Raw genomic sequence first — 144,179 nt, forward strand, 5'->3', positions numbered from 1 at the left:
CGGTATGTTTTGTTTTTCTTTTCTTTTTTTTTTTCTGAGAGAGCTAATTTTGTCAGCCTTTTTTTTTTCATGAGGCAGTCCCTTGTCTCCAGTTTTTACGTTTCTTAGAGGCAACATCTAACTTGCCTCTAATATGCCTCTACTATGTTGGAGTATCTGAGTGGCACTAGTTTTTAAGAATTTTATTCAGAAGAAGACCCACAGAAAACCAGAGAATTCTCTTTCACAGTTATTTTAGAGAATTTGCTGTACTGTTTAAGTTGCACTGCTTTCTATGATAACATTATCTGTTAAGCTGAGCTACCGGTACCATCATCAACCCAACTCCTGAAATGAGTCAGCTAACTTTATTTTTAACTGCTTTTTAATTGCCTGCTGAGACTTTCGAACTTTTTAAAAGATTTTTTAAAAGAGGATTTTTAAAGCTTATATAAAAAGCAAGGTTCTGGTATATCAAACTATATGAAAAGGTGGATCAAAGATTCAGAATTTTCAACTTATATCCATGTAGTTTTTCTTTTATAACTCAGAGCTGTAGGACATGGATGGGAGGTAAAAATCCCTGAGACAAGATACCTTCCTGAGGTTAGAGACCGTCCTAAACTATTGCTATGATGTTCCATGGAAATTATACATATTAGCCCTGAACTCACAAGGGACTGGTTGGATTTTGGCAACCAATGTATATAACACATGAATGTGAAGGAGCTGTAGTACAATTCAGAACAAATAGCAGTAATTTAGAAATCATGTATTTACCTAAGTTAAAGTAATTTGTACAGTAACAAAAACCTACCCACAAGGTTGTACCAATGTGAAAGAACAAACATTTCACCACCACTATTTCACAGCACTTCAAGACATTATTTTAATCCTTATAATACCTCTGAGATGTATGTAGGTGGCAAGTCATACCAAGATAAAAATGGTTGATCACGCTTTGTTGATTTTTTTTGCTTTTCTTGGAAGATCCATTTGTGATCCTGCTTTATCCTATTTTATGTATAGGACCAGCATCCTGGCATACTTGGTAAAGGGCTATCATGATCTGTAAAGAGCCACTGTGTTCCCACAGCTTTCTACTCAACAGGGTGCACTGTCACATCCAGCAGCCAACAGGTAGGTGCAGGTATTCCTGTCCTTCTCCACACTGCTTCCCCAGGCCCTTGTTAGGCTTCTAATATGGCTGTGTATATGGCGAAAAGTGAAAAATCAAGGATCAAGTGTATAGGTATTCAAGAAGAGAGATAACAGATCTGGATGATTAGCTGATCTTGTTTCACTTGGTTATACAAAAGCTGGCTTTAATCTTCAACATCTGCTGATATCTAGTATCAGCTGATGCACTGGCCGATGTTCAGTGGATCATTAAAACTAGAAATGCTCCTTGAGATGGGAAAACAGTGAGGAGTGGTTTTCCTTTTGTGATTCATTGGCAATTTAAATTGTTCCCAGCTGAAAAAAAGTAGCCACAGATAAGCTCTTCTGACTAATACAGGCCGGTAGTCTGTGGTTAGCAGAGGCTGCCTAGGCTTCTCTGTGATGTGAGGCTGAAGAAAAGAGAACACACATGAACTCTTAGAAGGATGTTTTATTCATGCATTTTATGAAAACTGAGGACACTGACACCTGATTACATCCCATTCCCGAAGTTTTTCTAAAGGTGCTTTAAAAGTATTTCTGATACTTTATGCTCACTTGGCTGTATAAGGGGACAACTCTCCAAATTACTTTGAGGCCAACTTCAAAATAGAAAGGAATACAAGGGGTTTTTTTTGTTTTACTTTTTATTTTGTTTATTGCCTCATGAAAGTAAATGTTATGGCTGTGAGCAATCCCCCAGTAGGTCCAGCAATTAAATATTATTGGAATAAGAATCATCATTTGAACTGTCAATTACATGTTCATTTGTTCTAATATAATTCCAACCTTCTGAAACTCAGCTGAGAAAGGCTTTTAGATCAAACCCCAAAGCTAAGCTAATCACTTTCTCTGGTGGGGATAGAGCTCAATATGGCTGTTGAGCTTGGTTTGATGTGCTATTATTCAAGATAAAGAGAGTTTTGGAAGGAGTTCCAGACAAGCCAACCATTCCGGAAGGAAGGGCTGGATGCTCTTATTGCATATGGTCTGAAGCTGTCTGTTTAAATAAGCAAGTGCTAATGGCTTGAAATCCCCTACAATGTTTGCGTTATACAAATGCAAACATCAGCATTATTATTGTTATTTATGTTCTGTCTCTAGGCTTCTCTCATTAACATAAGCTGAATTGGTTTCAGGCAGAGCTTATTGCTGACAATGATCCAAAAAAAAAAAAAAAAGTCCAAATGTCAGTTTTGATTAAAAAAAAAAATTGAATCATTAAATTAAACCTCTGGTTAATTTCTAGACCTCTACAAGAATCCCAACATTTTATGGAGGTAAAAAGTGCAGTGTTAAATAGGAGATGAACTCTAGATTTGGATAATGATAGCTTCAAGTCTGATTATAATTAAATAAACTTCTAAGATAAGGCTTTAGGTAGTTTCTTAGCTCTTTGTACCTCAGTTTCAATTTCTGTAAAATGTGACTCATAATAACTATTACATTATTGGGTGGTTTGGAGAGTGCTTGAAAAAGTTATTGTGAAAAAAATAACAGTTTTTATTAACACTGGAGCATAAAAATATAACTTTTATATGTATATTCTGATTCTGGGTAAGAAACGATTTATGGTTTAGAACTGAAAACATTTTGGGCCGGCCCGTGGCTCACTTGGGAGAGTGTGGTGCTGATAACACCAGGGCCACGGGTTTGGGTCCTATATAGGGATGGCCGGTGCGCCCACTGGCTGAGCGTGGTGCTGACAGCACCAAGCCAAGGGTTGAGATCCCCTTACCGGTCGCCTTTATAAAAAAAAAAACAAAAAACTGAAAACATTTTGAAATAAAAAATATATATACTTATATATTTTTATCGATGTATATATCATCTTGTTTCAGATGATATGTAAATCTGAGAAACAGGAGGAAAATATCTAAGAGAGCCTAGTCTTGAATTGTGGAAAGAGTTTTTCCAGGTTGGAATCTTCTAGAACTCAGTCATACAACATAGCTGTCAAATGTTCTGTTTTCAGTTTGTTATTGAAACACAAAATTATTTAAAGTACACATAGCATCATAAGAGACAAATCATTTTTTTTCTCCAGCACTATATCAGTGATCAGCTAATTAGAAATTCCATTTTTAAATGTTAGACCTTAGAATATAGAATATTTCAGCATGTTTTAAAGGCTGTATTTACCACAAAATAGAAACCTGATATCCTGGAGAAGTACTCACGATTTATTCATCTCTGTTTACTCTATGGCAAAGTAGACTTTGCAAATGGGTGGGCCCTGTGAGTCAGCCAAATCTGAAATTCGATAAACTCTTACCTTCTGCTTTTACACCCTAACTGACACAGTCAGAGACTATACATATCACATTAAAAACACATGAAACTCTTAACTACACAGTCATTACCTCTTGTTAGTGATTTTTATCCAAAAATGACAAGCACCATGGTTAGTTACGCTAAAATGCTAACAGTTTCTTCTTCCTTCATTCTTTTATTACTGTCCTGGACTCTCTTAGTAGTTTGTTTACAGTAACATGTGACTCCCTTCCCCTGCATGGAAATAGGGTGATTAGATTTGAAAAAACTGACCACTGTAAAACAGCAATTAATTTCTTACTGCTTAACTTGAACATTCATGCATATTAGTTCTCTGACTAAATAAGTAAAACGCCCTGTTAAACTTCCTTTCTGCCAAAATTGTACTACCATCTGTGCTCTACATGGCGGCATTTTCTTATTTAATGCATATGTCCCCCCCTTTTTGGAAGCATGTTAAGAGGTTTAATATGACAAGAAACAGAAATAAAATAGTGAAAACACACTGTGTTTCAGACGTGAATGCAAGATTCAGATGTGTGACATTCAGAAAATTTGGAATTTCATATGCCATCATTAATTTTATTCTATGCGTCAATATTAGAAACAATTTTAATTCTAATGTGTATACAGTTCAGGGCTTAGGAGAGTTATTTTTATTGTCTCAAAGATAGTTAAGAACGTAGTGTTTAAAAAAGATTGAATTCCATCAAACAGTCTGGAAACCTCCAGTTAGAAAAGGTAATGTCACTCACAGCAATGCAATACAATGCAGAGAGTTTGGCCTGAACTCTAGGAGATATGAGTCCTGGTCCTGCCACTTCACTAACTGTTCAGCCTTGGGCAAATCACTTAAATTCTCAGTGTCTCTGCTTTCTTACCTGTGAAATGAGGGGTTTGTGTTAGATCAATAACAATCACCTATAAATCCATCACCCAGATACAACCACTGCTAACATTTTTGGCTGGCAATAATAACTTCCAACCTTTTAAACATTGTATCACCCACATTGTGGGAAACTCATTGCAAATACTTTGTCAACAATTTTCTGTTAAGTGGCTGCATAAGACTCTACCTTACAGATGCATGCCATGATTTATTTAACCATTCTCTATTGTTGGTCATTTAGATTATCTACGAATATGTGTTAGCATTCTTGCACAGACCCACAAGAAGTCTCTCACTAACACTTAAAATAAAGGAACAGAGTTTATGAGGGAAACTGACAAACATTGGCTCTTCACACAGAACTGAAAATGAACCTGTGGCTCATGACCTGCTTTTCTTCTGTTACAGGTTGGTGGGCATTGTTTTAGATGGAGCCTCTGCCTTTTTTCCATTTGGAGTAAGATCATCCCACCTCTGCAGCCCTGTGGCTGCAGCTCATACTCTCAGCGCCTGTGGATTGTGCATTTATTTAGCTTTTCTACCTCATCTCATTATTTTCCTCCTAAATGGTAACTATGATAATATTTCAGTTTTTTCCTGCCTTATCATTCCTTTTATCTATCAAATACTTTTTTTGTGTAATTCCTCCAAATAAATATTGTCAATAGGCATTGCTGATTACAAAAGAGTGAAATTCTTAACTCTGATATCAAATATCATATCAAGGAAAATAAACCATTTTGACCTCAAGGTATTGACCATCAAAACAGACTCTAAGATCCACGGCACCTGGCATGTATGCAGTAGCTGCTCTATAAATATCTGTGGAATGAGTGACAAAATCCAAAGGGAATCATCCCTTAAGAAAAATGATTACTTCTGATATTACTACAGCTACCAGTTAATATGCCAGCTTTCAGGACATTGATCTAAAGATCAGAGGCTGTGCTTTTTCAGATCACTACTTTCTATGGGCAAACTGAAGAAAGGCTGTTTTAGGTTGATATCGATAACTCAGACAAAATATTGGAAATGGACAGTCGTGGAGGAAAGGGAACGTGAAGTATGAAGCAAAGCACCATGATCCCCCCCCCAAAAAAAGCATCCAAGCTTTACACCTACTCATTAAATTGGACTTAAATTACCTATTTTGACAAGTAAGAATTTAGATCAGAGATCCGTGTTATCAGGTGAGGGATAAATGCAGAAGTTTCTGCCACAGAATTGATTGGAAAGAACCATCCCTCAGTCTTCCTGTTAAGGATGACACAATAATTACCCTAAAAACCAGAGTAACATTGGTTTGTGAGATGGGCTTTGTCAGGATAAATTTTCTTTTTCATTTTAATTGTCCTTACCTGACATGAAATATTTTTCTTTCGTATTTTCTTCCCTGTTTGGCCACATGCTGCAACTAATAAGTGATAATCATTAGAAAAAGGCTTGAAAGCAAACAGCAAAACACAAAAAACACTGAAAGAGAAAAGAACTTTTCCCTCTTAAGCAGAACCAGTGCCGACTTAAAAACTCTGGCAGCCTCAAGAGAGAGAAAACGTTCACATTTTTTACTGAAAAAACAAACAAAAAACCCCTCAAAACCCCCAAAACAAAAAACCACTCTTTTGTAATCATTTTTCCTTCGTTATCTATCACTATGATTTTTGTGTCTGCTTTTTTAATCTTTTAAGTCAAATCTTTATTCAGTTCAGTGAAGTTCATCTAACTAAAATTATGAAGATCTGTTAACTGAAGGAAATACACCATAAAATTACAGTGTTATTGTTATATTAGGGTTACAGGATATTTATAATTTTCCATCTGTGTATCAAGGAGGTTATTGATGGGAAAGTGAGAAAATTGGAGCTCTGTTCCTGGCGCCACTCCTCCTCTCTCTCTCTCTTTTTTTTTTTTGGTGGCTGGTGGGTACAGGGATCAAACCCTGGGAGCTGGTTTTATCAGCACTATGCTCTAACCAATCAAGTAACTGGCCAGCCCTCTACCAGTACTCTTATTGTGGGACCGTGGGCAAATCAATTAGAAAAATGGAGGCACAGAGAGGCTATCTATAAGTTACAGGAGATCACCAAAGTCTCCAAATTTACTGTCAACTTTAATATTTTATGGGTCTACCTGAAAAGAAAGTTTAGCTTGATACAACCCTTATAGAGGGCAATTTGATGTGTCTTTCAAAATTGCAAATGCATATACCTGCTGACCCAGTGACTCCCATTTCTGGAAATTCCTCCTATAGATATAAATAACCTGTGATAAAGACTGAAAATAAGCCAAACATTCACCAACACCCTATGATCAGTTAATTGATCTTTAGGTACAAAGTATGGTAGACAGCTATAAAAACCTCTTGATGGGCCGGCCCGTGGCTCACTCGGTAGAGTGCGGTGCTGATAGCGCCAAGGCCCCGGGTTCGGATCCCATATACGGATGGCCGGTTCGCTCACTGGCTGAGCGTGGTGCTGACAACACCAAGTCAAGGGTTAAGATCCCCTTACCGGTCATCTTTAAAAAAAAAAAAAATAAAAATAAAAAATAAAAACCTCTTGATACATTAATTTTTTGGACCTATGTGTCAGGGACATTGGAGTTATAGGTTCTCTGTGCCTCCTTCATGTCAATTTTTTGTTTCTGAAGACCAAACACAGGCAAATTACAACATTTAAAGAAACACTTGGGCTGGATAGCCTCGAAGATTTCAAGGATTTGTGGGAAAACTCAGTTACCCAAATACTCTCCTTTGATTGAGGCCCTGAAAAACTGGAATGGAAATGAAGGCAAGGCCAAATTTGCAGCTGGCTTCCTTTGCCAAGAATGATCCACCACCTATTTTGCAGGGTGTGGCTGTCTTAATTCCGGGGGCTGCTTCCACAGTGTGTAATTGAAAAGGTTGGGGGTAGTAACGGTTGTACGTTGGGGCCTTTCTTTCAGCTCATCGTCTGGGTTACTGAGGTCCCCTAGCTGCTGGCAGAGGAGGCCCGAACTGTCCAAATTTGATAGTAGACGTTAAGAGACCACCAGAGGAGGAGGGTGGGAACCGGCTTCCATCCCCAATCCCTCTGGCTCATGACCCCACACTGCCCACTCCCATTATCAGTAGGAAGCTGTCGTGATAAATAGATTACACAGAAATAGGGGCCTGGAGTAGGGAGATGATAGTGAAAATTAAAGGTAGAAATAAATCTCTCTTCCTAAATCTTTTTCACTGTTGTAAAACAGGTCTAGTTTTCTATACAGGCCACGTTTTCAATTAAAGAATTACTTGTAAGAAAGAAAAGGATTTTAAAAGAATTGGGAGCTATACTTTTGGACAAGATAGTTAAAATCCTACTGTCCCTCTTTTATCCTAAGTGATCCCATCCCTCTAAAAGGAAATGCCTTCCATATTATTCCTCCAAAAACAACACAAAACTTGAAAACTGTTTCTTCTGCTCTTTGAGACACAAGGGCCACTGTCTTCCTACCTTTGGCCTCACTAATTCTCGACAGGACGTCCCGGACCTGGAGCCTAGATGGGGAAAGGTGGGGTGGGGTGGGGAGGTTGACTGTCGCAGGCAGCAAGTAGCCTACATGAACCTGGGGGTGGGGACAGGGCTGCGGCCCAAGGCATGGGCCCTAACCCCTTCTTGCGTTTTTACTCAACACCTCATTACTTCCATTCCAAATAAAAAATAACAAGCAATTAGGCTTAATTAGTGGTAAGTATAAAGCGACAAGATTCTCTCTGAAAGCTCTCCTCGGACCCCTTCGCTGCGGCCCATGCACTTGCCGGGCAGAGTGTGAGGTTCCCGGCCAGGGGAAGAGGTCCCCACGGAGGGAATGAGGTCTAGGGTGCGTGTGTGAAACAGGATCTGCTCCCCGAGAGCCCCTTTCCCTCATTTCTAGCGTTTTAGGTCAAGAATGGAATGAATCTGCCTGGTGGCTGCCGGGCTGGGCGGCCGGCCCGGCTAGACTGAATGACAGGCTCAGCTGGGGGGTGCGGACAGGTGGGTTCCGCGCGCGGGGCGGCGGGGAGGCTCCCTGGCGGGGACCTGACAGAGCAGCGACAGAAGACATGCAACAAAAACAACCCCCGACTTCCCCACGTTGCTCTGCGGAGACACCGTGGGTGGAGCCGAGAGGGGGAGACAGAGTCGAACTCCGCGAGCCCAGCTCCGCCCGCCCACCCCGCGCGTCTGGAGAGCGGAGCAGCCCGGCCTCCCGGTGTGGGCTGCGAGCGGGGTCGGGCGCAGCGGGCGGCTGGTTCCACTCTCGGTAGTAAACAAAGTGTGGCCGCCCTCCACGCTGGTTTGCCTCCTGGCAATCAAAACACTGAGAGGGGAGAGACTCACAGAAGCGCTCAGAATTACCAGAAAGTAAAAAGGAGACCCCAAAAATAAAAGTGTGAAAGAGAAAAACACTCCACTACCCCCACCACCCACTGCCGCCTCCCGTGGAAAGCCGCCCCCGCCCAGGCCGGTGCCCACTGGCGGTCCGGGTGGCAGTGCCGCGCGCCCATTGGCCGCACGGGCTGTCAGTCAGGGGCGGGCCGGCGCGCGCGCCGCCGCGGGCGGGGGGAGGCGGCAGATCCCGTAAGTCGGGAGGACGCGTAGTCGCTGTAGACGCCGCCGCCGCCGCCACATTCAACAGGCAGCAGCGCCGCGGTCGCGCCGCCTGGGAGAACGAGCGGCCCGCGGCGTCCTTCCGTCGTTCCTTCCGTCCGCGGCCCTGTCAGCAGGAGCGCAGCGGGCGCTGCCCGGCCCGCCGTCCAGTCGGTGCAGCGGACCCGGAGGAGCCTGGATGTTGACGGACTCGCGAAGTTAAGTTCTGGGCTCGCGCTGCCACTCCGCCGCGCCTTCCTCCGGGTTTCCGTCCGCTCGCGGCACTGCCCTCGCCCCCGCCAGTCTCGAACCCGCTCTGCGCACCCCCTCCCCTCGAACCCCCGTGCGGCGCGCTCCCCCTTCTTGGCTCTCCAGCGGCTGGGGGAGGGGCGGGGGTCACCATGGCCGAAGCGCCCCAGGTGGTGGAGATCGACCCGGACTTCGAGCCGCTGCCCCGGCCGCGCTCGTGCACCTGGCCGCTGCCCAGGCCGGAGTTTAGCCAGTCCAACTCGGCCACCTCCAGCCCGGCGCCGTCGGGCGGCGCAGCCGCGAACCCCGACGCCGCGGCGGGCCTGCCCTCAGCCTCGGCGGCCGCTGTCAGCACCGACTTCATGAGCAACCTGAGCCTGCTGGAGGAGACCGAGGACTTCCCGCAGGCGCCCGGCTCCGTGGCGGCGGCGGTGGCGGCGGCCGCCGCTGCCGCCAGCGGGGGGCTGTGCGGGGACTTCCAGGGCCCGGAGGCGGGCTGCCTGCACCCGGCGCCGCCGCAGCCCCCGCCGCCCGGGCCGCTGCCGCAGCACCCACCCGTGCCCCCTGCCGCCGCGGGGCAGCTCGCGGGGCAACCGCGCAAGAGCAGCTCGTCCCGTCGCAACGCATGGGGCAACCTGTCCTACGCCGACCTCATCACTAAGGCCATCGAGAGCTCGGCTGAGAAGCGGCTCACGCTGTCGCAGATCTACGAGTGGATGGTCAAGAGCGTGCCCTACTTCAAGGATAAGGGCGACAGCAACAGCTCGGCGGGCTGGAAGGTGAGGGCCCTGGGGCGCGCGGCCGGACCTTGAGGGCGCGGTGGGGCAGGTGAGGGCGGCTCTGCAGGTTTGCCCGCCCGAAAGTGCAGCGCACGAGGGAGCGCGTGAGGGGAAGAGCGCGCCAGAAGTGGCCCGTGTGGCGGGGGGTTGCCTGGCACCTGTGGGGGCCGGAGTAGGTGTGCGCGCCCGCATAAGTGAGTGTCCGAGTGGGACTGGGAAAGGGGCTTGTTTGGGAACTAAGTGAAGAAAGTACAGCAAGAAGTGGACGTCAGAGCGGCCGGAAAAGTTCGCCAGTGAGAGGAGAAAGGGGTTCTCTCGGAGAGACTTCCCCGGTCCGCGCCGAATCTTGTGGCTGCCGCTTTCCCTCCTGGGTCTCCGGGGGAGGGCGGCTCCTCTCCGCCCCGGCGCGGATCCTCTCAGCCTTGGGCCGCGCCGCGGGGCCGTTTCCGCTGCGCCAGGTGGGGGATGGCGCGGCGAGGGGCGCCAGAGCCCCGCAGCCAGGGCTGCAGGTGGAGGGGACAGGCAGGGCGCGACCCGCCGGGGACGGTGTGGGGCCGGCCGCGCAGTTTCTGGAGGCCGGTGCGCATTTTGCTTTGTTTTGGTTTTATCCAGAGCGGCTTCGAGTGCAGGGGGCCGAGCGCGCGGAACCCGAGGTAGCGCCTCCGACACGTGCGAAGGGGTGGCCGCTGCGGAGCGCCGGCGCCCTGCTGAGCAGGGCAAGCTAAAGTTCAAGTGTGACCCTGGGCGAGGGCGGGTGCTGGTGGCGGCGAGGGAGGGGCCGCGGGCGCAGGAAGCCAGCGCCTTTAAAGGGCCAGCGCGTCCGGGCCGCGCGGCGGGGCCAGGTTTTTTCCACGTAGAGAAGCTCCCCGAACTTAGTCTTGTCCATGGTACGAGGCTTCTAAATATGAAGCGCGAAGGCTGATCTGGGTGACCAGGGGCGGGGGATGTGTGTCCTTTCTTTTGCCTTGCCACCTCAGTGTTAAGGAGCACGGAGGTACAGTACAAATGAGGGGCAAGCCTAGGGGCTTCGTGGTACTGTTTTGGGGGAGTCAGAGTGGAGGTGCACTGCAAGGGAACGGGAAGGGACCTCCTGCCTCAAGGGAGGATTGCAGGTGAGGCGCCTGGGACCCTTTTTTGCCTTTCAGAGTGAGGTAGGGAGAGACTGGGTGGGGGAGGCACATCCCGACCCCGAGGTAGAAAAGACCCTGAGGTGGAGAAAGCCCCGGGGCCCTCTGGAGGGAGGCTTACGCGTCTGAGTGGGGGGGGCGGGGGGGGCAGGTGTCCACTCGCCATTCAGCCTCTCCAAATTGACAGTTTCTCGCTGTCACAGGTGAAGGGATTGTTGTACAGGCTCTTTAGTTGAACCAAACACCTATATCACCTCTCTTCCCTCCTCATTTTGACTGTGCAGCCTAATAAAGATTGGTCTTTGCCGCGCAGTTATTACTCGGAATTGTTTCACTTACGCTGTCATCCGTGTGGTTAATGTGTGTCAAAAAGGTCAGGTTACCCACATCGTGTTGAAGTTCCTGGAGAAGGAGCCAGGATTTATTTTAATTTTTATAAAGCGGGTTCTAGAGTAAAAGTATCATTTGTAACCTCATTACTGGGCGTGCGTTACATGCAGTTTTTCCAAGTGTTTCAAAAAGGTAAAGTGCCTCACTTTCTTAAGCTCCGCGTAAGTCACAAAGTCGGATTGTCTGCCACATCCCATTTTACTTAACATTTGAATTTAAGTACTTGACTTTTGCGCATCCATCAATCCTACTTCAGCTGTTATGAAGCATTTGCCATTAAAAAAGAAAATCTTTTTCTTTTGGCTTTCAAAGTACGGTGTGTACTTATACCGTTCTTATGCATCCTTGGAAATGGGTACAACCTACTTCAATTTGCTGGAGTGCCTTTAAACATGGAGAAAGGTAATGATTGGGGATATTTTTAGTTTTGTCTCTCAAATGGCACTGTCAGAGTTTTCTTAAAAAGTGTAGGTTATGTTTCTAGTTTAAGATTTAGGTATTGTTTTTTTTTAATAGATTCTAATGTCAAATCAGTCCCCTCCCCCAACCATTTTGTCAGGTTCTTGTTCTAAATTTTTTCAAATGCAAATATAGTTTAATTTTCTTTTTTAAATTTTCATACCGGATCTAGGAGACTTATTAAGTATTAAGTAAGGTCTGTCTGGAATTGGAGGCCCATTGGCAGCTCCCAGTGGGAATCTAGTGGGGCTTTGGGAGGGAGCAGGCTGCCTTTTCTCAAATGAGTAAATGCAGTCAGTTGGTGCAAGTCAGATTACAACAAGTGCATTTGCAGTTTGAGTAAAAGGGTATTTTAAGAAGGAAAGACACAGCCTGAAGTGTTCTCACTCATAAACTAGTCTTCTGGTTAGAGTTTTCATAAAAATGAGTTACTTGTTAAAACCAAGTTTCAGTCTCATATCTGAAAGACTCTCCTATTCTAAAGATTTCTAAAAGGGAGAAATTTTACTATGACTTTTAATTTAAGATCCAGTGCTAAAATGCAAATCAGCCAAAACTTAACAGTTTTAGGACTGAGAGGCTGCTTTGGAACAAAATATTTCCTGTGATTTACTACTGGGAATTGGACTGAATCTTTAATTAAATGTAGCCTCTTGTGCTGTACTTCCCGGGGCCTGCCAGAGATTTTGAAAGTCATTTGCATAGGACAAACTAGTTGAAAAGTTGTTAAAGAGTTCAAAAACATCTCTTTTAATGTTGTTCCTTATAAGCACAGGTTCTATTTGAGGGATATGCATTTCATGTTTGTGGGGATGATGTGTTAAATCTTTCTTACGCTTGTTTTAATATTGGCTAGAACTATCATAAGATCACACACAAAGTGGAACCTAGGACTTTTGGAAAACCCGGGATCTTTTAAACCTAATACGGTATTTGTAAATAGTGAAACTTCATTTCCGTGACCTGTTTTCTCACACAGAAAGCTTTCTAAAGCTTGGGAAGTATTGTGAGCTCTGATATTTTCTTTTTTTTTTTAAATGGCAGTTTTGAGTTGACTCTTTTTTTTTTTTTTTTTGGTATTATTCGGGATACTTAATTTAGGTTAAAAGGATTACTTTGTAACACTTGTTACAGAAAATTTTAGATTGTTTTATTATGACCTAGATCAGATATTCTTTAATTTGGAATGAAGTTTCTTTAATTTGGTCTGTGAACTGACAATGGATTTTTTTATATTTTAAAATTCATATCTGCTCTGTAATTTGGACTTTTAATCTGTGAGTAATTTCAGTAGCCACAGAGGTCCCATTACGAATATGGCTGCTTTCTTGCTGCATAGTCACATTTGACTTAATCCAGGTGGGAGTGATTTAGAGGACCTGAGACGTCATTCCTACTTCTTGTTTGTCACTGAATGACCTTAAAAAAAACCATTTTTGTAGTTGGGCAATAACTTTAATATTGGATACATATTTGGGGAAAGGAGAATGAGGAAAGATTAAAAATGAGTAAGGGGATATGTAGTGAAATGTGATATCTTACTAAAGGCTGAAAGTTAATGTGAGACTGCTATGAACACATCTTACTGCTGAAACATTTTGTTCAGAAATTCCAAAGTAGATGCCAGATTTGAATACTTCGAGACTCATTAGAACTTTATTTTTTCTTTTTACTTATGGTTTTGTGTCAAATTCTTGGGTGGTGGGAAGGGTGGCTTCTGTTTTTGAATGATACTCAGCTTTTTTTTAAAGTGGCAAACATTTGACTCCTGAAAAGAAGGCATTTTAATTCTCACGTAAACGTAAAAAAGGTAAAGGTCTTTCTGACCCCAGAATTGCCAAAATGATAGATACCATGTTGGCAGTAGACACCAGCATAGGTAAAGTTCTTTCTGACCCCAGAATTGCCAAAAGGATAGATACCATGTTGGCAGTAGACACTAGTATCACTGGATTTCATGCCCTGCTCAGGGGATCTTCTCAGTGGCCATGTGAAATGGGAATGATGGCAAAAGGTATTCATTGTGAAGGTAGAATCCCTGCTAGACTGGAAATGTTTGCTTGGCCTTGTGCTCCTAACCTCTTCATCCTAGCTCCTAAAATGCAATTTTGTATTAGACTTTCTAAGAGTAGTTGTCTGAATTTGCCTGGAATTTCTTCTGGGGGGCCTGAACTATTTGCATTTTCTGGAATCTGCCCTTGGAAACTACCCAACATCTTGGTATCATGGGAATTTACGCAGTCTTTTTTTTTTTTTGGTCTCTGTGTTCTGTAGCTTTGGGGCTTCCTGGGATCCTCTTGGAAAGGTAATATAAACCTCATAGTGATTAGATAGAGCAGTTTTCAGTTGTCTGGAAGACAGTGAGTTTGTCCCTGCTAGGCTGCAGTTCAAGATTTTCTTTGGCCCTCATAGCAACAACTTGCAGAGACTTGCTCAAACACCCAGGACTTCCCTTGGTCAGATAACCATCTCTTTTTGATGCATACAATGTCCTGAAGTTGGTGGTGGTGTTCCTCGGTTGTGCAATAGGACCAGATGAGCTTGAAAAAATGTTTATTTTGGGTGTGAAGTCTTATATTCCAATGGATGTGTTCTATACAAATACACTTAAATGTGGAAGAATTCTCTCTCTTTGCTAATTGGTGATAAGGACTAACGAAAAGCAAGTCAGTGGCACAGACATTCTTTGTAGAGAATTGCTACTTGTTATTTGTGGTCTTCTAAGGAACATAAGAAACATGAAAATACATTTTTGTACCTCGGTGATTTCATATGGTTCAACTTAAAAAAAAAACTTCTCCCAGAGGAATCCCAGTTTACTCCATTTCATCTGCCTATGGTCTGTCAACTTGTGGGTTAAGCACTACAGATACTGAGTCTTGGGTTGACTTCTTTCCACTTAGAAGAAATTTGGGCCACTTTCCTTTTTTTCCTTCATCCTAGTACAGCTTCGATAAAAACTAAAAAAGAAAAAAACAAATAAAGAAAAAAGAAAAAGAGAAAAACAAACTAGTTTTGTTATTAAGCCCAATGTAATTGGAAAGGTAAACCTTCAGCCCCTTTTCAGCACATCATTTAGTGAATTTTTACCTTAACACATTACTTAAATGAGGGCATAAATTCAACGTGTCCTTTATTTCAGGCCATATTCATTACAGAAAAAAAAAAAAAAAAAATCAAGTGAGGGATGTTGAGTGTGATTAGCCTCTGTAGCCCCTGATTCTGGTTTTTGTTCTAATGATTACTGAAGCTGCGCTCTTTATGGTCAGAAATCACTAAGGCTGGGGTGGAGTAGGGGGTGATGTGTCTAAGTGTTCCCTTTTCTCAACTTTGCTTTGAGAAATCTTTTCTTATCTTGGACTCTGTTATGTTGTGCTGTCCTGGTCCTCATTCTGGCTTCTCCTCCAGTAGGTTCAGTCATCATTTCTTTTTCTCCTGTCCTCAGTCATGTGTATACCTCAGGACTAGTTGTGGACTTTCTCTTTGGTCTTCCTAGATAACTTACTCCTCTATTGCCCTGTGTCTCCAGTTACCTAAAAGCCATAAATGTCCCACTTTTACCTTGTGTCTAAAACCAGACATACTGTATTTCTCCTGACCCTCTTACTATTTCAGGCCTAGACCATCCTGTCCCCAGAACTTGGGTCATCTTGTGCCCCTACTGGAAATTCTGCAAATCTTGCTTAGTCTGCAGGGCTCAAGTCAGTTCACCAACTTCCAATCTTGGCTGCTGCCCAGAGGAATTTTGCCTTCTCTGAGTGAATGCTTGGTAATCTCTCAGTTCATGCTGTTGTGTATTATAATTTAACTTTAATGTCTGCATTTTTTGGCTCTCAGTTATATTGTAAATATACGGTTAGGAAAAAAAAGTTCCTTCTTAAACATAGATCTTTTATATTTCAGCTTCCTGTGTGTTCAAGATTATCATAGTCTGTATCACGTGAGAATAAATAGTATAACTAACGAACAGTGATTATTATCAATAAATGGTGAAAGTATTTTTGTTTTCCCCATTTATTTGTTTAATGATTACTGTGTATGAGATGTTGTGCTAGGTGCTCTTGGATGATCGGAATGACACAAACGTAGATCCAGTAGGGAGACTAGATGTGACATGGAAATAACTGTGACACATGGTAGGAATGGTTGAGTGCCTTAGAGAAAGATGAAGTTCTTTATTGGCCATTGAGCTGGGCCTTGAAAATGGGAAGTTATTCCCTTAAGATTTCACTAGGAAACTTTTCAAACATTCAGCAAATTTAAGAGAATTCCGTGTTGAACCCGTATACTTATCACCTAGTTTCTACTACTACCATTTCATTATACCTTTAACTATATCTATCTAAATGCACATCCATCTTCCTATCAATCCATCTAATTTTTTATTTTTGGGATGATGGACTGGCATTCATACAGGCATGAAAATAGGGAAGTGTCAGTTTCTCTGAAAAGTATGGGGAGGAGGGTCTCTATTGTCAGATTAAATTTAGACCTGTGTTATGAAAATTGTGTTATAGACCAAATGTGCTATCAAACTGTACTGTAGTTTTTGTGGTATAGGAAATTATGAAAATAGGATTACATTTTAAGTTTTTTAAGTGCGACTTCTTAGGAACACACTCATCTAAGTATACAGACTCATGGAATGCAATTTGAAGCCAGTGTACTGCATTTGAATTTTGTTTTGTTTTTTGTTGTTGTTTTGGTGGCTGGCTGGTATGGGAATCTGAACCTTGACCTTGCTGTTACCAATGTGTTTGATTTTAAAACTGACATACAGAATTTGGTAATACATGGGACAGATTACACAATTGATTTAATGTGAATATTTGGCATTTACAAAATATTTAGCTTTTTGCTTTGTCTGTTCTTTAAAATTAACTTACATGTCTGGTGTCCTAGTAGCAGAGCAATTCAAACAAAGACTACTATTAAACATAATTCTTGGGTTTTTTTGAAAAGTGAAAAATTCTGAATTGAAGTTAGCAACCTCAAAATTGTATACTTAAGGCAATTGTGAGGGAAAATTATGTTGGCTTAAAAAGATGCTTCAAAATTAGAATTAAACAGTTCTAATATTGCATATATAGCTTTTTCATTGTGATGTATTCACTAACCAAAGTACAAGAACGAAGATTATAATGAGATGTTTCAGTGGATTCAGAGGAGGTTAAATTTGGGTAGGCCAAACCTGAAATTGATGCCAAGCAGACAGACAGAACTGAATATATTCAGGATACTTGGAGTGAGTCTGACTGGCCCATTATGAACTAAAAGTTTTATGCAATAAAAAGCTGTATTGTGGCACAACAAAAGGCACAAGTACGAATTTATTAAAACTTAGCCATTTTAGAAATCACAAGTATTGGCATGGCCAGTTAGCTCAGTTGGTTAGAGTGTGGTATTGATAACACCAAGGTCTGGGGTTTGATCCCTGTTACTGGCCAGCTGCCAAAAAAAAAAAAAAAAAAAAAAAAAGAATCACAAGTGTTGAAGAAATGTAGAAAACTATTTTGCTAGTATGTATATTTATATCTATAGTTGCAGACATTATCTTATTTTAAAGATATCCTGCTCTGGGTTTTGGGGGGCAGTTAAACAAAAATACAGTGAAAAGCTCACTGTTGTGAGGTTTTATTAAATGTGTAAAGTTGCCTTCCACATGGAGAAAATAGTTTTCAGAGCACACCAGGATATCACACTTGCGTGGCTGTTAAAGATGCCAGGCCAACCTAGTCAAAATCAACTAGGAGAGAATATGGAATTGGCCATTCTAATTGTTTACAACTATTAATGTCTGCAAATTCAGTGAAGTTCAAAATTACAGCTCATCTTTGTTCTTCTCATTCTGTAAGTAAAGAAATATTACGTGAAACATCTTCATCCTTCAACTTTTGTCTCATCTAAGTTTTGATTTTGAAGGGAGGAAGCATAGGGTCTTACCTCCCTCAGGGCGGAGTAGTGGAAGTCAATTTGTAGATCTGTGGGGAGACAGATAATTTCTTCCAAGGTGGCCTGTCCCTGCTGACCTGAAGTCAGGTGAGTTCTTTAATTCTTTGGGACTCCTGCCTTCTCAGAGGAGAGAGCCACCTCTGAAGTGGTGTGGCTCATTGGTCTACACTGCAGCACCCTTGATCTGGGAAGGGCTGCCACCTCCTACTCCTTGTTAGTCTTACTTCTCTTACACACCTAGCCAGCCACACACAGCTACTACCTTCTTCAGTGTTACTTGGTTCCAGCGTCTCTGTACAGATCTTTGAGACCTAAAAAGTAAATCTTTTTCTGCCTTGATTTACTCCCCCTCCTGCTGCTGCCATGATATTTATCTTAATTACAGCGTCGTTCTTTGTGTGACTTAAGTTGCAGAGCTGGTCGTAAGGCTATATGCCCTGTGATCTAAACAAGTATGGCGCTGCTCCCCAACTCATCTGATTAAAGCAAAGACAATGAGAAAGAGGGTGGGAGAACCTATTTCGTTTGTTCTCTTGTTTGAAGATATTTCTTGGATAAACATTTTTTTCTCGCTTGTTATTCCTCACAAATCTGGTAAGTGGGTCGTGGTTCTGTGAATCTCTGCTCTTATTATATTAGAGATTCGATAAGCATCAGAGTTGAGAAAAAAATGTTTTTCTGTTTACAACCCTGGTTCCCCCATCTTGAAGTTGTTACAGTACTGCCTTGCCCTGCTGGTGAGGAGCCTCTGTTACTGGTTTGTTGAGTTAAAAATGTGAAAGTAGCTAAATGAATCTAGCATCAGGAAAGGGAAGGGGACCTCAATGGGTGTATTTTGTTACTGCAGTAAAAAAGCCAAAGCGTGATTAACGCTTGCAGTCTTATTTAGGTCCTAGGCTGGAGAGAAGCCAAGTGAAGGAAAGAGGAAGAGGGAAGCCGTTTGGATTATGTGGGAATATCTCTTCGGTGGCTTGGTATCCTGAGGGGTTAGCTGAGGCCTGGAGGCACTGAGCTTTGCTTCCTCGATGTTTCCCCCTTCTCCTATCATACCAGTTTTCCTTTGTTAATCTAGAAAATTAGTAGTACCATGCCCCAGGAGCCTTCTGTGTAGTGGCTGAGGGAAGACCCATCTTACTGTCTGAGCAAGAAGTCTGCATGCGTGGAATGAGAGAGTCTTCGTCTTTGCAGGGGTGGCAAGAGTTAGAGTGAAAAGGCACTCTACATTCTGTATCTGAGGAGAAATGCACTTAGAATTTAGACTTCAATTTGAAGAAAGAAATTATAATTGAATCACCTAATTCCCAGGCTTGTGAATATTGTGTCCTTCAAGTCTTAGAAACACAATAACCACATAGATATTTGGGAATGGTTTATACAAGTCATTGTCAAATTGTGAGACAGATTGGTTGCTTGGAGGCAAGGTCAAAGGAAATAGTTTTCATATGGTTTAGCTAAAGGCTCTTATTTTGGCAAATTCTTGAAGCAGTGACAGTCAAAAGCTGGATTTTATTATATTTGACACCAGTAAATATTTCTCCTAGGACTTTTTAAGTGTAGGATTGCATAAGTAAAATCAAGACAGGTGCTTTCAGTCATCATAAATTTGTATCAGAGATGATGTAGCTTCATGACTCCCTGCGAGGCCTAATTTGCAGAATCATCAATTTGTCACACCAGTGAGGGTTCAGTGTCAGGTTTCAGCAGGCCAGACTGTGACGTGAATACAGGAGAATCCAGGCCACCTGAAGGCAGGCGTTAGTTACTTCATCCACCTGCTTCAGTGGAGCTCTCTCTCTGCAGAGGTAGCTCCGTGGGGGGTGGTGGGAGGGGGGGAACTTGCAGAACTTGTAAATATCAGCTAAGGTTGTTTTTGTAGTGACCCAAGCTGGTTGCTTTGAATGGAATGGTCTTATCTCTGGATGGGTAGGTATGCAGGCCATCATGAAAATTACATGCAATGGAAAAGATTCCTGTGGATTATACTGCTAGAGAGTTCTGTAATCTGTGACTGAATTGGTCTCTCTTCTTTAACCTTTACAATTTAATTTTCTCTTTTCGGCCCATTATGATGTGTATACATAGAATGTGAAAGATTCCTATACTTCTCTGCTCTTCAGTTACCTGTGTGCCTGGAGCAGTTTCTTGAATTTGTGAAATAAAATGATGTAGGACCTAGATTTATATTTGTTAACATGCATTTGTATTAACTTGAAGACTTTATGATTATGATATAACCCTAAATCTTATTTTATTTATTTATTTTTTGGTGGCTGGCCAGTACGGGGATCCAAACCCTTTTGACCTTGGTGTTATCATCAGTATAACACTAATTTAAAACACCTTTGCTGGCTTTACATTTTAGAGGAGGTCATCAAAATGGTTTCTGTTGCTTTTTTTGTTCTTTCCAGAAGTATTTGGTATAACTAATAAAAACTTAATGCAAGGAAATTTATCAGGGTTAGAAATTCCTATAATTGGGTGTGTTTTTACGTGATTTACATCCGCTTTTTTGGTTCTGTAATTGACTTCCCCAGCTGTGACCACACTGCTCTGTAGTTGTGTTGTAGGGTTACAGTCCGAAAATCCTGGGATGTTTCTTTAAGGTGCTTTATTTCTTGAAATGCCATTTTGACAACTTTAATGATCTGAGTTACACTGAGAATATACTGAAATAATAAAAAGAAAGCATAATCCAGATTATTTAAATAAAAATTTAAAAGCATGATTGTCACAAGCTTCAAGGATTACCCTGCCTGCTCTTGAGTGTATAGGTTGGTGCCCTGGAATTGATCCTGTAACTTCCCTATCAGAGACTGCCCTGTTCATGATCTTTTTAGCCTGAAATTCTCCCTGTGGTGCCTACCTTGGAAGTAAATATTCTTAAAGTGATCTGTTCAGTTTAGTTGAGTTTCAAACCATTTAATGAATAGTTTGAAAATTAAAGTTTGTACCATCACATTCCTTAGTGTGACTGTTTTATTTTGACCTAAAAGTGGAGGGTGTGGGAGATGTAGAATAAAATCCAGAGAATATTATATTCATACAGATGTAGCCCATGTTCATGCTGAATGTTTTCCCCCCACAAACTATTGGAAGGTGTGTGTTTGAAGTCAGTTTGTGAATTCACTACCATTTGTGATTGCATGCCTTAGAAGCAGAACTTGTAAGAAAAAGTTTAAAAATGATTATTGTACTGTGTGATCCCATTGAACAGTGTAAATGATCTTGGGTTATATCGGATGCTGAACATATTCATAGAAGGACCCTATTTAATTTCCTTTGTGATGAAAGTATGGAGACATTTTAATCAAGCTGTTGATGGTTATGGTTCTTAGACTAACCATGACTTCTGCCTGTGTTTATATAGAGGCAGGAAGAGAGAAAGGAAAACACTTTTAACCACAGAAGTCATCTATTTGATCATGATTGACAACTTGGAGACCTCCGATTAAGCCTCATTTACACTCCCCACCCCTATTTGTGTTTCAAATAACTTATTTTAAAGAGTACTGAGTAGAAGTAGTAATGGCAACAAATTCAAGGGATAAAATGAAAAAATGTTTCAGATTCTAAGGTAATGAATGCATCAGAGGGATTCTCTTCACTGTGAAATTCTTTGTGATCCATAACTGTGTGAGTACAGCCCTGGGATTTGACATGGAAACACCCCCAATCCCCCTTAGTCACGTGCCCCGCTAAGCTCATTTCCGTGTGGCTTGCTGAGACTATTTCAGGGACTCACTTAAAAAAAAAAATGACATTGACTTTTATTATACTTTTAAGTCTTTGACAAGCATTTTGTGTAAAAGCTCACCTCTCCAGGGGAGGCATCCCTGCTTCCGTAGGTTGCTGTCTTGTTAACTCTGGCCTGAAACAAGTTAGTAGCCACCTTCCCACAGACCTGTGCAGGGTGCTTCACATCATGGACCCAATCAGAGCACGATGACTTGTTAGACTGCATTTATTGTTCAAATGGACTTGTATGTTACTAGGACAGCATATCTGTGTAGGCCTACAAAACTTAATTTAATGTCCCTTCCATTTTTCATCAGGTTAAAGGTTTTGGATTTATAGTTACTCATTCTGGCTATAAATATATTAATGGTATTTTGGTTTGGCCAAATATGGGGCATGACCTTTGACATCCTGCTGGCTATGCCTGGGAATTTGACATCCTTCAATTTAGATGGAATTCCCTTGTTTTGTTTCCTGTGATAGTGTGGGGAAATACACATGCTGGCTCTTTCAACAGAGGAAGACAGGAAAAAAGTAAAATTGGAACACACAAAGAGGGTATTAATGATTTCTGCTGGGTGTGGTTGAGTGGACGTGCTTTTTATAGAAGTCTGAACCTATGAAAGTAGTTAGTGCAGAATACTAAGAACATGCTATAATCATATTTATTTTTTTAAATCTGGATTTATTTTTTGACTAGGTCGACATTTTAGGATTTTTGAGCTGTTCTGCATCTAAGAACACATGGTACTAAAAAAAAAACCCAAAAAAACCCAACCTGGAAATATGTATGATTAATTATGCTTCAATTAAAAAAAAGGACACATGGTATAAAGAACTTTTTGTGATGCCTTTACCAGTATTACAGGTGGTAAGTATCAACAACCTAGAAGAGCTGTCAAACTAAGAGGGAACTTGTTTTACCCTTTTGTATTTCCCCCTGAGGAGGGGAGTGGTTTGCTTCTACAAACTAAAAGTTTACATCTGTTATTTTGTTTCCTGAATGTAATCAGAACCACTATCAATAATTATCCTTGTAGGAAAGCAAAAAAAAATGGCTTTCCTCTACACTTCTATAGGTTCTTCGGCTGGGTTACAAATTAAGTTGACATAAGGCTGATTAAGAGTAGAAAAAAACCATTTTAATTATGTACACACGAGAGTCCCACAAAATACAACATTCAAAGAAGGGTCAAATGATTGAAGCTTATATAACATCGTGAGCTGCAAGTTATGGGATTATGCAGATAAAGGGGAAAAAAGAGAAAGAGACCCTTAACAGTCTTGCTTTGACCAGCCTCTGCAGGACAGACCTGGGAGCCTGATGTGGTAAGAAATGTTACCTGCACCAGTGCTTTGTCAGGGTCCCAGGATCCTGCAGCTGCAGCAGTCTCAGAGTGAGCAGTGTCCCAGCCAGTGACGGATGCCCCACGTCAGGCAACAGAAACTATAGGGGAGCGAAAAATGGCTTCCCCCCACCCTTCTAGGTTCTTTGGATGAGCTAGGAATTAAATTGACATAAGGCAGCTTAACAGGAGAAGAAAAAACATTTTAATTACACATACGCATGGAGTCCTGCAAAATATGAGATGGGTCAGATGACTGAAGTATATGTAGTCCTGAGCTACAGAAACAAAATGGGGCTTGGGGCTTCTGGGGGTGGTGGCAACGAAGTTATGGGAGGGTTTAGGAATTGTACAGTGAATAAAAGTTGTCTTGTTATGCAGATAAAGTTTCTCAGATTATAAAAGTTTTGTGGAGCAGACTTCTTCCTGATATAGATACGTTACTAATGTAGATTTCCTTTATAGATGTAAATTTACTTTACAAAAGGTCAACTTTTCTGGGCTACTCCTAGTCTGCAGTTTCTCAGAATAACCAGATCAAAATATGGGGAGGCATTCTGGTCTCCGAAAGCCACATTTTGGGATGGTGTGTCCTGAGCCCTATCGCACCCTTTGGATTGTCGTGCAATTCAAATATCCAAAATTTGATGAAGTGGGGCCGGCCCATGGCTCACTTGGGAGAGTGTGGTGCTGATAACACCAGGGCCACAGGTTTGGATCCCTATATAGGGATGGCCGGTTAACTCACTTGGGAGAGCGTGGTGCTGACAACACCAAGTCAAGGGTTAGGATCCCCTTACTGGTCATCTTTTTAAAAAAAAAAAAAACAAAAAACAAAATTTGATGAAGTGGAGAGAAATTGTTGAAGCCAGAATTTTACAGTATTTCCCTTTTAAAAGTCATAAAAGTCAGCTTTTGCTTTAAGCATTTTAAGCAGAAAACCATGGTTCCCCTACACCCCCAAATAACCCATTGATAAGCTTGCTTTTTGTTCATTAATTTTTTCATTTCCCATCTGAGGTTGATATTCAGGGTAGACTAGTTGAAAATGTAGGTTGTAGAAAGTCTGTCTTTTCTGTCCTCAGTTACCCACTAGATGAAGAATGCCAATTGTAGCCTTCTGGGCTTTCGAAGGTACGAATCTAAATGGCTGATATTTAATGTGTACTTGTTTCTGGTCACCTCCTACTCCACCTCCCAACTTTTTCATTTCCCCTTTGTTGCCTTCTCATTTTAGGCTCCTTTGTTTAAAATGTGTGATTTGAAGAAGTTTTCTTAACCTATTAATGTAAATTAAGTGAAAAGCTTTTTTACAGGTGTTTGCTGGTTGTTGGTGTGAGTTTTATATTCGGTACAGTACAGCAGCCCTTTTGTATTTGGAAACTCACTAAACTATTAGTAGAACTGACTCCTTTCAGAAGTATTTGCAAGTAGAAGATTTAATGTTTAACAGGTTGTCCATGTAGGAGTTCTCTTAAAGTGTTGGTATTCCGATTTATTTCTTAATTCTTGGGTTTTGGCTCAAGGGCTTTCACATTTACTGAACTGTGTAATAGAAGGTATGAAGAATCTTAGAATCTTAGTTTGAAGAGATTTTAGAACTATCGCCTGATGCAGGAGTCCTTGCTTGGCCATTTGGAGATTTTGAGAATCCACTACATTCTGTGTTGCTAAAAAGTTTTGTATATTGAGCCTTTGATTTCTCCTAAAATTCCCCCTATCCCCACCCCTGTCTCCCTTCTGGTTCTGAAATTGGGAGCTACGTTGGATTAGCTTAATTTTTTTACCCTTCAAATACATGAAACCAATCCTCCTCAGTCTTCTTTTTCTAGCGAACTAGCCCTAACTCTTTAATAAGCTTTTCAGAGAACAATAATATTTAAGTATCATTGTCAAAATGCAGGACCCCAAACTGAGTCTTCTGTTTTGGATGGGGAATGACCAAAGAAGTAGACAGCAGTGCCCTTGTGCCGTAGTAGGGTGGCTTGAGAAAGCCCGTACTTGCTTTTGGATGCTGTGTCACACATGGACATAGAAGAGAAGTATAAGGACACAGGCCTTGAGAAGACCGTTGTTTACTCTCACCAATGTTTGGAGGATGATGGTAATGCTTTCTGTGCATGAACGAGCTGCAAACCACATTAAACATGGCCCATAAAGAGGAAATCCATGGAGAATAACTTAGGGGAGTGAGCCAAATGGAAGTTCTCTGTGCATTTTAGCTTTTTAAGCTAAAAATCTATGAGTATGTTTGTCTGTCCTACTATATATTTTTACTAACTACTTTTTGGCATCTGATAGTCCACATGTATGGATGTAAATTTCCACCGAATCTGCATCTATCTGATCCATCCCATTATGTGTTATCCCATATTTGACTTCTGGGAGGAGCAAACCACAAAGTCCTGCAGAAATACTAAGGTGCACGATAAGTAATCATAGCTGTTTCAGTATTATTCTAGGAGTGCATTGTCATCAGCTGTCTTCATTGTGCTAAAAGTGTCTGTGCTTTTCGGTGAGGAATCCTGAACTCTGTCTCTAGCCAGAGACTGATTTAGCAAATTCTGCAATCTTTCTGTTTCATCTGTGTTGAATGCTAAAATGATTAACTTTGAGATGGGTAGTGTTGACTGCCTTCACATTCTGAAGTTCTTAATTTTAATTTCTGGCCTAGAGAATATGAGACCATAGACTGGAGAAGTCTTTTAGTTAGTAAAAGGAGTTAAAATTCTCAGGGTCTTTTGGTTTTTGTGCTTGAATGAGGATGAGAGAATGCTGCCCCTGTGGTTTGGGTCTGACGTTTTATATGTTGAGACTGCAGAGGTTTGACCCAGTCAAACCAGGCTTTGTGTATTGGGATCTCCAATACCAAGGGCTCTAAAATCCTATAAACTACTTTTTTTTTTTTTTGACCGGTAAGGGAATCGCAACCCTTGGCACAGTGTGGTCCGCACCATGCTCAGCCAGTGAGCGCACCCGCCATCCCTATATAGGATCCTAACCTGTGGCCTCGGCGCTACCAGCGTCGCACTCTCCCGAGTGAGCCACGGAGCCGGCCCCCTATAAACTACTTTGGAAGCACCCGAGCCATTACTCTATGTGTGACCTGGTATATCCCATGGGACTCAGTTGCATGTCATCATGGGTTTTCTCCAGCTCCAGGTGGATTTGGCTTCCATCCTATCTCTGGTTTCTAATTGGTCCTCCTTTCATTCCCCCACCCCATTTTCCCCTTCCAATAACTTTTCCCTTTCTGTTTGAGGCAACAAAGTCCCCACTTAGTCCACATGGAAGTTTTGCCTACTTGTCTCTTTGGAGTGGGGTGAAGTGGGAAAGGAAGTGTTTAGTCCTGTCTTAATCACGGATTGTTGGGCATGTGTGTTTCAGTTTCCTTAGTCTCAATTTCCCCACCGGTAATTTTGGACAATGATAAGTGGTCAGCAAGTACCAGTGTCTACAAAACATGCTTGGAGATCTTTGGACAAAAGGTGCTGGTTAAAAATGTTTTCTAACATGCCCTGGGAGGATGTCCTTAGATTACCAGGGTTGGGGTCACTTCAGAACTAATCAGAATTCTGTCTGGAATTTGCTTTTTATAATGTCCTCAGCCTAACAACCCAGGTCTGTAATTTTGCTGTAAATATTAGGAATCTTTGATTCTGTCTCTAGATTGGCAATCTGATCATTCATATTTAGACAGGTGTGTCACTGCTGCACTAGCTTCTTCATCTGTGAAATGGGGTTAATGATACTTCTGGGAAGTACTTGTAGGACGAGTTGGGGTGCTCAGAGCTATGTAATTATGGCATATTATATATTTTAGCATTAGCCCAAACACTTCAACTTAAAATTCAGAGGACCTTAGAGTCTGGGGCTTTCATTTTTTACTTATGGGCTTCATGATTATATGGAACATTTTTAGATAACAAAGTTCGTAATCAAAGAAAGCACCAAAACACTCAACTAGACCTATATTACCTAACTTTCCTGGTAATTCTGTAGCAGGTTTGATAAGGGTACTCTGCGAGACTTGTATTGTTTTTGTGTTTTGGAAGAACTTCTGATGGGATGGAGAAATACCTGGCAGCACAAAGAACAGAACATAATGAGAATCAGTTTTTATATGATTTTGTGTGAAGTATCTTTGGTTTTGTATCGCTATACCTGGGAGGAAATATACCCAGGTGTTACTGGTGGGTTGTATTTGGATTGTATGTAGTATGGGTAAGTTATTTTTTCTTTATATTTTTCCTCATTTTTCACATTTTAAGCAACACACACTTTTAATAGAAGCATTAAGGTTTTTGAAATGAAGATGCAGTTTATGGTTTTCAGGTTCTCCTCCTTGAGAGAATATTGGATTCAAGAAGTGTTGAACTTGGGGATCAGTTATACTGTTAAAGAGAGGGGAAGAGGGTGGAATTAGGTTTGAGGCCCTTTTATGTGCCAGGCAGCGAGACAGGGCTGAGCTGATCATGTTAGGATTCCAAATGGATAAGTTTGCCAAGTTTGTGGTCACAGGCATGAGAGATGCCTTTGACGAGAACAGCTGCTAGTGCAAAGGTGAAGATGACAGACTATGGTTGTACTTACTACATATCCCAGCAATTCTTAGGAATGTGCAAAAAGAGAAATCTATAGAATTTTACCTATTTTTCAGAGCAGTGAAATTATAGTAGCTGTAAAAAGTAGCTGATATTTATTGTGTACTTAACTTGCCAGGCTCTGCTGTAAGTGCTTTTTATGTGTTAGTTAATCTCATAAATGTGTACAGTATATAGTACTATCCCTACTTTGTAGATGGGGAAACTGAGACAGAAACCTAAGTAACTTGTCCAGTGTCCCACAATAAGTGATGGAACCAAGATGTCAGTGGTTTTTAGTCTTGATCTTTGACTCTTAACCACCTTGCTACACCAAAGAGGATGATTATCTTTGGAATCTTAGAGAAAAAACTAGGACTTCACTTTAAAATTGGAAATAACTAAGGTCAAATAAAATTAACAAATAATGAGTTAATTAGCAATCTAAACAGTGCACATACTGACAGTCCAAAGATAGTCTGACTGGTTCATCCAGCTAGTTAACTAGACCCTTAAAGATGAAAAAGTATTTTGATACAGTGAGCTTTTGGGTTAATGAATTTTCATGTCCTCCGAGGATAAAAATTTGGTGCATTTGTGGTGAAGATTAATGAATGTTTGGGAGGAGATGATCACGTGACCCAGTCATGGCTTACTGTGTGGCAAAGCAGTGTCATTCCATGGTTTCCTCGCCAGATGAATGGGTGGACTCATTGGCTGTACTATTGGTTCTGTCACCCTCTGCTTACTGCTTAGAAGATGGAGGAAAAGTACTTCCTTTTACTGGGGGATGGACGTGTTTGTGTTGACACTGTAGGGTTGACAGATAGAAATAACAAACACCTATTTGGACAGAAAAGACTGTTCTTGCAGTGAGCTTAAGCTTCAGGAAGGCTACTGAGCCCTCACCTAAGGGACAGGGACAAAATGAAATTCTCAAGCTGTCATCTACATTTTACTAAGTGTTGGTCAGTCCTTACCATTCAATACTATCTTCATTGCATGGACAGGAAACTGAGGCCAAGAGGGGCTAAGTGACCTGCTCTGACCACCCTCCTAGAGTTGCTGGGCCTGAGAATCAGGGTGTGGGATGCCAAAGCTGCCCCTTTTACTTGACCGTCAGCCTGTGTAACTCCCAGGAGTCCCCTCAATGGTAAAGTCTTAGTTTTGCTTTGGAAGGTGCGTGGAGAGAGACAATGTGGTTCAGAGGCAATGGCACGTGTTTCAGACTCAGATATTGCTTGGCTTATGACCTGCTTCCAAATAATCTTCATCTTCCCTCTCTTTCCCATATATCCTTTTAAAAAATCGTGTTAGGCTGTGAGTGTCTCTTGAGTGGTACGCCGGGAAGTGGGGGTAGTCCAGGGCCATCCACAGCCCGGTGCCATTGGCGCCCTGTTTCTGTGTTCCTGGTAGCCATGCCTTGGAAAATTGAGGAAATCAAGGACTCTCTGCCCATGGCCAGGCAAAAGGATGCCAAATCTGTCAAGATCAAGAAAAGTAAGGATAAAGTGAAGTTTAAAGTTCGATGCAGCAGATACCTTTTACCTTGGTCATAACAGACAAAGAGAAGGCAGAGAAATTGAAGCAGTCCCGGACCCCAGGTTTGGCAGTGAAGGAGCTGAAATGAATCTGACACACTGATTTGAACTGTATTAAAATTTTAAAAATTCAAAAAAATATCATGTTAGCCTATAGCAATTCTTTGTTTTAACTCCCTTTACATATGTTGCTTGTATGAAGTGGTGGCACATTAGCCTTTTTTTGAGTAAATGATTCTTAATAGATGGACAGCACTTGTGTTATTTTAGCATAGGATTACCTACAGGGTTATTATTATTTGTTTTAAAATAGTGGAATTTCTGTTTACTTAAGTAAAAGAGCTCCTTGGGGCGGAAGTCCTGTAGTGTTTAGAGCCTTTAGTATTTTTACCAAAACCATTCAAGCTTGCTGAACTTAAGTTGGACTAGTTCACTTCTAAGTATAGATTTCCTCTTATGTAAAATGAGAAAAGTACTTCGTGGGATTGTTGTGAGGGTCAAAAGATAGGGGTTGCCACATAAGACAAAGGTTGCTGTCTTACCTGTCCTTAATTTGTAGAGACTTTTCAGATAGAAGGGAGAAAGGAAAAAATTCCAAGTATTTCTACATTCTTCCTCTATACAAGACTGGGGCAGTGGTCCTAACTGGGTTTTTTTGCCCCCCACCCTGGGACTTTGGCAATTCAGGAAACATTTTTAGTTGTTATAACATGAGGTTGGGAGGTGGGGAGGGGTGGTGGTTTGCTACTGACATCTAGTGATTAGAGACCAGAGATGCTGCTAAACATCGTATAGTGCACAGGACCCACTTCTCACAATAAAGAATTATCTGGCCCCAAATGTCAATGTTGGGAGGTTGAGAAACCCTGCATTAGGCAGAATTACTCTACTTTTTTTGTCCGCTAAAATTCCTTTATTTCATGTTTACTGAGTGACTTTAAACATTTGAAACATACAAGTGAGAGAATTCCTAACTTAGTTACTACTATCTCTATTTACTGCACCTGAAATTAGAGGAGTGGTGTAGGGCTCTGGGCTGCTGGCAGATCACTCTCTCTTTGGGAGAGCCATGCAGGGCTTAGACTGTCAGAGGGTCAGACCTCCTGTATTCCATCAGCCCAGATGCTTGTGACGTCTGCGAAGAGATGATATAGTTGCTCCCCTGGCTTTCTTGAACCTTCTACATATCCCTCGCTTCCCTTTTTATGGTCCCAGCTGTTGTTTTGCAGTTACTGAGGTGGTGAGCTGCCCCTTCCCTCCTTACTTCCATCTCAAAATTTCTTATGCTCCCTGTGCCCTCAGCCTGGCGTGAATATAGAGTTTGCATCCCTCCTCCATCACTGTCACAAGAGGGCATGTGTTTTCTTAGGACCCTTGCTGCCTTCTGAAATCCTAGGTCCCTGGGGTGTATGTTGGCCAAGTGCTTTGCCCGGTGTCTCCCAGACCTGTTTGTTCATGCCTTTATGCAGGGAGCTCCTCCCCCCTCCTCCTCCCTCTTCCCCCCCCCTCCTCCTCCTCCCTGATTGCTTCTTCCTCCTTCACAAAGCTTGTCTTGATTTCCTCCCCAGTTGAATGGGGTCTCTTTCTTTGACTCCCCATAACAGGTATGATTTCTCAGGGAACTTCTCATGTGTTAGTTTCTTACCCCCATATCTCATCAGATTGCAAGCTCTTTAGGGCAGATTTCTATTTGCTTCTAATTGGTCCCTGGAAACACCTGAGTATAGTTCCTCACCCATGATGGGCATGAAACAGTTAAAAGGTAACAAATTACGGTTTTTTGAGGGGAAGTAAAAATAATTTATTTTTCATATTATGTTTTCATACATCCTTTTACTTTAATGTTCCTATATGTTATCTTGTTATGATGATGGTGATGATGGTGATGCCAGAGGTTTTCAAGTGTTTTTTTTAATTCACACTTTTAAATTACCAGGTTCTTAAATTAAATGATCTGGTTCACTGCTGTCATTATGTTAAACTAATTGTAAACCAATCCTTCCCTTCCCCCAGCTTTCTATAATCCTTTATTTTTTTATTTTAACATTTACTTGTACATATTTGTCGGGTACACAGTACATATGCTATACAGTGATTCACTTATGGTAGATAGCATGGTTTTGTACCTGTTAATTCACCTCTTCTCCTCCCCCATCAGCCTCTGGTAACCATTATTCTACTCTCTACTTCTATGAGACCCACTTTATTTTATTTTTTTGGATTCCCCATATGAGTAAGATTATGCAGTATTTATCTTTTTTTTTTTTTTTTGTCAGCTGGCCGATACAGGGAACAGAACTCTTGACCTTGGTGTTATAACACCATGCTCTAACCAACTGAGCTAACCAGCTAACTCAGGTATTTGTCTTTCTGTGCCTGACTTAGTTCACTTAAACATGAAGGGCTAAACCAGTTCTTGCCGTTTCTAAATTCAGAAAGGGAAAGAACCCTTCACAATATTCCAGTCTTCTCTGGCACTGAACTCTGCTGGCAGAAAACCAGATTTCAAGAATTTTTTAAAATACAAAAAGTTTAAAGTTGGCAATATATCATTTTTAACTAAATAGTGAACTGTTGGTGGTTAGATGTGTATTGCAACTTGGAAATGACCCTAAGTGTGGTGCTTCCAAAATTTTAGTCTTATTTGTAATTAATCTGCCATTTACAGATAAACACAAACAAATATATGGTATTGGTTAACTAAATAACCAGTTATTCCCCGTAAAGTTAGTAGTCTGAGGTAGTCAGTGTACTAGAGTAATTAAGAGCTTGGGTTTTGCCAGTTACATTGCTGGAGTGCTTTCAGTACTTAGCAACTTTGTCATTAGGGCAGTTGAACTCACTGTGCTGCACTTTTCTCATCTGAAAAACGTAAATAGTAACTCTTATTGGTTGTGAGAATTAAAAAATTATGAAATGTGTTCTAGAGCAGTGCTTGGTGTGTAGGAAGTGTTTTATAAATGGTAGCTATTATTATTTTTGCATAGAACAAAATATACAGAGAGCAGAAAATAGGAGGCTGATGTTTTTTGAATTGGTTAAAATTTGATAGATAGGAAGACTAAGGTCAAGGGTGAAATCCCAGCAGAGACCTGTTGTAAGCTTTTACACTAGGATCAATAGCCACTGCTTACTGCCACCTGTGTTGAGCTAGGGATGTTTCTGTCTGATTTTGAATCCAGACTTCCTCTCTTGTGAGTGAAGTCCTTAATCTTTATGCCTCAGTTTCCTCACTTATAAATTGGGGTAATAATGATGGAGTGTTGTTGTGGGAACTACATGAGTTAATATGTATAAGGTGCTTTAAATGCCTGGCACAGAGTAGAGTCAGTGTTGAAGAAATGCCATTGTTCATAATTATTATCATTTATTCAGCTTGTACTCGGGGCCAGGTACTGTGCTAGGCAAGTTGTAGACATTATTTCATTCTCACAGCAACCTTTCAAGGTAGATATTACCATCACCATTTTACAGGCAAGGAAATGGAGACCCAGAGATGTAGAGGAACTTGCTCAAAGTTGTATAGCTTGTTGTGGCAGAGGTTTAACTGACCCCACTCTTTTTCTACAGATATGTACTGCTGTGGGTCTGTGATGTGCATGTATTGGGTCCCCAGGGAGGGGGCAGTGGTTCAAGTATAGCTCATCGTGATGGCTGGGACCACTGTCAGGCCCCTGAGAGAGCAGGGTAGGCCCTCAGTGGAGGGTGTGCCTGACTTCCGGAGGCCCTTCCTGCAGGAGGGACCAGCCCTGCCCAGTTGTAGAGAGCAGTGATTAGAGGTGAGAAATTTAGTTTAAGGGATTGCCCAGACATGACATCTTCTAAATTTTCATCTGTAAAAATACTCTGCCAGAGTCATGGTGAAAAAATTTTCATTGTAGTCTTAGCAGGGTATTCATTCCAATAGTGTTTGACAAGCAGATTATGAAGCTAAGTAAAAACAAAACTGACCAGGATGATGATTTTTTTTTTGAACAGCCTTAGCAGTGTAAATAATGCCTGCTTCTCTTCCCCATGGATTGCAGTATTAAACCGTGAAGTAGATCTTTAAAAGTTGTCTTTCTGTGTTAAAGGGCTCTTTGTTAGAAACAGTTAATTGAATTTTTCCCTAAATAAAAAGAAGGTTGTGATGTAATTGTTCTTCTTAGTTGCCTACAGAAAAATTTTATCATGCTAAGTTCACATTGTATTAGTCTGTTTTGTGTTGCTGTAGCAGAAATACCTGAGACTGGGTAATTTATAAAGAACAGAGGTTTATTTGGCTTGCTGTTCTGGGACAGCTGCTTCTGGTGGGCCTGAGGCTGCTTTTACTCATGGGGGAAAGTGGCCGGCAGGTACAAGCAGATCACATGGCCAGGGGGGGAGGGGAGGGGGGAAGGGGGAGGGGGGAGGGAGCTAATAGAGCAAGAACTCACTCATTAATCCCCCCACCTAGGGAGAGCATTAATCCATTCATGAGAGATCTGCCCCCATGACTCAAACAGCTTCCAGTGGCTGCTGTCACATTGGGGGATAAGATTTCCGCATGAGTTTGGGGGGGACAACACATCCAAACTCTCTCACACTTCTTATCTTCTTTCTTCCTAGGAGTAACAATGAATGGGGACCAGTATTTTTCCTAAACTTTTTTTGGATTAGTTAATGTGGAATTAGGCCTTATGGTTTCTTTATTGAAAGGTTCTTTTGATGCATTTCTGACATCTGATACTTAATTTCAGGCAGATAAAACAATGTCAGATGCCTGACAAGAAGGTAGATGTTTTATGTATTTAATTGTTATGAATTGTAAATGATATGAATTTAGGCATAGAGTCTTAGATTTTAGTGAATGATGCGAAATTGACGTTGAATTTGTAGAGGTTTTTTTTTTTCTTTTTAATTTTTTTTGAGAAATTGGACCAAAGCCACTTTTTAAAATCATACACTTAGAGTTACTTACAAATTGTGTGTATTCTCCTATTGCTTCTTAGGTTTGTGTTCACTTTATTGAACATGGGACTGTTCATTTGTGAGTATAAAAGTGAGATTTGTTATCTTTGCAGCAAGGCAATTATATGTGCTTATACGTAGTTGTGTAGATATGAACCAGTTAAATTGCTGAGTCCTCTGTTACAGATTACCCCAACACAAAGCAAAGCTTTGTGGTGTTATTGGGAAAACTCTAAAGGAACTTTGTCATGAACAATTTTATTCGAAAAGTGAAACTTCTTTAAATTTCACTGTAAAATCACACAGCTATAGAATATCAAATCTTGGTATCCTGTCACACACCTATCATGTGGGCTCACAGCTTGATGTTCAAGAACTGTTGTCAAGTATTAGATTGTAAAATAGTTCATTAAGAGAGTAGGTGTAAAACTTTTCATAATTATAGTAGTGAGTGCTTTGTTTGGTCCAGTGCTTTGTAACTTTACTTTTATGACCCTGGGTGTTTGGCAAAATATGTATAGCATGCTTTTCCACTGATATGTGCCTGTCATGAGGGGAAGAATTCCTATCATTTATTTTAAGACTTGTGAATTCTTTCCTTTGTCATTCAGAAAGTTACTGTTACTAGGTATTTTTTAGGTATGGAATGGATAAAGACATCCACAGTCATATTTTTTCATAACAACTTTATTGGGATATAATTCACATACCATACAACTCACCCACTTAAAGAGGACAATTCAGTGGTTTTAATGTATTCACAGAGTTGTACGGCTATCAGTCACCACGATCAATTTTTGAACATTTTCATCATCTGCAAAGAAATGCATACCCATTATCAATCATTCCCTGTTCCCTCCCACCCTTCAGACCTAGGCAACTACTTATCAACTTTCTGTGTTTATGGATTTGCCTCTTCTGGACATATCACATAAATAGCATCATACAGTATGTGATCTTTTCTGAGTGGCTTCTTTCACTTAGCATAACATTTTCAAGATTCATCCATGTTGTATCAGTACTTCATTATTTTTTCTTACCAAATAATATTCCATTATATGGAAATACTACATTTTATTTATCCATTTGAGTTGATGGAGATTTGAGTTGTCCCCCTTTTTGGAATTATTGCCATTATGAATAATGTTGTTGTGATCATTCATGTATAGTTTTTTTGTGTGCACATGTTTTCATTTCTCTTGGTTTGGGTGTATTCCTAGATGTGAAATTGCTGAGTCGTATGGTAATATATGTTTAACCTTTTAAGGAACTGTTTTCCAAAGTGATTGTACCATTTTATGTTCCTACCATGCAGAGTATGAGTATTCTAATTTCTCCACATCCTCGATAACACTTGTGATTATCTGTCTTGTTGGTGTGAAGTGATATCTCATTGTGGATTTGTTTTCCAATTTTTCTGATTGCTAATGTTGTTGAACATCTTTTCATGTGCTTATTGGCTGTTTGTATATCTTTAGAGAAATATACAGATTCTTTGCCCATTTTTAAACTGTTATTTGTCCTTTTATTACTGAGTTTTAAGAGTTTTTTTATATATTCTAAGTACAAGTCTTTTATCATATGTATGATTTGCAAATAATTTCTCTCATTCTGTGGGTTATCTTTTCACTTTTTTGGTGGTGATGTCCTTTTTTCCTTTTCTTTTTTAAAATTGTAGTTACACATAACAAAATATACTGTGTTAACCACTTTTAAATGTAGTGTTCAGTGGCATTAAGTGCTTTCACATTGTTGTGCAACCCATCACCAACATCCATCTCCAGAATTCTTTTCATCTGGCAAAACTGAAACTCTGTACCCGTTACACAATAACTCCGCATTCCCTCCTCCCCCTATCCCCTGACTGCCACCATTCTGCTTTCTGTCCCTTTGAATTTGACCACTCTAGGTAATTGGTATGTGTGGAATCATACAGTATTTGTGCTTTTGTGACTGCTTGAGGACTTAGTACAAAGTCCTGAAGGTTTACCCATGTTGCAGCACGTGCCATATTCCATTGTGTGTGTGTATGTATGTGTATGTGTATGTAAATGTGTGTGTGTGTATATATCTATCTATCACGTCTTGTTTATTGGACACTTGGGTTGCTTCTACTCCTTGGCTATTGTGAATCATGCTGCTGTGAACAAGGGTGTACAAATGATGGTAGTGTCCTTTGAAGCACAACAGTTTTTAAATTTGGTGAAGTATGGTTTATATTTTTTTCTTTTGTTGCTCGTGCTTTTGGTATCATATCTAAGAAACCATTTACCTAATCTGGGATCACAAAGATTTATGCCTATCTTCTAAAAGTTTAATAGTATTAATTAAACTTTATCTTTTTTTCTAAGAGTTTAATAGTATTAATTCTTACACTTAAATCTTTGGTCCATTGAGTTAACTTTGGTATATGCTGTGAGGGTCTCATTCATATTTATGGAATGGTGGCTCTAAACTTAGGCTCCACTTGGTAGGTCTGTTTTGGTTATGCTGAAAAGTTGGGGCATAAAAACTTTTAGTAGGGATTTATTGTCTTCTATAAAGCTGCTACTCTGCCATCTCGCAGGACCCCAAGTCCGGCCTCTCTTGTCCCTGCGTGACTGAGAACACAGGAAGAAAGACTTTGGCAATGATGATTTTATGTCCATTTCACTTTCCTTTATTCGCCATGGTGGCTTCATTTTTTTCTCACTTATCCACTCCCACCACATAACTTATGTTAGGCAGAAAATTCCCCTGCAGCTCAGTAAACCTCTTTGGGATGTGGAAGTCATCCTACCTGCGTGAAGACATTGTCCCTTCCCTTCTTGTTCTGAACCACATACCAGGCACAGTGTTGCCCCAAGGAAGTCTTGGTGTTGTACCTCAAGGCAATGTACCTCCCATTTAAGAAATTGAAAAGATATGAACAAAGAAAATGACAGTGGTATTAGCAAAGCATGTAGGCTTTGCAACACTTCAAGGGAAAAATAGTTTTAGGCTCTTTCCTCATTTGCTGGACCAATCACTAAACAGCAAGCCTTTCCTGGTTTTTCCAGTGTTGACAAATAAGTTTTGCTCTTCAGTACGATCAAAAAGAACAACCTCACACCATTTTGAAGGATTCCCCTGGCTTGCATGTGTGTAGAGTACACCCAGATACTCTGTGTAATCAGAGATTCTCAGGGTTTCAGTTCCCCTTGCTGTTTAATTAGCAGTACTTGAATTCCTAGAATAAAATGTTTAGCATTATGGAAGGATTGGTGTTCCTGGTTTAGCTACTTACATTTTTTTTTTTTTTGTCTTTTTGTGACCGGTAAGGGGATCACAACCCTTGGCATGGTGTCGCCCACACCGCGCTCAGCCAGTGAGCGCACCGGCCATTTCTATATAGGATCCGAACCCGCAGTGGGAGTGCCACTGCGCTCCCAAGCGCTGCACTCCCCCGAGTGCACCACGGGGCCGGCCCAAGCTACTTACATTTTAAACCTCCTCTTACTTTCTGGAGGAACAAAGGTGGAAGATGTTATCAATTTTTAAAAAAGTGGTGGACATTATTTTGTAAGTTAAAAATTCTGAATGTGATGTAATTAAAGCTTCTTATCAACCATCTGTTCATGGGCTTGAGCGCTGAGCACAAGAAAAGCATAAACTTGACTACTTGTTCTTTCCAGAGCCTTCCTGACTGCCAGTTTCCACCTTCATTCTAGGTCCTCTGGTTTCAGAATGATTGATGCTTACTCCACTAGCACACATTTACTAACCCTGAAGCTTCTCGTCTGTAGCTTCCTCTTACATAACCCAGTGCCCCATGGGGAAACTTTGGATCTGTGGTCTCTTCCCAAGTTTTAGCCAAGGCCCACAACCAGGTCTGAGAAGGCAGGGCCACTGTGGGTTGGCCCAACGTCCATATACTTCATATAGCTCTACAGGTTGTGAAGACTTAAGCAGTTTTAGAACTCATTGTTTTAGCTACTCATTGCCATTTGTTGGCCGTGCCTCTTTACCATTATGGACTAATCATTGTAGTTCACTACATTATTGGATTCAAATATTGAGCTTCTACGATGAGCAAGGCTTTGGGCTGGCACATGAAGATGAGGCATACAGAGGACTTGCCCTTGGAGAGTTTGCATGAATGTATCTTAGTAACAAGATACATTTATGAGTAATTGTGGTAGATCCACAAAGCATCTATACTAGTATTGTGTGAATCCAAGGACAACTTTGGGAAGAAGGCTGAGCGTGCAGGGCTTTAGATGAGTGGAGGTAATGGCACTCAACAGTATTTTGTATTATTTCAGTTTACAAGATACTTCTATATGTCCCACTTCTGTTAACTTCATCTTCACAACCACCTACCCTGCCAGTTCCCATTTGTACCTGTCAGTAGGTGGCTGTGTCCCCATTTCGCAGATGAGGAAACTGGGCTTCTCTTTGAACATGTGATTTGTCACAACTGAGATTTGACTCTAGATGGTGTGAATCCAAATTCCACTGTCCCTTTTCCAGGAAGTAGTAGTAGCATGAACAAAAAAACCCCCAGAGGATAAGCTCAGAAAGTATAGTGAGCTCTTCGGGATTGTGGGAGGATGGGGGAAGAGTGCAGAAAGTGGATGAGAGGGCCCTGTGGTGACAAAGTTTGTTGAGATACAAGTTGTGAGAGCACCCAGGAAGACTGAAGGTGTGTGTGTGTAAACAGTACAATTTGATTAAGTCTTGACATGTATACATTTGTAAAGTGTCACAACAGTCAAGAGAATGAACATATCCATCACACTGAAAAGTTTCCTTGTGTCCTGTCAAAGGGCTTTTTAAAAAAAGAACTTTTTATTTTGAAATCTTTTCAAAAGATAAACTTAAAGAATACTTAAAAATAACTTCCTTATACCCTTTACCCAGATTCACCAATTTTTAACATTTTACCACATTTGCTTGCATTGTGTGTGTGTATATATATTTATAGATACATATATTTACACACACACTTTTCTCCCCAGCCTGTTCAAAGTAGCTTATAGAAGTGGTGCTTCTGAATTCCTTAATGGTTCAATGTATATTTCTAAAAAACAAGAGAAATCTCTTATGAATTTATAGCACAGCTATTACATTCAGGAAATTATCGTTAATACAGTATTTCTTATTCCATGCTCTGATTTTGTCAGCTTCCCAATAATGTCCTTCATAGCAACTTTCTTTTTTTCCTGGTACAGAATCCAATCCAGGGTAACACAGTGCTATCTTTCTTTAGTTGCCTTTGATTTGAACAGTTCCTCAGCCTTTCTTCATCCTTCAAGCCATTAACAACTGGGAAGAGTCCAGACCAGCTATTTTAAAGAGTGTCCAAGGTAGGCTGGCTGGTTAGCTCACTTGAGAGAGCATGGTGCTGGTAACACCAAGGTCAGGGATTTGTATCCCTGTACTGGCCAGCCACAAAAAAAAAAAAAGTGTCCAAGGGTGTCTGGGCTTGGGGAGATGAAGATATGAGTGAGGTGGATGCAAATGGTGGTGGGGAGAGTTGGGGGTGGTGGCCTCGTATTCTGAATCTGAGAGGCCTAGGTAAAAAAAAAATTTTTTTTACCAATATTTTTTCTCCTCTGGAAGTCACAGGGGAGGAAAAATATTGGTAAAATTGCATGGGTGTGGATGGAACTAGAGAAGAAAGAGGGGTGATTGCAGTGTTAATTACACTGAAGATCTGGAAAATTAAATAAAGAGGAGGGAGGTAGAAAGAAAAAACTGGGAAAGGGCTGTGTCATGTCCTGGAGTCATATGTATACATTTTTTCTTACTGGACACTATGATACCCCTGGGGGTAATAACTCTATTTAGAAAAGAGGATGTGAAATTTTAGGAGTTTTAGACCCTGTAGCCAGATTGCAGTCCTTTACTGTCAGAAATGCCCTCACCTGTCCAGTGCCAAAGAATGGACACAGAGACACGAGGTATGGTGAAGAGAGGCTTTAATGGCAACCTTGCAAATTCAGATATCTGTTGGGCAGGCACACACAGGGCGGTTACGGGAAGCAATTTATTCTCTTATGCACAAATCCCTCCCCCAGTTCCTCCTTGGCTGAGTACTATGGGATATATAATCTTCCTGGACGTCGCCTATGTTTTACTACCTCCTTATAAGGCATTTATTGTCCCCTTCCCTGTGGCGGAAGGGGGTGGGCTCAGGACAAGCCCGCCAAAAAGGCCGGCCAGAAGTCCTGAGGAGGAAGAAGAACCAGGAAGTAAAAAGAACAAGGGGACCAGCCACCATCTTGAGAAGTTACCCTCAGGAAAGTGTACTTTCAGGGGTTATCACACCACAAGTTAGTCAAGCAACTCTTGTTAGGCTGTTCCTGAAACTGAATCATTTAGGCTATTTTCCCACAATTGCATGTAGAGCAGTTGCCAGTGAAGTCACCCTTGGCATGTTGATAGCTCTAGATGGAGGAAAGTTTGTTTTCCAGCTTTAAGGAATAGAGGCTGATATTATCTGGGACAGATTCTGGTGGACCTAGTTTAGGGAAGTTCATGGGCTGGTGTCTGTACAAGTGAAACAAAGTATCTTTTCCTACCTGAAAGAGCATGCGGACATTCCTTGAGAGGACAGCTTTTGGAAGAGAGGGATAGATGGAGTTATCAACTTTATTATGTAGTCTAGTTTTCATTCTGTGGGTATTTGAGAGTTCACCAAGTGCAAGGAGTTACATCTGGATCTTCTACATAGTAGAGTCAAGAAAACTTAGGCATCTTTGGTGACATGGATTCTGTTTATAACCCCTGTGATACAAAAATGAATTTAGACTTTCTTTTACTAAATATGTGCTCTGATAGCAGAGAACATTGCAGGGTGTTGGACAGGAGCTCTCTCACTGGTATGACGGCTTTAGAAGGTATTAGATTTTCATTCTTGTAAACTGTATATCACTTATATTAACCATCATAACTGCCTGAGACCAGTGCTCTTACTTACTTCCTTTGTTAGGAGACTTGTGAATATCACATCTTTTAAAGTTTTTGCAATGTTTTGAGGAGTGGGATTAGTTAAAAATACATCGTATTACCTGAATTTCTGTTGGCTAGGATTTGGTTTTTTTGGTTATCCTTCCTCAATAGAATATGTCATATAGCAGGGATCTTCTAAAATAGTTTTAGGTTTTAAAATAGAAAGTAGTAAAGATGAAAAAGACTTTCTGCCCTGGTCCATGTTCGAGTACATCATTTAAACTCTCTTGTCTCACTTCCAGTATCTATAAAATAGAGTTGATAATCTGTATTGTCCTGGATTCCTTTTGACAATGTATATGTGAAGGCATGTCTTCAAATGGTAATAGGAAGGTTGGTACTTATATAATGTATCTGTCACAAGCCACATTTTCCTTTAATTTAAACCTAAAATATTTTAAAGTGACAGTTGCCTTATGTAAAATCACCACAAGATCATATAACCACTTTCCCCTTTGACAAAAATTAGACTGTCTTTTTAATTTAATCTAAGCTAATGGAGATTTGGGTATTATAAAAAGCTCTTGTTTTACATCAGAATTTTCTACTAGGCCACATACAGATTTTCTGCTCTAACTGTCCTAAGTGTTAATGGTGGGAAATTGTGGACACTTAGAATTTGCTGGAATTGCTGGAAAAGTAATCCATTAGCATTGGGAACTGCAAGCAATGTAAATTGTTCATATCATATTTATTTTATTTTCATTAGGTGGAGAAAGAAAGATCCCTTGAGTTAGAGTTTTTGGATGTCACCTTTAGTACTTAATCATTGGTACATTTGTGCATGTCAAATTAGTTCTAGGCCGGGGCCGAGCCCGTGGCGCACTCGGGAGAGTGTGGCGCTGGGAGCGCAGGGATGCTCCTGCTGCGGGTTCGGATCCTATATAGGACTGGCCGGTGCACTCACTGGCTGAGTGCTGGTCACAAAAAAGACAAAAAAAAAAAATTAGTTCTAGGCCGTAATAAATAATTTATCAATATACCACATTCATGGTAGTCATGATAATGCTTTTATCTCTTTTTTCCCCATTTTGTATCCAGATTAACGTGATATATTATTTGTGATTCTTTCAATTCATTGTGGTAATTCCATTACATTAGATCTCTAATCAGTATTGTCTTTACTAAAAATCTACTTGATCTGTCACAGCAAAAAGTATTTGTACTTTCATGATTTTTACTGACTTAAATTTTCCAATCAAAACTTTATATATTACTAGACATTTTGTTACTTTCAAATAGCATTTGAAACCATGTTTTATAATTTATTGGCAGAGATCTTTAGAACACAAATCTTAATACTGAAATTGATATTGTTAAATTTTCTCCCTAATGGATTACCAGAAACATTCGTTATATATGTAAAAAACTATGTGCATAACTCTCAGACGGTATTTCTGTTACTGAAACACTCTCACTGAATGTTGTGATCTCATTTTCTGAGTGGGTAAGTCCATATACTTTCAAAATTTCCAAGTAATTTCGGTGGAGTTGATAAACTTTACAAAGTATTAAAGTCCTGTGCAGTGTTCCCCCTGCCAAGTTGCCTGGTTAGCCACCATTTTATTTGTGATGAGATGGTTACTCTGGCCCTGGGATTCAGAATTGTCCCTCCCCTATATCAGAATGCCATTCTCATAATATATGAATCAGAACTAAAATGTTGTATAAGTCATAAGGTAGGGTTGGCAATATCTGGTAAGTGATATTTGAATATTGTTCTTCTTTGGCACAGTTTTTGGATTATAAAGCAAAGCATTACTGCAGATTCTGGTAATTTTTCATGAAGTTCCTGTAGTGTACAGTATCTCTTTATGCTCTTAGGAACTTCTTGAGTGATATATTTTTGTAGCAATATTAGTTGCTAACAGCTTTGATCATGCTCCTAGCCTGTTTTTTGTTGATGGTACTATCAGGCTGTGATATGGTAACAGTGCCACACTGAAATCTTGGAGCTGAGACTAGGCTACACATCCCCTTATAGCTTCTCCTGCAGAGGATCACCTAGGCCTTGTTTATCTCCAGAGACAGGGAACTTCTTTGACCAGGGTTCCCAAAATATTCTCTTTATGGGATGCACTCTCATTTATCAGTGTCCTTCTTAAAGTGTGCTAGTAAAGAGCTCACCTAGTCCTCTAAATCTGGTGTGGTCAGTTTTGAGTGCAGTGGGACTTTTTTTTTTTGGTGTCTGGCCAGTATGGAGGTCCGAACCTATGACCTTGGTGTTATTAGGCTGTGCTCTAACCAGACAGCTTGCAGCAGAACTTAATGTCTTGTGATCTGGAAATTGTACTGTAGTTAATGTAGCCTAAGACTGCACCTTTTTTTTTTTTTTTTTTTTTTTTAAGTATTTCTGTCACTCTGGTGGTTCATATGAAGCTTGCAGTCAGCAAACATTTCTCTGCTTCCAAACACATTTCCCTCAGTTTCCCACATTTTTTAAAAACTCTTTCGAACTTCCAATTTTATGTTGCTTTTTAAACCCAGCATTCTGACTTGTCAACGTAATTTAATTCTGCTGTTCATTTTATTGCTCATCTCATTTTATTTCTTGTTATTGGCAAGTTTGCTGGTCTATCTTCTAGGTTATGTGATACTTAACAGACATGCAGAGGGGGAAAAGGTTTATTTTCATAACAGTCAGCAACAGTAATAACTAATGCCCCACATGGTCTCCAGTGTCACTTTTATTTATTTATTTTTTGGCTTCTGGCTGGCATAGGGATCTGAACCCTTGACCTTGGTTTTTACCAGTACCATGCTCTTAACCAAGTGAGCTAACAGGCCAGTGTGGGCCCCACTTCCCCCAAACAAAGCCTTTTGTTCATCGAGTGACCTTATCAGTGGATAAATATTTTATTGTCACATTTTTGATAGTTGGAGAAATTCATCTCAGTATAATGGTTATGTTATTTTTCTGAAGCCAGTTTTCTGTTTCCATTGTTCCTCTTCCCCTTTTAACTGTATTTCATTGTTTTTTAACTTTCCCATTGGAGTACTTAGATGAAAGGTGAATAAATGCAAATTAGGTGGCTTCGTTTTTATTTAGTAGTACATTTGATAAAAGAGATTCTATCAGCTGAGAATTTGGCTGTATAAACGTGTTACGGTAGCAGACTTAAAGTCATAAAATGATTGGCATGGGCTTAAACATTTGAATCCCCCCCTCAAAGCAGATAGTCCCTTGGGAATCTGTCTGGAGAAGTTGCTTCTTGCTTAGTGAGCAGAGCATCCCCTTCCTCCTCCATCCTTACTAATAGCTCTATTAATTCTTGGGGAGTGGGCAAAGTGGGACTAAAGTAGAAAATAATTTTTAAAGTATTGGAATCTCTCAGTAGTAAAAATAAAAAATAGCTTAACTTTCAAAAATCATGTTATGCCAGGCATAGAGGTATACATTTTACATGTACTTTCTCTCCTTTAGTCATCACAACAATTCTGAAGCAATGGCCTGTTATTAACCGCATTTAATAGTTGAGGCAACGGACCCGGGCAATAGTGGAATTGTATGGAGTTGAAAGACGATTTGGCAATTTTTGTTTGGATATCTTTGACGTGGGAAAGACAGATCTGCCTTTTGCCAGAAAAGAAAGTCCTTGAGTGGGCTGGCACCTTCCAGAATTGATGTCTCAGCATGTCATATTGAGACCCAGCCAGTTCACTTGAAGGTGGTGGTAGTGGTGGTGAAGTAAATAACCCTTCTGTAAGTGTAGCTCTTTCCAATGTTGTGAAATTTGAGAATTTTATTTTAGGATGAAAGATAAATCTTTAATGGAATATATAGGCTTATATTATTACATAAAAGAAAATGCCAAGCTTATTAATTAGGAGAAATTACACCGATCTTATGTAACACTATATAAAATGTTATGTAATGCTGAAGAATTACATTAATCCATAAAATATCTTTAGAATAGCTCCAAACATACAGACAACAACCACTCTCACAAAGTGCTTTAGGGTTTTAAGGAGTGGGAAGAACCCAAGGTTTTATTGCTTTCTGCTGCTGGAATACCATGGAAATAAAAATTGAGCTTAAGTTGTAGACAGGCTAATAAGACAGCCACCGTTTATTGAGTACTTATTTTGTGCCTTATGGTAAGAGCATATCATTTTTAATTCTTAGTCCATTCATATAAAGAGGATAATGCTGTTATTCCTTTCCTTCAAAGAAGAAATCAAAGCTTAGATATTTTAGGTAGATCATATAAGTTAATAAAAGATACAACCTGGAATCAAATCCAGGTCTCTCTCTCTCCAAGTCTCTTAGTTTCTAACTATTGCAGTATTCTTGGTTTCCTAACTTTGCTGTTCAGTAAAATGAGTTATTGTCCTCTTTACCATTATTGCTCAGCCAAGTCACCTACTAAAACACAATCCTGTAACATGGATCACAATGCTTGGAAGCTTGGAAGAAGGAAGAGTGGGTACTGAAGTATGAATTGGTATATCCTCCATGTACATTTCAAGTTCTTAAGTCTTGGAAAGAATATCTAGAACAGCAGAGATGTTATTTTGGCAAGCATGTCACATGTGGATTTCTATTTTGCCAGTGAAAGAATAAGGCTTACTTTGTATGTGAGATCTCAACTTCTCTTGTTCCTGATTAGTCTGAGGCTTACACTCCAAAGCTTTTCCTTCTCTACAGAGAATTTTACATGTAATACATCTGATTTGTTGTGCCCACCATGTATGGTATAGAATACCCATGCTTTAATTGCACAGGAAACTCTGAAATTAACAATGAAATACCATGTTTGTTTTTGCTTTCTTCTTAGTTATTATTCAATATTGTTACTTAAATCTTTTTTCTATTTTTAGGTGATAATTCCCCCCCCCCCCAACTCACTTTATATTCTTTCTGTCCTCTTACTCCTTCACCCAAATATATGTTAGAAGAGAAGGTGTGCTGGCCTGTTGAGGCTTTTGGGTACTGTGGCTCTGTGTCTTGTTGGGTGGGACTGACTTCTCTTTCTGGTCCTTGAATGCTAGGGACATGTTACATGTCTTTTTTTTTATCACAAAAATATGAGCTCTTTTTAGTGGTAAACATTCTTAGTAATCTTTCACCTTATTCATCAGGGATAGATTGTATCCTAAACTGCAGTTTCTCTATCATCCTATTTGAAATACATGCAGGAATTAATGCTTTCCTATATATTTTTAAAAGTCTGCTCAGTTATTTATATTTAAAGTAACTTGGATTCAGTGGAGCTGGTGTGGGAAGTTATGTATGTGTTTGCATGTTGGGGTATGGATTCTAGAGCAGAGGGGATTTCCGTTGAAGAAATAACACCTGAGAAGCTCGGGATACTGTCTAGTGTTTCCTGTGAGAACTGACTACTACTGATTGCAGTTGGCGCTGAAGGTTAGTTGTAGTCTGGCCTAGTTACCTGGTTTCTCTCTCCCTTTCCCATCTGTCCCTTCCCTCTGGCTTCTGATCTAGACTGCCATGTAGTGCCAGTTCATTCTTTGCATTGCGTGGGTCTACTTCAGGTTCTTCATTTTATTGTGCTGCCTTCCCTCCACACCCCCTTGCACCCAGTCTCACCCATCATCTCTGTCCTAAGTGCAGAAACACAGCTTCATCTCCCTCCTGCATTTCAGTCTTATTCTGCCCCTGTGGTAGCTTCTGAGGGCTTACCTCCACTAATAAATAAATTTGCTTATCATGGCCTTTTCATGCCATCCATTCTGTTACTCCTGCCTGTAGTTTACTGACAGACTTCTCATCCTTCCTCACATGCATTTTTGCCCTCTGCTGTGCCTCTTCATCTGAAATCCCTTTTCTATCCTCTTTATTAGACCTGCATCGTCTCATTTTTAATAATCATTTACTCCACAAAACTTTTTAGAAGTATTTATTACTGTCTTTTTATTAATTTTCCATCTCTCTCCTTGCTACTTCAAACATTAGCTCCTCTGCAGAGCTCTCTGACTTTATTTTTTGTTGTGCACTAAGGTGTAGGGTATTCTTGTCTCAGCTAAAGGTACTTGTTTTCCATTTGAGTGAATATTCCAAATAACTAAAGCATTTTCCTATTCAGGAAGAAGATGTTTTTCCTTTGCCTCCCTGCCCCACATCCAATTTATCAGCAAACTGTCATCTTTACCTTCAGGATGTATACGGATCCCTTCGCTTCCCACCTCCTCCACTGCTGTCCCCCGGTCTGGCCACTGTGATCTCTCATCTGGTTGTTGCCCTGTCTCCTAACTGGGTTTCCTGCCTCTGCCCTTGCTTCCTGTTAGCCTGTTCTCAGCAGGGCCTGGGTGATGCTCTGCTCCAGACCTTCCCCTGGCTCACGCAGCCTAAAAGCTGAGGGTCCCTCCAGTGGCCCTTGTTACTTCTCTGACCTCACTTCTCCCTCCTTCCCTTCATGTCTCTCTGGTCACACTGGCCTCCTATCAGGCCAGGCATCCTCCTGCCTGAGGGCATTGGCACCATCCTTGCCTCGGTTTAGAACACTCCTCCCCAGGTATCTGCATGCTTCTTTCTTCTCACCTGCCTCACTCAGATGCCACCTTTTCAGTGTGGTCTTCCCTGACCACTCTGTTGACAATTATAGCTTCCCTTCATCCCCAGTATGTGCCACGCCCCTTGTGTCTGCTTTCTTTTTCATGGCACTTATTGCCCTCTCCCTCCCGTGTGTGTTCTGCTTGTCCATCTCCCCTGCTACAGAGTGTAGGAACCGCAAGGACGAACATCTCCTGTTCCATTTATTCCTTTGAACCGAGGATGGAGGAGGTGCTCAGCAACTATTTGTTACACGAATGCACTTCTAATCTACCTCCTCGTTCACTGTGTACATTTCTACCTTACTGGGGTGATAGGGGGTGGCTGTTGTGAACATCAGCATTTTTACTTACCACTTGCACCACAGTGTCTCTGGAGCTTTGGAAACACCACCTCTTATTATGCATTGACTGACCTCTTAGCTACTTAAATGTGATTTTCCAGCTACGGGATGAGCTTCTCAGAAGAAGTTGTATAATGAAGTGTGTTAAATAACTGGCCTTATTTTATACAGTTTAAATCCAGCAGGCCCTGGATGAGGGTCTGAGAGGGTCTCAGGCTCTATAGTTCTGTGGATTAGCACTCTGCTTTCATCGTTCTCTTTTAGCCCTGACTTTTTTTGGCTCATGTTTGTTCAGATAGTCTAAACGTTTTCTGAATGGCTGAGGTGGTTGGAAGACTTGCCACCAGATAAGAGCAGCATTACTATACTTAAGCTCTTTTCTCTGCTGAGCGTGCAGCACCAAAAGGCTTCTAGCATCATTCTTAGTAAAAAAAAAAAAACAAAACCTCCTATGTGATTTGTCCCCACTGTTCCTCAGTTTTCCTATTTACAAAATGAGATGGGCGCTGACTATATTTTGGGGTCTTTTTAAGTCCAGTGACCTTGAGTCATGCAGGCTACTCTCTCTGGGTAGCACTTTGAGATATATCAAATACGGTGCTGTTGTGTTGCAGGATCATGCTTTCAAGTGAAGGGTCCTATTCCCTGCTGTGCTCTTGCCTTTTTAAAGTGGTCTGGGCTCACAGTCAGCACATATCCTGGCAGTTAAATGTATGTATCATTAAACTTTCCAGCCACTGGAGGAGATAGGGACAGTGGGGATCAAGCATGCAGCAAACAGTTTGGCTTTTAGAAGCATCCTGGAATGGCTGGGTGGACCTGCACAGAACCACTGGTGCCAAGTTAGTTCCCTGGGACTTTTCCAACATTCGTCTCTGTATTGAATTTTGTTCTTATTCCTAAAACAGAGTGGCCACTGAAATCAGGAACTATAACTGCTGGAAAATACCTTTGGAAATCACTATGTTGTGTGGTACAGAAACGGTAACTGCCGGTAGTTTACATGCTGGGTTGGATGCTGGGTTTTTTTTTTCTATTTTATCTCTTTAAAGAGGGGCCTGACTTTCTTTCATCTGTTACAGCTCTTCACAGGCTCTTAGAAAACTGAACCATTTAATGGTACTGGCCATGAGGGCCCAACTTTAAATCCTATGAAAACTGTCCCAGCAGTCCTGGTCACTGGGTCCTAATGGACGACTGTAGAACTGCAGAGGTAGAGCTGCCAGGCAGTCGATGGCTGTGGGATGGCCCATGCTCATGTTTTCAAGTGACCTGAATGTGCTTCCTCTTTGGGGACCTGTTTTAAGTGCACATGTAAAGCCCTACAGTCATCCACTAAACCTAACCAAGTGAGAGTCAGTAAATTCAAATTCATAGTGCCTGTTCCTTGGCCACACTGCCCACACACATATCAAGGTCTTAAATCAGAGGGACTACCAAATGCAGTAACATTCAAATTGCAGATGGGAGCTGTGTTGCTGTTGCTGTGGGAACTGCAACTTTGAAGTTCCAGACTTTCATGTGATTAAAGTCTCAAGATTTAAAGTTCTCTCTGTGTGGTAACTTTTTTTTTTTTTTAAACACCAGACTGAAAATAAAAATTGATTTAAGTTGGGGATGGGTTGGAGAAGCAGATGATAAAGGGAGGAGGCCTCTTGCAAACCACATGTAACTGTGTCACATTCTTATGTGCCAAAGGAAGAAAGAGTGACAGACCAGTGACCTTTTCACTATATCTCTTCATACTTCTAGCTGTTCCTCATGAAGGCCTTGCCCTCAAACACACAACTCCACCCAAAAAAAGAACACTTTTGACTTTGCTCTGTTTTATTGATCCTAGCAATAATTCTGATGGAGAAACAGAGTTTTCATGCATTAGGTCCCAAGGTTCAGATACTTGAGATCATCTAGTAGTATTCTTAAAATTGTGGCTGATAAAAGTTTAGTTTTTTGCCTCTTGATGAAAGGAATATGGGGACAGGGAAAGCGGAGTTTGTGGGCTATTTCCTGTTTAAAAAGTTGCCAGTAATGTTCCAGATCAGTTGATATGTCAGTAATGGAATCGACTTCAAACAAGCAAACAAACAATTGTGTCTGGGATGTTAAAATTTCTTGGCCACAGAAATTGTAGGGCCAGCTTTGTTTTTGAAAAAAAAAATCCCCTTAGGCAGGTGTGTGTGTGTACACGTACATATGTATAACACACACACGAAGAATCTAATCTCTTCTGTTTTCTTCCTTAAGGTTGAAAACCTAAGATGTCATCCTTATAATTTCTTGGAGGTGCTGTACTATGACAGTTTTTACCTTCACAGTGGTACATTCTCTTAATAATCGAGTGTTTGTGATGTGCTGTGTGCCTGCTGTGTTGTATCCCTTTTGAGCTTTCTAGAGCCTGTGGTGGAGGTGGGGAAGCCCAGATCTTGTCAGGGAGATTCAAAGGTCTTCATAGTGTGACATCTAATAAATGAGAGATGGGTAACTGCAGCCTCTAAGTTGGTGCCTTCTCAGGCCTCTGCGAGCCTACTGACCCTGCCCTTGGGAAGTCCTTAAATAAGGCAGGGTAAAACCGAGCCTTCTAGTTCTTAGGGTTTTTATTTTTTTTTTACTGTTGATAATGCTATAGCTGTGATAGGAGGAGGGAGAAAACATGAGCCCTGTTAAAATTCTACATCAATTGATAATAATGAGATTAGTACCTTTTTTTTTCTCTCCCAGTTTCTTTTGCTTGATGAAAAATACCTGGGTAGACATTTTCACAAATTTTTTATTTATGTCATCCAATTTTAACTGTGGATGTTTTCATCCAATATGATGGGTCAGTATTATAATTGCTCTTCTCTTTATGTGTTCGGTTCATGAGGTTTATTTTTTTTATTGGTTATGAATATTCATGGGTACAAAGCTGACCATCACTACTTGTGCCTAAGATATGGCCAGACCAACACTAGCAGCATGTCTGTCACCACAAATTGTGATGATTCCCCATGTCTCCTACCCAGTTACTCCCCGATCTTCTTCCTCCCCACTCCTGCCCCAGCAACCCTAGGTATGCTCTCTCCCTCTGCAAGTCCAATATGCCACTGTGGTCTTTCTTTCCTTCCTTCCCTCTCTCTTAACTCCCACTTATGAGGACATGCAGTATTTTTCTCTCTGTGGTTGGATTATTTCACTTAACATAAGTTTCTCCATGCTCATCCATGTTGTTGCGAATAGTCTGCCTTTTAAAACTCATTCATACTTGCAAACAACACCCCTCCCCCCTGTGCAAGTACAACTTCTGCTGTTTCTGTTTATATGTATTCTTTCCCTGTTATGCCATTCATGTTTAGAGGCACGTGAAGATACAGGTGAGGAGGGAATTGGGAGGTAAGTCCGTGGAAACTCCTCTAGCAGGGTTTTCTCCCTCTCAGCACTGTTTCAAGGAGATGGGATGGAATCATACTCTTTCAATGTAATACATCAGAAGCTATGAATTCTTTTGTAATGTATTACACACTGAGAATGTTCTATTTAATTCTACACTGATTGACCATACCCTGAAAACTACACTGTTTGCACCTAATATTGGCTACAGTGAGGATGTCTTGTTAAGTCTTTTTTGTTTGTTTTAAAAATAATGTACTGAAGCCACTCTAGCGCAGTTTGGGGTAACAAATAAGATTGTGTTCTGAAGCGTGAGTCAAATGATCACTAGAACCCATGAGGTCACATAGAAAGTGTTTAAATAACTGGACAGAACAAAACTCATTATTCCAGGAATATATTGCTCACTCATTTTAGTTATTTTACGCCAGACATGATGAGTTTTGCAGTCTATACGCAGTAAAGATGTCACTGAATAAACGTTTATGTAATTTTTTCTCTAACCTGTGGTTGAGATTGTAGCAACAAAGACTTTGGGTTCTAGAATTTATGTATGTCTTCATGTATAATACTGGTAGTTTTATAAATTCTGGCAACCTTAATGAATGGTGGTAAAAGAATTTTTCTGTCTTTTAACAGCATTGCTATGTGGTTGACCATTTAAATATGCACCCCTTTATCTTGATGAAGTGAATGCATTTGATTGGTTGTCTTGGCAAACCAGGATATTTGTTGGTCACAAACTTAATTTTCTTAGTGTTTATACTATTTTTCCTCCTAGATATTTGTGAGGTATTGTTTTTATAGCCTATATTGAAAACATGCTTTTTCTTTTTAAAATGGACTATAGTATAGAGCTTTGTTAATAAAAATATTAAAAATGCTAAGGCGGAATGACTTAGTTATTTTTATATTTTCCTGTAAAAACAGCCTCAGTTAAGTGAGCCACAATGAGCCATGATGTATTTCCTCCATCAGGATGGAAAATAAGCCATTTATTATTTCAGGTCTGACTCACAGTGAACCTGCTGACACTGGGATGTTTTAAAATCATAATCATAAGGAACAGGTTGGGGCAGAAACTTGGATGCTGGGCCTAGGGATTACCTGCTTATTAGAATGTTTTACAACTTGGATACTTTAGGTGTTCTGGCACAATGTCCTAAATCTCTCACACTAAATACCCCCTTGTTGTACAATTACTGCCTGCCGGTTTTAGATGGTGTCAAATAGACAGATGCCTCATCATTATTACCATTTTTTAATTTCACTGTTATAGACATATATATATATACGTATATATGTTATTTCCTCTCCTTTCCCCGACTATGCTAATCTTCTTCCACACAGAACAAACTCTAGCTGTCCTTAGTTAATAAAGCCAGGGCAGCTGAAGAATGAGGAATGTGGTAGGTGGATGTAGCATGTTCTCAGTATTGTAAAATATATGGCATAAAATACATGTGATTGCAAAGAAACCCAGTTATATCAAATACAGTTATCAGAATTGTTATATGGTAACAGAAGTGCTTTATCAGTGCATTATATAATAAGGTTTAGTGGTGGGTGACAGTAATTTTGAGTTGGTGATGAGTAAACAGTATTTTGAATTTTGAATGTGAGGATTTTAGATTTCTGTTGGTGTCAAAGTCACAGGTACTATCAATACTTACTATGATGTGTTGCCTACATTCGTAATTGAGAGAAATGCTAACATTCAGTGAGTGGTTCTTAAAAACAATTTTTTATTTTCCTATCCAATATCACTAATCCCCTGAGTTTTATCCATGAGCTCCAGGTTAAAAACCCTTGGCCTTGAGGGAATTTTTTTTTTTCCCTGAAGAATTTCTTTAGACATCAATTTGAGTATACACAGATCCAGTCTTCCTTGAAGACAGTGCCATTCTACTGGTCTTGGTTCAAAAACAGGGAGGAATGTTTGACTTTGTTTTCCTGGTCAAGTTCTAGTTATCTATAGTCCAAAATGGAAACATTAGCTCTCATTTTCCTAAGACAAACCACCAACTCCTTTGACATCAAAAGACAGATGCCCTCAAACCTGTATTTTCTAAGGTGTGGTGTAAATGCACTTAAATTTTCAAGTACCCAAGAATAATTCTCCACACTTCAGGGAAATAATACTGTGTATATTGAAGTATATATGTAACATGTGTAACATGGAAATTACATCCTTTCCAAAGAAAGTATTCCTTCTTATTTTATAAGACAGAAGAAGAATGAAAAAGGAAAGAAATTAGCCTTGTCATGGCAAGCAGAAGGAGAACTAAGTAGTAGATTCCAAGTTTGGCATTCTACCCTCCAGATGACTTTATTGCATAATGTGTTTTGTCATCCATACATAATTGTATTTCAAGTCTACTGAACTTCAAAAATTATACATGATAATGATAATTAATTAAATTTGTGTAGTTTTAACAACATTGAGCTGTGTACTGGGATAAGAAAATGGCAAAACTGAAGGACATTTACGTTGGGTGTCATTATTTATTGTTACCCTGATTTGGAGGCCCTTTAAAAGTATCAAAGGTCAGTGTATTTTAACACTTATTCCAGCTGAGGGTTTCAAAGCAGCCTTTTAAAAATCTTAGTACCTGCAATGAAAGATACATGTACTCCCTTCCCACCTATCTGTAGGATCCATCATCTGAGCTGAAAATTATCTGTAATAAATTAACTGTGATCGTGACAAATCTTACTGCTTTGAAGGGAGAAGGAGGCATTTTGTGAGTTGGTAGTGAAAGGATAACTTTTTCTCCCACCCTCTTACATAATACTACCTTAAGAATCAGTAAAATACTTGGAGATGACGCTTTAATTTGGAGACATATTCTTTTCTGAAGAAAATTGGAATAAAAGATGGCCTAGAAAAATTAGTAAAATGGGAATAAAAAAGAATAAAGTGATTACTGCTTTGACAGTGAGCTGATATTCTGAGAGGATACAGCAATGACAGATAACCAGAAGCATGCATCTTGATTTGCAGGATAAGACATTGTATCAGTCAGCTTTTGCTGCGTAACAACCAACCATAGAATCTCAATGGCATGCAACTATATGCATCTATTTCTTGCTTCCATGTATGCGGTGCCTGGGGCAGCCCACTCTGATTGTCTCACTTTGAGGCCCTGGCTGGAAGGTGAGTGACTGTCTGGGGTAAGTTCCTATGGTGGTGTCAGGTGTGCAAGAGGGGAAGCTTTACTACACAAGGATGTTTCAGGCTTCTGCCAGCATCAGATTCACTAGCATCCCATTGGCCAAAGTAACCCTGAAATCAAGAAGTAGGGAAGTACACGTCATAAAACTACCAGAGAGTGAAGGATTGGGACCAATAATTCTATCCTATCACAGATGCTAAACATATTAGCAGCTGGGGAGCATTTGGCTATGAGATTACATGGTACTACTATACTGCCTTTGGCTTTTTTTGTCCCAAGAAGTATCCTTTCAATTTTTCATATGGATGTGGGCTGAATTTAACACACCACAGGAGATATGTTACTGTAGATCTGGTAAGGTGCAGGAGAGAAGGAAAGAGAATTGGGCTGAGACTTAAGAGACCTTGGTTCTAAATCTGGTTCAGTGGCACACCTGTTGGGGGATTCTAGAAATTCATGGAAACTGTCTCTGCCTTGGGCCTCTTGTTCTGTAAAATGAAGATGTTGGGCTAGTCCATTGCCTTAGTTTCTTCTGCCACCGGAATTGAGATTTGATTCCCTTTGTGTAAATGCAGGTTTCATTTATTGGCATATCTAGTCCCACCTTTATGTTGCCATGTGTTGGAAGGGTGTAAAACTTGGTTAAGACCTAAAGGCAACAGAAATGACTGTCATAGCCAAATAGAGTTAAATAGTGGACAAGAATGAAAATATTGAGTGTATAGAGACCTATTATCTATGTGTACCATACTAAATAGTGTGGAATAATGACTACTGAATGCTGTGTTTGGGGTTATAGAGCCCCTCATGAGGCTCTAAGCTCCCTGAGAGCCTTAACTTATTATTCATTCATTCATTCATTGGGCCTTGTGCAGTGCCTGACTTGTAATAGAGCACGCTTGGAACAGATGAGTGAGGAAGCCCCAAATGAGAAATTAGTGAGGGAATGATTCCCTAGTCTGAAAATGTCTCCAAGAATGCTGGTTTTCTGGTGCTCATATTTAGTGACTAGGATGGATAGCTCTCTGCTTCTAAGGATTCAGAATATTACAGTAGTCCAGGGATTGAAGCACTGATGTAGGCATTTGACCCCTTGCCGTATCTCCAGCATGTTGCTAGGCTCTCAGGGTATACTACCAGGAAACATGGTTGCCGCCCTCCGGTTTTGGTCTGGAAAGACAGATTTATAAACAGAGTAGCAGCACTATGTGCCTCCTGTACCGGAGGCTGAACAAGGCTTAAGGGAGCCAAGTGGGAGGGATGGGGAAACCTTGCTTGGAAGAAACTTGGGTGTGGTCTCTATTGAGGAGTGGGGAGAAGGTGGCCAGATCTAGGGCTTTATGGAGAGCCTCTGGGAAGTGTGAAAAGGCACGGTATATTTTGGGGGCCCTGGGGGCCCAAGTACAAAGTCTGAAGTGGGAGAAGCAGGATGAGACAAGGCTGCAGAAGCAGGCAGGGTTAGATCAAGAGCTTTGAATGAACTTGATCTGTACCTGATGGAAAAAGGAAGTCACTGAGGGTTTTTAAGCAGGATCAGGGATGTGACCAGATGTGCTTGTTTAGAATGCGAAGAATAGGAGAGGCAGTGCTGCAGTTGGATGGGTGCAGACCCTCAGGCTGCAGCATGACTTGGGGAAGATGGAGGGACAGGGCAAGGTGAGTCGGCTGACACCTGGTGAGGTGTGTCTTGTGTGAAGTCCACTGCACAACCGTCCTTAGTCCCTTGTGGCACTCTGCCTCTCCCTCTGCCCCTCCATAAGAGAACATGATATGCCTTCACTTAAAACCCCCTTTCATAAACTGACAGAAGCTGGTGTACTACTCCTGAAATGTTGTTAGTCCCTGAAACAGTCTGTTTAGGCTAGATAGCTCCAGGTGACGGGATAGGTGTGGTACAGTCTCAGTGTTGAAGAATGGCACAACCTCAGTTTGGAAAATTGTAAACTTGGTATGTTTGAAACCACCTTGGTCACTAGAGGGATGGATGTTGTTTTGATCTTCAGTTTTTACACTTATTTTATCTTGCTAGATAACATCTAGAAAAATTTTTACCGTATTTTGATTAAGTAGAACATGGCTTTCAGTAAATACCACTGCATTATTGTGTCAGAATATCTTTTCTTATTGTCCAAGATTAGTTGATGTTTTTAACTATTGCTTGGACCATGTATGTCTTCCAGATTATTACATTCATGCTTACTAGCTTTAAACACTTTTCAGCTGATACTGAGGCATTTCTTAGTGGTTAGTGTTGGCAGCATTATTGGTATAATTTGTGGCATTCTTCCACACACTAGTTGGTTGTTTTTGCCAACCCTGCATATCCATTGATCACCAGTGATATTGTTCTTTCTCTATGTGCAGTTGATGATGACACAGCCCCTGCCTTAAGGGGCTAATTGGTCAGGACGCGTATAGCTACTTATGTATAAGTATTGCCGGCAAGTGACTAGAGAGGTGTAAAGGGGAGTACCTTGGGGATTAGGGGCTAGAAAGATCACATTGGGTTGGAAGCACCTGGAAAAATGTAGCCCATGCTTAAGATGAGCACTAAAGTATAGGTAGAATTTCAACAGACTGAGGCTGTATTTGGGCCAGACTGAGAGGAGATTCAGGGTGGTAGGAGCAGCCTGAACAAAGGGCGGGAATTGAGAAGTACAGTGTGGGTGGAGTTGGGTTATTGGAGATATGCCTGGAAAAGTTGGGGCCATGTCCCCATCATTTGTATTTGAGAGTAGGGAGCTATTGAGCAGGGAGTTTGCATGTGTGTATTGCTGACAGCAATACTGTTAAAGGTTTTAAGCACCAACTAGGAAGCACTGGACCTCTTAGAATTTTAATAGAACATCTTCAAACAGACTGGAATTATCCTCAAAATATCCTGGAAACATCTACTTATTCCTTGATTAGGAAATATGATATGGTCAAGCAGTGACTTTAAAGAGTTTTATTTTTCCATTTAGTTATTTATTCCTGTAAACATTTACTAGTAACTGTTTTAGTATTAATGATTTTCTACAAAGTGTGGTTTTGCTGACTAAAAATGAGGACTGGATGATAGTTGATTAAAAATATGTATAATATCTATATAAATAATCATTTTAAAATATTTGAGTTACCAATTTTGTCTGCCTAAAAGGACTTTAACGTGACTGTGTACTTTTCCTGAGAATGTCTATTCCTTTACTATTACAAACTTAGTGTAAATTTCATATTTTTTAAAAGTTAAATGAAGTTTTTTTTCAAGTAAATGATGTAGTTTTATTTGATTTCTGGTAAATCAAGAAACATGTACCAGTTTTTAAATTCTGCCAACAAAGACTTCAGTTTTCTAAGGCATTTTTCACAAATGTGATTTTTCATAGCAAAATCTACATGCCTGAGGCAGTTTAAGATCCAGAGGAAAGGGTTTGTGGCAAATAGGAACCAATTGGATTTTAGAAAGAGGAAGTTAACATATAGCTGTTTTGCTCTCTATAATGTTAAGTAAATACACTTCTGGTTTCTGTTTAGAAAAAAATAACATCTTAACCTAGCGGTGTGTGGTTTGTTTTTTATACATAAAACTGTTTTTAGGGATGATAGTGATAGTTACAAATATGTGAGCAAATATAGAGCTGGGTCTGATTTAGAATCATGTTGCTTGCTAAAGACATTTTCAAAGAAAGCTTCCAGCAGAGAAAGGCTTAAGGTGATTAAGTAGCATCACCTTGCAGTTATCTGCAGTGTGGATTTTGTGTGTCTGCCATTTCATTGATGTTGGTGGCTTGGTGTTGTCGCCTGATACCACTATGACTCTGGGCTGGAAGGCATCTGAATCAATTCTGATATGAGTGTAAACACCACAGGGGAGGATAAACATGCTAAGAGAAACACAGACTATGCCATGTTTTCCAAAGAAAGGCAAGAAGAATTTTAAAAAGTTATCTGGCATCAAGCTAATTATGAGATAATTGAGAGTTACATGGTCACATGTGCACGTTAACTAACATGTACGTACATGCACATACATATACAATATCACTATTCAGATTTCCCAAAAGACGGACTTGTAGGAACAAGTAACATTCAACTCTTCTGCATTTAAAGTATTAAAACCATGCTTCTGGGTGGCAGGTTTTATTACTATTACTATTATTATTATTATTATTTATTTTTAGTGGAAGTCACTAAATTCCGGCTAATCCTATCATATTCAACATAAATCACACATTAAAAAAACATCCTTTAGTCTTCCCTATCTTTGCTCCTATTTGGCACATAAGTGCCATGTTTCTGTTGTGACTCCATCATCTACTATAGTAGCTCTCTCACCTGACCACGTTAACCTTGTTCTCAATTTTCTTGATAAAACACTCTTCCTGGTTGAATGTGGCACTCTGCTTAACATACCTCTTAGGACAGAAGTTGATTTCTGTTTTTCTTGGAACTTAGTTGTGGTTTTTCAGATGTGTTTGTACAGTGGTACTTGTTTTCCTAATTAATAAAAATTAATTAAATATTAAAATATGTGAAAATATCATCTTTAGGAAAACTAAGTTGAACTCTTTGAAAGACTTAAATTGCTGAAAAATTAGGTGTGGTAAAAGATTAGGGGGAAACCATCAAGAATGAAAAATACCATAGTTGAATTACTATGCAAGAGTTCCTCCTTCCCCTATAAGAAACCAAAATTGTAAATATTTGGTGATAATAAATTGTGGATTTGTAAAAAAGGCTGGAAGGCCCAGCCAGGGGACCTGATTCGAAGGTTTTGTCTTATCTGAAGCATGTTTACTTGTATATTTTTAAGGCAAATGTTTAGGTGTATATAAATATTTAAAATTCTATACTTGAACTCATCTTTTTTTTTGATTCATCAACCAACTAGAGTCTCGACCTGGTTTGAGTTGGATTGGGATTGGACAACAAACACCTTCCCATCTAATGGTCAGTGGCATTAACAGCACTGACTGCCACAAGCCATATCTAACCTACTTTATTTGGGATACATCTTGTTTTTCCTTGTTACCTTATAATGAAATAATAGGTTTATCTTAAGCATGTGCTGAGAGAAGACCAAAATGCAAATAAAAGGCACAGGCATAGTAAGAAGTTAGAGGAGACCTTTAAAGACTGTTGCTAGCATCCTAAATGAAAACTGAGGAAATAACCCTACCAGGTTATCTTAAAGTGGCCTAGCTGTGGAGTAGCTGGGGCAGTGAGTGGGAGAGTTGAGTGTGTGGGGGATTTGTGGTATTTGCGGTGTTCAAATCCATCTCTCACTCCACCTACACAAAGTTGCCTCGAGATTGGGAGCTTAAAGTCCACCAGTTTTATGGTAGTATAACTTGCAGAAGACTTTGCTTATCAGGTAGATGAGCTTGGTAATATGGATTTTTTGTTTTGTTTTACATTTGGGGCCATCTTTATATGTGTCAACTAAGAAAGATATGCTGCTCACCTATACCCAAATCTCTGGCACAAAACTTGGAAAAGCCTTAGATGATTGGCAGTTAGTGGTGAAAGGTAGTGTGTTAGGGGCTTTGTGAATCATGCCTGCTAGATGGAATGCCTTGTGTTGGAGTGAAATTAAAACAAGTTTCTTTAAATGTAGGTGATCTTGTGTAGAAAAACCAAGAGATAAAGCTGTATTAGCTATTGAAGATAAATCTCTCCCCATTCATGTTTGAAATAATTTTTTATTTATGTGAATTTCGTTTTCTTTTACATTGACCGAAGTACATTGATCATGCATCTCCCCCACCCTTCACGTTAAATTCCTCAGGGATCTGTATTAAATGAGTTTCTATGCTTTGAACTCGAAGTTTTTCTTGTTGTCAGAAGTGAGACTGGGAAGAAAGAGAAAAGGAAGGCTTTTAAAATTTCCTTTGAAAGCTTTTATTTATCTCATATATCTATTCCTTCTGAAAATTTGTCTGTGTATGGCAGGTTTAGTTTTTTGCAGATGACTAATTTGAATGACAGGGAATATGTTCAGATTCACTGTCCTTTGGTCATGTCCCAGTCCCATCGCTCAGATTCACCCTCAGAAAGTGAGGGGAGGAGAAGCTAAATCTACTTAAAATTAAGGCGTAGATTGTTTAATTTGCAGTTAGTTAAAAAAATTTTTTTAAAAAAATTTTATTTATTTTTTCTACCATGCTGGAACTGAAAATAAATTTAAAAAACAAAAAACAAAAAACATTTTGCTTGTCTTTTTCCTTTAGTGATGGGACTAAGGTTTACGTGAATTTTTCTGTGTGACTTCAACCAGTGCCTCTTGGCTCTGAAAGCTTCTCGCTCTCTTTCTCTCTCTCTCTCTCTCTCTATATATATATATATCTAATTTCATTATTAACAATAATAGTTACTCTCTAGACTGTTCTGATTACCTTAATTTTTGATGTCTAATATTTGAAAACATAGTACAATTTATTTTGTTTTTTGATTACTGTATAGGTCTGAACTGAGGATATATATTATCTTCAGTGATATTTCCATTTCAAAGTGTTTATCAAATGAAGATGTTGATGATAAAACTGCTCATGCACAGATGCTATATTTTCAAAAGAATAGCAAACCAAGAAGAGCATCTTTTGCAAATATGTACCCAGAAAAATGCCAATCTGACAGCCATTTTAACTACTGAGAATTTTAATAGGAATTTAAAAAATTTATTTTATTGACGTTTTAATGTTTTATTATATGTGGGCAGTTCAAAAGATTGATTTGCTCAGGTTTGCTTGGGGACTTGAGAACAAATTTGGCTTGAAATTTGTATAATTTAAAAAATATTAAGGAAAATTTCAAAAATAGGGAAAGAACATATTTTTTTAATTAAACAAATCTACTGTCAGTATTTTAGAAATGCTTCCATTTTCTTTTCTGTGCATTATCTTTTAAAAATGACTAGTTAATGCTGTGTTTGGAACTTGGAGCTTGCTTTTGGTTAACAGTAAAGTTGAATCAGTGAATAATGTAAAATATTATTGGCAGAACAACTGGTCGTGACTAGAGCAGTAAAAATGCCCCTTGAGTCAAAAGCTAAATATTCCCCCTTTTATATTATTTATTGTCATCATTCAGAGAAAAGAAATATGCCTCATCTTAGGAATTCTCATTTAATATCCTCCAAAGACTGGGCTTTAATGGACAGATTTATTATTTGTCATCTGGTGGATGTTACTGTAGTCTAGTGAAGGGGCAGATGAAGGGAAAGCAGAAGGTTATTGAGTTATATAATCTGTGGCTGTGGTATAATTTTATACACACACTGACACACCACACAGTCTTATGTTTCCAAACACCGTTCCGGTGTAAACCTTGACCTCAGGCTTTCTGTTTTTCTGTCTCTCTTCAGGTTCTATTTGTAGCGGGTTTCTTGAGGAAGGACCACTACTGGTTGGTTGTTAATCATCTAAGATTTAGGAGGTCTAAATAAAAGTCTCTAAGATCCAATTTGGACAGAAGCTTAAATGCCCAATTTAGTGGATTGTCTTTAAATCCTTATTGGCGATATGCAAATTGAGTTAGAGTCTTGAGTATCAAAAGCACCTTAGGAGTAAATTAGACAGTTTGGAAGCTCAATTAACTTTTTCAGAATACTAGGCTATTATTATTTAGTCTACCCAAACAGTAATTTACTAAGTTTAGCCTACCCAGACAATAATTTGCAAAGTAATACCTTGAAGATGCTGGAAAGAGTTAATGAAGCTTCTGACATACCTTGTGTTTTCTGAGAGAATCTGACTCAGCATTTGCAGTGGTTGGACTCGAGAAAAAGCATCTTTAAAGTGAATGCCTTTAGATGGGAGTTGTAACTAAATTTATGCTGCGATCTTTTTTTGTTTTTTATCCTGCTCCTTTGCTCTTCCTATCATGTTGCATTGTCCTTTTTCTTATTTCATGTGAGTCTTCCCCAAGGCTCAGTCCTCTGGGTAGTTTCTTGGTGGTGCCCTCTGTTCTCACTGTCTTCAGCCTGTCACCTTGACACACGCAGATGGTTGGTTTCTGGAGGCCCATTTTCGTTCTAGTTGCTTGTTCTTCACCTCTCATATCCACATCTCCACATATTTTCTCCTGAGCTTTGGTCTAATTTGTCAACTCAGTGGGGACGAGATGGCCAGCTTACTGTTCTTGCCTTAAACTTGTCCTCTGTGAAACTGGTTTCCCCTCCTGAGCTCCTCAGGTTTGGAATAGCACTTACCACCACTCTTTCTGTGAGAATGGCTCTCAGTGCCATTCAACTCTTCCGTCTCTGCAGTGGAGCATCAGGCGGAGGCTGCTTGGAGGTTAGCCTCTTGCCTTCCCCGTGTTGGTTCTCTGCATTCGTCGCTTTGTACCTGGACCTTGCTCTGGGTTTTCCATAGGCTTGCTGCCTCCCATTTCCTTCTTTATTCTGCTCTGAGCAAGCTGCTACGCCAAATTCTCTGACATATCACTTTAATTCTATTATTCATCTCCTCAAACATCTTTAGATGTTCTCTACTACCTTGAAGATAAAAATCTAAATCCCTTTGCCTGGCATTCAAGGCCTCTCACCATCTGAAGGGCCCATCTTTCCAGCTTCCTTTCCTACAAACTCCTCTGTGGGCTCCATGCCCCAGGGTTCTCTCTTCCCTCCTAGTTATTTTTTTCATTCTGTTCTGCCAGCAGGGCATTCCCTTTTCCCTGCCACTCTGACCCCCTAAAACTTCCCAGTGAAAGAAGCCAGAGTCAAAAAGGTACATTCTGCACAATTCCATTTGTAGGAATTTCAGTCCAAGGAATACTATGTGTTAGAAGTCAGAATAGTGGTAGTTACCTGTGCTGCTGACTGTGGGGGAGGCATGAGAGCTTCCTGCTGGGGTGCTTGGAATGAGCTGGGTGGTGGTTAGGGACCTACAAATGTAAAAATTCATCCAGCTGTACACAGCACATTTTAGCACTTGGCTACGTATTAAGTTAAACCTCAATCAAACCACTAAAGTAGTGCCCACCTCATAAGGCTTTAATGATATATATGTAAAATGCTGAGCACAGTGACTGGCACGTGGGGAGAAAGTCCCATCTCTTTTAGATAAACAGAAGTAGTCTTTCTCACCCTGAATTATATAGCCAGTATATTCCCCGACAAGGCTAACTTTGCAAACAAGTTGGCCTGGGAGACGTGCATGCTGTGTTCTTCACTTGGCTTTTATTGCCATGTTTATTTTCTAAAGTTGGTATCCTTGATTTAATGTGGATACCTGCTTTTATTTGTGTTTGTTTATAGTGTAAATTTTTGATCATCAGTAGAAATAGTGGAAGTGTGGTATGTTGTGAAAAGCTTGTAATGAATTAAACAAATTTTCCCCTAAAACATTGCATGCATCAACAAAAGAACTTTGAGTTTATTTTAAAAGTATTTTATGTGACAAGTTTAAGACTATTTTCCCAAGTCTTCTAGTCACCAGGGAAACATCTAAAAATGGGACTTATAGGAGGACATAATACAACTCAGTGTAAGGAAGACTTTCTTAGCAGTGCTGTTAAAATGGGTTGAAATTATTTTTAAGTAATAAAATATCTCAGGAACCGAGGCCTGAGGTTCTGCATTTGTAACCAGCTGCTGGGTGATGCTGATGCTGCTGGTCCCAGAACCACTATTGGAGTAGCACTGAGTTAGGGGTACACTCAAGTTTAGAGATGTGACATTATGAAGGGCAAAACAAGGCCTTAGTTCATAAAAACCACTCTACAAGTTTGGATGAGTAGCAACTGTGCAGACTACATGTGTGTAAATATTCCTGAAAGAATCCATTCAAGAACTCTTTAAGTTTTGGTGTCAGGTGATTTTTTTTTCATGCTAGTGGACAAGACTGGTTGATTTCAGTGGTTTGTTTTTGTTCCCTCTTGCAAATAATGCATCGGTAGAAAGTCATGAATTCAATCAGAATTTTTAGAGAAAGATAACTAAGAACCATTTGTATAAATGCCCCTCCTTAAAAATAGATTACAAAAACACACACAAAAGTAATCTAAAAAATACCACCAGTGAGACTCAGTCCTTGCCCATTTGTTACTGTGCTTCCTGCACAATACTTGACAAAATTGCCACCACTGTGCCTTATACCATTTGAAGAGCCAATTTCAGGATCGCATGTCCTTCCCACTCACAGCAGTAGATTTCCACTCCTCTTCTGAACTGGGGCCTCTTTTATTCCCTTGTTCCCCTTTGCCTGTCATAGTCTTGACTTGGTAGAGGATGGTTTTATACCCTGTCAGTCTTTAGCCTTTGTCAGCCTATGATTTGAAACAGAAAATCCAAGTTACAAATCAAAAACGAGATGCTGACCCTGTGAAATTGGAGAAAGAGGGCACTCAGGGGACTGGCTCCCGAGCACCCACCGCCTGCCCACCTGCTACTGGAACAGATTAACAGGAAGAATGTGGCTCTGCCTGCTGGCTCTTGGGCACATTCTGTTTGGGGACTGAAGTACTAGACACACATGTTATTAAATTACTTAATGAAGATTTTGTAGCACACCTCTAATCCTTAGAAAAGGCCCTTTCAGCTGCAGAAGAATGTGTGGGCAGGGAGAGAGAGGAGCTTTAATACTGGTGAACAGGGCCCCTCCTCAGATAATCCCCAAGATGCAAGTCAGTGCTCCAAGGCTGGTTGAATCTTTCTGCCCTGGATTGGCAGAGGAGACTTATGTGGGCTCAAGGGAAGGTACTTTATAGGAAGGACCCTCCACCAAGGGAAAATGTAACATTTAGCTTCAGCCTTGATTTGGCATTACCATTTACATTCTGATGCAGGAGACCTTGTTTGAGCTGTGATCAAGGGCCTCCAGAAGGTGGGCTGTCATTTACGGGTCCTGATCACTTACAGGGGTGCAGCTCAGACTGATGAAAATGGGCCCCAAGGGTGTCTCTACCAGAAATGTGTGTGTAATTGAATTACCTAGATGGTTCTGATAACAAAGATGCTTTCATGTCCCCACCACACTCTTATTGGGGAGATCTTTGCCTTAGAGGAAGAGAGAACAGGCTCCAAGACTGCGTCACCAGGGACTCATCTCTTGTATAAACCTGTGAGCCTTTGTCTTTACCTGTGGTGATGTTAGTAATAGCAGTCCTGAAGACATCACAGGGTTATTGTGGGGATTGATTGAGATAATATATAAAGACTGCAGATACTAAAACATTAGTCACATGCAGCTGTTTGTAAACAATGATCTTGCAAGATTTTGCTTTCAGTAAATAGCCTTCCCCATGTGATCAATACCAAACTGGCAGCAAAAGGGCAGTCCGTTCCTTTTTACACCTAGCTTGGGGATATGAGTTGCCACTGGCTCAAGAAGTACACATTCCTGATGTGGAGAGATGGCATGAGGGGTGGGCTCTCTCTTCCTCCTCTTTGGGGTACTGTGCTGTCTTTTGACAGGATGAGGATAGAGGTGCTGGGAAGGCAGGGAGGATTGATGATGACGTGGCATTGGGGACAGAGGAGAGAATGGTTGTGCATATGATTTACAGTCTTTCTTTTCTGAATACCACAGTGCTTAGGTGAGTATATAGAAATCAAGAATTATCAGTGATGTATTTAAAAAGTAGGTGTGACTTTTATGTCTTTCTGGCTTGGAATGTAAGCTTGTTGAGAACAGAGCCTACAGAGAGACATGTATATTTAGTATAGTGCGAATTGGGATTGGTTGGCTTAGTTGGAGAAGGGTGGCCCTGATGGTAACAGTGATCATCCTACTGTCGAACACTCACTGGGCCATGCACTGAGCTGCTGGGCACTCCAAGTACTTGATCTCATTGGAACCTCACTAGGTGGCTCATTTTGTAGTTGAGGAAACAGACTAAGAAAACTTAAGTAATTTGTGCAAGTTCATGTTGTAACTTGTAACTGGCAGGGATTTGAGTTAAGATCTCAGACTCCAAAGACATACCTCTTCCTAAAGGTAGTTTTAAAAATTTTGTTCCTCACATGTGGAATTGCTCACAAAGACAGAAAGCTTACATTTTCACTAAGGCACATGAGACTGCAGAAACAGTGTTACAGATAATAATTACATGCCTGGATGAGAGCAGTCTTGCTCCATGGTCCTGGACCCTGGATTTCCTGTGGGCTGTGAGGACTCCTGAAAAACAATACAGTCCATCAGAGAGCGAGTGGGCTTTAATTTCCTTCTCATGTAAGGAAAGATTAGCTTTCATGCAAATGAATGCTTGATCCCTTGGGCCACTCAGTAAGACTTAAATTGTGTCCCATAACCCTTAATCAGTCTTTACTGTCCTTTTTTTGTATGACACTTAGGCTGAATAACCCCTCTCCCCCCCAGATCCTTACCCTGCACCAAGCAAATTTTGTTAATAATAACCATGATACCATGTACTGAGTGCTTTCATATATATTTATTGCATTGGACCCCCCCCCCAATTATGTTGACGTTTCTATAGGGCCTGCCACTAACCAGAAAGAAAAAGACTCACAGTGTTTGTAGCCAGCGACCCAAGTTGTGAAATAAACATACCTTGAAAATATGGCTTTTATACCTCCTGTATTTTGTGGCCTTGTTACTTAAAGTGTAGCAGGGACTATTGGCATCAGCATCACCAGGAAGCTTGTTAGAATCTCAGGCCTGACCCCAGACATACTGAATCAGAGTCTCCATTTTGATAAGATCCCTGGTGATTCCTGTGCATGTTCAGGTATGAGAAGCTGGTTTTTATGGTACTCAATGCCCCTCCAAGTTACTGGTTAAGCTTATTGAATGGAGGCTTTTTTCTTATTTACAAAGCCTGTTTCAAGGGCAAAATGTTATATTTTTGGAGCTAGGCCCTAGAGAACAGAGTACTGGTGAGCATCAAGGAGTATTTTGCCATTTCTAGCAAAGTCTGACTTATTTATTAAACCTTCTAATCATTTCATCTGATTTTCTCTGTTTATATTGCATTTGTACTCCGTCCTTTTTAGGGGGGTGCAGGGGGGTTTATCTTAGTCTTATAAAAGTATAAAAATCAAAACCAAACATTTATCTCCAACAGATACCATTGAAGATAGAAGCCCATTAACCAATTTGTATTATGTAGACCACCCCTGCTCCTCCTGCTCTCACGGATCCCTTGGACCCCCGTAAACTCCAAAAGATCATAGAAGTGATGTTTTTGTTCATTGCCCACTAACTGTTCAAGGAGGGAAATTCTGTGTTCAAGAAATCAGAGATTATGAATTTAATTGAATTTATATTACTGTTCACTTGATAATTATACAGTTGTCTTGGAGGTCCTTCAAACAGAAGATACCCCTTTATGAGATATTTCCTCTTTACTCCCATTTTTAGGGGATGGGGTTCACTAAATCCTTTTCAAATTCAGAGAAATTAGAAAATCTTGGATCTATTTTAGTATTAACTAATTGTGGACGGTTGTCAAATCAACCTTGTCTAGGACACTTCATTAGGCAGTGTTCTATAATGGTGACAGGGTGGCTTAAAAAGTCTAACTAAATGTAAATTATCTCAAGAGCCAATAGCTGAGTTTCACTTGAAAGCCAAGGAAACATCCGATTAAGTAGTGAAGAAGGATGTCAGAGAAGGATCCAAAGTCCTGAATTTTTTTTTTAAAAAAATATTATGTTTTTTTTTTTTTACTGGAAACCATAGGATTCTGTATATAATTTATGTGTGTGTGTGTGTGTGTGGCTGACTGGTATGGGGAACTGAACCCTTGACTGTGGTGTTATAACACCATGCTCTAAGCAACTGTGCGAACTGACCAGCCCTCTGTATATAATTAATTATTATTTGAAAAAATAACACACAACAACTGAAATTTTCCCTTTTCTTTACCTGTGGTATATAAATTAACCAGTGCATAGGTTGGGATGTCCAGTAGTATGTATTGCTTATATATTACCATTGTTCAAATTTGAACTTGGAATATCTTAAAAGAATACTATACAGTGGTAATAAGTTTTCTTTGCTGCAGTTTTACATTATCTAAGTAGAAAGCAGTAACATATTGGAGTGATTATAAACTGGTGCTTATGATCCTGGAAGTGAACTGTTTTCTAATTGTTGGATTGTATGGTTGACCCAAGGTTAAGTACACCTCCCCCTTTTAGAGTCTCATTCAAAATGTTTCCTTCTATTCTTGTGGCATAGTTGGTATTTTAGCAGTGTTAAGTTTTACAAACATAATCATTACCTTATGTAGGCTGTGAAATGATTGCTTATTGAGTTAGTAATATCATAAACCATATGCCTTTTTTATTATGTTGAATACTGTGAGGCCCAGAAATGCCCATTATACACTCCTTTAATATTTCATGGCAAGACAATAGGGGCCTTCCATTACTGTGAAGCAATAAAGTAATTTAAGGGATTGGGAGATAGGAATTGGGATTATTGAAATTGGGAAAAATGAAGGATCCTCTTTCATTTATTAAAAATCTGGTTTTCTGACTGTGCTAAGTACTGCAAAAAGACAAAGTCTAAGACAAAAGTTTTAGTCCTTCACGAATTTACATTCAAGGCAGGGATCACAGTTCTAGTTGCGTTTCTCCAAAAGTCAGGAGAGGAGAATCTGAGATACTCAGAAAATGTTCTGGAGGAATGCAGTAATCAGGGCACCTTTCTGGTTTAGTCTGTCTTCTTACCCTGCGTTCACTACTATTCAGAAAGTTCTTTGTCCTGGATCTCTGAAATACAGGTTGGTCTGTTGCTTTTTAATATTGTAACTACTTCAAAGAGAACGCAGGCTTAGTTCACAAAATAAATTGTACACTGAGTAGGAAGCAACTTTCTTCTCTTTATTTTTTATTATTATTATTTTTTTGAAAAGATGACCGGTAAGGGGATCTTAACCCGTGGCCTTGGTGTTATCAGCACCGCACTCTCCCAAGTGAGCCACAGGCCTGCCCCTTGCTTTCTCCTTTTTTTAAATGGAAGGCAGGACACAGGTCCTCAAATCAGTTTTGTCTGGAATTTAGGAGGTGAGAACAGAATGAAATTAAATGAGATGGGGATTGCACATAATGGTGTACCTAGTGTGGAAGACTAACCTGAGTACATAGGTAATACTCAGGTAGTGTTGATGGGTGAGGATGCAAGGGGTCACAGTTTGTGAGAATTCAGCAAGCCTAGTGATTTCATTTAATCTACTTGCTGAGCTATGGAAACCAAACATTTCTAATAGTCTTTGCCATAGTTTTAAGTTATGTGCTATACCTGAGAAATAATACACAACTAGCTAATAGGGAAAGTGTGAAAATTGAGAGTTAGAAGTTGGGTAACACCAACCCGTTTCACCATTTTGTATATAGCCATCCATTAATAGAAAATTTAGTTTCTTAAACAATGAGTAGATTGGGAAGATGATGCAGTCACATCCTGAAATATCTATAACGATTTTGACTTAAGGTAAAATATGCATTGGAACCTTATCAAAAGTAGAATATCACAGAAGTCAGTGAATGAAAAGGTCTTCATTATCAGCTATTTTCATTGAGATGCAAGTGTTTCTGTAGAAAAGTAATGTTTCTTTTGTAGATTAAAAGTTGACAACTCTAGGATGAAAAGTATTTTAAGTTGAGTATTATACATGGATTCACACAATAGCAGCCATGTCAAGAATATACAGACTTTTCTCATTATATTCCCTTTATATTTATCCACTCAATATGTACTAAGTATACATGCCAGGTACCATCTGGGGGCCTAGAAACCCGCCCGTGTGGAGTTTACAATCCTACCAGTGGTGACAGAGAATAATTAAGTGTAATATAAAGTATGTCATGGTCCAGTTCGCTCACTGGCTGAGTGTGGTGCTGACAACACCAAACTAAGGGTTAAGATCCCCTTACCGGTCATCTTTAAAAAAAAAAAAAAAAGTATGTCATGGTGATGAGTGCTTTGGAAAAAAGTTAGGCAAGGAAAGGAGGGGTCTTGAGTTCTGAGGTAGCCTCATAGGAGTGACATTTAAGCAAACGCCTGCAAAGGTGAGGTCTTCTTTTGAATCTTTTGAATTTTGTACCATGTTACATATATTTTCTCACTAAAAATAAATATGAAGGAAAAGAACACATTGTGTAAACTATTTTGACTACACTGTGTCATTCTGTTATGTGTAGTGGGGCCATAATGAGGTCTTTGAGCACCAAGATGGAAAAGGCAGTTGAATATCAAGTTGGAAGGCTTTGTACTGAAGGAAAGGCTCATTTCGCTTGCTTAAATTTTTATATTGAAAACTTTGGCAAGTTCTGTCTATTGCTGAATAACAAAAGTACTCCAAAACGGTAGTGGCTTAAAACAACACACAGTCATTATTTCACAGTTTTCTGTGGATCAGGAATCCTGTGCCTAGTTTAGCTAGATTCCTGGAGGAGAGATTACCTAGGGCCTGAATATCATTGGCTGTTTGCTGTGCGAGATCTCTCAGCAATTCTGTGTGTCTTGTGAAACATGACTGTTTAGACTGGCTTTGAGTCCATGGAGACAGTCAAAGGAAAGGACTGCTGGAGACAGAAAGAACAGCATTTTTTCCTGCCCCCTGAGAAGGGAGAAAAGGAAATGATTTCCTGACTTTTCCATCTAGTTATTAAATCAAACATGACACCTATTGCAGGGAAACAGGGCTTATCAAAAATAATAAAACAGTAGTTAAAAAAAACCATGAAGCAACTGGCTTTTATGGTCTTAAGTGCTCTCTGCATGTAACCTCTGCGTGTTTCTTTGTCTCCTTCCATTCTGCTTTCTCCATCTTTCCCAGCCCTGGTGGGCGCCCTCCCTGGCTGGCCAGCTGGTAAAGATGGCATTGGGATTCCAGTCTGGGCCTCTGGCTGCCATGCAGTGATCTTGTAGTTACCCTGTCCTCTCCTGGAGGTCTCTGGACCTTCAATTGCTTGACATCCTGGTTCCTTCCATCTGGTTTGCAGTTGCACCCACTTTGGCTGAATCGTGCTGCCTGTGATTGTTACTTCTGTTTGTGAGGCTTGCCTTTTCCCTCTAAGCTGCTGTCTGCCTAGACCTAGCCATGGGGCTCCATGTCTGGAAGGGGGGAGCCATCTAGCTAGGCAGTTGTCCACATCACTGCCCTCCTTCATCACAAGCTGCAACTTGTCCTCCTGGATTTCTCAATGCTTCCCCCTTCTGCTTTGTACTTTTTGGCAGGAAGGGCCTCTTTGTTTCTAAAATTATATGCAGATCATAAATGATGGGCCTCTGATGAACTCCTCCAGGATCATTCTCATCTCTTGAGACTGCTAGCTCCCTCGCTTCCACACCTCTTCCATCCAACACCAGGCCCCAACCCTCAGGGGGCTTCCAGAACATGAGCATTGTGTTTTTTCAGTCCCTAGTACCTTAAAAACCAGAAGGGAGTAAAAGGAAGAGCAGAGGAGACATTAATCCTCCAAAAGAGGATTTTGACAGCCAACTTATAAAGTGGTAAGTTGTGATCTGATTTTCAGTATTTTTGAAAGCCCTAATGCAACTGTGGCAGGCAAAATGTTTAGTTAAATTAAGTCCTTTCCCCACCCCCAGCATCTTCATTTTCTTTAAAAAGAAAAAGAGTTGCACAGAGGCATTAGTATGGTACTTGAACTGGAGCAGCAATTCAGTGTATGTCCACATCCACTTTGAGCCTCCCTTGGCAGCAAATCTGAGCCAACAGAGCAAGTCCCAGCCTTTGAGACTGTCAGGTAACCTGTGCTGTGGAGATGGAGAACTAAACTTTATCTGTTGAATTTTCTGAATTTGTGCTGTTTTTGGTTCATCTTTGGTATTTCAGCAGTTCCCGTTTTGAGTTCTCACATTTTAGTTCTTGTTGGGTTGCCACTTGGTGGAATAGTTAGTATCTGTCCTGCAGGGTATTCTTAGGTCCCTTTGAGTCCTTAAATTTGGTTGGATTACTAAGAAGATCACCAGTTTTCTTAGACTCACAGATGTTTAAAGGCGTTGAAAGGTCTTTGGAGGCCACGAGTTTAATAGAGGAGACGCTGACAGCAGAGAGGTTGAGACTGCGTTAATGAGTGACACCAGGTAGAGCGAGACTCTTGGCTGCTGGCCCAGCACCCTCTCCTATACCTGATGCCCCTTCCAGCTGTGTCACATTTAAAAGCAAACTGAAGATAGTCTGTCTCCATTTTGCACCCTTGGCAGCGAACTCTTCTCTCAGACTTGAGTTACTTTAATTTTGGAAGAGGGGCATTTGGTTAACAGTCATTTTGTAAAGACAGCTATTTGGGGACAGTATCTGTCTGGAGTCTTTAGTCTCAGCAAGGAGAGGATTTTTCAGTGGCATTTAGGCCATGGTATACATTTCTTCCTGTTGTTTTGTTTGCATCAATTGGCTTAGATGGTATTAAGTGTTGCTAGTCCAATCCAATTCCTTGTTTTGTGAAAATAGGTTTTTTGTTTATCTGAGTGGGCTTCTCTTTATCACTGTGCTGGAATAGTTATTCTTGGAAAGCAGTGATGGCTTTTTAATCTGTTACATTTTAACACTTGCTTTAGGGTTGCAAAATAATATTGTTGTTACTGGGAGGAGTGGGGTAGGCACCATAGCCTGTAGGGAGAGATAGGAGAGAGGCTGCCATAGTATATACTTGCAGACTTTTGCTAAACCTTATTTCATGATTGCGAATGATGGCAAAAGAGTAAGGCCTTGGTAATTCTTCAAGTTACCAGTATTTGCTTCTTCACATTGTTTCCAAGCACCCTTATAACCATCTGCTTCTTCTGGTCTGGTTTAGTCATGTTCTGGGTGACCAGTCCAGAAGTCTGACAGTTCTTCCTGTCTCAACTCCTGCGAGTCCAGAGGAGCTGAGCACCCTGCACACAGGAACAATGGGACTCCTGGAAACTGTCTTACTGTTGTCATGCAGAAGTATATTTCCTCCTTGTTTAACTTCCAGAAAGAATTGCTGTCGTGGCTTTGAAATTTGTTCTGAAACAATAAATTCAGAAGATTCTGTTAATCTATTCTGATTTATTTAGGAGGCAGCAGTGTTCATTATTTGACTTATGTTAGTGGTTAATTAACCAAACTAGAACATGTTTCCTTTTTGCAAACTGAATGCTGAGAGAGTAACAAAGACCAAATATTTTACAACACAGATCCTTGAGTTTTACTTTGAGATATAACATTTTATTTTGCAGCAACTTCTGGTTTTAATGACACAATTACTATTTCTATCATTAGCAAGCTTTGAATTTCGAATAAATAGAAGTGGAAATGAAATTGTTTCTAAAAATAATACAGCTGGTACTTAGGTGAGTGTTTTTTAGCCTTTGTCATTGTTGGTGAGGAAGGCCTTGATTCGGGAGAAAATGTAAATTTCACACCAGTCTCTTCCTATTTTGAATTGGTGAGAATTGGATTGAATTGTGTGGAACTGTTTATGAGAACAGTTAGGAATATTTGAGATTTCTTTTAATGTAGAATATTCTTGCATTCATTTCTTGGTGATCTGCCTTGAGTATCCATCTTATGGGCCACTCACTGGCATCAGTGGCACTTTTAAATCACATGTGCTATTGACTCTGTTTATGTTGGCTTTATTCTACCCAGGAAAGTCCACATTTGCTCATTTTGAATTCTTTAGAGAAGATCCCTCTGATTAGGTCTTCTACAACTGGGAGTTCAGGAGATCAGATGATAAAGGGGAAATAATCGTATTGCTTCCCAGCCCCTTTAAGTGGGGTCTTCTTAGGTTGAATTTTTGGCTTGGAGTAGATTTCCTCCCAAATCTTATGTACTCAATGCAAGGATGAAAATGTGTTCCAAAGCTTAAAAATTTTTTTTTTTCTTGGACTTTGGGATTCTGTGAACATTTGTTTGCTTCCATTGGTAGTGATTGTGGAGGGTTTGACACCCCCATTTTCACTAGTTTTTTTAGCCCACTCAGTGGAAAATGTAGGTAGGGAATTTTGTTTCGCTTGACATCACTTAGCTTCTTCAGATTCAGATAAATCAAGGTTTGGTAATCAAAGTAGAGAAGTTTGTTCTGCAGATACACCCAACCTCCCTGAATGTACAGTTTACGGAATTACAACCATGGCCTGTCGGAGGAGTACCCTGATCATTTGTTTGTTTGTTTGTTTGTTTATTTTAAATATTCATAAGATACAAAGCTGATTGTCCCCCCTCCTGCCCATGATGTGGGGGCCAGATTCATATTGGGGGCATACCCATTACCAGAAATTACTTTTGTACCCTCTGTTCCCTTCCTGTTATCCCTCAACCTCCCTCCCCTTTGCCCTCTCCCCTCAACTCCAATTTGTAGCCCTAGGAATGTTCCCTCCCTCTGTTGGATCATGGGACTACTGTGGTCTTTCTTTCCTGCCTTCCTTTCTCTCTTAGCTCCCACATATGAGTGAACACATGAGGTATTTATCCTTCTGTGCTTTGCTTGTTTCACTCAACATAAGTTTCTCCAGGTTTATCCATGTTGTTGCAAATGAAAGTATTTCATTCTTTTTTATGGCAGAGTAGTATTCCATGGGGTATATATACCACAGTTTCCTTATCCAGTCGTCTATTAATGGACATTTAGGTTGGTTCCATATCTTGGCTATTGTAAACAGAGCTGCAATAAACATGGGAGTGCAGGTATCTCTTCAACACGATGATTTCCATTCCTCTGGATATATACCCAGAAGAGGGATTGCTGGATCATATGGAAGATCTATCTGTAGTTGTTTGAGAAACCTCCAAATTGTTTTCCAAAGTGGTTGTACTAATTTACATTCCCACCAACAGTGCAGGAGCATTCCCTTCTCTTCACAACCTCGCCAGCATTTGTTATTCATCATCTTTTTGATCATAGCCAGTCTAACTGGAATGAGGTGGTATCTCAATATGGTTTTAATTTGCATTTCCCTGATGAATAGTGATGTTGAGCATTTTTTCATGTATCTGTTGGCTATTTGTATGTCTTCCTTTGAAAAATGTCTATTCAGCTCCTTTGCCCATTTTTTAATTGGCTCATTTTTTTTTTTTTTTTTTACTGTATAATTGCTTGAGTTCTATGTATATTCTGGATATTAGTCCTTTGTAAGATGCATAGTTGGCAAAAATTTTCTCCCACTCTGTAGGTTGTCTTTTCACTCTGTTGATTGTTTCTTTTGCTGTGCAGGAACTTTTTAGTTTGATATAGTTCCATTTGTTTATTGTTTCTTTTGCTCCTTGTACTTTTGGGCTCATGTTCATAAAGCCTGTATCCTGTCCTAACTACTGAAGTGTTTTACCTATATTTTCCCTTAGTAATTTTACAGTTTCAGGTCTTATACCTAGGTCTTTAATCCATTTTGAGTTGATTTTAGTGTATGGTGAGAGATGCATATCTAGTTTCATTCTTCTGCATATGGATATCCAGTTTTCCCAGCACCACTTGTTGAAGAGGCAATCTTTTCCCCAATGTAGATTTTTGTTGCCTTTGTCTAATATCAGATGGCTGTAAGCCTGAGGAGTGATTTCTGGGTTCTCTATTCTACTCCACTGGTCTGAATGTCTATTTTTATACCAGTACCATGCTGTTTTGGTTACAACAGCTTTGTAGTATAATTTGATCTGATCATTTGGAGAGGAAAGATGGGAGATGAACTCTACCTTGCCTGCACCTCTCCCCCAAGCTCCGTTTCTTTTGGGTTAAATGGGCATTCATTTAAATACAGGATTCTGCTTGCCTGAAACAATCCTCCTTCCGCTTTTGTTGACTGAATTTAATCCTTGACATCCCGGGCCTCCATCTGCACTGTAGGGGATGTGGGGATATGTAGCAAAGCACCATTCTGTCCTGAAAAAGTTAGTGCATTGATTCTCTATCATATGGAAGACCCCACAGTTTACCCTGGGAGTCAATCTAGGGTAACACAGGCAGAGACCTGTTTCCACCACCCATTTTAAAAGGCAGGGAAAAGATAGTGTGAAGACAGCATTTTAATTGGATGGGTTTCATAATTAATGTCTCCTTAAGTAAAGACTTCTGTTTCATCTGCCTTTCCAGACCATGTGGTAGAAATTGCAAAGGGATGGAGAAGAACAGCGCTTCTCGGTTGGCAGGCAGTAGAAGTCAGAGCAGACGCGGAAGCACCACCAGATGCGCAACTAGCTTCTTTAGGGAGAGGTGGATATTTTCTCCAAGCATGTGAAGGAGATGTGGCTTTTGTGTAGTGCCGTACGCTAGGTACAGAAGGCCTGCATTTGGGACCATCCTAGTAATTGTTATGGTTAATACCAGATTCTTTCTCCATTCTTGAGTCTTTTCTTTTTGTCAAAAATGATTTTTTGTTTGACTCCTCAACCAAGGGTACCCAGCCTTGGAGAGGAGATGAAATTTGGATATCTTTATTTTTTTAATTTGTATTTGAAGGGGAAGATTAAAACTGTTCAAGTAAATATCTTTGGCTTACGTGGACTCTTCAGTCATTTTGGGTTCCTTCCTCCATGGATAATCAATCTTCACTACCTGGGGATGCCTGCTTCTCACTGTGGTCTCCTCTGGCCCCTTTTTCTTCTTTGTTCTGAGCCCTTCCCAGGCAGAGGACGTCAGGAACGTACATGTGCCTTTGGGAAGAAGGTGGTGGGAAAATATGGAATAATGAGCCCTTCTGACTTTGGATTCAGCAATTTAGCATTGGCGCAGTAGGTGGAGTTATTCTTGGAGCCCCGGTTTGAAGATTGCTGTGCAGAAACCCATCTGTGCCGCTGGTTGCCAGCATTTCTGGTACAAATATTGTCATTTGCTCTTGAGGCAATCTGCTATTTCGGTCCTAGATGCAGTTTTGTAATATGCTGGGCAAAATAGCAGAGAAAAAATATCTTAAGTGGTGGTATAATCTTCAGTTTAAAAACACTTTAGTAGTGTTTCCAGTATAGGATTGTTCAACGTGTCTCCTTTCCTTGGCTGTAAACATAATCTAAATTCATTTTTTTCTCGCTTGCCTGAGCCGTGGTTCACTTGTGCTGACTCTGCATTCACTGAAAGGAAAGATGGAGGGATAGTGTTGTCCACATATAAGGCTTAAGTAATAATATTTCTTTAAAATTGTACTCTGTGGAGGTTTAGCTTGCCACATTGGTTCTGTTGATAAGAAAATGAGTAATTTGCTCAGAAATTATTTGGTTACAAAAATTGTCAAACACGATACTACACAACCCTTCCCCATCCGGGATCCTTCCCTATCCTGGGCTGTGAGAGTCACCTCTTCCACGCAGGCTGCTGAATGGCTTTGCAGAGGGTACCTCTGTTGCCTGTGCAGAGTTGGGTGCTCCCTGAAGGTATTGGGGTGTCTCCAGAAAGCCTGGGGGTGGGGCTGTGCTACCATTTTATTGCCTTTGTCATTAAGCCCTTTTTTAGAGAGAAAGCCCATCCTATAGGAAGTAGTATGTTTCCTCTGTTTTTGTGGTTTTCTTATTTTCTTACCAGCCTGCTGCTTAGTGAGAAATCCATTCTCTAGCATGACTCAGTGCACGTGTGCACACACATGTTACAAGAGTTTTACAAAATAGTACTACTGTACTTACCCATTTACGTGAGATATGCTTGCTCTATTTTATTAGTTAGAAAAAAAAATTGCTGGTCTCAACCCCCTACACTGACTTCACTACTTTGTGGATTGTGATCCAGAGTTTCAGCCTGAGGGCTTTCCCACATTCTGTTTCAAGACCTCCGTGTTATGGCAACGGCCTTGAAGTTAGGGCAGAGAGGTAGATGCATCCATATGTGGAAGATTGGCCCAGAGTAGAAATGAAGAGGAGGGTTAAACACACTCTGGAAGATTTGGGCTGAACAGATAGTTAAGTAGCTCCTCTCTGGATTGGTTTCAAACATGGAACTAGTTAAAATTATATATCCAATTAAACAACCCTAAAAGATACAATTTGTTTCCTAAGTTCTGATATGACAGAGTAGCCAGGATAGAGTTTTGCACTTATCTGGACATCTTGTCATTTAGATTTTAAATTCAAGATGTTTGAATTCCTTGAAAATGGGCAGCTGCCACATTCACTTTCCTGGATGAGGTTTTGTGCTCTTTTCCTTCTATATGGACCTGAGTCAGGCTCACCTGACCTACGCTCAGCTGTCTGCAGAAGCTTTGATCCCATGAAGTACATTCCACTTTTCATTTCCTTGGAGCAGATAGTAATTCCACTTCCACCCTGAAGTCAGATAGGTTGTCAGAAATGTAAAGGAATTTTAGGTGATATCAGTATTTAATAAGAAATGATTACCCTTTCTCTGCAAAGCTGGAGCAGGCAAAGTGGGTGTGAGCAGTTCATGCCGGTGTAGTCTGGCTGGGAGAGGGCTGTCCCCCGAAATGGCATTCCTCCCACTGAGACCCTGACTTGCTTATTGGTATATGAAGCAGTACTGTTCTCCATTGTGAAGTTGTGTGTGTTCAAAGGAAATACTGTATATTAAAGGGGAAAGCGGCGGGGGTGGGGGTGGGTGGAGAGGAAAATTGCAGGAAATTGGAAGGTGAGGTTGACATTCTTCATTCACTAATGCCACTTCTGTTTTTCTTTCTGAAAAACAATGAAGACTTAAAAATTGGTCCCAGAACTAACTGGCTTTTTTATCCATAACCTTATAATTACGTTTTTTAGTCATCCTTTCTTAAACATCTAATGAGTTGTCTTTTGTTATTTGATGTTAGTGACCAAAAAGTGTTACTAATGTAGTGTTTCTCAAACTTGTCTGTCATATGAGATACTTGTTAAGAATATTCTTGGACCTCACCCTCTTCCTGTTGAATCAGAATCTATATGGACTAACACAGTTGATTCATTTTCTTAGAATATTAGAACTGGAAAGAATCTTGGACATGAAGCTGATGCTGGTGTTCCCAAAACTAGTGCCATCAGTATCTTGACTATTTTATACAGATTCCTGGGCCCCACTCCATACCGATTTAATCCTAGTATCTGAAGCTTCCTAGAAGATTCTGACTGTTAGCCTAGAGTGGTAACAACTCATCTCTTCAGCTTCCTTCAGGAAGGAAAGTGACTTGACATGCTTGGTTACTGGCTAGTTAAGAAGTCCTCTTCTGATCTCTTATCAATTCATTCAGATAATATTTATATATCGGGTACTGACTAGTGGGGGGTGGGGGCAGTTTCAGGATAGGTGAGCAGGGTCCCTGCCCTGGAGGTGCATGGTACCTAGCCTTTCTCAAAGGATGAGTTTGGGAGGTGGTGGCATTAGAATCATTTGGGGAGCTTTTTTTTTTCAAGCCATATGCAATGCCACCCTAGTATCAGATAGGCACGTGCCTGTGTGGTGGCATCTTCCCTTGTTGGATGCTGGCTGGCCATTTGTCCTTCTCTTAAAATTTTGTGACATAGTTCAAACATCCAGAAAGGCAGAGGCTAATATAATTAGTATCCATATTCCATCTCCCGGTTTTAACAAATACTACCCATCTTTGGTGTAGATAGCCTTCCTACCTCCACAGAGGTAGCCACTAATTCCACAGTTGCAGTCAGTGCCGGAGGCCACCTTTCCTGCCAGAAGCCTGCCCGCTGGCTGTGCTGATAGGTTCGTAAACTCTGTGTAAGACTGTCTTTAAAAAAACTTTACATGAATGTTATCGTTTAATGTAAATATTACTCTGCAACTTGGTTTTCTTTAAAAAGTCAGCATTTGTTTTTGAGATTTATCCATTGTTGTTGCATGACCTGATATGGCCCTATACTTAATAGTAAAATCAGGAAATTGAAGCCAGACAGCTTGAAAACCTTCTCAATGGAAAAAATACAAGAAGTGCCGGGTGGGAGGAGTTTTTGTTGAATTTTTGGTGTAGAACGTTATCATTTATGGAAAAATAGTTGATTTGAATTGTGCATTATTTTGAATAGCCCGGTATCAGCTCAATGAGAATTAATTGCATGAAAAGTTGTTTTTATTTACCATGGGTATATTACCGCAGTGTGGTCCAAACAGGTGAAAGTTAAGATTTGTGGCATAAAACAGGAAGCAGATGGAGGCTAATTAAAGTTCTGTTGATGAGGAAAGGATGAGTGATCAAGGAGCAGCTGGTTTCCCAGTTTAAACACAATTTGTACTATTCTATGACAGCCCTCTGCAAGTTCTGAGGGTCTTTCAAAGGTGAAGGCATGTGTTTCAGCAACAAGTGTGAAGGCTGTTGCTGCTCTATTTGTGTTCACCTTTGCTTTGAAGCAGATTTTCAGTGTTGCTCCAGCCACACTGGATATTTGTGCCCTGGAAAAGCCTAAAGTCCTTTCTTTAATCTCTAAAAAAGTGCCCAAGCATTTGATTTTATTTTGTATTTTTTCTTAATTATCCCAACTCCCTCTCCTGGTGGATTTTAAAATGTTGGTGCCCTGGCCCTAACCCAAGAAGGCACCAGTCTACCTAACCAAAGCTCTAGGCATATATGTGTGTAGGTGAGTGCTAAGAGGTACTGTGGAAACTTTCTTGGAGCCTCACCTTGTTCTGAAGTGTCTTTGAGCTTCTGGCTGTGAGGTGTCAGGGACTTCTGAACTTATTTTGTTTGATTGTGTCCTTGATGACTTTCACCTTCAAATGACAGCATCTTTTGTTGCTACTGCTAATAATGGTTGCATAAACATTAAGAAAAAATACTCTGTATGTGTTTTGTCTAAAGGAAATACCAGCACTGGGTTTTCTTTGAATATGTGTAGGGAGATGACATGAGGTCAGATAAGATTTGCCTTGCCTAGACATTTCATGGAAAATGTAATTAGAAGATAATATGAATCTTTCCATGAACTTTTGGAAGTACCCTCTAATATATACTCATATGCGTATATACACATCTATACCCATCTGTGTATATTTGTTTCACTTTGTAGGAACTCATTTTTTGAATGAATGCATGAAAGAAGAAAATGTATAGATTTTTTGTTGTTGTTTGTTGCCCCAATGTAGGTTTACTCTGATCGTGAAAGGTGAATGTGCTTTTTCTTTAACAACAACAGCAAAAAAGACATACAAAGGTAAATCTCTTCTGTTCACCACCCAGAGGCAACATCAGTATATTTATCAAGATTGTCTTGTAAAAGAAATAATTGACTGTGTAGAGCCCATATAATTGGTAATAAAGAGCACCATTTATTTTAGCTACAAATAGTGTGCAGTGGAGATTTCAAGGATGTCATGATGCATGTTCATTGTCAGATGTTGTACATAAACTTTTCAATCCTAGATGCTGTTTTTGCCCAGTTGGGCTCTGTACTTAGTTCCACTACTTACTACATTAATGGGGTAAGCTTGTGTACCAGCTCCTGATCCTCCAGGCTCTGTTCTGGTGACCCTAGAAACTCTCCCTCTGCTGACATCACAGTTCTTCCAGTGTGAGGAATGTCATCACAGCCAAAGCTAGAGTGTTTTCCTGGCTTGGGAGAAGTCTCAGGATTCTGTCATTTTTTTTTTTTTTTTCATTCTGCTGTCTTCTCAGAAAGTCAACCTAAAATATTCTTCTCCTTTCTTCTCTTCCCCTTCTCTCTTGTTCCTTCTGGTACCTTGCTTGCCCTTCCTTCCTCTTACCAGAAGCGTTTAGGGAGTCCATTCTTCTACCCTATGGCTCTGCCTTGTGTATTTTTGAAGATATTGATGGATGACTGTTAGTGTATGATGTTGTGGGGAGAGAGAGATCGACTGTGGGGTCTGCTTCATATGGAGCAATCCGACCTGGCTTGGATAGTCTGCGTCTACTTCGTCCTCCAAAGAACAAAAGGCACAATTCAGGTGTTTCCAGCAGCAAGTCCCACAGAGCACCTGGGCTTTCTCAGAAGCCTAGACTGAGGTGTGTTCCTTGGTCTGAAACTTTCTGTTAGAGCCCTCCTTTCCCCCCAGGCGTAATTATAAACTCTCACAAATGCATAGTACTTTATGCTTTTTGAAGCAGTTGTATCCATTACAACTCCTCTGTGAGGCGGTTAGGACACACATTAATTTCCCATGTTATAGACAAAAAAGCTGAGACATATGGTATATAAAGTTTGTCCAAAGTCATACATATAAGGATAAAGCCAGACTTAGGTCTTCCACTTCACCACCATCTTGCCGTTAGACCAGCATTTTCCAAACTGTGTGCCACTAAACATTGGTTTCATAGCATAGTCTGTCAAGAAGTGTGGTCAAAGAAATATGATGTGGGGTATGTGTGTGTGTGCGTGTGTGTGTGCGTGCGCGCGCTCATGTGGACACATGTCATCCCACCCACAAAACCAAACAAAAACTCTTAAGTTAATGGAAGGTTTTGCTTTGCTTTGTACATTAACATGAAGTTAGTGTATCAAAGGCTCTAAAGACCCTGCAGATTAGGAATCTTGCTTAAGTCTGTGTGGCCATGGTGTCCACAATGTATTTCTGCCACGAATTCTTTTCACTATAAAAGGAACCATTATTTTATGGAGCACATGTCGAAGAATGCTTTACCAGGCCATAGTGTGCTGCTTTGCTCTGGAATGATTTGGGAGGTGCTACAAGATACCTCAGTAGTTAGAGGACGATCTGTTCTTTTGGAGAACCTGCAGGGGAGAGTTCAGTGGATGCTTTTCCATGGGCAGTGATTGGAGATGCTTTGGGAATAAAGACCATCCTGGAGGGGGTGTGGGATGGGAAGCTGGCTGCAGGGAATCCCAGTCATCTTGTCACTATAAGCATGGTAACATACTGAGTAGGATTTTAACCAGGACACATAGAGTTTTCCATCCACAGGATCAGCATTTTAGGACCAGTCATCAGCTCTGTTAGGGAACAGTCCATGAGCAGTATCCTGAGTGACAGCAGCAGTGTTTGGCAGCTGAAGATGGACTTCAGAAATCTGGACCCCGAGCAGCATGCAGCTACATCTCAGTGTGGCCTTTGACAAGACACAGTGAGGCCACCTGTACCAACTCCCCTCTACTGCCTTTTCTGTAACTTAATGTTCAACTTTGCTTGCGATTGTTGTTCTTCTTAGATTGGCAGTTGATGGCAGGGAGGATGGTGGTAAAGTTGCCAGTGGCAGATTCCACATCCATCTCATTAATCAGTTCTTACTTCACTTGAGCAGAGTAGGACTTTTTGACAAAATTTTTCAATTTTAAAGTAAGTTTGTTCCAACCAGGCAGAAATGATAGATTACTTTGCACTGAAATCTCAAACCAAGGAAGCAAGCCCAACTTCTTACAACTGATGTCACACTTGATCTCTCCTCTCTCCTCTCTTTGCTCTCCCCTCCCCGCTTCTCCCCTCTCTTCCGCTTTCTCCTCCCCTCTCTCCTCCCCTCTCCTCCCCTCCCCTCCCCTCCCCTCCCCTCTCTTCCCCTCTCTTCTCTGTCTTCCCTCCTCCCCCCACCTGCACAAAGGACTTACCTGCTTTTCATCCAAGTGAAGCTTTTGCAGGTGTTGAATATAGATCAGAAGTTCACGTACAGTATTTTAAAATCCAGAAGGTAGAAATAGAAGCTCTAATGGAGGTGATTCCTTTGCTTTGTTTAGTTTGGTGGGGAGAATAAAATGACCCTGTTAGGACAAATGACTGGAAGAAGTGCTGTGAAATAGATGGGACGAGTTAATAGCCTAAGGTGTGGTATTTCTGTCGGCAAATGTTCCTGTGCGTCCTGCGTAAAGTGATTGGACAAAGCATTAGACTCTGTGACCTATATTTTACAAAGTATTTGTACTATCTGCTAATTTTTTTTTCCTCTAGTGACTTTGTGACTTTTAGACCTGGTTGTAAGTTGCATGACACTAACTTGTTTTGTACCAAGAAGGAAAGGAAGCAGTTAGAGGAGGCCAGGGCATCTGGCTGGTGGAAGAAGAAAGGCGGAATGTGCAGAGGGTAAGGCTTGCACCACAGTCACGTGCTTTTATAATTGAATCTCATGGGGGGGAGTCATCAGCCGTTTAAAACTAAGTTTTCAGGATTTAGAACATTTGCCTTCTGGTATGTTGGGGGGATGCAGTGCCTGTCAGCTTATTCTTGCACCCCTGCAGTCCAGCCGTGGGTCTTGGCCCTGGATCTCTTATGCACCCACCAGAGTATTGACTAACGCGTGAGTAATTTGTTGTAGTTTTATTCATGTTTATGTTGAATAATCCATGGTTACACCGTAGGGCATTATTTCCTTTAATTTCCTTTTCAGCTGTTCAAAACAACCTGAAAGATGTTATGATTGAGCCTAGACAATGACCTCAAGAAACAAAAATAAACCTTCAAAATATAAGAACCAGATTTGTATGCCAAGTGTTGGGAACGATGCATAAAATAAATGTATGAAAATACGGTAGACTTCATGAAGGGGTACTTTAAAAATTTGTTTTCAAAACATATGGTCTCTGCCCCAATGTTGTGTGCTCCTCTGGCTATGAAAAAATAAGAGATTATGCCTTAAGTTTAAAAACAACCAAATATCATTGGAGTCATGAGACAAAAGCCAAACAGCTGCTTGAATATACCCCCCCCCCCCTTCATTTTCAGAGTGAGGGGGAGAGAGGAGGTCCTGCGATGACATGTGTTTCTGGAGGTGCTCCTCTGCACACCAGCCCCAGCCACACCAGCTGCAGCAGCCTCCTGCAGGTGGTGTCAGGTGCAGAGGGACCTGAACCAAAGACAGCAGCTCCCTGACATGCTTTTACTTATCCAGAGAAAGTTATGTACATGGAGAAACACACCCACGCATATTTAAATTTCTGGATAATCAAAAATACCTTCCTGCGTTCCAAGCAGAGCCCTGACTCTCCTTTTCTCTTACCATCTGGGTGGGAAATTAGGTTTGGCACTTCCCTCTGGGTTCCACGTCATAACTTTATTCAGTTGTCTTTTGATTTTTCACTCGCTTTCCTGTGTGTTGCCTGTAGGATCAAAATACATGCTCCTAGCTTGTGTTTTAACCTCTCTCCCCACCTTCTCCTCTCCCCCTCTCCCTCTCTCCCTCTTCCCCTCCCCCTCTCCGTCTGCCCCTCTGCCTCTCTCCCTCTGCCCCTCTCCCTCTCTCCCTGTCCCCCTCTGCCCCCTCCCTCTCCCCCTCTCCCTCTGCCCCCTCCCTCTCCCCCTCTCTCCCTCTCTCCCTCTGCCCCCTCCCTCTCCCCCTCTCTCCCTCTGCCCCTCTCCCCCTCTCCCTCTCCCCATCTGCCCCCTCCCTCTCCCCCTCTCTCCCCCTCTCTCCCCCTCTCTTTCCCCCTCTCTCCCCCTGTCCCCCTCCCTCCCTACCCCTCTCCCTCTCCCCCCTCCTTCTCTCCCTCTCTCTCTCCCTCTCTCCCTTACCCCCTCACCCGCCCCATGCCTAAACTCAAGTATGGCCATACTGACCTCTCATCCCTAGACATGCCTTCCTGGTGTTTTTATAAAGTTTTTCCTCACAAATGCTAATGTTTATTGGGCACTCTGTACACACTGAACATTTAATACTCAGCAATTCAATACATATTTCCTTCTTACAGATGTCGGAACCAAGGCCCAAAGATTGCAGATCTCTTATCCGAGACCACTCAGGCAGCACTGTGCTGACTGGATTTGAATCTAGGCCTGTCTGGTTCTAGAACCCATGTTCTTAATCATCACATAGTATGCCCATCAGCTTTGATTCGTGTTCTGCCCTTATATTGAGTTCCTTCCCCTTTAGCCAGCAACCCAAATCCTGCATTTCCTTCATGTCCCAATATCAATATATTGGGTAACCATTTTAGTCCAATATATTGGTGTCTGTCTTCATGCACTACTTGATAGAAATGTACGATAGACTTTAAAAATGATTAAAATGTAAAACTTCTCCCCTTTTGGGGGCAGGGGGTAGGGTCCTACTGAAGAATGATTGTTTTAAGCTTAGTTCGGTCACTAACAATTCTAAACCATCCATTATAATCTTGACTAGGTTGTCAGAATTTGACTAAATTACTTTTCTCAGTTATAAAAATAAAGAAAATGCATTGAAATACCAAACAGACTACATGTTGATTCAGAGAAAAGTAGTCTTTGAGAAGAGATGCTGAAATGGTTTACTGCTCATCTCTAATGGTTTAGGTATCTATGACAGTAGAGCCAACAAATTTCTTCTAGAAAACCATTTATGGCTCTAGAACATCATGAATTTCTAGAAGAATTCTCTGATATGCTTGAAAGTGTTAGTATTTTTTACACATATTATGCTTTGTGTCTTTCGAACATGTTCTCATTTAATTTTTACAGTGTACCTTTGGGTTTTGTGATACAGAGGCACTGTATTCTGTGTGAAGTTAATGACCTAAGTTGTACGCAAACATACAAGCCCTGACTTCTTGTACCGTTTCTACTGAACCATGTTGGCAAATGTATAATTTTAAGAAAAGTGGAGAAAAGGCACCCCTGAATGTTCTAATACACATATTGTTGTGGAAAACTATAGCTATAGTTCAGAGTATCCTTGAATGTAGTAGCTTGAAAGAGAGAAGAAACATTTGTACTAGTGTGCAAGATTCCAGCCACAGTAGTTTCTATTTAACTCCCTTTTGGAGGAAATTCAAAGTGATAACACTGAAAAGAATGAGGACTAAAATTCCAAAGAGGAGTTTAAGGTGTATAGCATTACTAATTATTGGCTTACGTGAGGAGTTCTAATTTTCCATTGGTTTGAATTATCCTAAATCTGGTTCTGGAGCAAACTCAACTTGGAAACTTCCAGAATCCCCTTAGTGCAGGAATGATCTTGGGGAAGCACATTCTCACCGGGCTGATCTGTCTTGACCTGAGACCAATTTAAGCTGCAAGTCCTTGTGGACATCACTAGTAAATACAGAGGTGCTGACTTCTGGTGGAGAGCCAGTGAAGACACAGGAGTGGGAGGAATGGGAGGCTGCTTCTTGGGCTCTTTTCTGTTGGGTTGATGCCGAGTTTTCAAACGGAGGTGAAGATGCTGCTCACAGCATTGGTCTTACATTGGGGTGGAAACTTGGTCTTCCACATAAGCAAAGTGTAGGCCTCATGTTAGGTCTGTGCTGGTGGGGAGATGTGGCTTTAAGGTGGACACATTGTGGAGGGCCTTGATGGGTCATGGAATCTGTAGGCTTTTAGGTGACTTAATAAAAGCAGTACTATGGGAACATTTTTTTGGGTGGGGGATTTTACTTTAACATAATCGTGAGCTGAGATAGTTTTGCTAGCATTGGGTCAGCCTAGGCATTTGATAGCTATTTGATTTGGGACAGGCCGTTAAGCATTTTGGGGAGGTAGCCCCCAAACAGTGTATACTTACAGTTATGAGTCATTGTTGCATTAGGCTTCCTAGCCAGAATAGTGGGTAAGCTGTTCTTGAGATTCTGTATAAATCCTATAGGCAAACCCTACATTGCAAATAATGTGTAATTCAGAATGTTATTACTTTATTGCAGTTTGCTGCTCTTTTTGTAATCTGGATTATATGTGGGCCCCAAAAGAGAAAACAAACAAAACATAAAATTAGACTTTGTACTTTATTTTATTTTATAATAGTTAGTAGTTCTTAGTAAATACACTATGCCCTAGATCCTTCAGACAATAAACATTTAGAATGTAAAGCAATTCTAGACAGTACATTCTGTGGGTGGGATATTGTCCTAGAGATTTTAATCTGTTAAAATTTTAGTGTTCTTGCCTCTGATTTTATATACATAAAGTTTTTCATTGTCAACAAACAATTAGAGCACACACCTTGAGTACACATTTACATAACATGACCTGGATTAATGGGCTCATCACTATAACTGACAAAATACTTTAATATTCACTTTAGTCCTTTAAAGTTTTAGAAAACTTTAAGATCGGTCAAAGTATTGATAAGTTTTGCTTCGCTTTATGCCTGATGTAAGTTCATCAGAAGAGAATAGACCATAATGTGTTCTTTGGTTTTTATTTATTTTTTTATTCTTCTGGTCGCCAAATAGATAAGGTAATTAATTGCATTGTGATGCTGTGTGTTTATAGAACCATAGCACGTTAGAAAAAATGGTGTGGCCTATGAAATAGACAAAGATTTTCATTAGGAAGCAGCAGAATCACTTCAACAATTGCATTTCCTCTCAATATTTTCCTATGGTGGGGCTCTATGTGTCTAAGACAGCCATTAGGCAACAACAGCAAAAAGCATTCATATTCTGGGCAGTTAACTAAATTGAAGTCTCAGCAAGGATAGGTTCCTTTTGCCACTACATGGGCAATGTGGGGGGAGTTGTGGCTGTCTCCTCTGGATTTGGCAGTACCTGATCTCTGTGCTGCCCTGAGAAGGAGGAGGTGGTGAGCGGGTTAAAGGATCACCAGGGATGCCTGCATGCTGCACTGAAACAAAATTAATCCCAGGAGAAATAAGCTTCACTTTGAAATCCTTCGTAGCCCACAGAACCCTTTTTTAAAAAACAAGGCATTTAAAAAAATTTTAGCCAGATGAAATTTAGTCTCTGTATATCCACCACTGGGACCTTATTAGCCAGGGTTGATGACATTCATTTGAGAGTTGTTCTTGTTGGCTCGTGTGTGGGTAGTTTCTGTTTTCCAGGCTTTGCTTATACAAGGTCCTCACTAGCAGCTTAGACAGAGGTTATAGAAGGAAAGTGATTAAGAAAAATGCCTCATGATCTGAAACAGGAGATTCTTGCATCTGGGGTGGCTGGAGTGGGGTAAGGATAGGGGTGCTATCCTTACCAAACTCACCTGGATTGTTTTGGGGTTTGTCTTTTGGGGTTCTTCGTTTCTGATAGTGCATAGAGCTCACCACATTGAATGGTACAGGGAAATCTTCCATTTTCATATTTTGAAAATTAAGAGCTTTGCCCTTCCCTTCACAAAACTGTAGCTTCCTTTGACAGAAAGTTTTCCTGTGGGACACAGTTAAATTTTATTGTGAAGGGGAAGAAGCACGGTGCTTCTTTTTAATTACTACCTTCTGAGAAGCAAAAGCTTGGTATACAGTTTAATATCATTAAGTACATTTTCTGTTCCAACCCTGAAGGGTTTTTTTCCTTAAATCCTAGATGTATGAAGTTATTGGCTAAAATGTTACTCTGAAATATTTAGGCTTTTGACTAATGCAGATCAGGCAGACCATGGAGCATCCTCTGTTTCCTCTGTTGCAGTACGTCCTCCTCCCAGGCTTGCAGGCTAGCGGCCCCTCGCCTGCCTTCTTTATTTTTTAACACCATGGTTCCATTCGCTTGTAACTTACCTCTTTACCAGACATTTTGTCCCACTTATGCTCTTGAGCTCCCCACCCCCGATCTCTTGGGCTCTTTTAGGACTTGTTCTACATAAAATACGTGATCATGGGTGCTTAGTGTTTGAAGAGAGATGAGAAAGATTGTCATTCTGGTCATCCCCATCCTGGATAATACTCTTGTCAGTCAGGTGCTGTCTCTCCCTCAACTTGGACAACCTCATAGACACACATGTGTTCTGACATAGATCATCAAAAAAGCCAGTGGAATATGCTCATTAGACACTCCAATTTTTAAATTTAAAATCTTGAGGAGAAAACAATTTTTCTGCAAATAAAAAACTGCAGCTCAGTTGTGAGGATGTGGCTAAACAAGAAGTTTGTGATGCATGACTTTTTAATCAAGTTGCAACAACCATTCATGATGGCTTAAAATCCCTGTTTATATATTCCTTTACTTCCCATAACAAAATAGCAACGTTTAAGCTTTGTGTCAGGTGATGTGCTAAGCACCTTCCAAGCATAGTAGTATACCCGTTCATTCCCACTCTGTCCTCTGTGGTACTCGTGACTTTTGTAGACGTAGAAACTGAGTCTTGGTGGGATGGGGTGACTTACTGAGAGTGGCCACTGTAAGTCTGACTCCAGAGCTGGCACTTTGGGTTCTGCCTCTCTATACCCCTCCCAAATACAGGAAGCTTCTCATGACACCTGTGAGTTCTGACATTTGTCTTTTTGGTACTGTTTTACATGCATACATAATCTCCCACATTCTTTTTTCAGTGGAGGCTGCTTTCATGTAGTCATATTTTCCTTCCTTTGGAATGATTTGAGTCAGAGGTGAAGCTGTGCAGAGTTAAACGTATAACTATTGCAGTTTGAGAACATACAGCTGAGGATTGGTTTGGCTGGGGGAGGGACACTGCATGTTCTTGGTACCTGTTTTACATTTCTTCTAGCACTAAAGCCCCATGTGGTTCTACTTTTTGTAAATGAACACCCATAAGCTTTCCATCTCTCTGAACTCTATATTCCCTAACATAAAATGAGGGTATTAGACCAGATGACCTTCATAGTGCCTTCCAGTTTTATGAAGCTGCAAGTCTCTGTTCACAGCCCTGGGATCACTGGAGAAGTGTGGCCTCAGTGCAAACAAGGACGTGGGGAGTGAGTGATCTTTGAGATGTTCAGGAGAGAAGGAAAGAGTTCTGAGAAATGGACTCAGCCTTATGGAATGGCCTAATGTGTAAGCACATAGATTACCTATTCACAGCAGGTCTTCTGTTACAGCAACTTTTTAAGTTGATTCATGTGCTGTCTGTTGATAACATGTGTCAATTGAAGTCACTTTTATAAAAAAAGACTGGCGGAATGTCATGTGTTTTCCTTCTGTTTGCGAGCAAAATGGATTATTTTTAAAAGTTGTTGTTTTATTAGAAACTCTAATGGGAACTCTGTATTGAATAGAGATTGTCCTGCTTTCTCTTCAGTTTGTTTTCACTTGTGCAAGTGCAGGAAGAGATGGAGTGAAGGAGAGGAAGCAGGAGAACGAAGGCATCGAAGGCCTCGCTGGGAACCTGCATAACAATTGCGTGCATTGAGAGAGTTCACAGAAATTAGATAATGCTTTGGAAAAATCTAGTTTGTCTAGCATTTTGAAAGAATTTCTAGAATTTCTAGAACAACGAGTTCATTTAATCCTATGTTCTAGTCCCTTAGCATGAAGTTCCTTTTGTTGGATTTGGTGGTGGTTGCCCACACCCGCACGCAGGCAATGGGCAGTTCTAGGCAGCTGGGGTTTCTGGGGACATTTTTGTTTTCCTTACGAGTCCCCACAGCCTCTTTACACAGGCTTTTCCTGGGACAGTGCTCACACACTTCAGCTGCTATGGTTTCCTGCCACAAAGAGGAACCCACTGGAATAAAAGCAAATTATATTGTGTGAATTTATCACCCATTAAGGCAGAAAATGAGTTTTATAAACTAGTAAACAGAATTATTTCTACTCCCTCAAGGTGTACACATGTAACCTCAATCTTCAGTATGTTCCTTTGATTCTTCTTAATGATGATGAAGCCAACAAAGTGGTTTATTCAGCCAGCAGCAGTGTTGCAGATAGTCCCAAAACCTTGCTTTGAGCGCTGACTGGACAAATCATTTTCTGAGTCTCAGTTTCTCCATTTTTAAAATGGGTCCAATAATACTTGTTTTATAGGGCTATTCCAAGGACGGAATGAGATGTATTGACAGCAATAAACTATAAAGTAAAACATACGTATGAAGTACAAAGGCCAGGGTGTTATGAACAGTGTGTATTCAGCCTAAGTTGCTGGTTTTATTTTTGGCTAAACACAAAGATTAGCGAAATCTTAGAACTGCTAAGCAGAAAGAAAAGTGGAATGCAGCAGCGATGGAAAGACCCCTGGCTGCCGGGTGGTGGTCTCCACAAAGGCTGAGGGAAAGGCTTGATGCAGCTGAGCTGGCACCTCAGTTCAGAAGGCAAGATTCAGGGGGCGGGCGAGGGTCCCGGGAAGTCCAGGGTGAAGAGAAATGGCCAGGATGAAGGCCAGTTTCAGCTCTCAGGAGCCTGGGGTGTGGCAGGGACAGAAAGCTGCAAGCAGAGGGCAGGACCAGGCCATTTCTTCAATCCAGGCAGGGGGTGGGGGGTGCAAAGAGTTTTCTAGACTTGACTCAGGGCTAGTTCTGTTCTGCTCCCTTGATTTTATTTGTTGGGGCCTCTAGTCTCCTAGAAGTCACTGTAATAGACTAGTGGCCTCTAAATAGGTTTTAAAAATCACATACCCTTTTTGGAATAAAGTTTATTCATTCATACAATTTGAATATATTGTGTATATTTTGTAACACATTCACAATGAATTTTAAAAGAATGAGATGAAAAATTAAAGATAAAGTTGTAAAGATTTCCTGCTCTGAAATGTCTGTCTGATTATTGCTTTTAGACAATGGGGCTAGGATGGGGCATGTAAAATGACCCCATCCTGTGTCCTCGGGGTCTGGGGGCCAGCCTCAGCACCTAGCTTCTCCCAGCTTCTTGCAGCCCTGAAGGTGGTAGAACTGTTGCAGAACTCAGTCAGAACCACCTCATGGAGAGTCCAGGCTGTACCCATCAAAGTAGCTCTGCCTTGTACCTGCTGCTGCTCCTCCGCACACGCCACTGGGTCCAGAGCCTGAGAGCTCCAGCAGGTATACTGTGCCTGCAAGCAAGGCTTAGCAGCAGCGCTGTGAGAAGACCTGGCAAGTGCATTGACAGACTGACTTTAGTGTTTGAATTAGTTCTGAGATAAGATCTGGTGTGTAGAGAAAAATGTATTGACTCTTCCCCAAACCAGTCACTTTTTCCAGTAACTGACATGGAAAAACCTCATGTTAGTAGGAACAATACAAGGTGTGATTATAAAGAAATGAGACTGTTTATAATATAGGTAAGTCTGCAGAACACTTACCTGTATTATATGTGTTATCTATAATATACTTCTCTATAAAATACATACAATGTATATTATATGAATTTTTAAAATTTTTGATTGACAAATTATTGTATTATGTTTCTTATAAGTTGGCAACTTATATTTATATAAATTTAATAGAGTATGTAATGAAGTTATGATTTATGAATACAGTGTGGAATAATTAATTGAAACTAGTTAATATTCTATCAGTCACCTCAAATACTTAACATTTTTTTGTGGTGAGAACATTTGAAATGACCTCTCAGCAATTTTGGAATGTATTGTATACTCTGTTATTAACTGTTCACCATACTGTGCAACAGAACTCAAAAAAGAAGAAAGAATTCCTCCTCAGACATGTTATTTCATAGATGCTATTATCCTAGAAGTGATAAGAATCACATTAGCTGATATTGATTGAGGTAAGCATTTTACACATATTATCTCATTTAATCTTCTCTCACAGTGTAGTGGGCAGCCAGGGACCCCCCTGCCCTGTGAGACGAGATGTAGCACAGGTGTAAACTGTGGTGAGCAAACAAGGCCTGTGTTAGAGGCTGGCTGCAGGCTGGGACAGGGTACCAAGAAATGCTTCTGGAAGGAAGGGACAGTTAGGCTCAGACAGAAGCTGTGTGTGGGGGTAGGTGGGTGGTGACCTTTGGGGGAAAAGGTACAGGCTCCTGGACAGTCCTATGTGTGTCAGTTTCTGTCCTGTTGAGTGGTTCCTTATGTGGAGTTCTCTCCCCAGGTGGATCATAAAACTTCTGGATGGCAGGCTCTGTGTCTAATTCTTCTTGTGTCTTTTGCTGCTCCTACCACAAAATAGGTTCTAATAGTGCTGGCTGGCATGAACTGGTACATGAGTGGATGATTAAAAGGCATGTAATGTGTAAGACATACATCTTCTCTGCAGCATTTTTGGGGTGTCAATCTACAAATACTTATTGAATATATCTTGTGTGCAGAGCATCCATTAGGGTCCATGAAATTAGAAATGAGCTTAGCCTCCTTGCTCGAAATCCGGTCTACATGTAGAGCACATAGATGAGAAGGCCCAAGAGCAGCCAGCAGAGCAGGTTGAACAGCAAGAACACCCTGTCTGGGGTATTCCCTCCCCGCAAAGGTGTGGAGCTTGTTGAGCCAGGCTGCCCAAGAAGAACAGGCTATGCTGCCTGGGGTAGCCAGGCACATCGATGGCAGCTGGGATGTGTGTGGAGGCTTGCGGGTAGGCCTGGGAAGCCAGCACTGTGTCCGCAGATCTCTCTTTTTGGTGTCCTGCAGAAACACAAGGTTTGGGTAGCTGACTGACAGTGCATGAGCCGCTGTCCTCACATCCTGCCTCTTTTCTCGTATTTGTTGAGAGTTTGAGAACAGACTCTCCCAGAGCCCCAGAAGTCGTACCTGTCTGTTACAGAGTCCCTGGGGTGAACTGCTCTTTCGTCCAGCCTCCACTGTGTCCAGGAGAGAAGTGCAGACACAACATTATCCATAGCAACACACAGTTCTACAGGATTTACCTCTTCAAACCCCACCCTGTAGAAATCGTAACTTCTTTAATGTCCTGCGGGCTGTGTGAAAAACAGGAATTTATGTAACAAGCTCTGCACAGCAAACCTTTTCCTGTTCGGAAAAAAATTTTTTTAATTGTTGGCGAAATTAGGAGACAGCTCTGTTACTCAAATAGCGACCTGAAATGTCCTCTTAGAAAAATACATAATATGCTGTTTTGATAAGTAAAAGATTGCTGTGGCTTTTTTAAAAGTCTAAGTAGTGAATTAGTATATGTTCCACCTGAGTTAGTGAACACTCCTGGACCTTTTAAAAGACTTCATTATTGTGTCTTCTGCAATCTTGTTTAAAATGTCCTCCAACTGCACTTGCCAATGATCTGACAGAATCATCTTGGCTGTTGTAGTGCTGCATCCTATCCCCAAGTTGATGCAGATGGCCAGGAAGCTACTATCTGGGAAGATCTTTCTTCCCCCTTTATCACTAACTAAATGTGACAGAGAGAGGAGTCAAGCTTCCTCTCCTCCAGAGATGTCATCGGAGCTTATCTGTGTGTCTATTGTGTTCACAGAACAAAATTGTGATGATGGAATATATTGTAAAGGTGCAGTCTTCCAAATCGTTGCAGGGCTAGAGTTCTGGGCTGCATTCCAGTGCTACCCCTGGGGGCAGGCCTACTTCTTTTAAGGGGGAGCTGTGGACTCAATTTGCTGGCGTTGGTGGGCACAGCAGATGAACTGTGGCTTTGTGAGCATGCATGTATATGAGTAGGACCTTCCCAGAGGATTTTGGGAATCTGATGGGAAATAAATAGGACACGAGGGAGATGCAGGAGATGCAGTCGTCAGCCTCTTTGAGTGATTCTTGTATGGAGTTAAAGCCCAGGTCGTCCTTACACAGTGGGTCTTGGGGGATAGATCATAGGTGTGGAGAAAGAGGGGAGACAGATGCTGCCATGAGCTCACACACCTGCCCAGCATCATGCCAGGATGCTCCTGTCCAGGCCCTTTGTGACCACACTTGCTGTGTGTGCCCCGGCAGAGGGCTCATCACATCGCCGTTGTGTTGAAATCCTTGTATAGAATGCAGTACAGAGGGCCAGAGGGCATTTTGAAATGTGGATTTCTCAGCTCTGTCAGCCTGCACTTTGATTTTCATGTCTCCTTTTAGAAAGTGAGATCTGTACCTGCTCCTCCCCTCCCAACTTTCTGCTTTCTACCTCCTTTTATGAGAAAAGACTTGAGCCCATGGCCTGAATTAAAACCTGGCCTCATTCTGCTTTGTGGAGGCTCTGTTCTGGTGCAGTGGTTGGCTCCCAGGTCTCTGCGTCCTATGTCAATGGCATGAGGATGTGGGTGTTGTGGCTGCATCCCTGGGTGACCACAAATCCAGCCAGAGCCTTTTTGTGGTCAGGGAGAGGGGCCACAGGGATGCAAGGTGCTCTATCAGCCGAGTCTTGCACCCAGTTGGCAGAGACCATCAAGGAAACCTGGTGGCTGTGTGCACAGCCCCGCTTCCAGGCACCTGGAATCCTGTTCCTGGACTTGGGATCAGGACCCTGAGGACAGAGGCTGCTGAATGAGCAGATGGTGACTGTGTGCTCTGTATGGTGTTGGCGGCAAAAAGCTATAAGACAGGGTCTCCCTTAGGTGCCCAGCGTGTTTCCCACTTTTCTTTTTCCAGGTATGTCCCACAGGCTCTCTCGAATGCCTTATCACTGTGTGTCTAGCCATATGTTGAGTAGATGAGTCAAACTGGGGCTTCTTCATCTGCAGCCTGTCTCCAGTGTTTCTTCTGAAGCTTAAGAGACTGCCACTGGCCCCTTCTACCGTCTATTAGCAGTTGTGGGTTTGTATTTGTAGTACTTCTAAGCTCCCACCCATATCCTATTGAATGGGAACAGAGAAGCAGGATGCAGAATGGTGGTATCCTGTGTTGTTCCCCACCCCCACCCCCACCCCCCATGAGTTGGGATCTAGTCATTCTGTCATGGTGACTGCTTATTATATGCAGGTACTGCTGAGCATTCTTTTATATCTCATGTAATCCGTATAACAACCCTGCAAGGTTCTATTATTTTATCCCCGTTTTACAGATGAGGAAACTTAAGGCACATAGGGGCTAAGCAGCATGTGAAGGTCATGTAAGTAGTAAATAGCAGAGCCATTTAAGTGCTCAAAAAAAGGGTTGATTTTCTTTACTAATTGGCCTAGGGGTACACATGGCACAGTTAGTCATGAAGCTGTACTTAGCTTGAAGTCTCCAGCTCTTCGCCTTCTCCACTACTTCCCCACCCCACAAAGCTGTCTTTTTGGACAGAGAGTAACTCCTAATACCTTGTCATAGAGTTAGCTGGTGCTTACTACTCATACTACTGGTTATTTGGAGGAGGGGGGTGGGATACTACTTGAATTTAAATTTTCTTTTTTTGTCAGGTCAGTTTTCTCAAATTAAAAAGATAAAATGACCCTTTTTCTTACATTCACTAATATTTACCTAATGGGCTTTAAAGGTGTAAATGAATCTAGGTCTTACAAGTTTTGGGGGCTTTTAATTCTTGACCAGGAATATATCCTGCTTCATCTTTTTCTTTTCCATAATCATGGGGGCACAGTAATATAGAAATTCTTACTTTGTGAAAATGGCATATGTTCAATCTGAAGAGAATTGGCAGTGGTTTTAGGGGTAATAGAATGGAAAGGTTTTTTGATAGCATTTTGATACAGAGTGCTATTTGCATAGCATTGTTGCTAAGCAAAATTTAAGGGGTTTTAAAATCAGTTTTTGTTATTTCCCTGTAAATTATAGCTGTAAAAAAGAAGGGGTATATAGTAATGCTTATTTAATAATTTTGTCCCCTCATTAAATTAAGATATAAATACTATTTTTAAGATAAGATACCATTTTCCTATGCTGGTTTGAGATCTTTTTTAGTGGGTTCAGAACCATTATAAATGTTCAGATTGAAATCTGTACCATAAACTCATTTAAAATTTTACTTGTTTTCCACGTAATACGTGTCAGAGACTAAGTTTTCCAGTGGAGAAGTACTGTACTTCTAACATGATGTTTTGTTTTACAGAATTCAATTCGTCATAATCTGTCCCTACACAACAAGTTCATTCGTGTGCAGAATGAAGGAACTGGAAAAAGTTCTTGGTGGATGCTCAATCCAGAGGGAGGCAAGAGCGGAAAGTCCCCCAGGAGAAGAGCTGCATCCATGGACAACAACAGTAAATTTGCTAAGAGCCGAGGCCGAGCTGCCAAGAAAAAAGCATCTCTCCAGTCTGGCCAGGAGGGTGCTGGGGATAGCCCTGGCTCTCAGTTTTCCAAATGGCCTGCAAGCCCTGGCTCTCACAGCAATGACGACTTTGATAACTGGAGTACATTTCGCCCTCGAACTAGCTCAAACGCTAGTACCATTAGTGGGAGGCTCTCCCCCATTATGACTGAACAGGATGATCTTGGAGATGGGGATGTGCACTCCATGGTGTACCCCCCATCTGCCGCAAAGATGGCTTCTACCCTACCCAGTCTGTCTGAGATAAGCAATCCTGAAAACATGGAAAACCTCCTGGATAATCTCAACCTTCTCTCATCACCGACACCATTAACTGTTTCGACCCAGTCCTCACCTGGCAGCATGATGCAGCAGACGCCCTGCTACTCATTTGCACCGCCAAACACCAGTCTGAATTCGCCCAGCCCAAACTACCAAAAATACACCTATGGCCAGTCCAGCATGAGCCCCTTGCCCCAGATGCCTATGCAAGCACTTCAGGACAACAAATCGAGTTACGGAGGTATGAATCAGTATAACTGTGCACCGGGACTCTTGAAGGAGTTACTTACTTCTGATTCTCCTCCCCATAATGATATCATGACACCGGTTGATCCTGGCGTGGCCCAACCCAACAGCCGGGTCCTGGGCCAGAATGTGATGATGGGCCCTAATTCAGTCATGCCCACCTATGGCAGCCAGGCATCTCATAACAAAATGATGAATCCCAGCTCCCATACCCACCCTGGACATGCTCAGCAAACATCCGCCGTTAATGGGCGTGCCCTGCCCCATGCAGTGAACACCATGCCTCACACTTCGGGTATGAACCGCTTGACCCCGGTGAAGACACCTTTACAAGTGCCTCTGCCCCACCCCATGCAGATGAATGCCCTGGGAGGCTACTCCTCGGTGAGCAGCTGTAACGGCTATGGCAGGATGGGCATTCTCCACCAGGAGAAGCTCCCAAGTGACTTGGATGGCATGTTTATTGAGCGCTTGGACTGTGACATGGAGTCCATCATTCGGAATGACCTCATGGATGGAGATACGTTGGATTTTAACTTCGACAGTGTGTTGCCCAACCAAAGCTTCCCGCACAGTGTCAAGACGACAACACATAGCTGGGTGTCAGGCTGAGAAATAGTGAGCAGGTAAGTTCACCCCAATATCAAAAGACCTTTTGATAACAGAACTTAAAAGACAAGAACACAGTAACTTGCCATGTATCTTCCATGGTTAGGACCTTTTTTTGACGTCAACTGACTGCCTCCTTGCAGAGACATCTTTTATCATTCATTCTCCACACTTTTTGCAGCTTATCAATTTTCCTTTTGAGCTTAAAGTTAAGGAAGCTTCTTTTGACTGCTTTAAAGATTTTCTTTTGACAGATGTCTGCATCTTTTTAGTTTAGTATCTCTTCAATAAATAACTATATTTGATACAAATCAAATGCTGGAGGGTTTTTTTTTTATTGAAACGTAATTGATTATACATATTAAAGGGTTTTTTATAAAGTAGAATATTCCCCATTGAATGATTTTAGAGCTGCTTGAGAAAGCTCTAGCTTTTCTCCCTGAAGTGTGCCTGTCACTGTAGTATGTTAAATTGAATTCATCTTAATTCAGCTATATTTTCATTGTGTGTATATGTTTTTTTTCCCCCTAGGCTACACTTAAAAGTACTTCAGATTGTCTGACAGCAGGAACTGAGAGAAGCAGTCCAAAGATGTCCTTCACCCCTCCTTTTAGTTTTCTTGATTTAAAAAAAAAAAGTTCCTTTTTTTCTTTTGTCAAACTTGGCAGCAAAGACACTTTTCCTGTACAGGATGTTTGCCCGATGTTTGCAGGTTATGTGCTGCTGTAGATAAGGACTGTGCCATTGGAAATTTCATTACAATGAAGTGCCAAACTTACTACACCATATAATTGCAGAAAAGACTTTTGGATCCTGGTGTGCTTTCAAGTTTTGTATATAAGCAGTTGATACAGAATTGTATATGTGTGTGTTTTCGTTTTTTAAAATATCCATTTGGTCCAAGGAAAGTTTATACACTTTTTGTAATACTGTGATGGTCTCATGTCTTGATAAGTTAAACTTTTGTTTGTACTACCTGTGTTCTGTGGAACTGATGAATCACAGAGAACCAAGATCTCCATCTGCAGTTCCACTGAGCAGCTTTGGACCTGTTCATGTTGCCACATGATTTACATGAGAACCAAGTAGCCTGTTATCAATCTGCTGAGTTAATGGACTTGTCAAACTTGGGGCGAGGTGGGGGGGGGATTAAATGCCAGCCTTGTACAGGTCTTTTCTATTTTTTGTTTGTTTATTTTGTTATTTGCAGATTTGTACAAACATTTAAATGGTTCCAATTTCCAGATAAATGATTTTTTGATGTTATTGTTGGGACTTGACATCATTTTTGGAATAGATATTGAACTGTAATGTTTTCTTAAAATTAGAGTCTACTTTGTTACACAGTCTGCTTGTAAATTTGTGGAATCACAGGTATTTGGGGCAGCATTCATAATTTTCATTTTGTATTTATAACTGGATTAGTACTAATTTTATATGTGCTTAACTGGTTTGTACACTTTGGGATGCTACTTGGTGATGTTTCTGACTAATCTTAAATCATTGTAATTAGTACTTGCATACTCAACGTTTCTGGCCCTGTTTGGGCAGAAAAGTGATGTATAGTTATGGACACTTGTGTTTCATATTTAGGAGAACCTAATATGTTTTTTGTATGTATTTTAAAGAAATTTCATCTACTTTTATTACCCTGTGAACTATGCACACCACGTGGTGTCCTGTCTTCTGATAGATCCGGTGTGCAGTATTGTTCCAGTTACTTCTGGGAGGCCTCATAATGTTTGTTGATCAGAAAGGGAAACCTACATTTAAAACAGTGTTCCTTTGTCAAACTGGGGGTTTTGGTTGACTTAACCTTTTTGAGTTGTGCTTCAGCAAAAGTTTCTCCTCATAATTCTGTGCTCTGATTTCGGTCCAGGTGCAAGTTGGTTTTGTAGCTCTGCCTTGAGGAATTCTGTCACCACTCTTCCTCCTTCTTCCTTCTGTCCTGTGGGTTACTTAGCACACTGTCAAAGTTTCAGTTCAGTGATTTGTAGAATGCTTTGTGTTCATAAGTACAGATGGTTACCAAATGGAATAGAACCTGTTTAACAATTGGGGCAATTAATTTGAAAAGCAGCAAATCAGCTGTAGGTTGTACATTTTGATTTATTTTACAAGTCTTAGATTAAGTTAAAAATTTGAGAATTTCTTCAGCCTTTAGTACCCTAAACTATAATTCCAATCATTGTGTTTAAATGCTTTCCAAATACCTGTATCTGACAGTCCAAGTTATTTGGCCTTGTGTCCATTCAGTCCATTAGTATTTTCAAGTCATGTGGAATGGTCAAAGTCATCACAGTAAAAGGAAGAGGCGCACAACAGTGTTCCTCTTGCCTTCTTGAGAAGGCTCTTTCTTTGTACATAGCCCCAAATCACACTTGCTTTGTCTTGTATGTTAATTGCATCTTCGTTGCCTTGGTTTTTTCTACATGTTCAGTGAGAACACAAGAGTTCCTGATAGACTTCCTATAGTAGGCCAGATCTTTTTGTAAGCTTCCCACTGTGACTTATTATTTCAAAAATTCATTGACCAGCCACCAACTCTGACCATCTTCATTGTTGGGCACTACAAATTATGGCTGGATTTAGAAACCTTGGTTCCCCTAAGTAGTGTCTCCTGCATATGTAGTAGAATTTGTTGGTGCCAAAGTACTCGTGTTCTCATTTCTGTTACCACATGCTGTCACTCACCTTCCGTACCATGACCACTATTACACAAGGAGCCTCAGAGTCCCCATTTGTTCAGTACAGAGGCATCTACAGCTAAAATCACTGTTAAAATTTTACTACTTCATAGAGTGACTTTTAGAAAGATGTTTCTTCCTCCTTAGTTTGTGTAAATATTTTCCCTTTCCCCCCCAAATTTTCTTTAGTTGAAATCCTAACATGAATCCTGAGCAGCTCTCTGGGGTGCCTTGAAGTCCAGGGAAAGGCATCTTGTCTTTTTTGAAAGCAAACATTATGTGGCCTCTGGTTGTTATTTTTCTGTAAGAATACTGACTTTCTGGAGTAATTAGTATATCAGTTATTGTACATGATTGCTTTGTGAAGTGTGCAAATATCACCTATGCAGCCTTGTTTCATTTTTTCCCTCCGGTTTGTACTGTTATTAAAAGCATATTGTATTATAGAGCTATTCAGATATTTTAAATATAAAGATGTATTGTTTCCGTAATATAGATGTATGGAATATATTTAGGTAATAGATGCATTACTTGGAAAGTTCTGCTTTGACAAATTGACAGTCTAAATTAGCAAATGTTGTATCCCAGTGAGCAGTAAATCAATGGGACATCCCAAGAAGGGGATAGGACAGTTAAAATGAAAACAGTTCTTCAAAGGTACACAATTTGTACTTATTAAACTGCTCGATATATGTTAACAACACTCCCCTTCCCACCCCTCTCCCCAGCCCCAATTTAAAATTCTTACATTCAGCTCTTAAGAGTTCTTAATTTATAACCGATTTTAAGCGAGAAGTTTCTTCTGTGGTTTTAGTTTGGGAGCAATCATTCAGTAAAAAATACAATGTGGTTTATGCAAACAAAAGCAGCCTAGCATTACAGTTGGCCCCTCCTTGAGGTGGGCACTGCCTGGCATTGTGGCCAGGGGTGGCCATGTAAGTCCCATCAGGATGTAGTCATGCCCTCCACATTTCACTACCCAAGTTTAGTAACAGTGCAGATCTACGTTCCTGTTCTGATACTCTCTGAGAAGTGCCTGATGTTGCTGATGTACTTGCAGACACAAGAACAATCTTTGCTATAATTGTATAAAGCCATAAATGTACATAAATTACGTTTAAGTGGTTTGGTGTCTTTCTTTTCTAGTAGTGCTGAATAAGCTCTTTATTAGGAATTTTTGATTTAGCTGTCAAGTACTTGAGTAAAACTTTGTAAGTCACAGTGTCATGGTTTATTCAAATCTGGCATTTCTTTTGGAGGAAAAAGGGAACAGTCCCTCTGGGACCAAACCATAGCCCCCTGAGATGAAGGACAAGTTCAATCCCTGATAACAAAACAACCCTGGAGTACTTTACCTTTGGAAGGTCTGCAATTGCATCCGGTCCAGTAATTACTAGGCATATTAAATCTCACATTGGAACAGACTGTGCTAAAGGTAAAAACACCTTAAGGGTAGGTTGGAAGCCTCCTGGCCAGGAGGTCACAGATCAAATGCTGTGGACAGTGTGAAGTCAGTGGCTTTCCAGGGCTCTTGTCACTGCTACACACCTTGCTGAAGGAGGAGGATCAACCCTCTTAAGTGGCTGCAGATCACACGTTTATATGTTTGCTCTGTTTCAGAAAATGTCTGTGGAATGAACTGGGGATTAGACTAACATGTTTAAAAAGGATGAAGCACAGTTTCTCCTTAATTCTTATTCTTTGACTAGGCAAGTGAATGAATGAGTTTGAGTAGCAAGGAAGTAGGTTATTCTAATGTTGACCTGTTTTATTTACCTGTTAGGACACTAGAAGGTCAATCTTTCTTTAAAAGACATAGTAGTCAGAAGCCTAGTGTATAGAACAGATAAAAGCATCTACTCTCAGACCCTGGGGCTCATGCACAGATCAGTTTGAAAACTGTTGATCTAGTCCAAATGCAGAAAAATGCCTTGATTGTACCTCCAGAACTCCAACTGTCTGTCCTTTCGTAACCCTTCGTGCATGTGCATAAAAGCATGCATCTAATGTCATTTTTTGAGAACAGTTCCTGAGTTTTACATTTGATAAGAGGAAGCAACACAGCAGGCAGGTTTCTCTGATAGATCCTGGTGGGAGGAGCTCTGTGCTTAACTCCTTGGGAGAGACTTCCTTCCTTGGACAGTGTCTAGGCCCCTGCTGTGACCAGAGATGATAATAGGATCTGGTTATGTACCTAGGATTGTTTCTTGGCCTGTGAACCAGCCACACTAGAGGACTTTTGTTTCTCCATGTTTGAAGTGACCTATAACAATGGTGGTACTAGTTAAACTTAAGCTGGTTGGTGTGGTATGGTTAGGTTAGATAAGTGGAGGGCTATTCCAGGGGACGTATCACACTTAAGTGTTAATCTCTGAAGTAGACTCCGTCACAGACACATTGTATCACTTGATAGTGCTCATTACGGCCCATGAGCCTGCAGCTGGGCTATGGCCTCTGAAATGGTGTATTCATAGTAGGTTTCCTTATTATAATTCATTATTTTGGTGGAAAGATTGCTCTGGTGGTAACATACACATGGACTCCAGGGTGTTTTTGAGTTTAACTGGAAAAAATGTAATTTCCAGTGGAATGGAAGGGGTGGTGGGTGTATGCTGGGATGAAGGAAGGAGGAAAAGCACATAGTCCTGGTGGGGACGGGGGGGATACATACCAGACGTGAAGTGGAGCTTTAGGCCTTTGGCCTTGGGATCCTTTGACTAGAGGAATCTACAGAGTGTCATTGGGCATCTCGAAGTTGAGAGAACTTTAGTTTTTGAAGCCAACTGGGAGAGGAGCTTTTTGTGCGGGTGTCTGGCTTTGGCAATATGGGTGTGAGAGGAGGAAGCTCCATACTGAGGAGGAATTCACCTGTTACAGGAAGAATGGGAAAAAGGAGATCGGGGCCAACTTTCTTGGACTTAGGCCAACTTTTCTTAGCATGACTGGTGGCAGGACAGTGTCCATCTGCACCCCCCACCTCTGGCCCCAGAATTCCCCATGAACTCAACAGCTGAAGGAAATTTCTTGCCATTGTTCCTATCTTCCAAAAGTGATAGTCTTATTTGCACTGGAAGCCACTGGTGGAAAGTGGAGATTTACATCCTTCAGGAAGAAGAGGGTAACTTCGTGATGGCTTGTTATTTATTCTTTATATGTTACTTCCTTGAGTTCCAGTCCCCAGACAAGCAACCTTCAGAATTCCCACAAAAATAAAAGTTGCAGATGATAGCATAGGAGCTATGTTGGGTTTTTGTAGTTGAAGGAGATTCTGCAAACATTCTTGGAGTTGTAATATTGCTAAATTGCTGCCCAAGTTGGATGACCTTAGCTATGTTGGCTGCTTAGAGTAGTACTCACTGTGAGCTACTTTACATTAAACCAGGGTTTTCTCCCAGATGACTCGGGTTAGAGGGGAGGTCCATTTGCACTTTAGTACTTGGTTCCAGAATAAACCAGAGACATCCACTGTTTAGTTTGTGCTGATGTCAGACCCACTTGCAGAGTCTGAAGAGTGGTAAGTGTCTCTGATGCTAGGGTAGTGATTTCCCCATTGACAGGTAAGTTGAGAATCTCTCCTTCCTGCCTCACAGGTGTGATGTGAGGATCAGAAGGGTGAGGTAATTTTCCTGTGTCAGGAGGAAAGACTGCATGAGAATTGGTGTCAGCTTAGCTAATAGTAGGCCATGGGGATGTGTGGAGCTGTGGACAGTCTGCATCTCCCTGCAGGGTCAGTGGGAGAGTTGCTAGGTTTAATTTCAACGTTTTTCTGCATTCCCCTTTGCTGTTCTCCATCTCTTAAGCAGGGGAGTATGGAAACAGTCGCGCAGACCCATACTCCGAGAGAGAGTAGGCTGGGCTTTTCTCAACAACTCCAGAAGTACTAGCAACAGTAAGTTGTAAGCCTGTTATGTGCCCAATACAAGCGAGTTGTGATGCTTATTTCCCAAGAAGTTTCCCACCATGGACCTGTGGTAAGGAAATTTAGAGACATTTTGGCTTACTTGACCTTGACCTCACCCCAGTCTAGAGTCAACTCTGGCTAACTCCATGGGCCCTTTCTTGGCTCTGCAAGATAGAGAAGGAGGAGAGGAGAGGAAAAGACTGATGTTGAGGGGGCCTTAGTGGTGTGCTGGTTCACTAGAATGGGTGGTTAAACTTGTAGGAATTTTGTGAGCCCATTTTAAGTATCTCCATTGTTGACAATTAAGTTAGATAGACTTACTGTTAAATAAGTTATATTTAGAAACAAAGGGAGTAACTACTCAAAAGCCATCGCTTCCTAGTTGCTGTACTACATTTTCCTCTTGTCTGCTGTGGAGGTTATTTATGTCGGTTGCACCTGCACACTGGGGACACTGTAATGGTGTGTGCTCCTGCCGTGCTGAAGCTGAACTAAGTTTGAGCTTCATGAATAATTTGAATGAATGTGAAAAATACTTTAATTCATATCCGTTAAACTTGTTGAGAAAATAAACTACTGAGGAAAGAGTTAGTGGATTGGGATGCAAGTCTATTTGTCACATCCTGGCCAAATTGCTGCCATAGGTTGGCTGCAGATAAAACAGTTCAGCAAAAACCAGCAAAAGCATACTGTGAGCATCAATTAGCCCGATAGAATTTACAATAAAGAGAATTGGATATTTTATTATTTGTAAATTGTATGCAACTCATCTTTTATATCAGTAAATTTCTAATAAACGTACATACGTATATACAGCCATACGTTATCTCCCACAGAACAGGTTGTTAAACATTTACCAGCACACCACTGACCGGGTGTATGAAGGCATGAAACATAGGAGAACAGGAACCTGAGAGAAGGTGCAGGGAGTGCCATGGCAGCGGGTGACTGAGAGGCAGTGAGGTACAACACCCAAGAGTGGAAGAGATTAGGGGATGATGGGGCTTTGGACTTCAGAGCTGACCAGTGGGACTGTCACAGCTGCCAAAGCCTTTAATATGGTGGAGGCAGCAGCAGGTAGATGTCAGCAACTGGGAAGGTGCAAAGTGGAGTGGCCAGTGCCTTAAGCATCAACACGGGCTTTAACATGAACATGGAGAGGAGATGCTGTAGTTGGCAAAGGAATGTAGCAGGATGCCAGCTCTGCTCCTGCAACTCATCATTTGTCAAATGGGAATAATTACATCTGCTTACTGGAGTTACTGTAGGAATTAAGTGACCTGAGTTAACCCCCATCACATAAAAAGGGCTGAAAAAATAGAGGTGACCAAACATTCTTGTTTGCCAAGGACAGGTTGTTGTCGCAACACAATGATTAACAGCTCCTCTTGTCACAAAGTGTTCAGGTTTGGGTGGTTAATTACTTGTTCACCCTATCAACAAATGACTACTTTTTAATTACTTACTTCCTAGAACCCTCATGTCACAGTGGGTGTCCCAAGAGGCCCCAGTGGGTGTCTCAAGAGGCCCCAGTGGGTGAGAAGACTTGGGGTCCCCCCCTGGAAAAAGCTGTTGTGGGCTGGAGGGTTATTCTTCTGAAGTAAGGTTAGCTGGGTGTGTAAGTAGCATAGATTAAAGTTTAATCTGTCATATTATGGCATATGTTATGGCCTGAATGTGTGGTCCCCTCACCTAACACTCCCCATCCTCCTGCCCCTGCCCCTGGCCAAATTAAAAGGTTTCACCTCGAAAGGATATGGTGTTAGGAGGTGGGGCCTTTGGGAGGTGACTGGATCATGAGGGTGGAGGCCTCTTAGTGGGATTAGTGCCCTTATAAAAGAGCAAAAAGAGCTAGCTAGCCCCTTCCACCTTGTGAGGACACCATGAGATGGCACCATCTGTAAATCAGGAAATGGTTCTTGATCTTGGACTTCCAGCCTCCAGAAGAACGCTGAGATGTGGTTTCTGTTGTTTGGAAGCCCCCAGTCTATGGCATGTTGTGACAGCAGCCCGAGAACACTAACAGAGCACATTCCCAGCGCCCCTTCGCATTTGCACGCCCTCTCCACCTTCGCACCAGCCACACTGACAGCTGTTCTTTTTATCTGGAGTGCCTTTCACTCCCTTCCTTATCAATCAAGGTCCAGCTCAAAGCCTTCCCCTCCCCTCCCACAGGTGACCTGGATGAGTTCAGGAGTTCTTTTCTGAATAGAGGCATGGGGTTGTGTTTAGCTCTGGCTGAATAATAATCCTCAATAATCCTCCTGAGGCAGCCCAATAGCCTTCCCACCAGAAAATTCAGAGCCAGGCCTCACTGACTTTGGGACATTATCAGGCTCCAAGCAACTGGCCAGTACACTTGACCACCAGACACAGCCAAAGGCATTTCTCTTTGGTGAGCTGGCCTGCATCTGCCAACATTCCAACACAGTAAAAGCTGACCAAGAAGCCCAAAGAATTTTGACAAGTCTGGAGCTGCTATCCACTTTCTTCAACCTAGGAAAGCACAAAGACAAGGGAGTGGGGGCCGGTAATGACCGATGATGAAATGTCTAAAAGGAATCATTGGCCTTCCTTCCATCCAGCCGTCTCACAGGCTGCAGAGTCCTTTTTCATACAGCTTTTCTCTGGACTCAAGGGACAGAGCCAGGCTTTACTTAGCTCCCACCTCAAGATTGCCATTAGCAAGACTGTTCATCCACTTTTCCCCAGAAAGGGTTATGTTTCTATAGAAACAATCCTAGGCCAATTATCAGACAATCCCGGGACAGTTATAGCCTCTGAGTCAAAAAAAAAAAAAAAAAAGAAAAAAAGTGCTGGCCACCCTTAGCTAGATAGTTGGTATGTTCTTATAGCACCTCGTCTGAGAAGGACGTAAACACTGTCATTTGTATTCTTTGCCTTGTGTCACTTCTCCTCAACCAAAAGGGAGTAGATAAAACCACGTTCTGATTTTTAAAAATATTGTTTTGAAACATTTGAAATATTCAAATATTTTTTGATATGAAATATTATTTTAAAAGAGAGTTAATTGATTCTCATTTGCAAGACAAAGTTTTTTCTACTTTATTTCACCACACCTACCAAAACAATGAGTTGGTAAAAAGAAGGCACTTCAGAAGTCAGGCAGTTCTCTTTGGAAATAATTGTGAAGTTGTGATAAAACATACCCTGAATAGAAAAACTTATTTATTCTTGTAAACACATCTTCTGAGACTTCAAAATTTCTTAGAGGCCTGTGAATTGTATTTTCTATCAACATAATCATTAAGTTTCCAGTTCCCTTCTGACTCCTTTTTTCTGTCCTAAATAATTGGTATTCCATTAAAAGCATGGATACAATTTTCAAAACCCTGGATAAGGCTGGCTGGAAGCATTTAACAGCTGTATGGAATCTCATGTAACCATCATGTGCCTTTTTTTGGAAACAACAATCTGAGCAATTGTCCTTGTCTTTTGTAAGAAAATCACATGATTAAAAAAAATAGATGACTAGCAATAATTCTGTTGTCACTTGGTTACTGGCAGGAGTGGAGAGAGGGAGGAAGACTAAAGAAAAATGCTTTCTTGGATCCCTCAGCCGCACCAATCTGCAAACCTTCCTGGAGTAAATAATTTCCTTTGTCATTTCTGGGTAACTAAAAAAAGGCTTCGGAATGTTTCCAGGCCTGGGCATTCTGTTGTGTAATACTTTTGGAGTCTGAGTTACCTTACTTTGCTCAAAAAGCTGGCTCAAAACTCAGCTGTTTTCCCTCTGCTGGATCTGAGTGTTGGGGAAACTAATATGAACTGAATGAATGAAAATTCAGCCTTTGTTATGGACAATAATGCCCCCTCTGGGATTAGAATTTCTTATTCTATTTTGACAGCCAGAAGTTTCAATCAGCTTTGGATCCTAAAGGTGCTGTTTGACATTGGTCAGTAAGTGTTCTTCTGCCTCAAATGTCCTGTCCAGGGAGAGAGCTGCAGGCTTGCTCCTGGAGGGCTCACCTACTAACAGGGGACAGGGAGGCTCCTGTCACCTTGTAGACTCCAGAGAATGGAGACCCCAAATATGAAATGTTAGAAAGCAGCAGGCTGGACATTGATTGGCACAAAAAGTGTTGGAATTGAGTGTTTCTCTATAAAATGAGCTAATGTGTTTTTTTCAGGGCAGTTATAAGACTTGTGAAGAAAAAACTATAATTAAGAAAAGTGGATGGATTATTAGGAAAGGCTTTTTATTCAAAAGGTTTTGTGATTTTAATAACACTGGTAATACCTTCTGTCAAAGGGTATATATCAAGCACTTCTGCCAATGCTAATTCCTCAGCCTCCCTTTGAATTAAAAAGACTAGAGCCCAGTCATCTGTCCTGTACCATATACTAGGGAAAAATGCGTGCCCTGGGTTGGGGCGTTTAATTACTGAAAACCCTGAGGGAGCCTGTTGTAAGGGAACTTCAGAAGTGAGACACAGTGTTTCTAAGTGTAGGACACAGAATTACTTGGGATGGTTTGTAAAAATGCAAATTTCAGGGCCCCCTCCCTTGACCTGTGGAATCCGAATCTTGGATGGTGGGGGGGATGATGGTGGAGAAATCTGTATTTTAACTGTTCCAGGTGATTTTTATGAACACTGAAGTTTGAGAACCACCCCTAGTCTATGGAAATGCTGTGACATTTTCTGCTGTTCATTCATCCATCCATTCATTCATTCATTCAACAGCTAAATTTATTTACTGAGCAGCTGCTGTGTAGCAGGCCCTATACAAGGTGCTAGGGGCACCCTATGTGGCAAGCAGGACAGACACTTTGTCTTTCCTTGTGAGTCTTGTGGTTTTACTTCTCTTCAAGATGTGTAGTAAGGTTTAGGAGATGTCATGAAGTATTCTTTAAAAATAGGCTACCTGGATCAAATAAATACTGGGCTGATACCTGGCCCTGAAACTCTCAAACATCCACCATTCCTTAAGGGCTCGCGCCTGCCTGACCTGCTGTGGGTGCTGCGAGGAGTCGCAGCCTGGCCACTGCTCTCCGGGCACTTACAAATCTAGGCCTGGATTGGCTTCCCGTCTATTCTGGTGTCTCTCCAGGGTGGGGATCCATCCCTGAACAACACTGTGGAGTGGCATTAAAGAAGTTTGAGCCAAGAGGCAGACTTAGAAGCACAGCCGATTTGATCCAGGGTGTCCACACAGCTGAGCTAAACACATCTAGGTCTGAGGAAAATGACAACCCAGTCCGGGAAGGGTCTGTTTTACATTGGAAATGAGGCTTTTCTTTTGTTTTTTTTTTAATAGCTGCGGGAGAGAAGCAGCTCATCATGAAAGATCTTTGAGGGAATGTAAGCTGGACCCAGTTGCTGGTGCTGAGATGGGCTTACCACAGGGAGTTCTGCGGTCCAGGCTGGGCCACACCACCTTGCCCCTGGGCATGTCTGCTGTAACCCCAGGGTAGCAGAGGCCCCGTCTTCCAAACAGGGTGAGGTCAAGGTCGGAGCTACCCTGGGGCAGAGCCACAGGCTCCATGATGATAACACACTGACACTTCATTTGGGTGGTGTGCTCAGGCTCAGCTCTGTTCCACACTAGAGAATGTTCTGGATCACTTGAAGTAACTGCCTCTGTGGCTGCTGGCATTTTTTTCTAGTTTATTTGTAAAGTGTCCCCAAAAGTAGGACATAAAGCAATCTCTGATGCAAAAAGAACCATATCCAATATAATCTGACCTTTTCTGATGACTCAGGGTCATCATTAGGAACATCTGTGATTGAGCAAAGTTGGTGTCCAGAGGTGTCCTCAGGCTGCTGAGTGGATCCTGTGGTCGGACTCCTGCTCCCTGTCCCCCCCCACCCCTTCTCTCGGCCTCCCTTGATTCCTCTCTCTCTCTCTCTTTCTGTCATTCTGTATCATGGAAAATTTCAAACATAAACAGGAGGAGAGAATAAAAAGTATAATGAACCTCTATGTGTAGTTATCATTCAGGTTGAATAATTAAAATTATTATAATGGCTAAACTTGTTGCAACACTTGATTATTTTAAAGAAAATCCCAGATATCTAATTTCACCTTTAAATAAAGTATTATATAGTATATAATAGATAAGAATTCACTTAAAATTTTTAATGTTTTTATTGACGTAGAAATTACATACAGTCAGATTTTCAGAACTTAAGCATAGCATCGAGTCAGTGTGACAACTGCATATCAACTTATGCAATATTTTTTTCATCCCATTCCTTTGTCCCCTTCGCAGTTAGTTTCCTGCACTGAGAGCAACCACTGGTCTGATTTCGATTGCTGCTGGTTATTGTTCTAGAATTTCATGTAAATGGAATCATATACTGCATTCTAGACTTCTTGTTCCTGGCTTCTTTCACTCAGAGTATTATTTTTGAAATCCATCCACATCGTTGCTTGTATCAATAGTTTGGTACTTTTTAGTTTTTAGTAGTATTCCATTGTATAGCCGTACCAGTTGGTTTATTCCATTCTTCTGTTGATGGACATCTGGGCTGTTTCCAGTTTTTGACCATTATGAATAAAGCTTCTATAAACTTTCTTGTACAAGGTTTTTTGTGGATGTATATTTTCATTTCTTTTGATTAAATACCTAGGAGGAGGATTGCAGGATCATAGGTATATTTAACTTTTTAAGAAAGTGCCAAATAGTTCTCTAGTTGTACCATTTTACATCCCACCAACAATGTGTGAGAGTTCTGGTTTTTCCACATTCCTCCAAAATCTGGCATTTTTTGTTTTTTAAATTGTAACCATCCTAGTGTTTGTAGTTGTATCTCATTATGATTTAAATTTCCCTGATGATTAATGGATGGTGAACCCTGTTTTCATGTGCTTATTGGCCATTTTTATGTTTTCTTTTGTGAAGTATCTATTCAAATATTTTGCCCCTTTTTTAATTGAGTTGTTTGTCTTTTTATCATTTTTTATTTATTATTGTTTGTATTTTTATTGATTTGTTAAGAGCTCTTTATATATTCTGGACACAAGAGATAGGTGTTGAGGTATATAGATACAGATGCACAGATGTAGAGGGGCTGATATACGTTCGAATACAGGTGTTGCACATATTTTCTCCCAATCTGCTACCTGTTTTCTTGACAGTGTCTTTGGATGAACAGTAGTTTTAAATCTTGGTGAAGTCCCATTTATTTAGTTTATTTTTTCTTTTATGGCTTGTGCTTCCTGTGTCCTCACTGAGAAATCTTTATCTATCCCTATTTCTCTTATGTTTTCTTGTAACTAGTTTGTAATTACTTGTAATTGCTTTTATATATGGGATCAAGAACTAAACAAAAGGCCACAACAACAACAAAAAATATAGTCATAATACCATTATCACACATAAAGAACAAAAAAATTCTTAATATTGTCAGACGTCCACTTTGTGTGGTGTTAGCAGGCACTGATGGTCACTCTTATTGTCATTATTTCATGAGGGCTATAAAATGGTGATGTTCTGATTCTATCATTTCTTTTACATTCATTAGCTGAAAACTTCTATGAAGGGACTCCTGGGTGTCTTCTGGACTCTATCCTGCATAGTTCCAGGAATGCCAATGTTACTAGAGTTATGAATCTGCTTGTATCACTAGTTTTTAAGTTTTTACACTGTTAGGCTGCAAACTGTTGTTTATTAATATTTATAACAATAATAATAATAATCACTATATGCTGAGAACTTTTTCTGGCAAGCTCTAACCTAAGGACTCAATGAATTTCACTCATCAGATTCTCTGAGGGGGAAATTTTTACTTAGAGATCCTTGTGGCTTTTACCCTAGATAATAGACTTATCTGATGATCTCTGATCTTCTGTGTGGGTTTCTTCCAGGTCATTCTCTAGTATGAATATGTGCAAGATTTTCTTCCTCCTTGAAAACATTTCTACCTGTAATGGCCTTTTCTGTGTGAAATAATATGAACCCTGGATAAACACTCAAATTAATAGATGTTGACCATTCCCATTAAAGTGGAAAGAGAAGGGCCACAGCTATGGCACGACTAATCCCAGCTCTGCCTGCATACCGACTTGAACCAGAAAGTTATTTATTTATTTATTTTGAAGGCCAGCTGGCCAGTATGGGGATTCAAACCCTTGACCTAGCAGAAATTGAAACAGATTATTTGCCCCTCAAAAAGGCTCCATTTCCTCCTTGGCAGAATGGGAAAAAAACAAAAACAAAAAACAATACTGGTCATGACTTTGTGCCAAAGAGGTGTTTCCCTTTGTATACCAACTGAAGACAGCTTGGGTAGATAGTGGGGTCTGTAACTGCATCCAAGTAGATACAGGAGAACATCCCAGAGCACACACCTCCCTGTGAGAGTTCTCATCTTACCTTCTTCCTGTCTTAGTGTCTTTTAGGAAGAAATGATCTAAGTGACAAGGTGTTTGAAGAAAATTATTAAACAGATACTTAAAATTGGCTTTGACTTGAGAGAAGAAAGTGTTTAGGATTTGAAAGACTAATGAGTTTATGCTACCAGCAGTCCCTTTTGCAGGGACACATATCATTCAGCTAGTTCATAGGCAAAGAGGTTTGCATTCTCTTCCTTGATTGGATGAGGGGGATTATTTCTTATCTATTAGGCTGCTTGTGCCACCTTCTGCTTCCTAGCCCTTGATTCCCTTCCACAAAAACACCTTCCACATGCCCATAAGTTTCTGTCCCTTTGCATATTTAACTCAGACATAAGACAATCTATTTTCCCTCGAAACCTCAGCAAGGATAGCTGTTGGCTTTCTCCAAGATACAGGTATTTTTAGTAAATGTTGACCTGTCTCCACTGTTTTAAGCTGGGGGTTCTGTTTTACATACAGTGATGATGCATCCCAGTTTTCCCAGGACAGCCCTGACTAATGCTTGTGGTATTGTTAATAATACCCTCTTTGACTTTCAGAACTGTCCTGGTTTGAATGATAAATCACACGGGCTCCCTACATAGACACGATGGTTACCCGTCACTTTCCTTCAGGGCCCAGGTGTGCAGATGGTGGAAGAATGAGGATTACAGTCAGCAGGTTGAGCAAAAGGTCCCATGGCTCCTCCTGGATGGCTGTCCACCTCTGATGTGGTCAGTGACACTGGGAAGGCCAGCCTATTCTCTTCCAGGCATGTGACTTTTGATAACTAGGAAGCATTGTTTTTCATCTGAAGCCACCCCAAGTCAACCATGGCATAGCCATTTCATGCCGTTTTAGCAAGAATGCAAGCTACCAACCTGTCTCATGTCGGCCTATCTACATGGATCTGAATTGCAGTCCTGCAGAACAAGGCCACACGTCCCCAGCTGGCTGTAATACTCCAGAGCTTTTCATCCACACAGCAAGAGAAATAGTAGGAGTACGTGGCAGCAGAGGATGCTGCCCACTTGGGACAAGCGTTTCAGTGCTCTCCCTGTGCACGCGGTACGCCAGCTCAGTGCAGACTAGCCGAGTGGGAAGGGAAATTCAGCTTCATTTGGCAAACAAGCAAACGAACAAAAACAACCTAGGAACTGCTAATAGTTCTGTACAGAATTAGACTGAGTCAGATTGGTGACTGGACACAGCTGAAATAACCAAGTATTTTACCTGATAACAACTCTAGACTCAAATAAGGAAAGGCAGATACAAAGTTGAATTCCTAAGTCTGTTCCACTTAGGTACCTCTTTGGGATATACATAAAAGTCATTCATGAATTACTCTGGTCATTATTCATTTGTACATTTTAACAATGTTAAGAGTCAAGATAACTGATTGGAGAACATTTTAAAGGTACAAATATGTATAAATATTAAGTATTTTTATTGAGAATCAACTATATTTGTGACATTGTGTTAGGGGTTGTGGGAACAAAAAGACCAGTAAGATATGATTCTTATCTTCAAAAAGCTTCTAATCTAGTAAAGCAAATTGCAGCAACCTGAATGAGCTCCCAATGGCCAATACTAGAACAATCTGAGCAACAAAATAAATACAAGTAGTATTTATATTTAATGTAATTTATACATACTATATTATATGTAATTTATAATAAACATGATATAATTATACATTCTGTTATATAATGTATGATATAATTATATTTAATATTAATTTTACATAAAGTAATTATCCTTGAGTTTATACTGATATATATAAATGACTGAAATAAATAAGTGGGGAAGAGGGACAGCTCTTTATTACAGAAAAATTCTAATGAATATAAGAAATGAGGGAAATAGAAAATCACAATTAGAATGTCATAGTAATAGTTTCTGTAGGAAGATCTACTGATAATGTCAAATTAGAGGACAAAAGTTTAAGGAGAAACAATATTTGCATAGCCTCAAAGTATCTCCCCTCTAATAGTTTGTGATTATAAAAGGGGGAAATTAGATTACAGTGGAGAATCCTGGCAGACACCACCTTAGCCTAGTGATCAGGTTAACATCACCAGTAATAAGATATATGAACATCATGTACTTCCTGACAAGAAGCACTGAGAAGGGACATAACCTATGTGGCATTCTTGCTGAAAATGTGTAAACTCAAGCTAATGGTGAGAAAATATCAGACCAACCCAAGTTAAGGGACATCTTATAAAATGCCTGACCAGTGCTCTTCCAAAGTGTCAAGGTCCTGAAAGATAAGGAAACACAGAGGAACTGTCCCAAATTGGAGGCATCTTAAGAGATATGATGATTAAGTGCAAACAAGGGATCCTGGATTGGATCTTGAAATAGAGAAAAGGACATTAATGGAAAATCTGGTCAAATTCAAGTAAAGCTGGCAGTTTAGATAATACTATCGTACTGGTAATAATTTTCTGGTTTTGATTATTGTTCTATGATTATGGAAGTCATTAAACATTAGGGGAAGCTGGATAAGAGGTATACAAAAACTCTGTGCTACCTTTACAACTCTTATGTATGTCGAAAATTATCTTGAAACAAGGTAAAAAAAGATTTAAAAATATAGAAAGTTACTTCAAAAAATTTGTGGAAAGATTTGTATTATCTTTTATTTTTCCACGAACTTTTCGAAGTACCCTCGTTTGTGCCCAATGGCTAAAAGTAAAAAATAATTGCTGCAAGGAGTTTGAAAGTGAGGTTAACTCACACAGTTCATTCCACCTGGGGCATGAGGTGTGGGCCCCAAATGGGGGATGGAAATCAGGGATACCTCCTTGGCTAGGGGAGCGTTTGGACCCCAAAGGCTGGGAGAATTTGGGTGTGCAGGTTTGGTCTGCGGAAGTGAGGCTTTTGAGGTGGATGGTTCTTTAAAAGTCTGGACCAAAGCACGAGGGCAGGAAAAGTACAGGAAAAGTACGAAGGGGTAGGTTTGGCTGGCGGCCAGTGGGCTGGAAGGGGGTTGCCAGGCTCCTCATTGCCCAGGTTGCTGAGGACACTCCTGGCTGAGCAATGGGGGATCCACACGCTGAAGTCATCAGGGATGCGGAGTGGCTGCACCTGTCCCACTGACTCACAAGCAACTAAAACTGTATGGAAAAAATGGTTTATTTTAAAGGCTTTGTGGAAATTGATGTCTCAGTAGGGGAATGGCCAGGAGACCAGTGTGTGCAGAGATTCCCACCCCATGGGGGCATTTATTTTGTGGACACTGGGGTCATTTGGGAAGCAGTCTGGCCTCGGCTGCTTACTGTCTGTTCTGTGCCTCCCTTGTGGTGCCAGGAAGATTCCTGTTTCGACAAGGAACGACACCTGCTCAGAGAGAGAGCAATCTGCTTGTCAGACTCTTTCATTTTCTGGGAACCAGCTTGTTAGTCCGACAGGGTCACTGGACTCAGGGGTGGTCAAGGAAGCTTCTTTGGGTATGTTGAAGGAGAAGTGTGATGCTTGGCCCAAACCTTGTCACTCCTGTGGAAATGCTATCTCTGGAGCTTCCCCCAGGTGCTTGTAAAGCAGGTTGGGATTTGGGGATGAATGAACCTCTGAAGAAATGTGCTGGATTCTTACATCACGTCTAGATGTCCCCTGCTGGGCCTGTTTGCTGTCCCTTTTCTTTTGCTCCCAAGTTGTGTCAGGAGATTTGGGGAACTTCTGACTCATCTCAGAGACTGACTGTGGCCTTTTGGCAAAATTCCCTGTCCCAAGGGAAGAGGCTAAGGGGACCCAGGTAGGTGCCAGCAGTCATGCGGCTTGCAGAAATGATAAGCTCAAATGGGACTTCATGGTCAAGTGTGATGGAAATCATGACACATGCTTCTCAGGAGCAGGTCATTGCCGGCTGGGAGGATATTTAGCTCTGTTTGTGTTTGAACAGCCTTACAACAGCTATAAAGCTCAGCAGCTGGGAGGTGGATCAGGCACCTGAGGACTTTTGGACTTAGGTTAACCCTGGGGTCTTGAGACAAGAACTTCAGCTTTAAGGAATTTAAGCAATGAGACAGCACTTAAGTACGAAAGGAAATTCTTAAGCTCTCTGCGTATTCAATTCTGGAGACTGGGCTGAGAGCAGCCTTTCTGTTCAATAATTTTCTGAAGAAATGGACTTTAGATGGATTGCCATATTTCTTCTTCCAGTTGACCCCTGGATGCCAAATAAATATCTCTTTGATCTTCTGGGAGCTTAATGTTTTTACTTGGTCCCACTGGATACGACAGAGCTAAATCCTTCATGAAAAGTTGGTAGCCAAACGAGGGAGGGAGCTTAGCTGGACCTCAGCTACCCCATCCTGTTTGTAACTGGTAGGGATTAATGAAATCATAGGGATTAGTATAGACCTGAAAAATCATGTCCTGTCATGAATGCAGTCTCTGGGCCTTTCTGTGTCCCAGGTAGGGAGCTAAGTGAGAGGCAGATGAAAAGCAGTGCTTAAGAGGGTTGGCATCTGGACTCGACTCAGTGTCAAAGCCTGGCTCATCCACTAAGTTATGTAACCGTGGGCAGACGCCTTCGCCGAGCTGAGCCTTTCTTTCCTCAGTGATGGGATGGGATAAGAATACCTTGTTTTTCAGATGGCTGGAGGAGGAAACGCACAGTGACAGCGAGCTCCCAGCCACGCCGGCACGGAGACCACTGTCGATCAGCTGCAGCTTTGCCTCTCGGGCTGCTGGGCGTCCACCGAGTCTTCTCCAGGAGGTAGATCTCACCTTCATTTTCAAGAGAGGAGGTGGAGGTGAAGCAGCTTGGCCAAGGGTGTGGATGGTCAGCGGTGGCGTGGCGTCACCTGGCTGCCCGCTCCCCCCTTTTCCCGTGAGGCCAGGCCTGCTCCGGAGGTCGGCAGGACCCACTGGGCAGTGCGGGCTCCAAGAGACCGCTGCAGTCCTGTGAAACTCTTTTAAACATCTTCGTCATTTCAGAATCATCACTGGAAAATTCTGTTCATCAGACATGTGCCCTGCCAGGTCAACCAGAGCCCAAGTGCTCTGTTTGTTTTTTTTTTTTTTTCCCAGTGAAATAGGCTGCAAGGTCAATCTCTAGTTCAATCTCTTGCAAGTCCTGGTGTTAGGAACAAGCATAGCGAGGTTTGGGTTGAAATGTCTTAGGTGCTGGGCATGGTGGTAAAAGCTGTACCTGCATTATCTCATTTCACCCCTGCGTCTACCCTGTGAGGAAGGTGTTTTGATTCCTACTTCCCTGAAGTGGAGTCTGGGATTAGGAAGTTTTATTTTATTTTTTTATTTTTATTTTCTTGGCAGCTGGCCGGTAAGGGGCTCCAAATGCTTGACCTTGGTGTTATCAATATTGGGTTTCTAACCAACTGAACCAGCCAGCCAGGTTGAGATTTTAGTTCAGCTTGTTAAACAGAGGCCGTGTGTGTAACTCTGAAGGCCATGCTCTTTACCACTGTGCTATGTGGCCTCACTCAGGTAAGTCCAGAGGAAATGTTAGGCCTGTTCTTTAGCTCTGTGTCCACAGCAAGTGACTGGTGTTCATGCTCAGATATGGAAAAACATGTTACTCACCTGACGAGTGTAACCCAACATGGTCCAAGCCTTATGCAGCACCTGGGAGGGGAAGATTACTTAACACACTGACAATGTTAAGGATTGAATGACATCTCCTAAAGTTTTTTCTGGAATGGATGATTCTAGAACAAATGATTCAGGATTCAAGAAAAAGGGGGGCTGGAAGGAAGCAAACTGTATAAACCAATAAGCAACCATTACACAAAATTGTGGCTAGACCTTTAAGACTACACAGGGCTGTTTTATCAATTTTGCATGGAAAGCTCGCTTCTGTTCAGAATCTTCCTGCTCTATTGTTATTCATGGAAGTGTAAGCTCTGACTTCCCTGCAACAATTTAGAGTATTTTACTTTAAAAAGAAGCCATTTAATGGGTATGGGACTCTCACCTCACCAGCTGGACTCTAGTAAATGGTATGATGCCCAGGTACAGCCTGTGGGTAGTGCTGGGATCACTTAAACCGGGGCTAAAACACACCCAGATTGTCGCTCAGCAGTTCCACTTCAATTTGTGGGGCCAAGTCCATGTACTGGTGGTTGGTTTTCATTTTTGCTGCAACATCTCAGGGCTGGGAGGCAGCAGCTCCACACTTTAAGTAGTTTTGAAGATGTGGGACCTGTGTTAGAGTTCTCATTTATATGCCATCTGTTCCTACAAATCACCTGCATTAATATTGAAGGTGGAAAAAAAAAGAATTACATAAAGGAGAGTGAAGTGACTCATTAAAAGACATTCTTTTGGGCCGAATCCGTGGCTCACTTGGGAGAGTGCGGCACTGGGAGCGCCGAGGCTGCAGGTTCGGATCCTGTATAGGTATGGCCGGTGCGCTCCCTGGCTGAGCGCGGTGCGGACAACACCAAGCCAAGGGTTCCGATCCCCTTACCAGTCACAAAAGAAAAAAAAAAGACATTCTTTTCTTTACTGTTTGTTATTCTTTTCTTTTTTTTTAAATCATCTTTTTATGCACCACTCTATAATAAAAATTACAGAAATTTCTAACATGCACAGATGTAAAGTAGTATAATGACCCCTGTGTGCTCGTCATTCACCCTGCACCACAGTACTTTGAAGCAAATGCTTTGAATTATCTGTAAGTATTTGTAAATACTTCAATATTATCTTTAAAAGATAAGGACTGTTTTTTTAAAAAAACCACAATGTGATAATCATGCTGTAAAAATCATCAATAATTTCTTATTATCCATTTGTGTTCATAGTTCCCTGATAGTGTAACACTTTTTTTTTTCAGTTTTATTGAGGTATAATTTACAAACTATAAACATCAGCCATTGTAAATGTACAGCTTGAATTTGTGTAAATTTATATTATTGTGCAAACATCACCACAATCCAGTTTTAGAACACTTATATATTTTTAATGGTTTGTTTACATCAGGATTTTATTAGGGCCCATATGCTGTGATTGGTTGATGTCTTTTTAAAAAATCTCTTTTAATCTATAGGTTTGCCTTCTATTTCGTTTTTCCTTGCTTTTTTTTTTTTTTCCAGTGAGGAAATAGATCTTTGTCTTTAAAATTTCCAAAATTCTAGATTTTATCAATTGCATTATTGTAGTGTCATTTAATATGTCCCTCTCCCCCTGTATTTCCTGTAAATTGGGTTTAGAGGCTCAATCAGATTCAGATTAATTTTTTATTTTAGTGTGGTTGCATCATAGATGGCATAGTGTACTTCTGATAGGATGCCAGGTGAGTAATTATTTCTCTCTTTGTAATGTTAGCAACCTTTGATGATTACTGCCTGTAGAGCTAGGGCTGGGTCTGGAGATCACAGACCCCTCAAGCCCGTTCACAGACTGGGTCACAAACCCTTCACACACAGGTCTAGGAGCTAGGTAATGGTCAAAAAGGTCCTTGGAGCCGTAGGCTGGAGAGGATGGGCCCTGCGGGGTGGATGCCCGAGGCAGTAAAACGCCAGCCAGGTGGCAGCACCGTGCATGCGCACTAACTCCACCCACACACAACTTGCTTACAAAGAATGTGCTGCACCACCCCCAACCGGACCTAAGGTGAGGGGGCCTGATTAAATTACTGTATTTTCCCAACCTTGCCTAAATCCATTATTTCATTAGGATTGCAAAATGGTGATTTTCTAATTTCACATTTCCTTCTTCTTTTATTACCTGGAATATCTCTCTACAAATAAACTTCTCTTAAACCATTTGGTTTTCCTAAAGTTTAATTTGAATAAGCAAGGAAAGATAAGGCTTAATTCTTTTGCTTTATTTACCAGTTTTCAAAATAGTTAGTTGATTCCTCGGCATCCTCCAAAGGCAATTAGTGAACTTTGTTCTGTTTTTTTAGTGTCATTATAAGTCAGAGATTTAAACCTACTGGAAGTGTTTTAATCTATTGTAGTTATTATCCTCTTTGATACTCAATTGTTCCACCTTTGGCCAGTGAGAATCTAGTCAAGCTGTAAGGTTTTTTTGTAGATGGAAGTTCCCTTCTATAGTTTGCTGAGAGATTTGTTTTTATAGTAAATGCATGTTGTCAAATGTTTTTCTGTGACTGTGGAGATTTTCATGTAGTTTTTGTCCTTTATTCTATCAATAAGGTGCATTACATTAATCAATGTTAATGTACTAGAATAAATCCCACTTGATCATGGCGTATGGTTTTTTTATATGTTTTTGGATTAAGTTTGTTAATATTTTGTTCAGGATTTTGCTTTTATATTTATGAAGGATATTGGTCTGTACTGTTCTTTTCTTGTGATGTCTTTGGCTTTGGTTTTTAGGGTTAAACTGGACTCACAGAATAAGTTGGGATATGGTCCCTCCTCTACTTTCAGGAAGAGTTTGTGTAGGATTAGTATTCTTTTTTCCTTAAATATTGGATAGAGTTCACCAGTCAAGCCATCTGGGCCTAGGCTTTTTATTGTCAGAATATTTTTTAAAAAATAGACTATTTTTTAGAAGAGTTTTACATTTACATTAAAATTGAAGAGAATTCTTCTATACCCTTTGTTGCTTTGCCTCCCACGGATTTGTCACTGCTTTTCCCCTGGGTGACGGAGCCGCCAAAGATTATTCAAAGCCCATCTCTTCTGAGTAGTGAGAAGACCCGAAGGGGTTAATCTCCCAGAACTTCCTCAAGCGTGAGGCATTTCTTCCATTTGGGAAATTAATCACGAATTGGGGTTCTCTTCCTGCATTTATTCTCCAGACCAGCAAGTTATAGGAAGAGACATAGGTGGGGTTTTGCTAAGTACAGTTTAACAACTTTTACAATAGAAGCTGGTAACATTCATTAAAAACAAGTCAGATGACATTCTGTTAGGCAATTAAGTGATCCACTAACAAAGGCTTGATTTAGCAAACATTCCTTTTCCCTCTAGCACCTTTTTAGTAACTTTACATATCAATTAATAACTTGTCTGTCTTTGAGCCAGCAACCTTGCTGTGTTACAATTTTTATCTTGCAACAGATACTCAATAGCCTGGGGAGAATTTCCTGTCCTTTGCAAGGTCAATATTTGAAACAGCAAGGCTTTGGAAAACCAGGCTCTGTGAGGTACATTTGTTTTATGAATCCTTTACAACCCTTCACCAAGTTTTCTCTGTTATGAACATCTTACATTCATATGAGACATTTGTTACAATTAACAAACCAATATTGACTATCATTATTATCTAAAGTCCATAATTATTCAGATTTTCTTAGTTATTATCTAATGTGCTTATTATGTTCCAGGATCCCATTCAACATACCACATTACCTTAAGTTATCATGTCTCCTTAGCCTCCTCTTGGCTGTGACAGTTTTTTAGATTTTCCTTCTTTTGATGACCTTGACCATTTTGAGGAATCCTGGTCAGGTAGTTTGTAGAATGTTCTGCAATCAGGTTTTGTCTGATGTTTTTCTTATGATTAGATCAGGGTTATGGGTTTTGGGGAGGAAGATCCAGAGGTGAAGTGCCTTTCTCGTCACATCAGATCAAGGGTATGTACCATCAACATGACTTATCACTGTTGATTTTGACCTTGGTCATTTGACTGAGGTAGTGTTTGTCAGGTTTTTCCACTATGAAGTTACTCTTTTCCCCCACTTTCTGTACTGCATCTTTGGGAGAAAGTCACTATGTGCAGCCCACACATGAGAGTGGGGAGTGATGTTCTGTGCCCTGGAGGGTGAAGCACCTACGTAATTATTGTTAAATTCTTTTGCATTTGTTTCTTCTTCCCCTTTATTTATTTATTCAATCATTTATTTATAGCAGTATGGACTCATGGATATTAGTTTTATATTTTGGGTTATAAAGTACTATCTTACTTATTTTCTTGCTCAATTTGTTTCAGTTTTAGCCTTTGGGAGCTCTTTTTTTAGAGCACTTTCTTAGCTTCTGGCACTGAAAAATGCTCCAGGTTCATCTTATATATTTCCCACTCCAGTCCTAGAATTAGCTATTTCTCTAAGGAGCCCTGGATTCATTTAGTGGAGGACGGTATTAGTAAGCAAGACCCAGGCACTAGGTGTGCTTCTTGCTTTTGGTGTTTTGTTACCTTTCTCAGCTGACAGAGCAAGGAACTACACTGTGTATATTAACCAGTGTATACAAACACACCTATGAATAATTCTGTATGTAACCATATGTGTTCATATTAAGCTAAATGTAAGTTTATATAGATTTCTCTAACTCTAATCCATTGCCACACAGGTCATTCTGGCCTCCTCTCCTTGCTGATCTATAATTTCCCATTACAGCAGCCGTCCATTCACTTAATTGTTCAGTTCCAGTATGCACAAATAGCAGCTCAAAATTGTTAACTGTTCCCTTGTGATAACCAACTTTATCAACTAGAGTACAGTGCTTATGTACAGTTTCTTTGCCTTTGTAATGATCTACTTCTGGGCTGTCTATTCTGTTCCATTGATCTATGTGTGTCTTCTTTTCCCAGTACCATGCTGTTTTTATTACTGTAGCTTTATAGTAAGTATTGAAATCAGGTAGTATGAGTCTCCCAAATTTGGTCTTCTTCCTGTCCATTCCTGGTCTTTGCCTTTCCATATATCTTTGGAATCATTTTGTCGATATTTACAAAATAGCTTGCTCGGGGGTTTGATTGGGATTACATTGAATCTATAGATCAAGTTGGGAAGAATTGACATGTTAACAATATTAAGCCTTTCAATCCATGTACATAGAATATCTCTCCATTTATTTTGATCTTTGATTTCTTTCATCAGGGTTTTGTAGTTTTCTACATATAGATTATGCACATATTAATGTTAGATTTATACCTGAGTTTTCATTTCTTTTTGGTGCTATTGTAAGTTATATTGTTTTTTAAACTTCAAATTCCAGTTATTAACTGCTGGTAGAGGAAAACAGTTGGTTTTTCTATAGAAAGCCTGCAAACTTGCTGTATTCATTTATTCTAAGAAATTTTTGGTGATTCTTTGGGATTTTTCTACATAAACAATCATGTCATTGGTGAACAAAGACAGTTTTATTTCTTCCTTCACAGTCTGAACATCTTTTATTTCCTTTTCCCATTTTATTGCTAGTTAAGACTTTTAGTACAATGCTGATTGCAAGTGGCGAGAGAGAGCATCTTTATCTTGTTCCCAAGGTACTTAGGGGAAAGTGTCCAATTTTTCACCATTAAATATAATAGCTGTAGAACTTTTGTAGATGATTTTTATAAAGTGGAGGAAGCTGCTTTCTATTCCTAGTTTGCCTAGGGTTTTCATCATGAGTGAGTGTTGGATTTTGTCAAATGTGTTTCTCCATTAATTGATAAAATTGTATAATTTTTCTTCTTTAGCCTGTTGATGTGGTGGGTTACATTGATTGGTTTTTGAATGCTGGACAAGCCTTGCATATCTGAAAGAAGTCCCCCTTGGTCATGGTTTGTAATTCTTTTTATACATTGTTACATTCAATTTACTAATGTTTTGTTGAGGATTTTTGTATCTATGTTCATGAGAGATATTGGTCTGTAGTTTTCCTTTCTTGTAATATCTTTATCTCATTTGGTATTAATGTAATGCTGACCTCTTAGAATGAGTTAGGAAGAGTTCCCTCTGCTTCTGTTTTCTGGAAGAGATTTTAGAGGATTGATATTATTTCTTCCTCAAATGTTTGATAGAATCCACCAGTGAGACTGTCTGGGCCTAGTGCTTTCTTTTTAGGAAGATCACTAATTATTTATTAAAATTCTTTTATTGATATAGGCCTATTTGGATTATTTGAGTTATGGTAGTTAGTGTCTTTCAAGGAATTGGTACATTTCGTCTAAGTTATCAAATTTATGGGTATGAAATTGTTTTGTAATATTCTGTTGTTATCCTTTTAATGCTTATGGGGTCAATGGTGACAATTCTTATCATTTTTAAATGGACTTCTATATTCTATCATAAGTAGTTATAAACAATATAACTTCCTACATAATGTAAAATGTATTGCTTTTGTTGAAAAATTAAATAATTATATCACTTTTTATTGCTTTTCATAAATAGAGAGAGTAGAATAATGGTTACCAGAGGCCAAGACGGGAGGGAGCGGGCAGGAGAAGAGGTGTACTAATGGGTACGAAACCACGCTATCTACACTAGGTACAGTGTATGCATGCATTGAAACAACACACTGTACCCCAAAAATATGTACCAGTATATGTTAAAATAAAAAAACTAAATTAAAAAAATTAGATCACTTTTTAAAACGTATTAATGGAATCTAAATACCATATTAATTTGATATCTGCTATCATCTATCTAAAACCACATAGACAAGCTCATCTTTAACTGTTGGAAATATTATATCATTCTATTTTCTTTATTTTTTAATTGACAAAAGTTGTATATATTGATCTTGTACAACATGATATTTCAAAATATGACTACATTGTAGAATGGCTCCATAGAGCTAATTAATGTATGCATTACCTCAGACATGTATAATTTTTAGTGATGAGAACACTTAAAATAATTCCATTTTCTCCCTGAACTTATATTTCCATTTCACTCATCCCCTAGAATTTTATCTTAAATGACTTATTTTTATGCTTGAAAATCTTAACACTTTCTTATAACATAAAAAAGCAAAATTTTACTGGAAATGCATCTTGTTATGAAATAGACTAGGTCTCCCTTTTAAAGTGTAATTACATACTCGTGGTTGAATATGACTTATTGCTTGAATGATATAAGTTTCAACATCAATTCTGTTACTATTCTGATTTTCATAGATGTGAGTGCTAAGAAGTCTTGTCTGCATACTAAATAGATAAGAATGGAAAGTTTTGGTTGCAGCAATGTCACTCAGTTCTCTGAATTCCTTCTGAGTTAAATGCCAGAAATCACTTGGTGATCTTTCATCAAAAATTATTTTTAGCTATCTATAGTGAATAACTCTATTAGGGGTGCCTTCCATTTTGTTAAAAGCAATGAATTAGAAACTACTTGAACTGCAAGAAAATAGTTTATTAGTCATTAGGGTCATTGCTCTTTCTCAGAAGTAACTTCAGTTTTTCAAGTAAAACTTTGCCTGGCACCTTGGAGGTTTTGCATGAATAATGCCTCATTATAAGATTTGGGATGAAGGAGAGGTAAATATTTCTTTTGTAAAGTGGGAAAAGGATCTACTATGAAAGGGGACATGAAAAATGGGAACTTATGAGATATTTGACCCTAGTTGTAGTCAAGTTTAAGAAAGAATGCAGATAGAGCTTGAGACTTTGAAAATTATTTCCCTTAAAGCCATCTAAGTCCCTAGGTATTCCCTGAAAAGATTTTATGTACGTTGGAGCAGGTACCTTATTCTGAAGATGCTTCTGTAGAAAAGGCAGGAAGGCACCCTTAATAAGATGATGTTTCATAAGAGACCTGAAGGAAGTGTAGGAGGAACCAAGTACCTATCTGGGGGAAGGGCCCTGCAGGCAAAAGGAACCACAATGGCAAAGGCCCAGAGGAAGGAGTGGGCCTGAAATGTTCTGGAAACAGCAAGGACACCAGTGTTGGTTTTAGCAGAGTGAATAAGGGAGCGAGGGTAGTAGGATATGAGGTTGGAGAGGCAATCAGCAGCTCCTCAAGGTAGGAATCTGGGAGTGCATTGAATCTTTCCATTGGAGGGTTTTGAGTTTGGGGGTGACTGACTTGACTTTTATTTTAAAAGGCTCACTGTGGCTGCTATGTTAATTATTCTATGGAAATATTGTTGCCTTTATCATTTCTGGTGGTCTTGCTAACACTCTAAGTTCACAGCTGTGGATGGCAGTTTTAGTTGTGTTGATTATGAAAATAATCGGACTCTTGAGAAACCTGGGCTGCCAGTATGGCCGAGGTGTGGTTCTCTCATCTTCACTGGCTCTAGAACTCACTCTTGGATTTGAAAAGAAGCCCCTTCTTTCTGCCTGCCAGCCCTTTGCACTCAAGCCATCAATGTTGGGGTTTGGGAGTCAGATAAATGTAGTAGGGTCCCAGCTGACGACCTGCAGGGGCAGATCATGGAGTCATAGAAGCTGTTGTAGGTTAATTTCCAGGACACAGACTCAGATTTGTGTGCGGAAATTAATTGGCAAGTACTCTTTTGAACATAATCTGTGTTGGGTAGGAGAGCAGGGCTGGGCAGAAGGAGATGCTGGAATTTGATACAGTGTAAAAGAGCCCCTGACCATCCTAAAAGAGAATGGATGCCCTTTAGAGTTTTCTCAACAGAGGCATGAGGCCAGGGCTTTAATACTTTCCACATCAACTAGTCAATGGTTGCAGGCAGCCCCCGGAAAAGAGACGTGAACTTAGGCCGAGTGTTGTTCCTGGGGAGGGATTTAGCTGTGAGCCATCAGCTGCTAGATTCCAGGCAACTTGGGGAATGAGTGTCTCAGTCTTGAAGGGGGTCCCTGGGTGGCACACCACAGTATTCACGACAGGTGACTAACTGGAAGAGCCCTTTAAAGATCATCAACAACACCTCAACACCAGAACACCACCATTTTGAAGCTGAAGAAAGAGGCCCAGAGAGAGTGCAAATATTACCTGTTACCCATCTTCTCACGTCACATGTTACTACAAAACACAAAAATGACTCCAACACTTATGCCTTATTTTCTAAAGGAGGGAGAGTATAAAACTTGCTCTTAATTTAAAAGAGTATTTGCATATCTCAAGGGATAGTTTGCCATTATTGTTTGTGCTGCATATATGTTTCTATTTTTTAGAAGCAGTTCTTTTACTTCAGAACAGCTGCGTGGACTGTGAAGGCGATCACCAAGTTCACTTCTCACCCATTCCACGCCCATTGTTTTTCCCTCGTTTGTCTGCACATTGTTCATTATGATGAAAATCCACTCTGTGCCTTCAGCACTGGTAGGAATCAATTCGTAGCAGTGAAATAATTTCATCCAATGTGAAGTACACCGCTCAGATAACGTAGTTTGCTTTGCTTGGGTGGTTCTGTCTTCCTGACTTCATAGTGAAAGAAATGTCTGTGACCACCCAGCAATAATGTTCTCTTATTTATAAAATAGTTCTTCCAGAAAATAAATTGCATTGGACTGAAACAACCAGATTTTGTAATGTGTGGACCAGACTGAAACCAACCATAGGAAGATATTTTGGAGACGATTGAGGAAAATTGAATATATGAGGGAATAAAATTAAGGAATTATTATTACTTTTCTTAGGAGTGATAATGGATTTGTAGTCATGTTGAATTTAAGGATCAGGGGCTGTCTGGTTAGCTCAGTTGGTTAGAGCACATTGTTAAAACGACAAGGCAAGGGTTTGGGTTCCCTTACCAGCCAGCTGGCAAAAAAAAAAAAAAAAAAGAAAAATTAAGGATTCATACCAAAATATTTACAGGTAAAATGGTATGAGATCTGGGATTACTTAAAATATTTCAGAAAATAGGGGAAAATGGATGAAACAAGAATGGCGAAATGCTGACAGTAGTTGAAGCTGGGTGTGGGTACAGAGAGGTTAATTTTTACCACTTACTTGACTTTTGTGTATTTGAAGTTTTCCATCATAAAAAGTTTAAAAACATACCTTTCTAATGTCTGATTTAAAAATTTTAATTTTAGGACCGGCCCCGTGGCTCACTTGGGAGAGTGCGGTGCTGATAACACCAAGGCCCCGGGTTCGGATCCCATATAGGAATGGCTGGTTTGCTCACTGGCTGAGCGTGGTGCTGACAACACCAAGTCAAGGGTTAAGATCCCCTTACCGGTCATCTTTAAAAAAAAAAAAAAAAAATTTTAATTTTACTGGATAGAAGCTAAAATAATGGGTTGTCTAGCTCAATATTGGACTTCTGGCAGTGTGACTGTCCCAGTTTAAGGAAGAGGCATAGCCCGGCCTGCAAAAATGCCCAGCTGGACTCCGTTGACTCTGCTCGTCCTCAAGGCAGGCAGTGCCACTGCTGTGGGTCTCACTGTGAGTAACAGCAGGCGTGGCTGCAGGAGGGGCATGCTGACAGGACGAGCAGGCCCGGGTGCACACCTCGCACCCACCTTGCACTAGCCTTTGTGATTTACGTGCTGTCGGTGCTCTCCATGTCTCATTTACAGACTGGGACTTGTTTGAGGTTTAGAAATAACGCATCGAAAGTGTCCAGGGCATAGTTGATGTCTCCAATACAGTGGTAATCATTATTGATAAAATGCTGTTTGCTCTCCTGTCCTGGGAAATAGTCCTGCTCTGTCTCTGTGTTGTGGGGGAAGGTTTCCCTCGGAGTTTATCTTGGTCTGGGAGGAATGAATCCTTATCTCTAGATTCATTTATGGGGTCCCACATCACCCTGAACCTCTACCCTTTAATCTTCTTATGCAAGTCTATTTACTAGTTTATCTTTAGGACTTGGGTTAAGAATTTGAAATACATGTTTATTTTAAACATGAGGATTTGGGAGGAAACTTAAAATGTCTCTAAGAAATCTTTTTATTGTTGGGCTGGGCTCTGGTATTTGTTTGCTCCTTTGGGGCCTAGAGGCCACATGGATAATCAAATAGGAATCACCCACGAATCCCGATTCCCTCCAGGGCTCCATTCCCTAAAATGGAGAAATCTGTTCCTTGGTGCAAAGTGGAGGCTAATAATAATAATAATAATAATAATAATAATAATAATAATAGCATGCATTAATATTTTTCTATAGTATTTTTTATTAAAATTTGTCACTTATAAAAGTAACACAACATGAAAATCTACCCAATTCTTTTATGTAATATTTATTAGTCTACTCCATAAGTACTTTTTCAGTTTATTTATTTTTTGGTGGCTGGCCAGTATGGGGATTTGAACCATGATGTTATAAGGCTGCGTTCTAACCAACTGAGCTAATCAGCCAACCCTATTTTTTCAGCTTAAAAAATATATATATTTATCATTTCATTTGGTTTATTCTAACAACATTCCTATGCGCTAGAAAGGTGGAGACAGAGATCATTTGCAGACAGAGAAGGACAAGGTGAAGGACTTCATTCCAAACGCGAGATCTTACTTCCACCCGAAGTTCTATCCATTAATTAGACCCAGGCTTTTCCGTGGGCATATTATAATCTACCCATGGATCTTGAAGTCACGCCTGGTTAGTTTCCCAGCTGACAACTGCCACCTGCTCCCCTCCCCAAGGGAATTTCCCAAGGGGAACCTGGCCAGCCCTGACTCAGCCAGCCCACACCTCGCCCAGCCTTCCAACAGCCACCGCTTCACCCACCTTGATTGTACTTGAAGGAAATCAAAAGTAACACCTTCTCAGGAGAGGGCTAGGGCCTCTCGCCATGGAGAATACTGCCTCCCACTCAGCAGCTGGTGTCTTGTTCAATCAGACTCACCGATCAGGCTGAGTCTCGAGCTGCTATGTGGACCAGAACTGGGGGAGAGTCTACAGGAAGGGGATCATTTCCTGGTGGTCTGTGGGAGCGACAGCCTGTGAGTCTCTGAACCGCTTTCTTTGCTCAGAAATAGCAACAGAGAACGCAACACTTGTTTCTCTTCTGTGCAGGCCACTTACTTTCTCAGTAGGTTTCTGAGGCCAAAGCTTTCAGCAGACAGCCTTTCATTGACTAGCTCGGCTACCTTGCTTTATCGGTTTGAGTGGATGTTACCAAGAGGTACCATTTACTGAGCATGCACCATGCGCCAGGCACCGTGTGGAGCAAAGTAGTCAGGCTGCCAGCGGTTAGAGCGTGCCTGGGAATACAGCCGGGAATTAAAGCTCTCCTGACGCTTAGATGCCCCTGGGGTGACAGCTGCTGAACAAGCACTTAGTTGAATGATTACCAGGGGACAAAGTGCTGGGAAGGGCAAGTCCAGGGTGCTTCAGGAGTTTATAATTGACATTACTTTGTTTGATCCTGGCCATAGTTCTGGGAAGGAGGTATCGCATGTCCTCATTTTCCAGACAAGACTACTGAGGCTGAAGAATTTAAGTAAATTTCTTAATGAAAGGGAGTGCTGGGATTTGACTTGGTGTGCTCCTACTCTGTACTTAATGCTCATCTAAAGCCGCAAAACCACTCACCATCGTTGGAAGTGCACATCTTCTGTAAGTTTAAATTTACACACGTTGTTGTTGTATTAGAAGATCAAAGGTTCTTACCCCCAGAGAGAGGCTTCAGGGGGCTGTAAACCTTCTGAAACTGTATGCAAATTTAAGTGGGTATGTTCATGTGTTTCTGGGGAGAAAGTCCTTAGATCACACCATGTTCTTGGGACTCAGTGATGACAGAAGGTTAATAACCACTGCATTTCATGTATTCATAGCCCTGCCAGCAGGCAGCTAAACAAGCCCTGTGCAAAAAGAGGGGGGTGTTCCTTGTTCCCACATTTTTGTAAGTTGTAGGTGGTGATGGTGGAGGGTCCATCTACATCTCAGTCTCGCTCCTTCCCCTTACCTGTCAAACCCCGTGGTTGCAATGGGTAGGTCTCTTCTGGTGCCCTGAGGAACTTTTCCCCATACGCGTCTCCCACGGCATCCGTGGTGCCTGACAATCCAGCATTTCAGATTTTCAGATATTGTATTAATTTCCTGGGCCGCAGTAACAAAGTACCACAAACTGGGTGGCTTAAAACAACAGAAGTGTATTCTCTCAGTTCTGAAGGCCAGGAGTCTGAAATCAAGGTGTCTGAGGCTCTGGGGAAGAATCCTATCTTCTGGTGGTTCCTGGCAATCGTTTGCAGTCCTTAGCTTCTTCGCCCCATTTTCTGCCTCTCATATTGCTGTCTTTCTTCTGTCCCTGTGTTTCTCATGACATTCTTATAAAGACACCAGTCTTTGGCCACCTCAATCCAACATGACCTCATCTTAAGTGATTACATCTGCAAAGACTCTATTTCCAAATAAGGTCACATTCTTAGGTTCTGGGGGGACATGAATTTGGGGGCAGGACACTATTCAACCCAGTACTGATATATTCTTCTGCTAGCAAAATAAGTGCTTCTCAGCAAACCAACAATAACATCAGAAGCCTTCTCAGTAGTTTACGGAAGAGTGTGAATGAATTTATCAGGTCTTTTTCCAAAGCAGGTTCTGTTTGGACAAATAGGTATGAAGTCCCTGGGTAGCTGGGTGGGGGCATAAACTCCTAGCAGACACCAAAAGCAAATTTTCTTCACCTGTAGTTTCTTCAAGGATAGATCTTGATGTGGAATTCATTCATTCAATGACCAAATCATTCATTGTAAAAATACTGAAGTTTTGATAATGTAAGGAATTGTGAAGGCAAAAAACTGAATCAGATATGACCCTTGCCCTAAGGGAACTTGCAGTCAAGCAGGCACAACATACCTGTACTGCTGGGCACAAAGGGATAAATGTCCCTACTCCGCAACACTGAGAGTCCCCTTGGCATTGAGTGGTGGGAACGCTTGTGTTTATGTCTATCCCAGGGGTGGATCAGGAAAGCCTTCATGAAAGTGGAGATATTGGAGTTGGGTTTTCAAAGATGGATATGATAGAAATGTGGAGAAGTAGGAGAGAGGCAAGAGGAACCACAGAACAGAGACACCAAGGTGGTAGACTGAGTCATGAATGGGAAATGGCATGGTTTGGCTGGAGCATAGAGCACTAAGCATCTCGATGGTGGGGGCCGAGACTGCCAGGCTGAGAAAATCTTGCTCTAGATTTTAGTGCTGGGGCCATTGAGGGGGTGGGGAGGCACTGAAAGGTACTGAGCTACAAAAGGCAGGATTAGAGTTGTGCTTTAAGAAGGCTAACCGAACAGCAGAGGGTAATCACCAGGGAGGAAGAAACAGACAGGGAGCAAGTTAGGTCACAGCAAGAGGCGACCAGAACTGGACAGAAGCCATGTGAATGGGGCAAGAGAGCAGATAAACAATCATGAGACAGAGCATGAAGCAAGGACAGGACTGGGCAACTCATGGGATGATGCCAAGTGGTTTATGTTTTTTTTAAGTTGGAAACACATTCATTTTTTAATCAGGTTTTTGTTATGCAATATTTTATATACACGAAGGGAATATAGGTAATGTATATGTAAGGTATGAAGCGTGATAGTTAGCACCCTTGAACCTCGCATTTATGTAAGAACCACTTGTGTGACCTCATCCTCTGTCCTAAAATGAATTTTTTTTGGTGTTGATCATTCTCTTGCTTTCTTTCTCATAATTTTATCATACATGTCTGTATCCCTAAAGTGTTATTTCACTTTGTTGGTTCTGAGCTTTATAAACAGGGTACACCTAGGTACTCTTTCTATATAAACGAGACTACTTCAAAAAGTTTGTGGAAAAGTTCATACTGTCTTTCAATTCTATTGCTTTACGAAATTTTTGAAGTATCCTCGTATTTTTAATCCAAGACTGTGTTTCTAAAGTTCATTCATGGTGGATGGTTTTGCTTTTCAAAGAGTGGGGAAGGAGGATTCGTGGCGCTTTGGACCTTTCCGTTTCAGGGGTGGGAGGCACCCGTGGCTGGGGACATCTGGGGAGGGAGGTGTCTGGTCCCCTGAGCAGCACCTGGAAGCATTTCAGAAGAGCTGGCTATATCTTCTCTCTGTCGCAGCTCTGCCCCAAAGTGCAGCTCCTGCCTCTGGGTCACCGAGGGGCAGGCACCACAGTAACACACCCTCTGCCAGGAGGCTCCGTCAAGAGGATGGCGACTTATAGATTAGAGACTTGTTGGGGAGTGATGGAGAAGGAGCTGAGGATTTATACTTTGGAGAATAGCTCACTTCTTCCTGGTCGTGGGGTGAAGACTCTCTTCCAGTTACATGGCTTTGTAATATTCATCCCCAAACTTGGTGGCTTAAAAACAGCATTTATTTTGCTCACAAACCTTCAGTCTGGGGAAGAATAGCTTGGTTCTGTTCCACTGAGTTGTTGAATGGAGTGGCTTGGAGGCTGGGGCGGCATCATCTGAAGGCTCAGCTCACTCACTCACACGTTTGGTGCCTGGGCTGGGAAGACTCGAGCAGCTGAGGGCTCTCTCTGGGTGGTCTCTCTACATCGCCTCTCCGTCATAGCAGTTTTGGAGGACCCAGCTTCTTACATGGCGGCTCACAGATACCAGTGCATCTGTCCAGCAGAAAGAGAGCCACTTGGAAGCTCTACTGCATTTTATGTCCTAGCCTCAGACGTCACTCAGCCATACTGTCTCGGTAAAGGAGTTATGAAGGTCCATGCAGGTTCAAGGGAACACAGACCCCATCTCTTGATGAGGAAGTGTCAACCTCATCTTGGAAGGGTAGAATGTATATCACTGTGGCTGTCTTTGGAAAATACATTGTCACAGGCTCTGACTTACAGGCATGAATTGCTTTGATATGCTTTCACAGGAGAATCCTGAGAAGGAATAGGGATGTGCAGAAGAAGTAACAGCCTGGAAAATAACCAGTCAGACATCAGGATCTAGGGTCTAGGATACATCCCTCAGAGGCCTCCTGCCTCAAAAACCGAGAAAGTGGAATCAACCCACAGAAATTGGGCTTGACTGGTGGGGCTGACAACCATGTGCAGTAGCATTTAATATGAGCAACAATAATTATTTCACACGAGGCCCCTCAGTAGCTCTCAGCATGCAAGGACAGTGCCTGTTCTGAGATGCTCTCAAGCTGCCTACTGAAAAATCTCGGGACCAGATGAGGCAGAGCAAGGTGGTAAGAGGCAAGAAAAGGGAAAGAGAGGAAAAGGAAGAAAAAGAACCAAGACTGAAGAAAGAAAGGAGAAATAAAAAGACAGCAAGATTTTTAAAAACGTTCCATTTCCGTCTGAGTCTCTTTTCTGCTTTAGTATAATTTTGAGCTCTTTCCCCATAATCTCACACACACAAAATTTTAACTAGTAGGTTCTTACAAGGAATTTGTGATAATACTGTGTGCAGGCAATGTTTTTTTTTTAACTCAAAGCCTCAGGACTCCTTTTCGGGATGAGCTTCAAATACCACACCAGGGACGTCACACCTTGCACGGTTGCTCAGCCGCTCGATGCCGCGTTCTCCCACATTCTGCTCCTGGGGATGCCACCCTCCAAAACAGTGTCCCTCGCAGCCCTCGCCTGCAAGTCCTTACAGGTAGACGGGATTCATGCAATCGAGCTTGAGCAAGGAAGATGGACTCCGGCGTGCAGTGTGGGCCGGTTCTGTTTTACTGGAGGGGAGAGGGCTGGATGCTTCATTTATCTGCATCTCCACAGACCCCTTCAACTGTGAAACTGAAGAAGGGAAGGGGTGCAGGGACCTCAGGCGCGCTCAGCCGGGGTCTGGAGTCTCCCAGGCTCCCTCTCGGGGGCCATCCGTGCAGTCCCATTGCCAGCCCCTGTGCTTCTGGGGCCGTCTGAAGTTCTACAGGATCGGTTCTCCATGCTGAGGAGGCTTTTGATGTTTCCACTGCTATTTTTTTATAACGGCTTTATTGAGATGTAATTCACATACCGTAGAATTCACTCATTTAAAGTGTACAATTCGATGGTTTTTAGTGTATTCACAGTTGTGCAGCCATTGCCACAATCAATTTTAGAACAATTTCATCATTCCAGAAGGAAACTCTGTACCTGTTAGCAGTCTCTCTCCATTTCCCTCACGCCCTTAGCTTTAGGAAACCATGGATCTACTTTCTTTCATGAATGGATTTGTCTGTTCTGTCCTTTTCATAAACATGGAATCACACAGTATACAGTCTTTTGTGACTGGCTTCTTTCAAGGTTTTCAAGTTTTATACATACTGTAGCATTTATCAGTACCTCATTCCTTTTTATTTTTGAATACAATTCCATTTTATGGATATAACCCATTTATCTATCCATCAGCCAATGGACATTTTAGCTGTTTCCACTTTTTGACCATTATGAATAATGCTGCTATGAGCATTTGTGTACAAGTTTTTGTGTGGACATGTTTTTATTTCTCTTGGGTATACACCTAGGGGTTGAATTGCCAGATCATATGGTAACCCTATATTTAACCTTTTAAGGAACTGTCAGACTGTTTTCCAAACAGCTGGCTGCACCATTTTACATTCTCACTAGCAGTGTAATGAGGCTTCCAATCCACATCTTCACCAACACTTTTTTATTATATCCATTCTGGTGGGTATGAAGTGATATCATTACGGTTTTCATTTGCATTTCTCTGATGGCTAATGATGTTGAAAATCTTTTTATGTGCTCATTGACTGTTTGTATATATTCTATGGAAAAATGTCTATTCAGATCCTTTGCCTATTTATTAATTTGGTAATTTGTGTTTTTATTATTGACTTGTAAAAAGTCTTCATGTATGATGGATATAAGTTTCTTGTCATATATATGATATATTCTCCTGTTTTTATTTCACCTTCTTGATGATGTCCTTTGAAATGCAAAAATTTTCATTTTGATGAAGTCCAATTTATCAATTTTTTTGAAGTTGTTGTCTGTGTATTATAGCTAAGAAATTATTGCCTAATCCAAGGTCACAAAGACTTATGCCTAAGTTTCTTCTAAGAATTTAATAGTTTAGCTCTTACATTTAGATCTTTGATCCATCTTGGAGTAATTTTTTTGTATATGGTGTGAGGAAGGGGGTCCAACTTCATTCTTCTGCAAGTGGATATTGAGTTTTTCCAGCACTATTGGTTGAAAAGATTTTTCTTTTCTCATTAAAATGTTTTGGCATCCCATGTTATTTTTTTCCCCAATTTTTAAAATTGTGGTAAAATACACATAACATAAAATTTACCATATTAACCATTCATTGTTATATTTATGGCATGGAAAAAAAAATAACAAGAAGCTAAAGAAATTGCAGAGAAATTTCTTGATGGATCCTGGACAGCAATGATTCATGATAGCTACATTTTTTGTTCTGTGCATGTCACAAGCATTATTGCATTTAATCCTCATAATAACTCCATGAAGTGAGTTATGATTATTCACACTTGAGGAAGAAACTGAGACTTAGAGAGCTTGTGGAAAGGTCAACTGCTAACAACCAGTGGTGTTGGGCATTGAATCTAGGCCCATTGGACTGCAGCACTGGTATTAACAATTACTGGCTCATGCTGGAAATAACAGCAGCAGCTAACTGTTAGTTGCTATTCTAAACACCTTTCACTCCTAACTAACCATAGGAGGGGGTGTGTACTACTCTTATATCCACATACAGATGGGCAAACTGAGATGCAAAGAGTTTACACAGCCCAACCAGTAAGTGGTAGGGATAGGATTTGAACCTGGAGTCTTTGATTTTTAATCTCCACTCTATACTCTTCAAAGCTTTGTTGCTGCAGTTTTCAAGTTTCAACTGCAGCTTCTCTTTTTAGATATTTTAATAGTGTATTCATTTGTGATTTCCAGAAATAATTTTGCCAGGGGTCCTTGACTCTGGGTTGCTCACTATAATTGTGTTGAAGAGATTTCTAGGAGGTATTTTTGTCTTAATGAGATGAGCAGTTTTCATAACACTGAACTTCTGCTTTTCTAAATTAGGGGAGTTACTTGTAATAACAGGGGTATCAACAGCTTATAGGAACCCAGCCAATCCTGCTATGGATTTCATTTAAGGCAGGATAGAAGACTTTCACCCTTTAGGCCTGTGTTTCATTGTTGATGGCCTACATGAGTATAGTAAATGCTACAGTTCAAAAAGATGACTGGTCTTATGCTCTGAGTTTTTACTGTTTCTTTTGAATCATGAAATGTCAGAACTCATTATTTCCACTGTTCTTTTTGCAGATGAAAAAAACTGAGTGCCCCAAAGGATTTGCCCAGGACTTCTGATCTTGTCCAGGGCACTTCCTGGTCCCTGGGTTTCCTCTTGGCAATGCCAATATATTTGTTTTGTTTTCTTGGGGGTGAACCGTCCCAGGGTGTCTGCTGCTCATGTCTTAATAGTGGAATGCAGGATGATATGATGCTTTTCAGCCATTTCATTGTAAATTTACTCCAGGTAGTTTTTGTTTAATCACAGCAATATTTCCTAGGTTGCCAGGCAACATGGTGATTGCCAGTTGGTGAAATGGAAAGTGTTCTATCTTTTACTTCCAGAGTGAACTTCTCTCTCTCTCTCTCTAGATTTGTGTTCACAATGTGCTGAGGTCAAAGAATCAAACTTGCATAGAGAAAAAAAGAGGGAAAAGCTAATTTAAGAGGAAACAAGGTTCCTTCTCCCTGGTTCTTTTACTTGGATAAGTGGATAGTGTAGACGTTCAATTTGAGTGTGATGCTGTGTTAGGTGGGAAAGTTGGCACCTTTGAGAGTTACATTAAAACTCAACATAGATCTGGCTAATTGGGGAAGGAACCACATTTAATTAAGACAAAATTTAGAAGTTACAACTACAGAGTACTTTACTCAGGTAAAATATTTATAGCCCATCCAGGGGAGTGCTATTGTGACTTTGGAGTAGAAGGCAAGAAAAGGCTGGGTGCAAGTCAGTGACAAATTGGAAATGGAGAACATGAGGTTGTACTCTTCCTGCACTGATTCTCAGTGCGGCTCTAACCCATTCAACAATTTTGTCGAGTTTAGGAATCCTTGTTGCAAATGGGAAGACGGCAATTCCGGAGGAGACTGAAGAAAATAAATGAATGCTTTGTAATTAGAGGAAAGACTAAGAGAAACTGTGTTGTGTTAATTACTTTGGCTGAGGCAGAATGCTTCTTGTCACCCATCGGGGCCTTTCCAAGCATTTCACTCTCCTCGTTGCCATTTGTAAGTGCCACATGTTGCTTTTTCACCCACCACTGCGTGCCTCCTATGACCTCTCTTATGATGTCACTCCTTTTCCCCAGGAAGCTCGTTCACTGGTGTTGTGGCCCATGAGGTAAGCATTTCCTACAGGGGCTTACATCCACGACCCTGCACTATACAAACCCACTTAATCACCAGCTTCATGAGGACCTTTTATCACCCTCGTCTGACACCTCCCTGCCCTGCCTCCTGCCTCCAGCTCCCTTCTTCTCTTCTTTGGGAAAAAGCCCAGATGCTTGGCCTTGTTTACCACTGCACGTCCCTTCCCCCTCACTCCCTACATCCGCTGCACACAGCCACAATGAGTTTCCTTAATAAACAACACTCTTCCGCAATTTCTCTGATCTGATTTCCTCTGCCTCACCTTTGCCAGAATCACACTTGCCAAGGTTTCCAATGACTCCTAACCACAACAAAAAGGACTATTCTCCATGCTTAGTCATCCATCTATTCATTCATTCATCTGTTCAATAAAGCTGGACACATGAGGTGAAGGAAGCGGTCCCTACTCTCAACACACTTACATTCTGGTGGAGGAAAAACCAAGAAGCAGATACTTATGCTTGACTCCTGATGAAATGCTTCCTCGGACTCTCCATAAACTTGATCAGTTGGGTCATCAGTTTACTGCTTAATACCTTCCTTTGCCTGATCTACTTGTTTTGTCTTTTAATTCAAGCTACTCTTACATCTTCCCTTGGAGATAGGTATGTTCTGTGATTTTGTCTTTATAAAGCTCCTTGGTACAACACATATTTTAAGTGCCTGTTATACTTAGATCAAGGCTGAAAGAACATAAAAATGGTAAGAGATTGAGAACACAGCAAATGAGAGTTTAAAGAAAGGCAAAGATAAACTGTTTAACAAAAGAAAAGGATGGCAAAACAGAATGTGGAGCAAGTGACAGTGAGAATCTAGTCTTTGTGGGCATTTACCATCTACAGGTATTTAGGAACATCAGTGGTCAATGTTCAGGGATGCCCATTCAGCCAGTGTGTGCCAGATGATGGAGCTGGTTGGTGCCTGGCATCTGTTCGGATTGGCCGGTGCCAGAGCGGATTTACATACGGACAATGAAAGCCTCAGCTCATGCCTCTTCCCTTTTACAGCTGAGTCAGGGCCACAGTAGAGTGTTCACATGGTCATACGTTTTTGTAAAATGTGTACAAGTATAAGTCAACTATAGTTGGTTAAGACCACTGTCTTCCTCGTGTGATTTCTTCTCCATTATACTCCCCCCTTGAATTGGTGACTGCAGGCATTTTTGGAATCAGGCTAAGGGAAATGGAGTTAAGCAAACATTAATCTGGGTGAGAGGGATATACTGATGAGGTTCACGGTCATGTCTGTGTGTAGTTAAATAATTCTAGCCGCTCTCGTGCAGGAGTGGTTTCCGGAAATCCTCCCAGTGCCCACTGTGCTGGCCCAACCAGGGCCTTGACTGAGCTGATTCAAGTCACTCAGATTGAATCAAGCACTAAGGTAACCTGGCACCAGAAATATGTGGGTAATAGAAGACAATCAAGGTTTGAAATAGAAGGAGCCAGAAGCTATTCTGTGATAAATTCTTCCCATCATCAGACATGATTCAATTTTCATCAATGTCTTGTCAAAATAGAAGTTCTGTCCTGTCCAGTATATATTTAATAATGCAGCCTATGCAATTATAAATGCACAATGTAAAGAAATTATTTTTCATACATTTCCATAGGAAATCCATAGAAATAGTCTGATATTAAAAAATGCATTGTAAAAAAAAATTTTAAATCATAAAAGCAGTAATACATAAAAAAGACAAAATCTTTGAAAATAAGTGATGGAAATACTCTTATTATTATTATTATTTTTTGGCGCTGGTTGGTATGGTGAACTGAACCCTTGGTGTTACAAGGCCACATTCTAACTAACTGAGCTAACCGGCCAACTTGTAAGGGGTGCGCTCATGAATCTTGACAATCTAATTAATAAAGAGGTATGAATCTAGTGTTACCCATAGAGCCCAGCAGGATGGGCCCCTGCTGCAGAGGATCGAACTTTAGCTTTCCTCTTTGCCCCACTCCAGGGTGAGGAGTCCGTGGGATGTGAGGAGATGCTTCAGTAGTGTTAACTCCTGGCACATTTTTGACACGAAGTCTACACCTGCCACCCTACATGGGAGATAGGTTTCTGGAAAGCACATTCAGGAAAAAAATTCTTAAATCACCCTGAAGAGAGAGTGGCAAACCAGATCACATAGCAGGTGTATCAGAAAAGGCTAGAGGCAGATAGCAGAAAATGAAGTGCAATTTTGTGACATGTAAAAAATAGCCACCTGCTTAGGCCACCCCATAGGAAAAAGGGAGAGCCTCAGAATAATAGGGTTAAGAGGAAGTTGGCTGGTGAGCGAGACCTTTAGAGAGATGAATGTCATTGTGATGGGTGGGTGTTGGCTGGCAAGGTCCTGACCATGAGAGGCCGGCTCTGCCTCCCAGAGCCAGCAGGAAAGTGTGGTGACCCTTATATCCTGCCCGCCCGCCTGGCTGAGGCGGCAGCCAGACTACAAACTGAAATGAAAATATCCTTGTAAGGGTATGTCAGGTTAAAAATCCAGTTAGCTAGTGGGAGGAAAAGGATATTATCCGATGGCAGATAGTGGTGGCCTGTTTCTGACTGTTACTCATAGAATCGACATATGCCGGGAATTCCAGGGAGGTGTGTTCCAGAAAACCTGCATGCTAGTACTTGACTTCTGGTCTAGGAAAACAATACAGTGTCAAGGAGGGGAGGGTGTGTGTATGTGTTTGTGCAGCTGAACATTGATCTCTAGTCATGGTGTGACTCCACCATTCCTCAAAAGCTTGGGGATTTCTCAGAAAACCACAATCTGGAGTGTGATGTTTGCCTCTGTTCAACTCACTGCCCACATGTCTATGGTCAGCTTGCTCTGTGCCAGCCATCTGTGCTAAGAACTGTAACGACACACAAGTCAGCGTCCCTCTCCTCAGGGTTCTGTGAATTTAATAGGGGGCTGACAGAATTAGGTTCTGATAAAGAATGACCTAGCAGGAACTGGCAGCTACTTATTAATCCTCTGGAAGTTGGTGTTGGTTGAGTTATGTTGAATGAATTTCGGACTGGATGTTTGGAGTAAGTTAATTTTGGGTTCCAAGACCTTCTGTCTCATAACGAATCCATTTCCATTTCACTCTGCTTTTCAGCACATCAGGGTTGGCTGCCTCATGGCCTCATGGGTCTCTGGATGGGTAGAAGTACTGAGAGCATTCAGTAGAGGTCACGACTCAGTGCTACTAATCTTGTAACCACCTACTAAGTATAAAGCCCTCCAGTGGCTCCTACAACACTGGCCTGTTGCTGCATCAGTGGTGAGGATGTCTGCTTCAGTAAAAGATCTTAATCTGGGGGTCGAAGCTCCAGCTGTTGGGAACTTTGCCAAAGCCAGAGTGTACTTGGGTTAACCCTGAAAGTGAACACAGTGGTTCTGCTGTAACAACAGATGCTCCTTCCACAAGGAAGCCAGTTGGGCCAAAACAGTGGAATGTTTTGGGGGCTGTAATGGGAGTAAATTCTGAAACAAATGGCAATGAAGTCAGTGCTTTATCTTCTTCCAAAGCTGGAAACACGAATACTATTCTGTGCTTTAAAGTTTAATGGTTTGTAGCAATAGTGCAGAACATTCTTACATGGTGAAGTACGGGCTGTTCTGTCCGGTGACCAACAAGACGAGCTGATGTGACTCCATGTTTGGGGAAAAAGAAAGAATGGCTGAGAGCAAAGGACCAGAGAAGTGGATCAAAGTTCCGTGAAAAGTTATAGTCGATGGGGACAAGGACTGCAAATTAGCTATAGTGTTGCTCCTATGAACTTTTAAATTAAAGCAGCAGAATTAAGAATACTAGTTCTAAGTCTCTCATTCAATGGGACTGTGGGCCAGTTCCTAAGAAACAGCCAATTTAAGCACAAGAGCAACCAGGTTACAAATATCCAGGTCAATGGATGCTTCTTTGCCCTTACCTGTTTTTCAAATTAGTTAGTTTGAATTATTTGTATTGTTAAAAGTTAATGTGTATGTGACACAATTTGCTTTGTAGTTCAGAAAAGTGAAGATAGTGATAGTTCTTCTTGAATATGTTTAAATTCATTGATATACTTGACAAATAACCTCTCAAATCACAGACATTCTTCCTGAAGAGAGCCTGGAGTGTCTCCTTTGGTGCCGTGGAAGGTCTCTGAATGTAGTGAGTGGCTGGAAGTTGGTGGTTGCTGCTGCTTGATGACGGTGACGACAGTTCACGTTTCATGTGCTCACTGTGCACCAGGCTGTCTATTCTGCACTTGCATTCACGAACTTTTATAGATGAGGAGACTGAGACAAAGAGAGGGTAAGTTCTAGTCTCTGTCTACATGGTGCATAGGTGGCCAAGCTGGGAAAGGGACCCAAACATTTCAGACTCTAAAGTCTAAGCTCTTAATCACTCTACTGATTTCATGGTAGTAATGAACCTTGACTACCCTCTACTCTTATCCTCAACAGATGTGTGTCAAACCATGTAAATAAACCAGATGTTTCTCCCAAAGATGCTGTTGTTGCTTTAGAAGATGTATCTTAGTGCTTCAAAAAAAAAAAAAAAGCAAATTTGGGAATCCAGTCTCCTTTTAATGGGGTATTTGCTGCTGGATCCTGGGGAACATCTTAAAGAT

At 40.9% G+C, this 144,179-nt stretch overlaps 1 protein-coding gene and 1 pseudogene across 1 annotated transcript; both read left to right on the top strand.

The window, feature by feature from the left end:
- The first annotated feature begins 8,883 nt into the window (after positions 1-8,883).
- Positions 8,884-102,646, top strand: FOXO1 (forkhead box O1). The gene is made up of 3 exons (XM_063102166.1): positions 8,884-9,923; positions 97,511-98,862; positions 99,377-102,646. The coding sequence occupies exons 1-2, from the start codon at positions 9,297-9,299 to the stop codon at positions 98,846-98,848; spliced, it is 1,965 nt and encodes a 654-aa protein (XP_062958236.1). The 5' UTR covers positions 8,884-9,296; the 3' UTR covers positions 98,849-98,862; positions 99,377-102,646.
- Positions 28,934-29,145, top strand: LOC134382050 (large ribosomal subunit protein eL38-like; annotated as a pseudogene).
- Positions 102,647-144,179: the final 41,533 nt, after the last annotated feature.

The sequence above is a fragment of the Cynocephalus volans genome, chromosome 7, assembly GCF_027409185.1.
Source record: "Cynocephalus volans isolate mCynVol1 chromosome 7, mCynVol1.pri, whole genome shotgun sequence".
NCBI classification, from domain to species: domain Eukaryota; kingdom Metazoa; phylum Chordata; class Mammalia; order Dermoptera; family Cynocephalidae; genus Cynocephalus; species Cynocephalus volans.

What these genes read in the sequence shown, in the direction of transcription:
- FOXO1 (XM_063102166.1), top strand. Translation starts at nt 9,297, where the DNA reads ATGGCCGAAGCGCCCCAGGTGGTGGAGATCGACCCGGACTTCGAGCCG. An exon ending in ACAGCTCGGCGGGCTGGAAG is followed by an intron (nt 9,924 to 97,510) that starts GTGAGGGCCCTG and finishes TTTGTTTTACAG; the next exon opens with AATTCAATTCGTCATAATCT.